Source organism: Acomys minous (genome assembly GCF_964271855.1).
Source record: "Acomys minous genome assembly, chromosome: 6".
NCBI lineage: Eukaryota > Metazoa > Chordata > Mammalia > Rodentia > Muridae > Acomys > Acomys minous.
The window spans coordinates 121,290,988-121,398,592 of record NC_140487.1 but is presented as its reverse complement, the minus strand read 5'-3'; the positions used below and the strand labels follow the sequence as shown (position 1 = coordinate 121,398,592).

Genomic DNA, 107,605 nt, shown 5'->3' with positions numbered 1-107,605 from the left:
AACAGCATCCTGTCTAATCAGCAGAAAACCGGGACCTGTTGACATCCACACTGAGCCCAGTGTAAGCAGACAGGGTGAGGAGCAGCATGTGCCACTAGAGGGCAGTAATTGTGACTCGGCCTCTCACAAAATCCTTAGGTTTGTTTGAGAGTGTGTGCAGCACAGCATCTAACATGAGCTGGGGCCCAGAGAAAGGACTCAGCGGCTCAGCCCAGAAAAGACGTCTACTACTGAGCCTGATGGTCTGTGTTTGGTCCCTGGAACCAGATTCTGAGACTGTCCTCTGACTCCCACACTCTTGCCATGGTATGAAGTTACACACACACATACAAAAGTAGATAAATGTAAAAAAAGCAACTCAGAAAATTAAAACCTGTCTTTTGGGCAGATGAGGTAGTGCATGCCTATAATCCCAGCACTCTGGAGGCAGAGGTAGATGGATCTCTGAGTTTGAGGCCAGCCTGGTCTACAGAGCGAGTTCCATGACAGCCAGGGCTCTATCACACAGAGAAGCCCTGTCTCAAAACAACAACGAAAGAAAGAAAGAAAGAAAAAAGAAAAGACATGTTCTGGGACACAAGTCAAGTTCATAATTGCAAAGGCCTAGGAGGAGGAGGAGGAAGATGCATGTGGCCTGAGGCGAACAGGATGAAAAACCCAAGTTGCTTCTTGTGATTCTGTAAGGGTTCTTGGCAGAGCGAAGGCCCAGGCTGTCAGTGCCTGCGTCCCTTGGACTAGGTCAAGCTAGCAGAGACTGACAAAATGAGGGCGGAGCTTGGTCCCAGCAGCTAGGACAGGTCACAGCCTGCATCCTCCTGGGTTCCAGGCCCCCAAATCTGACTGACTTTATGGAGGGCCAGAGGAGGGCTGTTGCTGGGAGATCCCCCAACAGCAGTCCGAGACCTGAGCAAGGGAGCTGACAGAGAAGAAGCCCTGAGGCAAGCAGAAACGCGGCGCGGCGCCACTGCTGCCTGGCTTTCTACACAGTAGCTCCATGAAAAGGAGCCTGAATAGGTGGGGGAAGAGCGGGAGTAGTGGCAACGGTGGACAGGAGCGGTCCAAGTGGAGGGCCAGCCCCCCGGAAGCCTGGGTAGCAGCACTGGCCTGTGTGTAGTCAGGAAACAGGTGTAGCTAGAGCCCTGAGGGTCCCACAGCGGAAGAGGAAGTAAGGAGCCACCCGGGGGACTGGCTTCCACTGAGAGAACTCCAGAGAGCATGCGTGGAATCTAAATCTGAATTTGATTGGTTGATACACCCTAAAAGGATAGTTGGCATGTGTGTGTGGACTGTGGGGGTGTGACAAGCTGTCAACTCCTGGACACACTTTGAAGGCGGGCCAACAGGATCTGCAGGTGGGAGAAGGCAGGGATCGCTAACTTCAGGCTTGGGGCTGGAGCCTACAGTTGCCTGCCACTGACTGGAGGGAGGAGAGGGACACACGCAAGCCAGGTTGGGACCAGAAGGGCCGGCTGTTCTCAGCACCACCTGCCTTCTGTGCCTCAAGTCACCGTGGTGGTTTGGAAGCAGGCCAGCCGCCAGGTTTTTGTCTGGAGTCTTCTGTCCTAGGGAGGCCCCTTACCTGTGGTCTGCAGAGCTGAAGTGGCTTGTCCAGTTTGTACATCTATTTCTTCTTTGTACTGACCCAAACCTTCCTAAGGATGAAGCCAGAGAAGCCGCCTCAGACATCGTCATCATCATCATCATCATCACTTAATGCTGTCTGCCAAACTCCCAGTCTGCCCCCTCTGGCCCGCCTCGGTCTCCGGAATTGCACAGTCCAGTGCTCAGCCTGCAACCCGTTCTGCAGCCAGAGAGCCATGCTTTAAATCTCAAAGGGTGGCCAGTGAGGTGGCCCCGTGGGGAAAGGCCTTGCCACCAAAATCTGAGTTTGATTCCTGGGTCCCAGGTGAGAGAGCCGACTCCTGCAAGTCCTCCTCTGACCTCCATGTTTGTACTGTGGTGCATGCCCCCTCCACAGATAGCTGCGTTTAAATCCTAAGGGTACCCCGAGACCTCTGTATAAGAGACAGCTGGTTTGCTTGCTTGGTTGGTTTTTGTTTTGTTTTGTTTGATTTTTTTGAGACAGAGTTTCTCTGTGTTACCCTGGCTGTCCTGGACTCACTTTGTAGACCAGGCTGGCCTTGAACTCACAACAAGCCACCTGCCTCTGCCTCCCAAGTGCTGGGATTAAAGGCATGCGCCACCACCGCCCAGCTGTGTTTGTTTTGTCTTTTAATCTGATCTGAAAAGTGGGGATGAGGTGGGCCATTGCGATAGCTCAGTGGTGAGTGCATACCGCCAAGTCTGATGACCTGGGTTGGATCCTGAGACCTGTATAGTGTAAGAAGAGAAGCTGCTTCTGAAAGCTGTCTCCTCACCTCCATGGCAGCTGGGCGCCTGCGTGTGTGTACATACACAGTAAAACTGTAAATCAAAATAAAGTGAGGATAAAAATCCTGTGACTCGGGCTGGAGAGATGGCTCAGTGGTTAAGAGCACCACCTGCTCTTCCAGAGGTCCTGAGTTCAATTCCCATCAACCACATGGTGGCTCACAACCATCTATAATGTAATCTGATACCCTCTTCTGCAGATAGAGCACTCATATGCAATAAATAAAATAAATAAATCTTTAAAAAAAAAATCCTGCGACTCAGGGACTGGTTATGGTTGAGAACAGTTGTTAACGTCAATGCTCAATAAATGTTAAAGCTTACTGTATGGATTGCTGTGTGATTACTCACAAGGGGAGGGGTGACCGGTCTGCCCATTCAAATAGCTATCATTTATCAATTATGTAAATATTATGGGGTGCCTTTAGGTGATTTCAGCAGGCTGGACGTACCTTGTCCTCCAAGGCTCTGTCTTGTGAAACACATGTGAGCCAGGCCATCTGCAAAGTCAGTGGATGGTTCTAACATGCTATCTCTGAGGCTGGAACTCAGAATCTCAGATTTGAGCCTGGTGAGAGCTAAGTGCTTTCCTACCCCAGTGATTTGAAGATGGAGTTCACTTTAAATTCTTTACATAATAGAATTACCTGCCATCCAGACTGTGAAAGAGCTAGTCTGCCATGGAGCCTAGGGCTCCCCAGCTCCCAAGAAGGAAGCTGGCCTGGGACTTGGAAAGAGGAGCCAAGGAGCCTAGCTCAGAGCCTGAGTGTGCTTTATGGAGCTGGGGTGACTGGGGATTTAAAGAGGTCAACCACTGCTACAGATGGCAAACATGGAATAAAGCAGACACTCGGGGCAGCCGACAGACCTGAGGACCGGTGGCCTGGAAGACAGGTTTGAAGGAGTCTCTCAGAAAAGCAGCCAGGAAAGACAGAAGTTCAGTGAGGGTTACAAGCTGAGGTTGGGGGAAGGCAGCCAAAAGGTCCCATCTACCCGGTTCAGGAAGATATTTGACACAGGTTTTTAAAAACAGTATTTGTTTTTGAGACAGGGCTCACTATGTAATGCTAGCTGGCCTGGAACTCACTTATGTAGACCAGGCAGACCAGGAACTCACAGGGATCTGCCTGCCTCTGCCTCCCGAGGGCTACCACACACTTGGCTTGACACAGACTTGAAAGGGGCAGGAGGATGGCTAACTAGCTAACTCTGTGGAAAAGATCTAGCACACACGGGTCATGGGTTCAATCCCCGGCACCACTTTTTAAAAGTGGGGTGTCATAGGTTTGTCTAAGGCTACCCAACAGCACAAGCCCAAGCTCCTTCCTCTTCCTCTATCTTCACAGGAAAAGCACATGTTGCAGGGTACACTGCGGGGTAGCCTTGCAACGTGAAAAAAATGTGGAGAGAAACATGACCAAAGAGAGGACATGGTGGTTTGCAGCCACTTCTAGAGGGACCTGAGACCTGGAGACCATAGATAATTTTTTTTTTTAATAAAATAAAGTCAGCTTGCCTCGCCAGGTGTGGTGGTGCATGCCTTTAATCCCAGCACTTGGTAGGAAGAGGCAAGCCGACTGATATGAGCGAGGCCAGCCTGGTCTACGAGTCCAGGACAGCCAGGGCTACACAGAGAAACTCTGTCTCAAAGAAGAAGAGGAGGAGGAGGAGGAGGAGGAGGAAGAAGAAGAAGAAGAAGAAGAAGAAGAGGAGGAGGAGGAGAAGGAAGAAGAAGAAGAGGAGGAGGAGGAGGAGGAGGAGGAAGAAGAAGAAGAGGAAGAAGAAGGAAGAAGAAGAAGGCCCTGTGCTGTTGGGCCAGAACCTCAATACAGTGCACTACGCATGCGCAGGCGACTGCAACTTTTGTTGGGACTGTGCAAGGCGCGGGGAGGCGGGGCCTGCCGGGGGTGGGGGGGGCCAGGGGAGGGGCTAGTCAAGCACGCTCTTATCTTTGAAATTCTACCATCTCACGCTTAACGGTGCTCTTTAGCGGCCCCCTAACAAGGGGGAGCCCCTCCCAGTTCAAACCTGATTGGTCAAAGGAATGGTCCTAAGGAAGACTGACACACGCGAGAGCAGGTCCGGAAGGCCAGGAAAGTGGCCCCAGGCTCTTACATGGGAAATGGGAGGGCTGAGGGTCCTTACTGGGGGGGAATGAAAGAATAAGACAAATATGGTAGTGTCAAGAGAGGCCACCCATGCTTACAAATCGCCTTAGCAGAGCTGCCCAGCTGTAGAGCTGTGCATCAGGCTGGTGGCCTATCCAAGCCCCCCAGAACCTCGTTTCTAGAATCAGGAAACTAAATCTTGGGGCTGATTGCGGTGCAGAAAGCCTCTAATGGCTGAGCTGGTGTTTAGTGTGGTTCAGTGGCTTGACACACTTACAAGCCCCAGCCACGTACCAGGCTGTTAGTGTGTGCTACGTGTGCCCAGACAAAACCATCTAGCAATACACACAGAGATGGTACATGTCAGGAGGAGCACATGGCAGGGCACACAGAGTAAGGGGTGGGCAGCATGCAGCAATCGATGACAGAAGAGCTGGCTGTGGTGTTTGAGGCAGGCCTTCACTCCAGGATGGAGTGAGGAAAAAGAAAAGAAAAAAGGCTTGATGTGATCTTTGTAGTGTGCTTGCCTGACATGCAGAAAACCCGGGCTTTGAGCACCAGCACTGCACAAAGTAGACATGGTGGCACAAGCTTGTAGTCCCAGCACTTGGGAAGGGGCCTTTGGTGTCATCCTGGGGTATGCTTAGCACATTTGGGGCCAGCCTGATCTAACTGAGAAACTCTCAAAACAGAAGAGAGAGCCTGGAGAGATAGTTAAGAGCACTCACTGCTCTCCCAGGGGACGCAGGTTTGGTTCCCAGCACCCACGTGATGGCTCATAACCATCTGTAACTCCAGTTCCTGGGGCTCTGATGTCCTTAGGTGGACGCGGTGGCACACACCTGTAATCCCAGCACATGAGAGGTAGAGACAAGTGGACTTCTGTGAGTTCGAGGCCAGACTGGTCTACATAGTGAATTCACATAGACCCTGCCTCAAAAAAACAAAGAAAGAAAGAAAAAAGAAGAAAGAAAATCTCTCAAAAAAAAAAAAAAAAGAAAGAAAGAAAGAAAGGAAGGAAGGAAGAAAGAAAGAAAATCAAAATAAGAAAATATTGCAACTAAAAAGGGAGATGCCATGTGGGGCAGTGAGCAGTGACCCTGAGAGGCCTATGCAGAGAGGGACCATGTCCAGAACAGCTAAGGATGTGGCCCAAGGGCAACACAGGGAACAGGGCCTCGTAGCCAGAGCGTCTTTCTCTCCAGAGCCTGACTGCCCCTTTCCTGGTTTCTATGCTGAGAGTCTAACCCAGGGCCTCATATATGCCAGGCCAGTGCTCCACCCTGAGGTGCTCCCCAGCCCAACCCATCTAATTGAATGCACAGCTGTCCCCAAATCCATGGAGCCAAGACGTGCCACCAGATACAAGGAGAATGTACTGCCAAAGACTGCGGCTGTCTTACAGTCAGGTAAGGAACTCACTGAGCCTGGTAAGGTGGTGGCACTTTCCTCACTCTGGGAATTTCCTCCCCAAGGTTGCTTTGGTTGGTACAGCATCACCTCAAGGGAGGGGTCTTGAGAGGATGGAAAGGTGGGGCCCCAGGTCTCGGAAGGACACCCACCTCTGCAGGGTGGAGTTCCTGTAGGGAAGGGCCTTAAGAATGTAAGTGTCAGGACGGTGGTGGCGCATGCCTTTAATCCCAGCACTCGGGACGCAGAGGCAGGTGGATCATTGTGAGTTCGAGGCCAGCCTGGTCTACAAAGCGAGTCCAGGACAGCCAAGGCTACACAGAGAGACCCTGTCTCGAAAAACCAAAAAAACAAAAACAAAAACAAAAACAAAAGAATTTAAGTGTCTGGGCCAGAGTCTCTGGAGGGTGAGGTTGTAGGAATGAGGATTCTCAGAGTACAGAGGCCGGGTGTAGTGGCGCTCGCCTTTAATCCCAGCACATGGGAGGCAGAGGCAGGCGGATCTCTGTGAGTTTGAGGCCAGCCTGGTCTACAAAGTGAGTCCAGGACAGCCAAGGCTACACAGAGAGACCCTGTCTCGAAAAACAACAACAACAGCAAAAGAAGGCTACAGGGCTGGTCCAGCTGAGAGTACGAGCAGCCCAAGAAAAAGTTCAGATTCTGATTCTTTTTTTTTAAATGTATTTATTTTATTTATTGCATATGAGTGCTTTATCTGCAGAAGAGGATACCAGATTACATTATATAGATGGTTGTGAGCCACCATGTGGTTGCTGGGAATTGAACTCCGGACCTCTGGAAGAGCAGGCGGCGCTGTTAACCACTAAGCCACCTCTCCAGCCCCCAGATTCTGATTCTTATGTCTGGAACAGTTGGGTGTCACTGGAGTGGAGCCAGGGGGGTGCTGCTAAGGGGTGGGTGTGTGCTGAGACCACTGGGCAAAGTGTAACCTGGTCATCCTTCACTCTTTCCTTTTCTCCCTGTACCCATCATCTCACTGGTTGCCCACATTTCCTCAGTCCTCTGTACAACCCTGGTCCCAGATAACCCTCCCTCAGGCTCCCGTCTGTCCCCTCCCCTTTCATGCTCTATATAGCCAGGCCTCATGACAAACCACGGCACCACCTGGCTGAAGGCCTTGGAGCCTGCACACTTGGCCCCTCAGGGTCATAGAGCTGAGGCCCTGCCACTCCCCAGCTCTGAGGCTCAGATATCCGCTTTGTCTTACCTGAAAAGCCAGCACCTGGTTCCTGCCCCAGGGTATGGCTGTCTCTGTTCCTTTCTAGAGCAGAAGAGACCATGGAGAAACCTGGACACCAGCGTGCGGGGTGGAAGAGCCCAGAGGATGCCCACGTACCAGGCCACCACACACTCCCAAGGCTCAGTACTCTGCCAGGAGCCCTACCAAATCCAAAGTAATCTAGCCAGCCCACGCTCCTGCCTGGCCCTTGCCCTGAAGGACACAGCTGGCCGACTAGGTAACCCGGGGCTCTGGCAGCAAAGTAATCTACAGCTGCCAACAGGGAGGTCTCGAGGGAGGACCCGAGAGCCTTTTGTACAGCAGAGTAACTTGTGCTTCCGAGGGACCGCCAGCCCCCATCTGCAGAACAGCTGCTGGCCACCAACTGGTGCATCATCCCACCAGAAGCAGACACTCCACGTCACAGACACCCTCGGCTTGGACTTGGTGGCACTTCTGGATGGGTACACATGGCCTGGCCTCAGGCCCTGGCGTAGTTCAGGGAGCTTGGCACCCAGGCTTGTAGGGGAGCCCCTCACCTTGGAGGACCTGACTGTTTCTGCCCACAGCCAGCCTCAGGCCTCAGCCCCTTCCTCCTGCAGTGCTGCCTACTGGCTGCTGGACTCCATCCAACACCGAGAACCTGAGGCTATCCGTGTAGGGAGCCAGGCATCCCAGGCACACCCAAGCCCTAAACAGAGGGGGCCCCACACTCACTATAGCCGGCCAACCCCTGCCCAACCTTGGCCCAGCCACCCCAGGGAAAGTGTAAGTCTCCTGGAGAGTCTGGGGGTCCAGGCTAGACTTTCAGAGTCCCCTGTGTGCAAGTTCCTGTCACGTGAGGTCACTCTAGGAACACTGGCTGGGGACCAGGAGGCCCTTTCTACCCATCACCTTGGGGCAAGAAAGAGGGGTTCCCCTAGGCCATCTATATAACAAGAGGAACAGAGGCCACTTCAGCAGCACATGACAGACAGGCAGCAGAGAGGCCAGACTTGACTCTCCAGTCATCTTCGGTGTCCTGCCTGGCCAGGAAGGAAAAGAGAAGACTCCACAGGCCAAAGCAGACAGGGATGGGGAGAGGATGGCTTCTTGCCCATCAAATACAGCCCCAGCGCAGAGTACTGCGCAGGTACAGCCACCCCACCCCACCCCTGGGCGGGGGGGGGGGGGGCACTGTGGGGAGTGGGAGAGGGTGGCAGAGCACTCCCAGAAGATGGCCTTGACTACAATTGTCACTCTTTACTCTTTGGCCTGATTGTTTCTGCAGAATAAGGCTCAAAGCCTTGTGACCCTGGATTCCCCAGGTGGCTTGGTGAGGCCCTGCTGTGTGAGAGCTGGGGGTAGAGTCGAGGGCTACTTCAGCTTGGGACCTATAGGGACTTGATGGAGTCAGCACCCGATGGCAGAGCCTCGGCAGGGTTTCAAGGGGACAGAACTAACTTCACCCTGTCCCTCTTGGGCAATCAGGGGCCTCCAGGGCCCAAGGACCCAGGTTCTATGCCCCTGGGTTTGGACCTCTGGGGATTATGGAGATCACTGTAGTGGGGCAGCTCTCCTCTCTTCAGGAGCCCCTTGCTTGGTCATCAACAAGAGTTCTTTGGGTATGCAGTGGGCTTCTGCTGTGGAGGGGGACATCACCTTTGTGATCATGGGAAAAGTCACAGGAATGGTGTCCTAGGGGGGCTGAGGGTTGCATCTGCCCCCTCATCAGTCCTGCTCTGTCCCCAGCCAGAAGCTGCTGTCCAGAAGTTTCAGAGCCTGGAGGCACTTGTCACAGAGGCACCAGGCAGTGGCTAAGGCCACAGCTCTGAGCCACAGGCAACTGATTCCACAGAGCCTCAGAGTACTGTATTTGGTCCTGTGGCTCCAGGAGGCCTGACTGGAGGCAGTGTGGGGGGACCATGCAAAGGTCCTGCTGGCATGGAGCTTCCAAGAGGTCTGGGTTCTCCAGGTTGGGGCTGGGGGCGGGGGTCACATGGTTCTGGTATGTACAAGAGGAGGCCATTTCTACTGAGAAGGAGGCACCTGCCAGGTGCAGGTTGCAGCTCATGGCTGGGCCCAGGTTGATCTCTCCAGACCCTTGTCTGCCAGTTTTTGTTAGTGATTTGCTGGCTTGGCCTGGGAGGATGTGTGTGTTCTTCTAAAGTCCTTGTGTACTGAGTGGGGGTGGAAGGTTTGCCTCCAAAGGAAAGCTCTGCCTCTTGGGATTCATCCATCCATCCATCCGTCCATCCATCCATCTATCCATCCATCCACTCATTTATTTCACTATTTCATTCATTCCTGAGGAAATGGGGTAGCCTTATGGTTATAATCAGAGCTTTGGGGCTAGAGAAGTGGCTCAGAAGTTAAGAGCACTGGCTGCTCTTCCAAAGGTCCTGTGTTTAATTCCCAGCAACCACATGGTAACTCACAACCATCTATAATGAGATCTGGTGCCATCTTCTGGCATGCAGGTGTACATGCATGCAGAGCACTGTATGCCTAATAAATACATCTTTTAAAAAAAATCTTAAAAAAAAAAAAAGGCGTTGGTGGCGCACGCCTTTAATCCCAGCACTTGGGAGGCAGAGGCAGGTGGATCATTGTGAGTTCAAGGCCAGCCTGGTCTATAAAGTGAGTCCAGGATAGTCAAGGCTACACAGAGAAACCCTGTCTCGAAAAACAAACAAAGAGAATGAGAGCTTTTGTGTCTGACAGGATTATGGGACTCCCAGCTGCCCCACCCTTTTCTCTCCTTGGAGCCTCATCCCAGGCCCCAGACAGCATCCTTTTGCCTGTTGTCTTTGACACAGTGGAGACAGACTGCTTTGCAGCAGAAACTGAAGCAACCTCACACCCAGGCTGCACCAACATTCCTTGCTTCTAGGGAAAGTTCTTCCTTGGGAAGAAAAGAAGCTGCAGACCTAGCCTGGAGATGCAGGTGAGCATGGACCCCAAGACTGGGCAATGTGGCCTAGGCAGCTGCTGGTCTGTCCTCCACCACCCCTGCCCATCGCCCCACCCCTGCCCATCGCCCCACCCCTGACCTCTACCCCACCCCTGCCCATCGCCCCACCCCTGCCCGACAGCTTTTCCCACTGAGAACCAGGATGAGGACAAAGATTTGGACAAAAAAACATGCCAGTCACAACACTATCCATAACTATAAAAGAAGGACAGTCAGGGCCTGCCTACCAGCTAACCCACGAGGTAGACTGTTGAGTTACCAGACAACATAATATTTGTTTTTTTTTTTTAGATTTATTCATTTATTATTATGTATACAATGCTCTTCCTGCATGTACACCTGCACACCAGAAGAGGGCATCAGATCGCATTATAGATGATTGTGAGCCACAATGTGGGTGCTGGGAATTGAACTCAGGACCTCTGGAAGAACAGCCAGTGCTCTTAACCTCCTAGCCATCTCTCCAGCCCCCATAATGTTTGTTTTTATTTGCTTATATTTTATACTCCCGTGTGTGTTTGAATGGTTGTATGTACACTTCGTGCATATGGGTTCAGTGGATCTGCTGGAACTGGAGTTACAGGTGGTTTGTGTGTCTACAGATGTAGGTCCTGGGAATTGAACTTGGGTCCTTCGTAAGAGCAGCCAGCGCTCTTAACCACTGAGCCGTCTCTCCGGCCCCTATAACATCTTTTTAACCTGTGGCCCTTTTTTTAAAAAACAATTTTTATTTCATACTCTCATGTTGATCCCCCACCCCCAGCAAGAGTTTTTTTTGTTTTGTTTTTTTTTTAACACTGGAAGTGACGCAGTGACCTAGGCATGGTGGGTGACATCAGGTTGGATAGTAACTGGTAGATGGATGAAAGGACCTGGGTGCCACACAAAGGGAACAGAGTGTGCAAAGACCTCAACAGAAGCATGACGACTCAAGGTGTCAGTGTAGTAGCAAAAGCTCATAGTCCCAGCTACACAGGAAGCAGAGGCAGGGGGATTGCTTGAGAGTCTAGGAATTCAAGGTCATCTTAGACAAATAGGAAGACCAAAGACATTAAGGAAAAATAAAACAGCAATAATGAGCATATGGGGGGCGTTGTAATGTTCTGAGATGGTGGAAAAGGTGTCTGGGTCTGGTCTCACATAGGGGGCCACAGGGAGGGGTTAAGATTTTAGGAGAGGGGCTGGAGAGATGGCTCAGCGGTTAAGAGCACTGACTGCTCTTCCAGAGGTCCTGAGTTCAATTACCAGCAACCATATGGTGGCTCACAGCCATCTATAATGTGATCTGACGCCCTTCTCTGGCCTGCAGGTGTACATGCAGACAGAGCACTGTATACATAATAAATAAATAAACAAACAAATACATAAATCTTAAAAAAAAAAGATTTTAGGAGCAAAGGGAGGCTGAGCAAGTATTTAAGCTGACTGGACGCAAGATGAGAGGAACATTGCTCCGTCACTGAGTCAGAACCAAGAGAATGAGTCAAGAAAGGGTAGGTGTGGCCGCCCAGGCAGGAGGATGCTGGGGTCCTCCAGGCACTCGGAGATGACATCTGTGGCCTGAGCAGTTGTCATGCTCAAGTTTCTCACAGGCTTCCACTTCATAGAAACAGAGCCTCAGAAGGCCCGGGCCCCTGAAGTGCGTGTGTGGCAGCACCTGCTGCCAGGGCTGTTTCCCTCCACTCTCTCGGTCTTTCAGGGCCTGGCAGAGAGGGGCCCAGTACAGGAGACACCTGGCCTGCCGGAAGGGTGAGGACCCTGAGGACATGCCTGGGACAGTGGATGGAGAGGAAGTAGCTGCAGGCCTCAGATGGGACAAAGGTGACTCAGTTGGCCCTCTACCGGCAGAAGGCAGCTGAGCCAGTGGCAAACACAGGGAGGCCCTGCCCTCCAACCAGAGCCCCTGGTAACCAAGCTCAGATCCCTTTAAATTCAGGAAGTACTGGGGCGGGGGTGGGGGGCTAGAGAGATGGCTCAGAGGTAAAGAGCACTGACTACTCTTCCAGAGGGTCCTGAGTTCAATTCCCAGGAACCACATGATGGGTCACAATGTTCACAAGGTGTTCACAATCTATAATGTGATCTGCTGCCCTCTTCTGGCCTGCAGGTGTACATGCAGGCAGAGAGCACTGTATACATAATAAATACATCTAATAATAATAATAAGTAAATAAATTCAGGAAATGCTACAGTGGGAGAGGACTTTGCTGAGTTGAGCCCTCTCTTTTTTTGGGGGGGGGCTTGCTAGTACTAGAGCTCAGGGAGGGGTTCCCAGAGGAAGCAAGCCTTGCCTGGGTCACATCCCTGTCCCCATATAAGCTGTTCTGGGCAGGGGACTATTCTGCCTTAGTGCTGGATCACCCCACACTCTGCCCAGAAAACACATAGACTCCTGATCCAGGAAGCCCCTTGTCTGAGAGAGGAGAGGGTATGTAGCTCTTTCCTAGTTGGGGAAGATGAGGTCTCGAGGCGGCCTTGCGTGGAGTGTGTGGAGGGCACAGGAGGGCAGTGCCCATGATGGGGAGGCCCAGGAGGCCTGACACTGTCTATTTGTGTCAGGGACTTCACTGCTTCCTACCCTCTTTCCAGGGAATGAGGTTCTCAGCAGCTTAGTCACCGGAACAACCGTGGCCCATTACCTTGGGATAGTGGCCCAGGCCCAGCAGCTGCCCAAGAGGCCAGGTTGGTACTCCCTGAGGGAAGCCTGACAAAAGTTGGCCCTGCACCAGGCCCTGCTGAGAAGGAGGACGGGACTCTACCAGCACCAGCAAGCCATGTAAGTGTTTAGAAGTTGATAGCCCAGGGTCAGCCCGGGACATGGTGGATACAAGATCAGTGTCCTTTAGAGCCTGGCCAGCATCCCTAGGCCTCCCATGACCTTGACAGGAGGCCTGGTATGATACATCGTCTGGCTCAGCAGATATCAGGCCCCCAGGGAGTGGCCATGGTACCCTGAGACGGTGGCCAAGCAGAAAGCTGCTGGGGCCGCTTTCTCCCAGCTGGCTTTACAAGGATAGGTGACACCAGGATTCTGAGCCCTGGATAATTGGTGGCTGTGGGGAGGGAAGGCTGGGACCCTCAGGGGTCAGCTTCTAATCTAAGCTCTCTGGGAGGATAAAACAGCAGTTGCAGAGTTAAGAATTCTGTTCCAACTGGGTGGTGGCAGCACACGCCTTGGGAGGGAGAGGCAGGCGGATCTCTGTGAGTTTGAGGGCAATCTGGTCTACAGAGTGAGTGCCAGGACAGCCAGGGCTACACAGAGAAACCCTGTCTCAAAAACAAAACAAAACAAATTTTGTTCTAAATTGGGAACTTGTGGCCAGCCTGGTCTACAGAGTGAGGCCAGGACAGCCAGGGCTACACAGAGAGACCCTGTCTCGAAAACAAAACAAAACAAATTTTGCTCTAAATTGGGAACTTGAGGCCAGCCTGGTCTACAGAGTGAGGCCAGGACAGCCAGGGCTACACAGAGAGACCCTGTCTCGAAAACAAAACAAAACAAATTTTGTTCTAAATTGGGAACTTGAGGCCAGCCTGGTCTACAGAGTGAGGCCAGGACAGCCAGAGCTACACAGAGAGACCCTGTCTCGAAAACAAAACAAAACAAATTTTGTTCTAAATTGGGAACTTGAGGCCAGCCTGGTCTACAGAGTGAGGCCAGGACAGCCAGGGCTACACAGAGAAACCCTGTCTCAAAAACAAAACAAAACAAATTTTGTTCTAAATTGGGAACTTGAGGCCAGCCTGGTCTACAGAGTGAGGCCAGGACAGCCAGGGCTACACAGGGAAACCCCTTGACGGGGGTGGGGGGGGTGGGGGGGTGGGGGTGGGTGGGGGGGTGGGGGTGGGTGGGGGGGTGGGGAAGAATTCTGTTCTAGCAAGCATGGTATGGTGACACATAGTTCAGGATAAGTACAGACTATTGGTAATCCTCCTGCCTCAGTTTCCTGAGTGGCGGAATTACAATTGTAAGCTACCATGCCTGGCTTGTGTTTTTGATTGTTTCTGGTTTTATTTTTTGTTTTTTTTAGCAAAAGTGTTTTGATGTTTTAACTGAGGTCCTCACAAGAGGGCAGTGGGCTGGGCAGTCCCTAGAGTGGAGCAGAGTCAGGGACTGGTGCGAGTGGTACCGAGCCACTGGCTCTCCTGTTGGCAGAGTGAGCCGAGGACATCCTTTAGTGACACTGAGTCCCACAGTCGTGCCAGAGCCTGGAGATTGGGTCATGGAGGGTGGCCCTAGGCCTGGGTCTCTTCTGCTGTGTGGATCTTGAACAGCCCACTTAGGCACTCTTGAGTCTCTGTAAATCAGGGATAAGTGCTGTACTGCTTCGACGGGTGCCTGTGGGGATCCCGTGAGACGGTTCACAGCAAACTCCCTCTTCAGTCACCTTTCCCTCACGTGGTCTCCAGAGGTTGCTGGCCTGAGCTCTGAGGTTGAGGAAATCAGAGTCCTGGTGTTCTTAGGGCCATGATACTAGTTAGGCAGCATGTGGGAGGTGGGGGGTGGGGAGTAGGGGGCGGGGGCAGCACGTGTAGAAGAAATAGTCCTGCTGAGTAAGCAGCCTCTGAGAGAGGCCTGTGTGGGAAGTCAGGGGCTGAATTCTCTCTAGCTTCCCAGGATCCTGGCTCAGCACAAAGAAAGACCTTTCTCAGTTTCTCTATTTTGTCCTCAGTTTGACCCCAGCCCCGTCATGGTCACATCTCCTGGTGGCCCGCACCCCTTCCTGAGCAACAGCTGGACACGCGCTCCCATCTACCACTGAGCCGCATTCTCAGCCCCTACCACAGTTTTGTTTTAATTAGTTACTTAGTTAATCGGGGGTGTGTGGGTGTGTGCGCCTCAGCTCTTGTGTGGAAGTCACTCAAGAGCTCAGGTCTCTGCACCACGTATCAGAGTCCAGGTGATCAAACTCAAGTTGTCAGGGTTGGCTGCAAACGCTTTTGTAGGGGCGAAATGAATGCCATAGCCTATATGTAATTTATATTCTACAGTTAATGATGGTCTGGATGAGAACTTGTCCACTAGGTGCCCTTCCCCCTGCATTCTGGGAATGACACCTGCCAGCACTCTCCAGAAACTGCACCGGAACAATTAGATACAATCAACGCCCAATGATCCTCTGAGATAAAACAACTTCCCTGGAGATTCAGCCTCCTGGACCCAACCTGCCTGAAGGTCCACACTCCTGTGACCTCCACTCCTAATTACAGTTTTTCCTTATAAACCCATTACCCTTAAAGCTCCGGTGTGTCTCTACCATCCTGCTGCGTCAGGAAGGATTGTGATCCGAAGCTCTGAGCCCGGGATACAGGACTCTGTGTATTTTGCATCGGTATCGAGTCCTGGTGGTCTTTTTTGGGGGTCTCACAATCTGGGTGATCTTGGCATAACACTTTTAGATCTGAGATTTTTTTGCTGGTCCCCTGCTCACAGTTTTTTGTTTGTTTGTTTGTTTGTTTTGAGACAGAGTTTCTCTGTGTAGCCTTGGCTGTCCTGGACTCACTTTGTAGACCAGGCTGGCCTCAAACTCACAGCGATCCACCTGCCTCTGCCTCCCGAGTACTGGGATTAAAGGAGTGGGCCACCATGCCTGGTGTGGATGTCATTTTAAATAAATGCAATATCCAACTGAGAGCCGACCTGCGCCCCCTCCCCTCTTTTGCAGCCATTTCCAGGCCTGGGGTGAGCACGTGAAGACCATACAAGTGTCCCAGGACCAGCATCAAGCCTTCCGGGATGGCCTGAGAAGAGACCCGGGGGCCATACTTGCTATCTCACAGAAGGCCTGCCGAACAGAAACCCTGGCCCAGGACCAGCGTGTGGCCTCTGTCCTGGTCTGGAGAAGCCTTGAGCAGCAGAGTGGAGCTGCCCATGCCCAGCAGGATTTTGTGGTGTGCCAGTCACCCTGGGACAGTGCCATGAGACCCAGAAGCAGGCAGCAAGGAGAGCTTGAGTCCTGACCCCAGTCCAGATGGCCCTGTGCTGGGTCCTGTGGATGCACGAGTCCTACCGAGGCCAGGTCCGTCCAGCCCACGCTCCCCCGCTGTTGATGACTCCATGAGTGCCCAGGGTTGGAAGGCAGCCTCACACTATGCGTCCTGTCTAGGTTTTGAACTTGGTTTTTGGTAAGGGTGGAACATATTGGGTGGCTGAGTGGTACCTGCTGAGTGTCTGGGTGTCAGGAGGACAGACATCTTGAGCTTTGGAGTGGATCTCAATTCTGTCACTTTCTAGTGTGGTCCATCCTGGGAAAAAGCTTCTGACTTTTAACTGCACTGCCCTGCCCAAGGGTGCACAGGCACTCAACACTACAAATGGGCATTACACTGGCATTTGCCAGGGGAGGGAACAGATGCAGTTGTTAGGACTGCCCTCTGTCTCTGATGTGTGATATTCTATCCCCTTTTGGAACTTTCTGTGCACATTTGGTGGATTATGGGAGGGGCTCAGGCCTAAGCACCTGTCTTTTTCTTTCCTTTTTTTGGGGGGGGGGGAGTTCAAGACAGGGTTTCTCTGTGTAGCCTTGGCTGTCCTGGACTCACAGCAATCCATCTGCCTCTGCCTCCCGAGTGCTGGGATTAAAGGCATGCACCACCAAGCCCGGCACATCTGTCTTTTGCAGAGCCCTAGGATCCTGCCTAGGATCCTTCTTCTCCAGGGTCCCAGTGTGTGTGTGTGTGTGTGTGTGTGTGTGTGTGTGTGTGTGTGTATGTTGGTAGGGGGAGTTACTTTCCTAGTCTTAAAATCAGCTGGTTTCTACCCATGATGGGATTGTGGCTAGTCTCCAGGGCCTAGAATCACAATCATCACCCAACATAGCTCTGACTGGCCAACAACCTAATGGAGGCAGGGAGGAGCCATCAGGAAACCCATTGAGTGACAGCTCTGTGCAGGTCTAGTTACAAAGGGTCTCTGTCTAGTAAAGAGACGGACACTCATTTAAACACAAGCCAACAAACTTGTTTGTGCTGGGCATGGTGCTCCATGGCTTTCACCCCAGCACTAGGAAGGCAGAGGCAGAGAGATCTCTTTGAGTCTGAAGCTATGCCAGGGCTGCAGAGTGAGACTCTCTCTCACCATGGGCGGAAAGGCACTTGCCATGGCAGCCCAGTGACTTGACTTGATCCTCAGAACTGATAAAGCTGGAAGGAAACAGTAAACTCTACAAAGTTGTCCTCTGACTCCCACCATGCATGTCCCCTCCCTACACACGCCACACACAAAATTAAAAAAAAAAAAAGATTTATTATGTGTACAGTATTCTGCCTGTACACCAGAAGAGGGCACCAGATCTCATTATAGATGGCTGTGAGCCACCATATGAGGTTGCTGGGAATTGAACTCAGGATCTCTTGGGAGAGCTGTCAGTGCTCTTAACCTCTGAGCCATCTCTCCAGCCCACTTTTTTGTTTGTTTGTTTGTTTGTTTTTGATGACAGGGCTCCTCTATAGAGCCTGGGCTTTCCTAGACTTGCCTTATAGACCAGGCTGGCCTCAAACTTACAGCAATCCACCTGCCTCTGCTTCCCGAGTGCTGGAATTAAAGGCATGCACCACCATGGCTGGCCTCACTACCACCCTTTTAAGGCATGTATACTTTCATTCTCCTGTCAGTGAAGGCAAGGCTTCCCTACGCTGATGGAGAAACCAAGGTTTCTGGAAACAAAGCAGACACTGAGAATGGTACCCAGGGTCCTGCTCTTTACCTGCAGGTACAGGCACGCCCAGGTGGCTCTCACCTGCCAACATGTGCAGGTGTGAGCTATCAGTTGGTGGCGCCTGTGTATACTGTATTAGTTGGGAACAGACTTTGGAGACAGGCTATATCTGAGAGGCAAGGCTCAGCAATGCCCTAAAAGGGGGGTGGGGTGGGGGAGGGGATGTCTTGGGACTCTTGGGTGACAAGTGAAGCACATATGTGGGAGCCTGCTCTGGCAGAGGACAGGCAGGAATCCTTTCTGGGGTGATGGAAGTAGAAGGGCCCCAGGGCTGACAGGATGACAAAGGGTCTTTTCTGTCAACTTTCCCTGTAGCTCAGACAGTGGCACCCGGAACAGGCCTAGAGGCAATGACAGAAAAAGGCCCTTCAGTTGTGGGTGGCTCAACGGCTACACAAGAGAGAAGAAAGCTGGGTCCTTTCCCAGGTGGCTTTACCTCACTTCACCTAGCCAGGCTTCCAAAACCAGCTTTGGGCTGAGCCAGCAAGAGGAGAGGGCACCCCTGCTCAGCATCCTGAGGTCCCCTCATTCAGTGAGTTGGTCACTGGTTACAGAGCACACAGCCTGCACTAGTGGCCTTAAGCTCAGCTCAATGTCACTGTCACTCATCCTGAGAACCAGGCTGTTTGTGGCAGTGCTGCCCATGTTGGTCCCCGTGGGGCCTGTAGGTCCCTGCAGGGCCAAACACAGGCTTCTCATTTGCAGGTCACTGGGCATAGCTTCCCAGGTCACAAGTCCAGTCTATTCTGAGCCTGGATATTTGGACAGAGGCAGGGTGGGTTGGCTGCCAGGGCAGAAGGAAGGGCGCATGGTCAAGACACACAGAGCATGGCTCAGGTGTCAGGCTGACAGGTCCAGGACAGGCCCTGGAGGGAGCCTGAGACAAGTGGCATTTCCTGTCCCTCCCTGCTTCCAGGCCTTTGAAAAGGGGCACCAGCACCTGGTAGCCAGGAGCCCACGAGAGGAACTAGCAACAGCCTGTGCCCCTGGATATAGTTGACAGTGGCCCAAATATAGCAGGTGTGGGGCAAGCAGGGCCCAGCAGCAGCTATGAAATGTTCCCTAGGAATAAACAGAAACAAGCCCAGCCTTCTGAGGGAAGGAACAGGACCTCCTCCTCATGGCTGCTTCTGCCCAGTCTCTCCAAGGCTGCTCTCCACTGCAGCTGTCTGGGCCTGGGAGGCTAGGGGACAGGGAAGCCCCTACTCATACCTAACTTGCTCTCTGGATGGCTTCCTCCCTCAACTCTGACTCAAACAAGAGCAGCATGCTGGGAGCCAGGTCTCAGTCACTGTCCCAGGCAGCCAGGCCTGAGGGCTGATGAGGGGGAATGCCAGCGTCAGCTCCTAGGCTAGGCTGAACAGAGACGACAGCAGTGCACAAGGGGCCACAGGCAGAGCCAGGCCCTGCTCAGGCGAATCTCGTCCTGCTCTGTGACAGTTAAAGAACAGAAACTAAGGCCAAGAGCAAGCCTCCACTGAGGTCAAGGGTCAGAATGCCTTTAACCCTTGAGGGGCACATTATTACCAGCCGAGGTACAGACACACCCTTCAGAAGTCCCGCAGAAGGGAGAGAGAGCAGCTGTGCTCAGGGCCAAGGTGGCAAGAAAGGCTTGTTGGGTCCTGGAGACCTGGTGCTTAGTCAGCTGGGGGGGGTTCTGTGCTCTCACTGGCCACATCTCTGTCTCCTGCCTGTCTCACACGGACCCAGGGATAGGTTCCCAGAGGCCGCCCCGATGAAATGGCTTGGCTGCAATCTCGTCTCCTCCCTTTGAGGATGGAGGTGCTTGCCACCACAAGAACATGGGCTCTGGGCTTGAGCAGAGAGCATCAGCCTCCTAAATGGAGCATCTCACATCCATGCAGAGCCCGGATGCTTCCTGCCAGTCTAGCTGCCATTATCACGTGTGGAGAGATGAGGGATGGGGGCTCCGGAGAGGAAGATGCCGGGATGCAGGCTCACGGGGTCTGTGTCTCTGTCTTCATGGTATTCCTGTTGAGCAGCTCAAATGTGTCTTCTACCACCTGCCACAGGCAGCTGTCTTGCATGAACTCATTGTCCACCAGGTTGACCAGGAAGTAGTTGTCATGGATGTACTGGATGATCATGCGGGACGGGGATTCTTCCTCATAGAGCTTACCCCACTGCTCGATCCACAGAGCGAAGGCCTCATCCTACATGTGGACACAGACACACATGAGCAGGCGCAACAGGGCTGGCAACCCAGGCCCAGCTAGCCCAGACATGCGGGCTCCCAGGCCGAGTCTGTAGCGCCTGGGTATGGTTTTTAGCCTGGCATTTGGGACACTGTATGGCCAGCAGGGTGCACACCTTCCCACACACTCACCTTCCAGAACATGAAGCTGACGGGATCCACCACAGTAGGCTGGATGATCTCGCGACCAGGGAATATGCCCCACGTGACAGCGTTGGGCTGCAGCTCAGGGGCATTGGTGATGTTCTCTCCCTGAGAAGAAGCAGGGCATTGCAACCCACTGCTGGCAGACCCCACCCCATGTACACAGTCCTGCTGCCACCACAAGGAGCATCACTCTCCACTTCACCCAGAGCCCTACAGGGGTCCTGACTGGACTTCTATTCTGCCTTGCTTATTTTATTTTATTTTTTAAAGTGTCTTTTTTAGTGATTTTTTTTTAAAATCTACATTGGTGATTTGCCTGCATGTTTGTCTGTATGAGGGTGTCAAGTCCCCTGAAATTGGAATTACAGTCAGCTGTGAGCTGCCATGTGAGTGCTGGGAATTGAACCTGGGTCCTATTGAAGAGCAGCCTGAGCTCTTAAGGGTTGAGCCATCCCTCCGGCCCCCGCCTCCTTTTTTCTCTTTTTTTTTTTGGTTTTTTTGAGACAGAGTTTCCCTGTGTAGCCTTGGCTGTCCTACACTATCTTTGTAGACCAGGCTGGCCTTGAAATCCCAGAGATCCACCTGCCTCTACCTCCCAAGTGCTGGTATTAAAGACCTGTGCCACCACACCTGCCTCCTACCTCCCCACCCCCCTCTTTTTTTTATTTTTTGAGACAGGGTTTCTCTGTGTAGCCTTGGCTGTCCTAGACTCACTTGTAGACCAGGCTGGCCTTGAACTCACAGCGATCCACCTGTCTCCCAAGTGCTGGGATTAAAGGCCTGTGCTACCACTGCCCAGTTCCAAAAAAAAAAAAAAGATTTAAAGATTTATTATGTATACAGTGCTCTGTCCGCATGCCAGAAGAGGGCACCAGATCTCATTATAGATGGCTATGAGCCACCAGGTGGTTGCTGGGAACTGAACTAGGACCTTTGGAAGAACAGATAGTGCTTTTAACCTCTGAGCCATCTCTCCAGCCCCTCCCCCCCCCCTTTTTTGAGACAGGATTTACTTATCATCCAGGCCTTGAATTCAAGATCCTCCAGCAATTAGCTGCCCACCTGGCCTCTCTGCAGCTTCTAATACAGGCCTACAGTAGCAGCCCTGCTTTTCTACCTGAGCCACAAGGACCCCACTGGGTTCCCTGATCATTGCCACCCTTGTAGTTAACTGCTGTGAACCTTGGAAGCACAGGGCGGTGGTGGTGCACACCTTTAGCCCCAGCACTCAGGTACCAGAGGCAGGCAAATCTCTGATTTCGAGGCCAGCCTGCTCTACAGAAAAAAGAAAAGGAAAGGAAAAAAAAAAAGAGATAGAAGCAAGCCCCTCTGTCTGGGGAGAAAGGCTCTCTTTGCTTTTGGTAGTCTCCAGGCTCGGGCAGGACACCAGGCCCCTGGTGCTGGTTCAGGGCCACATGTCCTCCTATCTGTAGTTTTGTGCAGGCAGAGCAGTGGAGAGCTGTTCCTCTGCCTTTCCCTGGAATGCCTTTTGCTTAGTCTTTGTCCTTAAAAAAAGTTAGGCCAAGCCGGGTGCAATGGCCTTTAGTCCCAGCACTCAGGTAGCAGAGGCAGGTGGATCTCTGTGAGTTTGAAGCCAGCCTGGTCTACAAAGTGAGTCCAGGACAGCCAGGAATACACAGAGAAACCCTATCTCAAAAAAGAAAACTGACTCAGGCCAGGGTCGGGGATGCGGCTCAGTGGGTAAGAGTGCTTGCTGTACAAGTCTGGCACCCAGCGCCCGTGTGAAAAGCCACCCAGCTTGTAGAGAGGGGAGACAAGAGGATTGCTGAGGCATGCTGGCTGCCAGCATAGCTCCAGCTCAGTGAGAGAAGCTGTCTCAAGGGAATAAAGCCGAGAGTGATAGAGCAGGACAGCGGACATCTTCTGTTGGCCTCCAGGTGTGTACACTTGCAGGCACGCGCACACATATACACCTGTATACAGATTTAGCCCACACAGGATCCCTTCTAGAAGCCCTCCAGTGTGGCATCCTACATTGACCCTGCCTTTCCTACTTACACAGACTTGCCATTGCATATATTCCCTCAGTGTGGGAGCCCGCCTCCATCTGCTCTGTCTGTCTTGCACAATATGCCTGGCCTGGGCTGGGCATGTGGGGCCTGGGCGAGCGGGAGCCTTGCTGCCGTCCTAGCCGGGAGCTGGCTTACCTTCACATCCACGATGTGGTAGTTGACTCGGAGCTCATACTTCTTCAGCACTTGCAGAAGGGCTTCCACTGTCTCCCGGGAGGTGAAGAACTCTAGGTAGGCCTGAGGGAGAAGATGCCATCACACCAAGCCCGGCTCCTCGGCAGATTCCCCACCTCCTCCCCTCACCCTGCTCCAGGCGACCTCCACATCTAACCTCATCTGCCTAGCCCATCTCTCAGGCACAGGCCTGTCCTCCGGGCCATCCAGGAAGGGACCCCCATCAGTACAAGTGTGGGCCACTGAGAGGTGGCACCGTGGACCAGGGTGAACTATGGAGTTGGGTGAATGCAAAAGGCAAGGGGCTTCTGTTTGGAGTGGCCCGAGGTGGCAGCCACCTCTCCCAGCCACTGGAGAAAAGCCTGTTAGGAGCTGAACAGAAGTGGCCACTCTGACAAGCTGAGGATGAGCTATTGGATGAAAATGACCAATAGGGCTGGTCAAGGCACTTCTGTCTGCAGAGGGCCTCTTTACCTTCATTTTCTAGAATGTTCAGAATACTGCAAGGTGGGCACGTTTACCAAGAAGAGGAAGGCAGGTTTGGGGCTATACCAAGGGAAACAGCAGAGCTGGCACCTAAGCCCAGGTCTTCTGCGTCCACGGCTCCAGGCCTTGCTTCAGAGTGCAACTTAGCTCCAACAGGCCTGGGATTAAAGTCGACCTTGTCAGCAGGCAGAGCTCCTGAGAGCTGATTGGTCCCTTCCTCCTCCACACAGGGGACTTGATATGCTCTATTATATTTTGTCCCTAGAACATAAAATACCCGCTCGCCCATTTTACTGGACAAACTGATACTTGAGGAGCCCAGGTGACCTGCTACCTCACTCTGCTCCATAGCTGAGCATCCTAGTGTACCTTCTGGAAGACGTAGCCCCCACTGGGGCCCCAGCCCACAACAGGGTCCGAGGACGGCTTCCCGTTGATGTTGGGCTGTGAGTTGATGGTGAGGATGCCCAGCCTGTTGACGCGCAGCAGCTCTTCCTTCATCAGGCTGGTCTCTGCCGCCAGGGGGTCATCATTCCAGGGCAGGCATGTCACCTGCAGGGCAAGGAGGGCTGAGCCAGGGCAGTACTGAGTCTGGGCCTGGGTTGTTTGCCCTTCGTACAGTCTCTGTACAGTCTGTCTCTGACTCCACGGGCTCCTCAGTGGGATCTCCTACCTCTTCCCTCAGCTGAGGCGCACATCCACAAGAGAGGAGACAACTCAGCCCCATCTCCAGCCCAAGGCTGAGACTTCCGGGCCAGGTGGCTTCCTCCCTTCCCCACCGCACTCACCCTGTGGCCATGCCGGTTTGGCTCTCCTGAGAGATAATGCTCAAAGACTTCAAAGACGCTCTCTTCGCTGGTGAGCTCCTCACCCCACATCTTCAGCAGCTCCTCCCGGGGAGACTTGCTTTTCAGGTAGAAGAGGTAGTAGTCCTTCAGCTCCCCAAAGGCTGGTGACGAGGAATTACCCCTGGCAGGAGGAGAGCAGTCAGGACACTTCCTGTAAACCCTGGCCCTGACTCCCTCCAGGCACCAGCAGTTCTTAACAAGGAGTGGCTTCTGTCCTCACCAGCGGCCGTTGGGAAACTCATCCCAGCCCTGTGTGCGATAGATGTAGCTTTTTGGTCTGGAGGCCCAGAAGATGGGACGCACATCTTCCTCCCGGCGCTTGGGATGTGCACTGACAGCCCAGGGCAGGGGACGCCTGGTGAGAAGGAAGACGCCTGGTGAGTTAGAGAAAGTCACCAAGCCTGGCCACTGCGACCTTACTCTAAACTTGCACTGCAGGCGGAAGCTGAGGTGGAGGGTGGGGCCTGGGTAACCCCGTTAGCTGGGGCACCTACGGGCCTCCTTATCAGTGAGGGGCAGCACTACACCATTGCTGCCCTGATTCTCGTGCAATGTCCCCCAGCTTCCATTTCTTACCTGGGGTCCTCAGTCCACATGCCCAGTTGCTTTAGCACCTCCATGGTGGCCACCTCTCGGTTGAGGGTATAGAAGTGGAGGCCTGGCACCAAGCCACTGTCTAGCAGCTCCCGGCACAAGCTCACAGCCAGCTCGATGCCGTAGTTGCGGATGGCAGCATCGTTGTCTTTGATTGGCTCAATTACATCCTTGATCTTCTGTGGTACCTCCAGCTTGGACAGTTTTACGAGCTGCCGAAGGGAGGTGTAGCCCTGCCCAAGACACAAGGGGCATGGGGTCATCTCTGGCCCGGGTTCCACTTTATTCCCTTCCTCGTCTCTTGGCTTATTAGTCTCATGGGGAGAGACCTGGGAAAGCCAGGTGGTATTGCGGGGCTTTCTCCCCCATTTGTGGAGTCCCAGAGCTGCCTGCTGCATTCCTGCCGTCAGCCTAAGCCAGCCACTGAGCACAACACAGCAGTCACCTAACTCAGCTATTCCCAGCCTCACAGCCAGTCATCTGCCAAACCAAAGGTTTAAATTACAGATTCTACTCAGGTGGCCACATCAGAATGGCTACAAGTGGGGTCTGGGGACTCAATTGTGCTGAGAGTCAAGGCTGGCCCTAAACTCCTATTCCTCCTCCCTCTGCCCCTGGAATGCTGGGAGTACAGGCGCAGACCATCGGGTTCAGCTTAACGACAATTTCTGATGAGAGAAATGAGACGTCATGAGTGACATCTGTCTGCAGGCCATAGTACAAGCAAGCCCTTTACAGACACCATTGCTGCCTGAGCGGCCACAACTGACATAACAAATGTAGTGTGCGGACAATACCAGACGGACACCGAGTTCCACCAAGGAAAGTTCAGCATGACCTGGGGCCCAGAGCCCTGGCCCAGGAGTGCCCGGGATTGAGGGGATGAGGTCCCCCCCGAGCCTCTCACCTGAATAGGGAAGATCCCAGGCAGGACAGGGCAGGAGATGCCTATCTCTTCGCAGGCCTTCACGAAGCTGAAGAAGGTGCTGGCCTCAAAGAAGAGCTGGGTGATGATGAAGTCGGCGCCTGCAGATACCTTCTCCTTTAAGTGCTTCAGGTCATCCTCAAAGCTCTCCGCCTCGGGGTGGCCTCTGGGGTAACCTACCGGGAGAGAAGACAGTCGGAAGGTGGCCTCAACCTACCTGCTCAAGGAGCGAAGAGGACAGAGTGCCTGGGGCCTGGGTGAACTGTGGGTGTCTAAGCTCCCTGATGTGCTGCAGACCCTGAAGATGAGCCTCGGAGTGAGTGGACTGTTCCAAACGCTACACATTGCCCTGTCTCACTCAGCTAGGCAAATCAGGCCTGCACTCTGTGGCCACAGACTGCCATACCCCATATTACCACGGATTGGGCTGTTTCCAGGGAGCCAGACTTAAGGCATTGGTTCACATCTTTTTGTTTTTGTTTTAGGTTGGGGATTGAACCCAACATCTTATGCATGTTAGGCAAGCATTTGGAGAGTGAGTGTGTGTGTATGTGTGTGTGTGTGTGTGTGTGTGTTTTGAGACAGGGTCTCACTATGTAGAGATGTTACCTTGACTGGCTTGGAACTCTGTAGACCAAGCTGGGCCGAATTCAAAGATTGCCTGCCTCTGCCTTCCAAGTGCTATGGTTAAAGGTGTGCACTACCACACTTGGCTCTAACAGTGGTGTTTGTTTTTGTCAAATATATATGACACTAAAATCCCTCCGAATCCAGGGTCCTGAAAGGTTAGGACTCAGAGCTGGAGAGATGACCCAGCAGTTAGAAGCACACTCACTATTTTTCCCCTGAGGTAGGGTTTCCCTGTGTAGCCCTGGCTATCCTGGAACTAACTCTGTAGCCCAGGCTATCCCAGAACTAACTCTGTAGCCCAGGCTGGCCTTGAACTCACTCTGTAGCCCAGGCTGGCCTTGAACTTATAGAGATCCACCTGCTTCTGCCTCCCAAGTGCTGGGATTAACGGTGTGAGCCACCACCACCTGGCTGCATTCACTACTCTTACACAGGAACCTCTTCTGGTCTCTGTGGGCAACAGGCATGCACACGGTGCACAGACATACATGCAGGCAGGACAAACACACGTGTAAAGTAATATTGTTTAAAAAAAAAATCACACTATGTGAAGAAGAATTGTCGAAAGAAATTTTGCTTCAAGAAATAAGTAGAGGGGCTGGAGAGAGATAGCTCAAAGTTAAGAGCACTGGCTGCTCTTCCAGAGGACCTGGGTTCAATTCCCAAAACCCACATGGAAGCTCACAATTGTCTGTAACTCTACTTCCTGGGGAGCCAACACCCTTGCACAGACATACATGCAGGCAAAACACCAATGCACATAAACAATTAAAAGGACGGGGCTGGAGAGATGGCTCAGAGGTTAAGAGCACTGACTGTTCTTCCAGAGTCCTGAGTGTAATTCCCAGCAGCCACATGGTGGCTCACAACCATCTATAATGCGATCTGATGCCCTCTTTTGGCCTGCAGGTGTACATGCAGGTAGAGCACTGTATACATAATAAATAAATAAATCTTTACAAAAATTAACTTACCAAAATTTTTTCTTTAAAGTTTTACTTACTGTTTTGCAAACACACATATAAAGAGGCAAAAAAAAATTTTTCCCTTGCACTCTGATTACATCAGGGGGATAGGGGATGGGGGATGGGACAGTGGGATGAGCATAAACTGAGCATGCAGAAGATGGGACCAGAGGCTCTCTAAGCTACTGGTGGCTTTGTCAACTTTATGACTCCTCCTCCCAATGAGGAAACTCACTAGAAGCCTTACACAGGCAGACAGCACAGCTTTGAGGCAACCTCAAAGGGACTGAGGGGGAAAATGAGGTGGGTGGTGGTGGTGGAGGATGGGATTAACAACCGGAAGACCACACAGGACAGAGAGAGGGAGGGAGAGAGCGCTTCCTCTGCCTGAGGTCCACCAGGAGCAGAGCTAAGCAGACAGCCAGCCTGAAGCTGGAGCTGTCTGGAAGCCAGGCGGCTTTACTAAGATACGGACATTTGGTTCCTAAGAAACCACAGTTACAGGGCACAGTGGTGCACACCTGTCATCCTAGCACTCAGGGAGGCAGAGGCAAGAGGATCTCTGTGAGTTTGAGGCCAGCCTGGTCTACAAAGCAAGACCAGGATAGCTAGGAGCCAGGGTTACATGGAGAAACCCTGTCTTGGAAACAAACTAACAGACAAAAAAAACCAAACAAACAAACAAAAAACAAACAAACAAACAAACAAAAACACCACAGTCACCAAGGATAGATATAAAAACTGCTTAGAGCACAGGCACCAGTACTTCAGCTTTTAACAGCAAAATTATCTTTCCAGTAGGAAATTCTGAAAGCACACAGGTACCTATGCATTTTGATCATCGCCAGGCAAATCCACATTGGCCCATGATGGGCCACGTTATATTTTTTTCTGCCCCGACGAGCTTGGTAGTTTTTTGTTTGTTTGTTTGTTTGTTTTTCGAGATAGGGTTTCTCTATCTAGCCCTGGCTGTCCTGGACTCGCTTTGTAGACCAGGCTGGCCTCGAACTCACAGCGATCTACCTGCCTCTGCCTCCCGAGTGCTGGGATTAAAGGCGTGCGCCACCACGCCCGGCTGAGTTTGGTAGTTTAAAAATGTTTTATTTGCTTACTTTTAGTTTTATGTGTATGCATCTGTGTGTGCAGGTGCCCACGGAGGCCAGGCCAGGGCAGCGGATCCTCTGGAGTTGGAGCTCCAGTTGTTTGTGAGCTATAGGGTGTGGGTGCTGAAACAGCTCTCTGCAGAGGCAGCACTCAGCCACTGAGCCAAGGCTCTAATCCCAAGCTTGATACTTTTTAGTCCCTCCCCCCCTTCCCTCTCCCTCTCACCCCCACCCAGTGTTATCACTCACTTTACAACAGGCAAAGCACAGAACTGCCTGTTAACTGTGAGCTCACAGCTTTCCTCACATTCCCCTCACCACCACCTCACAGCCACAGCTAGTACGCATGCGCTGTCCCCAGTTTGGTGCACGTGGGACAGTTGGAGCAGTGACAAGTCGACAATTGGAAGAGCTGACAATGCCTGCTCCCCCACTCCCCGATTGTTTACAGTTTCCCAGTCTTAGCTAGTTATGCACCCTGCTGCTAGGAGCCAGGCAGACAGGGGGGCTGGAGAAAGCCCAAATTTACGTATGACAATTTTCTTGAAGCTGCAATTTTTTCCACCTGAGACAAGGTTTCTCTGTGTAGCCCTGGCTGTCCTGGACTGGCTTTATAGACCAGGCTGGCCTTGAACTCAGAGATCCACCTGCCTCTGCCAGGTGCTAGGATTAAAGGCATATGTCACTACCGCCCGGTGAAGCTGCATTAAAAAAAAAAATTATTTACTTGAGGGCCCATGAGTTGGCTTCTTAAGTAAAGGAAGGCACTTGCTGTCCAGCATGGCCTCCTGAGTCTGACTCCTAAGGCTGACAGTGGAAAGAAAGCTGACTCCTTAAAGTTGGTCTCTGTCTTCCACTCACGTGTACACTCACACATACAATAAATAAAATAAATGTAACTACTTAATGTCACTCCAGAATATAGGCACTTATTCATTTATCTAATTTTTCAGTGCTGGGGATAGAACCCGGGACTTTGCACACACAAGCAGTCTCTGACGGAACCCGGGACTTTGCACACACAAGCAATCTCTGATGGAACCTGGACTTTGCACACATAGGCAAGCTCTCGAGCACCAATCTTCACCTCTCGATTTCTTTTCTTTCGGTTTCTCTTATCTTAGGCCTGGCTGCCCTGGAACCCACTCTGTAGACCAGGCTGGCCTCGAACTCACAGTGATCCAACTGCCTCTACCTCCCGAGTGCTCGGGGCTAAAGGTGTGTGCCACCACCACCCAGCTCTAGCTCTGAATTTCTATGACCAGTTTCAGGCTGGCTTTAAACTTGTGTCCTCCTCCTCTACCTGCCCCCCCCCCCACCTGTCCCTTTCCCTCCCCACAATCTCCAGCAAGCATTAGAGCTGAGCCAGTGTGAGTCTTACTTCCTAGGAACTGAGAGCTAACACTGAGAACAGTCAGTGTAGGGGCTGTCTGGGGCTCGCACTACACACAGAAGCAAGACTCAGGCATAGCAGTGTGTCTCTGAGGGCCTCTCAAACAGCACATTCTCAGTGAGAAGCCAGCCTGGGACCCTGTGGGTACAGAGGGAATGAAGAAGGTCTCAGTTCTTGACTCTCCTGTCCCTGGAATAGTCTTCATAACTAACACTCCCCCATCCCTCGGCTTGGGGAGCAGGTGGCAGGATGAACACAGAACGATCCCATTCAGCTCACCCCTGTGTCCCCCACTCTATCCACCCAGTCAGCGCGGCCTGACTGAAACCTGGTTGGCTAGCCTCGCATCCTGTCCCCACTCACCTGCCACACAGATGTCAAAGTAGTCACCAAACTCGCTCCGGATGTGCTTCACCAGGTCTGTGGCACAATTGAAGCCTCCTTCTGCAGCCTCCCAGTGGTCACCTACAGGGTCTGCAGGGTTGCTGGAGGTCATGGTCACTGGGTGTCCCCTGACCTCCAGAGTCTTCTTGTTCCCTCTATCTACCCCTACACTTGGCTGAGGGCTCTTCAAAAGCAGAGACTCCCTATGGTGCAAGTCTAGCTGACCTGGCAAGCAGGAGTGGAGGGCAGGGGCCAGTTGTCAAATCCCTACTAAGGCCAACTCTGCAGGTGCCCCTATTGGTGGAGGGACCAGGAGAGGTGTGGCTCTCCACTGTAAGGCCTCTGGCCTTACCTTGATGGCCTGGGTGTGCTCAGGCACCCTCTGCACCCTTCCACTCTCTCCAAGTGCCTAAATTCAGGGTGGATTGTCTACTCATGAGAAGGGATCCTGTGGTGAGGAGCAGAGGCCACAGGCCCCTCCCTCGTCCCATTTGAGTGGCCTGAAGACAGCAAGCATGCAGGTGCTCCTGGGACTAGCCCAGACAGCGCCCAGACTGATTGATGGCACTGTATAACTGGGGCCGAGGGCTCCCAGAACCAGCCTCATCCCAGATGAACTGTGCATCCAGATCAAGAAGAAGAGGCCACCCCATCTATGTGAGTCTACGGTGGACTCACTACTCACAGCGCTCATTGATCCTCCTGTAGTGATCAGACCCTGCCCGTGTTTAGTGTGGGGCCCAGGGAAAGCAAGAACCCAAAGGGGTGGGGGTGATGGTGCCACACCTCCCCTCAGTGCCATTATGTTCTTCAGGCCAAGCTGCTTGGCTCTGTGCAGATGGCCTGTGATGTCCTCCTGGCGCTGCTGGCAGCAGGTCATGTGCAGGATGGTTTCCAAGCCACAGTAGTTCACCGCTGTGCTGGCAATCATCATGGAGGAGGTCTCCTTGTCTGAGCCAGGGTCTCCAGCTGGGTGCCAGGTAACATCTACGAAGAGGGGGCCCCCTGCCGCCATTCGGTCAAACCTGTAGGGGGTTCCTTCCTTAAGTGGGGCTCCCAGGGGAAGCAGCATGCTCACTCATCCCCCCTGGGGGCGGGGTGGCTGGAGCAGCATAGAAGGCAAGTTGCTGTGTTTACTTCCCAGGCACATTACTAGAGCATCTCTCTGAGCCTCAGTGTCTTTGTTTATAAGATGTGGTGGCGCACGCCTTTAATCCCAGCACTCGGGAGGCAGAGGCAGGCAGATCACTGTGAGTTCGAGGCCAGCCTGGTCTAAAAGTGAGGCCAGGACAGCCAAAGCTACACAGAGAAACCCTGTCTCAAAAAAAGAAAAACACAAAACAAACAAACAAACAAAAAACCCCCAAGATTCTGGTTCAGCTAGCTGAGTGGGCCTGAGCTCAGTGGACACCATTACGATCATCACACTGAACCAATGTCTATTTCGTGTGCTTCTCAGATGCTTCTCGGAACACAAGCACACTGGTTTTGGGTAAATTTAGGACGTGACAGCTGAGAGCTTGGGAATCTCGGCAGGGGTGGACGGAGGGTCTCACTTTAGGGAAGGCAGAGAGAGATCAGCAGACACAAGGTGCTTGCGTTGCCACTATAGCCTCCCCGCACCAGCTAATAGTCCCACAGAGCAAGGCTGAGTTCCTGAACTAGATTCAAAGCCTTTGGGGGAACAAGCATTGGGTTAAAGCTGTAATGGTGTATTTAAACATCTTGGGCCTTGGGATTTCAGGGCCTAGGGAGTGGCACATGACATCAATTTTGGGGGTTGTTTTCTTTTTCTTTCTTTCCTTTTCTTTTCTTTCTTTCCTTCTTTTTTTTAATTAATTATTTTATTTTATTTTATTTTTTTGAGACAGGGTTTCTCTGTGTAGCCCTGGCTGTCCTGGACTCACTTTGTAGACCAGGCTGGCCTCGAACAGATCCGCCTGCCTCTGCCTCCCAAGTGCTAGGATTAAAGATGTACGCCACCACAGCCCAGCTTTGAGGTTGTTTCTGACACAGGGTCTCATGTAGCCCAGAACTGACCTCAAACTCTCTATGTAGCTGAGGATGTTTTTTGTTTGTTGTTTCATTTCAGGACAGGGTCACACGGGGTAGCTCTGGCTGTCCTAGAACTCAGTATGTAGACCAGGCTGGCCTCGAACTCACAGAGATCTGCCTCCCAAGTGCTGTGAATCAAGGCGTGTGCCACCGTGCCTGGCTCTTGACAAAGCTAACCTTGCCTCTGGCTCCTGCATGCTGGGATTACAGGCGATGCTCCCACACCGTTAGTGCAGTTCTACGGATCAAGCTGAGTGCTTCCGCAAGCTACATATTCCCTCTATCAACTTAGCTGTATCAGCCCTCTCTGCCCCGCCCCCAACCCGCCCTTTTTTGTTTGTTTGTTTTAAAAGACAGGGTGTCATTATGTAACCCTGGCTGGCTAGCCTGGACTCTAGTAGCCTAAACTGGCTTTGAACTCACAGTTATCCTTTGCCTCTGCCTCTGAGTGTTGGGATTGGGATGTTACCACTCTGCCTGGCTTTCCTTCCTCTCTGTGTTACACAGGGGTCTCTGTTGTTTGTTTGTTTGTTTTGAGACATGGTCTCTCTGTGTAGCCTTGGCTGTCCTGGATCACTTTGTAGACCAGGCTGGCCTGGAACTCATAGCAATCCCCCTGTCTCTGCTTCTGCCTCTGCCTCCAGGGTGCTGGGATTAAAGGCGTGCACCACCACGCCCGGCTGCACAGGGGTCTCTTGATCTAGCAAAGCTCTCTCCCACTTGAAGGAAAGGAACTGGAATTTAGAAGTGCTATCACAGAGCCTGCAGTCCCTGATTTGGAAAAGCACACTCCCAGCACCCGGCTAGCTCAACACATTTCCTGAGCTGCGGTTTGTTGACTTCCTAAGCTCCCCAAGCTCTGCCAAAGAATGCAGCCTGAGAGTGAACATTTTTGGCTTACTGAAGAGCGCGTCCAAAGCACGTCTCATGCTGTATCCGAGGGACTTTCACAGACCAGAAGTTCTAAGTTGCAGACCAAACTCTCTGCCTCGCCTCTGCTTCTTCCTGCCTCCCCTCCCCAATGCCTTTCCCTGCCGGGTTAAAGGGCAGCTCCTGGTCCCCCTCTGCCGACCCCCCATTACTCAGCCTCCCTACTCACCTCGAGATGAGGTTAACAGCTCCCTCAGCAGTCCGAGGAGGGAAAAACTCCAGAGAGAACCACTTGTCACCAGAGTCCATTCTGCGCCTCATCTTTTCCCGGAGTCTCTCGTGCCGCTCCGGGTCCAGGCTGGGGGTGGAACATCTTGAACTGTCCTTGGAGCTCTCGCTGCCACTGCTGCTGCCCTCGGATTGGGGGTTGGGGCTGCTACTTCCTCTGGCCTCGTTCACCATGGCTGGATTCCTGCTGTACAGGGTGGGGGCGGGGGGGGCATTAGAGGGTTGGTAGCCAAACCCCATGCACACCCAACACCTGAGTAGCCAGCTCTAGTGGCGGACACTGCTTCAAGTAGCAAGGGAGCCAGCAAGGGTGAGACACGTGTGGCTCCTAGCCAGAGGCTCCCTGGGCTTTGCCCCCAAGCTGTCGTCTGGCTCTTTGTATGAAGACCTCCCACTAAGTACTGAGCCGCTCACAGATCCTTCAGCTCATGGATCCTTGGTGACTGCTACCTGAGAGAAGGTGGCACAGAAAACGTCATGCAGCCAGCCTCTGAGGCCCACATGCCCAGGGATGGGTAACAGTGCCCAGCTGGAAGGACCCTGGCTCCTCGATGGTTCATCTTGGTCAGCTTAGACCCAGAGTGAGTGGGGAAGGAGCCGAGGAACCTTTCCTGGAGGGTGTGCCCAACTGGGCGGAGCTGTGACAAAGAGCTGAAGCTGGGGCCATGCAAAGGGGCGGGAGTAAGGTTTCCAGGCTAGAGAGAGGGCTCAGGCGCAAGGCGAAGAAGGCGGAGGAAGGGCGGGGGCAAGTGGCAGGCAGGGACTGCAGGGGTTAGTGGAGATTAGGCTATCAGTCATTCAGGATTACTGGATTTCCCCCTCCTAAGAAAGAAGATCTCACTGCAGCTGGCCCCGCTTGGAACGTGTTATAGGTTTTTTTGTGCAGCATGGCTAGGCAGCCTGACTGCCCGAGATCACACAACTGCAAAGACACTTGACAGGGCTGGGCTGCAGAAGCAGGCACGCTGAAGTCACCATGGCTAGGGATTTATGTCCAACTCTGAACAAAGGCTGTCCCCATCTGTGCCTGCCCTGCCAGCAGTTCTCCCTAAACACACCAATGAAGTCAAAGGGATCAGTGACCACAGTGCTACCACATACGCAGTCCTGGCCACAGCGTGGTCACAGCCTGGCTAATGGGGCACAGGGCCATAATGCTGTCTGCTCAGGAAATAGCAAAGACCTACAAACAAAACAAATATTACTACTGCAGGGTAATGAGCAAACACACAGTAGTGGATATCTGTGTGTTGACGTGGAGCAAGAGTGGAACTGCCGGGTCAGGTTCATTCCTTTCCAGAAACTTCCATCTCTAAGTCAGTGTACCATTGTGGGTCCTTAAGAATCAGAAGAGCAGGGCATGGTGGCGCACGCCTTTAATCCCAGCACTTGGGAGGCAGAGGCAGGCAGAGGCAGGCAGATCTCTGTGAGTTCGAGGCCAGCCTGGTCTACAAAGCAAGGTCAGGACAGCCTAGGCTACACAGAGAGACCCTGTCTCGGAAAAAAAAAAAAGAATCAGAAGAAACCCACTGCTCCTTCCTCTCTTAGATTCTAAATACTGTTCCTACTTAGCGCCAACACTATTCCTAATCCATCTATACCAGTCTCGTTCTGTGGAGAACCGTCCTCCTACCTCCAAGGTATAGGCCTCGTTTCACCACTGGGACAAAACCTGAGGAGCTGACTCACATGTAGAAAACTGCTCCAAGGTTTAAGCATTTGGATTTCTCTGTGTAGCCTTGGCTGTCCCGGACTCTGTTTGTAGACCAGGCTGGCCTCGAACTCACAGAGATCCGACTGCCTCTGCCTCCCTGAGCGCTGAGTTTAGAGGCATGTGCCACCATGCTTGGTTAGGTTTAAGCTTTTCTTTTTTCCTTTCCAAGACAGGGTTTCTCTGTGTAGTCTTGGCTGTCCTAGACTTGCTTTATAGATCAGGCTGGCCTCGAACACACAGATCCGCCTGCCTCTGCCTCCCAAGTGCTGGGATTAAAGACGTGCACCACCGCACCCGGTATGGTTTAAGCATTTCTGATATGTGCCATATTTCAACCAACACACCCACCAATTATCCACTATTAGTTGGGATCCCACAACACACAAAGTTGAGACTGTGGACCAACAAGTTTGTTTACCCTTCTACTGTCTGGTCCCCAGCCTGAGACGGGACCCAGGGATGATCCTGCCCATGGCATCCCCAGGGCCTGCCAGAGTAGTTAACAGCTGGTTCTTTCTGGGCACAGACTTCCAGTGCCTCCACACGTCTCTGCCATCTACTGATCACTTACTTAGACTGCCAAACACTGAGCCCACCACTCCCAGAAGCATTGTGGTAGACGTCAGTGCACAGTAGGGCATTGTGGACACCTGGGCAGCAAGACCAGTCAGTGGTCCACTACACCTTTCCAGATGCTGTCAGGGAGGCGTTTAGTTTAAAGACTATGGTGGCACACGCACTTAAGCCCAGCTCTTGGGGGGCAGTGGATCTCTGAGTTCCAAGCCTGATCTATATATAGACAGTGTTCTGGAACAGCCAGGGCTACACAGAGAAACTGTCTCGAAAAACAAAACAACCAACCAAACGAATACAAACCCCAGATAGCTGGATAGAAAGTGAGCGCAGAGCTAGAGAGCTAGACACTATGGCTGGCAGCCACCTTGGCGCTGGGTGGCCTGCGGGATGAGAATCAGGTCACCTGGTCAATGGGTCACAGGCCGGGGCGGGGATGCTGGTTCCGTACGGCTCCGGGGGCCGGGTATGCCCCCAGATCAAGGACTCCTTTAACCTTAGGATAGGATACCTTCGTGCACGCAGTAGGGCTTGGATGACAGCCACTTAAAGAGTCCTAGGCTGGAGGAGAGTCTGGAGCCTTCACGTGAAGAGGGCGGGCCAGCCTCCAACTGCCTGCCCACAAGGACTCAGCGAATCCCTCCGCGGTGGCCCTAGTCTCTGTGCTACTCACCCAGCTGTCAGAACGCCGGCGGATGCGAAAGCCACCTCTCTAGCATTTGCGGAGGAGGCGGGGGCGCAGCTGCCGGTTGCTAAGGGAGACAGGACGAGCGGCAGGCGGAAGCTACAAAAGAGGGCGACAGGAAGTCCCGCCTCCAACATGGCCGCGCCCGGAGGTCTCTTGGGAAGCCAGCCAGGCACTGCGTCCTGTGACGCGGGCTCTCGCTCCACCCGTCGGCAGCCACTCCCTGTCTCCGTACCCAAAGCGCCAGAGGGCCACGTGACTCTCCCGGGGCCAGTCACGTGAGGCGCGGATCCTGGGTGGGAGGGGGGGGTTGGCCTAGGGGGTCCGGAGTGGCAGGAAAAGAGGAAGATGGCGGGGTGCAGGGGGTCTGTGTGCTGCTGCTGCAGATGGTGCTGCTGCTGCGGTGAGCGCGAGAGCCGCACCCCCGAGGAGCTGGTGAGTGGCGGCTGGGCTGGGGAAGGGGGCAGTTGCTAAGGGACGGCAAGAGGCGTTGCCGGGGGTGGGGCCGAGCCGAGCTGCGCCGGCAGGTGGCTGCGGGTGGGGCCCGGGGACCGCTGCCTGGGTTCTGGAAGCATCCGCCTCCCTTCGCGTGCCCAAGTCAGAATTCTTTTCTCATAATCTCTCTGGGGACTGAGAGAGGATCTCGACCAGCTTGGGCTAATGCTATCCGTATTTTTCTTTTATTTCCATCGGAAAGGAGTTTTGAATGAAGCAAGCATTGTAGAATGTGCCCTTTCGCAGGACTTGATGCTCGTGCAAGCTGGTTTAGTTTCTCCAGCCTTCCCCCCCCCCCCCACTGTATCCTTCACTCTTTCTGGGTCACTGATGATCCAGCTTCTCCCTGCAAGGCAACCTGGGAAAACTTGAGTTGTGCTCTCAGAGTTGCTATGTTCCCTCCGATTTCATATTCGGTCTATTGTCAAGTGAAACCAGAATTTTCTCCTCGCTAAGCTGCCATCAGACATCTTCCAGGTGTCCTGAAGGTGAGCATTGTGATTGGGAGAATATGTCAATCAGTAGAAATGTACAGCTTAGGTGGTGACTAAATATCCATCCCAAGTGGGTTTTTTGAAATCTTGTTTCTCCGCTGCGCGTGGTGACGCATGCCTTTAACCCAGCCCCTGTGAGCCAGAGGCAGGCGGGCTGCTGTGAGTTCGAGGCCAGCCTGGCCTACAAAGTGAGTCCAGGACAGCCAAGATAGCATAGAGAAACCCTGTCTCCAAAAAACAAACAAACCGGGGAAAAAAAAAAAAGAAAGAAAAAAAAAGGAAAAATCTTGTTTCTCTTTGATAATGCTCCCAGCTGACTTAGATTTTACTAATACTCCCGTCTTTCCACCCTTAACCATAAAAAGGTCTCTGTCTGTTTTTCTAGACCATCCTCGGGGAGACACAGGAAGAGGAGGATGAGATCCTTCCCAGGAAAGACTATGAGGTGAGGTATTCCCATGCTGTCTCTGGTAACTGAAGCAGTGAGAGGCCTGGCTGCTTCAGACCGCCAACCAGAGACCACCTTTGACCTTCTTCTGCCCCAGGGAGTGAGAGGGAGAAAGAGATAACTGACCTGGGAAATGCTGCCTAGCAAGTCCTTTCTTCCCCCCTAAGCCCCACACAAGGTCTGGCATTGGTGGTTAACAGTTCTGCCCGGATATGAAGCGAGTTTGCCATTATTAACCCTTTATACCTGACAGAGACTCAGCCCTAAGTTCCTCACTGTGAGTCCTCATAACAGGGTCCTGCTCACCAGCTCATAGGCCTTGCCTCTCTCTGTTCTGACCTACTCTTGATTATAGTTTCCAGTTTCAGGTATGGAACTTTTAAGAGTGTGGGGCCACATGTTGTGGTGCCCCTTTAGTCCAGCAGGGGACTTGAGGGGGCTGAGATGGAAAGGCCTTGTAGCTCATTTGCCTTAGGCTGGTAGCACATTCATGTTAATTTCATGGGTAAATGGTTTTTTTCCATGTGGTTCCATAATATTTCCCAATTAACCATCTCTACATACAAGTGTGTGGAGAACAGTTTGTTTTATGTTCATAAGAGCAAATTCATTCAGACACATAATCAGGAAGGTCTGCTCAGCTTGTATCTAAGGATCAACTAGAAAACTCTTCTGTTGAGATGCTGGGTATGGTGGTACATTTCTGTCAACCCAGAAAAAAAGAAAACAGACAAAGACACAAACAACCTCTACCAAAATTTTTTTTTAAAAATTTGAGACAGAGCGTTATATATCCCCACCCGACCTCAAATTTTTCATTCATAACCCTAACAGCAAGACACCTATACAAAACTTACCGGAAAAATTTGCTAGGGAACAAGCGAAGCTAATAGGGGACAAACATGAATATCATTAATGTACATTATATATGTGAATGCCAATGATTAAAACAAAATACGAACGGTTTCAGCTGTGGACGTGGGGGTGGAGGTGTGGCTCTATGCTTAAACCAAAGAACAGTATACATAGCAGAGACAGAGGGTCAGTCCTAGAGGAAGAGAGAAAGTGCTGCATCTGGGTGACACAGATAGTAGATTCCCTGGTGTTGCCTGGTGTTAGGGCACAGATTATACAGTTCATCCAGGTAATGTAGATCATCCCACCAACCCACCCCACAGGGTTTTCTTTGTGTTGCCTTGAGTGTCCTGGACTGGCGTTACAGACCAGATTGTCCTAGAGCTCACAGAGATCCACCTACCTCTGTCTCCCGAGTGTGGGATTAAAGGCATGTGCTGCCACGGTTTGTGGTTCTTAGTGCATCTATAGAGGTATACAGCAGACACTAGTCAATTCTAGAACATTTTCCTCATTCCAGGAAGTCCATACTCAATAACAATCATGAGCAGCACTCTTCTTGTTTTGTTTTGTTTTGTTTTTCCAGATAGTTTTTCTCGGTGTAGCCTTGGCTGTCCTAGACTCCTTTGTAGACCAGGCTGGCCTTGAACTCACAGTGATCTGCCTGCCTCTGCCTCCTGAGTTCTGAGATTAAATGTGTGCGTTGCCACCACCACCCAGCTTAAGATTTATTTATTTATTTATTTATTTATTTTTATTTTTTGGTTTTTCAAGACAGGGTTTCTCTGTGTAGCCTTGGCTGTCCTAGACTCACTTTCTAGACCAGGTTGGCCTTGAACTCCCAGCAATCCACCTGCCTCTGCCTCCCAAGTGCTGGGATTAAAGGCGTGCGCCACCACGCCCAGCAAGATTTATTTTTTATTATGTGTATTTGTGTGTGGGGCCGTATAAGTGCATGTGAGTGCAGTGCAGTGCTGGGATTAAAGGGATGCACTACCACGCCTGGCTTCTCTACCTCCACCCCCCGCCCCCAGGGTTTCTCTGTGTAGCCTTGGCTGTCCTCAAACTCACAGAGATCCACCTGCCTCTGGCTCCCCAAGTGTTGGAATTACAGGTGTGCACTGCTGTGCCTGGCTTCTTTTCTTTTTTTTTAAAAGACAGGGCCACTCTATGTAGCCCTGGATGGTGTCCAACCCAGCATTCTATTTGTACCAACAGCACTCTCGTCTTAGGCAGACCTTAATTTTTCTGCTGCTGTAGACTTGCCTCTCTGGACAACTGCAGCTTGTTTGTGAAGCCCTGGTATAGGACAAAGAGCCTCCCTGGAGTGAAGTAAACTGGCCAAGGCTGGATTAAGAGAGGAAAGGCAGGTGCACAGCGTGCGCTAGACCGGTGCACAGCGTGCGCTAGGCACAGCAGGAGAGAGGGGAGAGGGAAGGTGAGTATAGACCACTTCAGAGAGTACTTGGCTTTATTTGTTTATTTATTTATTGACATTTAAAATAGAAGCATCTTTATTGGATTTTCCATGGATTTTACTGGAGGATAGATGAGTGAGTTTAAAGAACAGACAGTTGCCAGAGACAGAGCTGGGGCTGTCGACTAGATCTTCCTCTTGCCTTGCGATTCTGTCTCCGTCATCTGCCCCTGGTGACGGGAGGTCTGGAGGGGGATTTCCAGCCTTTGACTATGGTGTGGCACATCCTGCCCTTGAGTAGACAGAGTCTTCAGAGAAAGTACTTCCTGTCACTCTTACCCCACTCTTTACCCCATTTTTGACCTCAGGTACAGGAAGCTTAGTTACCTACACACCAAGGCAGCAGACACTGGCTGCTTGTCTGTAGGTAGCAGCAGATCCCACAGGGTTGAGGGGTGCACTTGCCTGTTGAAAGTGGTAGAAGCCGGAAGTGGTGGTGGAGGTGGTGGTCTTTGATCTCAGCACTTGAGCCGCAGAGACAGGCAGATCTCTGAGTTTGAGGCCAGCTTGGTCTGTGTATGAGTTTGAGAACAGCCAGAGCTACATAGTGAGATCCTGGCTCAAAAAACCAAAACAAGAAAAAGAAAGTGATAGGTTGTCCTGCCACTGTAGTCTGATTATTTTGGTGAGCCATTCACAGAGCTCAGGGAAACATGATTTTGGGCAGCCAGTTTATTAATAAAGGATATAATTAAGGGTATAGATGTCCAGGCAGACTGAGGGTGTGTGGGTACGGTTTGGAGGCGCTTCCATGCTTGTGGAATAGTTGTTAAACTCTTACGGGCTATTCTAACCCAGCTGATTGAGACAGAGGCCTATTGATTTATTTAAATAGCTTTTACACAATAACTGGGCAGGTACCATTTAAACTACTTTCTAAGCCAGTGTCTGGCCACCTCTCACTGTGGTCCCTCCTCAGACCCCCAGCCTGAGCCGAGGCTCTGCCTACCTCTATTCTGTCTAGAGCCACATTCTCCAGCCTTTCTTTCTTTTAACCATAGAAGAGTGGGGATCAAAGTCTACACATTATTTGGTGTATGTGATCTGGATAGCAGCCAGATCTTGGAGGCCAGTGTTTAGCATCTGAATATACAGAGCAGCAGGCTAATCCCCAACACATGCTGTCCTAGTGTTCAGCAGTCTGGAAGCCCTCAAAACCGAGCCCCCAGCTGCTGCTGCTGGGTTTTTTTGTTTTGTTTTGTTTTGTTTTTGTTTTTGTTTTTGTTTTTTTTCAAGACAGGGTCTCTCAGTGTTAGCCTTGGCTGTCCTGAACTCGCACTTACCCACCCCAGATACTTTCTGTTGCCACACAGTGAAGGTAGGTAGAGAAGAGCGCCAACCTGAGCCCAGCTTCTCTCCTCGTCTTCCTGATGTTACGTGGTGAGGGATGCAAAAGAACAAACGCTTTATAGACCAGGCTGACCTCAAACTCACAGCGATCCACCTGCCTCTGCCTCCCTGAGTACTGGGATTAAAGGCGTGTGCCACCACGCCTGGCCTCAGCCCCCAGCCTCTTACAGGCTTTATTACTTTATTACATAGGTGTGACTGATGGCATCCTTGGCCATTGGTGAGCAGCTTAGCCTTTGGCCCCTCTTCTCCTCAGAGGTCAGAAGTTACAAATAAGTTTTTCTCTCCTACTTCCCTTTTTCTGTTTGAGACACAGCTTTACAGGGCCTGGGAATATATCTCAGTAGTAGAACACTTTTCTAGCATGTGCAAGGTCCTAGATTTGATCCCAGAACAACAAAGGAACAAGGAGGGATAGGGAGAAAAATAGAAAGCTAAACAAAAGATTGCCTGGGTCTTGCTCTGTAGCCCAGGCTGCCTCAAGATCCTTCTGAGTGCTGTGTACAGCTGTATGCCTGGATACAAGTTGAGCTTTCAAATCATGGCTTGGCCTCTGAAGTGGCCAGCCACATCCTGACCTCTTTAGGGGCGCAGCTTCCATCCAGTCATTGTGCTAGCATACTGGGTGTTCTTCACACTCTGGAGAGCCAAGGGGCTGAAGGAATTGGTTCTCAGGTAATAGAAGTGTGTGATAGAGTGACTGAGTAGCACACGAGAAGTCCTGGACTCCATCCCCAACACTGCATAAGCGGAGATGATTGTGCACACCTGGGATCCCAGCTCTTGGGAGATAGAGGCAGGAGGAGCAGAATCAGGGTCCTCATTGGCTACATAGTAAATCTGAGGCCACCCTGGGATGCATGAGACCCTGTCTTTTTTTTTTTTAATATTTTATTTAATTTGAATTTATGTGTGTTGGTGTAAGAGTGTCAGATCTTGGAGTTACAGATAGTTGTTAACTGCCATGTGGGTGCTGGGAATTCAACCTGCATCCTTTGGAAGAGCAAACTGTATTCTTAAGCCATCTCTCCAGCCCTGAGACCCTGTCTTAAGAGAGGAAAAAACAAAAACAGCCGCGCATGGTGGCACCACACCTTTAATCCCAGCACTCCAGAGGCAGAGGCAGGCGGATCGCTGTGAGTTTGAGGCCAGCCTGGTCTACAAAGTGAGTCTAGGACAGCCAAGGCTACACAGAGAGACCCTGTCTTGAAAATACAACAACAGGGGCTGGAGAGATGGCTCAGGGGTTAAGAGCACTGACTGTTCTTCCAGAGGTCCTGAGTTCAGTTCCCAGCAACCAAATGATTGCTCACAACCATCTATAATGTGATCTGATGCATACTGTATACATAATAAATAAATCTTTTTTTTTTAAAGAAAACACTACAACAACAAAAACAAAACAAACAAGAGAAAAAGAGAGAGAGAGAGAGAGAGAGAGAGAGAGAGAGAGAGAGAGAGAGAACACACACCAAAAGAGAATTTCTGTACCCAGCTGCGACCATTTAAAATAGTGCTTTCACGTGTTTTCCCATTACATATGCCTAATTCTGCTAAATCAAAGTAAGATTGTGGTATACATTTTAGATTTTTTTTTTGTGGTGATAACCTCCAGGCTACATCCCTGACCCTTAATTATACATATTATTTTGCATCTTACTTTTTTTGTTTTGTTTTGCTTGTTTTTATGAGAGTGTCTCACAGCTCCATCTGGCCTGGAACTCACAATGTTGATCAGACTGGCCTTCAACTCAGAGGCCTGCCTGTCTCCCAAGTGCTAGAAGTAAAGGTGCGCCACCACACCTGGCTTGAGGCTTGCTTTAAAGAGTTTTTTTTAGCTGGGCGTGGTGGAAGAATTATATTATTATTATTATTATTATTATCATTATTATTATCATTATTATTATTATACATATAGAGCTGGAGAGATGGCTCAGTGGTTAACAGCACTTGTTGCTTTTACAGAGCACAAGAGTTTAGCACCCTCGGGGTGGTTCACAACCATCTGAAACTTCAGTTCGAGGGGATCGAGCAGTCTTCTGACTTCCATAGGCAACAGGCTCATGCATGATGTACGTACATACATGCAGGCAAAACACACATGCATACACATAAAAATAAAAGTTGTATGTATGTGTGTTAAGTATGGACTTGTGTACAGGAGCGTACTGCCAGGTGAGGCTGTTGTGAGTGCCTGATGGCGCTGGGAGTTGAACTCAGGTCCTCTGCAGCAGCACAAGGACTCCTACCTGCTGACTCCTGACTAACTCCCTAGCCCCTACACTTTGCTTTCTCCCCCTTTTAATGAAGCTGAGCGTTTCCCATCTCTGGTGATAAAGTTTTTGCTCTAATGGTTTGATTGCTTCCTAGTCTTGTGTTGAGTTGTATGATAATTCATTTACCAGTCATCTGTTGTTACTCCAAGACTCTTATAAGAGAGGAATTTGGACCTGCTCCCAGCAGTCAGGGATGGATTAAATTGTCACACATCACACTTACATCTGGCTGACTTTAAACTCATGCCTGGGAATAAGGCCACAGGCCAATGTCCAGCTTGCTTTTTAGCTGACATGGCGGTGGAGCTGGTTATGGGGAGGGGAGACCCAAGCTGGACCTTCTCTCACAAGTCCTAGAAATTAGATGATTTCTTTTGACCTGCACCTGCACACAGCTCTGCAGGGTCTCTGTGATTTCTGGAACCTGGCTGAAAGGATGCTGCCTCAGGTGCAGAAACTGGATGAACTGGGCTCAGTCTGTGCCTCTTTTACAGACATGAGAAGTTGCTTTTAAAAATAGAGCCCATCTGGGTCTGCCTTGTGACCAACCTCGTTTTCACGGAGGCCACCTATAAAGAGAATTACAATTAGTTGATCTGAGTTAGCTTGGTTCTGGTTAATTGAAGGTTTGTTCACATGTAAGGGAATACATTGGGTAAGCCTGGTGATAACTGAAGGTCTTTAACTATTATGTAGAAACAGGGAATGCTATCTTTTTCTTTTTCTCAGTGCTGGGATGGGACATGTGCCCTCGGGTACGCTACCCTACCACTGACCATTACTTCCCTGGCCCTAAACATTTGCAACTGAAAGCTTTCTCCTGAGCCTGAGGCTTCTCAGAAGCAGTGCTGCTGGGTCTAACTGCACATGTGACTCACCTGGGGGTCCTATTCGCGCACAGGTTCTTTTTTTTTTTTTTTTTTAAGATTTTATTTATTATGTATACAGTGCTCAAAGGCCAGAAGAGGGCATTAGATCACATTATAGATGGTTGTGAGCCACTGTGGGTTGTTGGGAATTGAACTCAGGACCTTTGGAAGAACAGCAGAACAGTCAGGGCTCTTAGCCTCTGAGCCATCTCTCCAGCCCTCTCATGCACAGGTTCTTAAGCCACCGGCCACAGGGTGGGAGTCTGCATTTGCTCCAAGCTCTCCCTGGCACTGCCAGTGCCCGCCTCCTGCTGAGCAGGAGGAAACTGGAGCTTTGCTTGGGTTAGGTTTTGCCATGATCCCTTATGTGTGCCATCACCATGCTTGTGTCCTTTCAGAGTCTGGACTATGACCGCTGCATCAATGACCCGTACCTGGAAGTGTTGGAGACCATGGATAATAAGGTGAGCCCCAGCTGCTGAGGTGTCTCAGCAGGAAAAGGAGCTTGCTGCCAGGCATGGCAACCTGAACATGATCCCAGGGTCCCAGTGGTGAAAGGAAGGAGAGCTCTGACATGCGCGCGCGCACGCACGCGTGTGCGCGCGCGCACACACACACACACACACACACACACACACACACACGTTGGCAAGTCCCACCCAAACACACAAAAATATCCCTAGTTTTCCTCCTGCCAGTCAGTATGCCCAGCTCAGCCCCGTAGGGCTCCTCGGTGCCATGGTGGGGCCTCTGAGGCTGCCCCTCCTCACCATGCTTGCTGTCTCTATAGATTTAGTCCAGAGCCGGTTAGCCAAGATGCATTCTTTCCCTGTCACAAATGGATCCGTTCTTTTCCCCTGTGAACAGAAAGGGCGAAGATACGAGGCGGTGAAGTGGATGGTGGTGTTTGCCATTGGCGTCTGCACTGGGCTGGTGAGTAGTGGAAGCTGGGGAGATGGCAAGCCGGATGGGTCAGGGGAAGCCTTGCCTGGGGGAGGACCTTGTTGTGTGTTGCTGTAGCATTTGTAGCATTGGGATAGTTGTCACTCCGCTTAAGACTGCCTTTTCCTTTTTCTTTTTCTTTTGGAAATTAATTATCCTGGCCTGGTTTTTCACATAACTTTTGCGTTTACTTTGTACTGCAAAAGTGAACCACAGGCTCTGACCCCTCGGCACTCAAGGCTTGCTTGTCAGCACTCTAATATGTGAGGCAGTCCTTGTTTCTGGTGGCAGGTAACACACAGCAGATAGAGCCCAGTGGATGCTGAGGTCACACTGTGCTGCTCACACTGAGTTGGCAGTGGTGGATGAAGTGCCAGGATGAACAGGGCTCCTGGACTCCCCAGGTTCATAGATGGATCACAGAGACGATGACGCCTCTCTTTGGTCCTCACTCCCCGACATGAGACGGCTTCCTGGGCCTCCCTAAACTCTGCAGTGGAGCAGTGGTGTAGACATTTTCAGGTGGCCAGCAACTGATAGAGTGGTTCCCAGTCAATAATGCGCGAGCAAATAGAAAGGGCTAGTCCCCAACACAGAGACCACTGTGCCCGCATAAATGTCCCTCAGAGCAGCATCCTAAGCTGCGTGCTCGCCAGCTAGGCACCACGGACCACACTGTGCCCATTCCTTTTAGTCCTCCTTTGAGAATTGCTGAGTGGCTTCCACGTGACCCAGTCGTGCCTTTCTGACTAACACTCTGCACTGGTTTCCCCCTCTGCCTTTACGGCTTCACTTCCTCTTCTCTTTGGTGAGGCAGTGGGGCCAGTCTGGGGCAGCAGAGCCTTCACTCCCCCGCGAGCAACCGCTGGGAGTGCGAGGGAAGGCGGGCTTCTCGGGATGGCCTGTGCCTCTCCTGGTCAGGAAGCTGTGTGACTGGTCTCTCGTGCTTTGCAGGTGGGTCTGTTGGTGGACTTCTCCGTGCGACTCTTGACCCGACTCAAGTTCGGGGTGGTTCAGACATGTATCCTTTCTAGACCTCCGTTGTCTTGCGGTCCTTTCCTGTTGAGAATTCAAAGAGTAAATGTGGTATCTGAGAGGCTGCTTGTTAGCCATTTAGGCAACAAGTTTTAAATTGTCACTGAAGGTCAGGAAAGTAAGACCCTTTTTTTCTCTTTTTTGACACAGAGTCTCATTAACTAGCCTTGGCTGTCCTGGAACTCTTTATATAGACCAGATTGACCTCAAACTCACAGAAATCCACCTGCCTCTGCATCGCAGGTGCTGGGATTAAAGGTCTGCACCACCACACCCAGCCTAGGGAAGGCAGACTTGAACTGAGATGCTGATGCTGAGGGTGGATAAAGCACGGATGCCCAGAGAAGTCTTTGCTCCACAGCCACGTATGCAGTCAGGGTTCTGATCAGAATTCCCTCAGATTCCCACAGAACTCAGCGCTGTTCTTTTTACAGCAGCATGAAAGAATAAAGGGCCAGAGTCATCGCGTTAGTTTGAGTAAAGAGCAGGCAGAAGGGTCTGGTAATGTTAGGCCAACAAAACTAAGATGCTGCCTCTTGCGAATGTGTCCTATTGGTACAAGAGCGCCAGCTATAGCCACACGTGGTGGCGCACGCCTTTAATCCCAGCACTCAGAAGGCAGAGGCAGGCAGATCGCTATGAGTTCAAGGCCAGCCTGGTCTACAAAGTGAGTCCAGGACAGCCAAGGCTACACAGAGAGACCCTGTCTCAACCTCCCCCCCCAAAAAAAGAAAAGAAAAAAAAAAAGAATGCTAGCTAGAGAAACAGAACTCAGCCTGCATTTGTTAAAATGTGGCATCTGACAGTTGTGTTAACAGTCAGTGAGGAAGACATGGATTGTTCAGTGAAAGACGGTAGGCCTTGGCCATCACTGTCCACATGGAACATTGCAGATACCTACTCACAAAGCTAAATTCCTGATGGGTGGAGGGCAGTGTCATTTTGGATTTTAGTTGTGGTTTTGCAACAGGGTTCCATGTAACCCAGCCTGGACTCAAAACGTCTGAAACACCTGCCTCAGCATCCCAAGTGCTGAGATTACAGGTCTGTACCACCTCTCCAGGCTTTTGGTTGAAGATATAAAAGAGCAAAACAAGAGACTGAATGATGGCAGAGGTACTGTCTAAGTTCTCAAAACTCCAGAGGCATAGGTTGGAGGCAAAGATACTCATTTCAGTTCTTGATCTTAAAGTGTGACCACATTAAAGTAAACACTCCATTCATGAAGACAAATAGAAATCCAAACAACAAGAAAATGCTATAAATAAAGGGAAACACGAGTTCACAGCCTGGATAAGTTTCCCTGTGTTTGAGAAACAAAATCATAGTGATCTCAGCTACTAGGAAGGCTGAGGCAGATGTGCAAATTCAAGGCCAGCCTAGGCTACAGAGCGAGTCCCAGGCCAGCCTGGGCGGCGTAGACCATATCTCAAAATGAAAAGCATAGCAGGACTGAGGTGTAGCGCGATGCTAGAGCACTTGTGTGGTGTATACAAGGCCTTTTCAGTCTCGGTACTAAACAAGACAGACAGTTCATCTCTACACTTCCAGAAAGAATACTAATATCTTATCTGAACAAAGTCAAACTACTCAAGGACTTCTCAGAGGAAGACGGGGAAAGGCTGGAAAGCTCTGGCAAGACACAGGAATGTGCTCATTCCTTTGTATACGGCTTTTAAATTCCTTCTCAGATGTGGCCTTTAGATACATTAAAGGCAGCTTTCGTGACAGCTTATGACAGCAGAAGCTTGACTCACCAAATGAGGGAATGGAGAAATTATGGTTTGTTCATATGCTATAATTGTATGCGGAAGTTTAAGTAAATAAGCCACAGCTGTGTGTATCAACATGGTTAGTTCTCAGGCAGCATGGCTCTGAGAGATGCTGTGGGATGATACAGCGGAGAGCTGCAGGGGCACAGGGTACACAGTAAATGGGGCACAGTAGTTTCAGGTTAGTGGCCCCGTCAGTGGGAGGGAGGAAAAGGAAGCTTTGAGAGGGATGGTTTACTTTTAGTGGTAGCTGATGGCATATAGGGCATATTGTAGCAGTTTGTTCTAGCTGGGCTTCGGGAGCAGTTAGTCACTTTTTGTAATGTTTGGGGTGAGGAATTCTGTAATCTTAAAGTGGCTCCTTTTTAACTTATTTATTTTGTGCAAGGGGTTGCAGTGCACCTGCCGCAGTGTGTGTGGAGGTCAGAGGACAACTTGTCACCTCCTTTCACGATGTGAGTCTTAGGGATCAAACTCAGGCTGTCAAGCATAGCAAGCACCTTTACCCATGGAGCTGTCTGGCCAGTCCCTAAGTGGCTCTTTTTGTTAGTTTGTTTTAAGTCAGAGTCTCATATAGGCCTGACTGGCCTGGAGTGAGCCTACGTAGACCAGGCTGACCTTGGACTAAAGTTTGCACTGTCCCACCCAGCTGACACGGTTTTAGGGGCTGGGAAGATGACTCAGCAGTAAGAACGCTTGCTGCTCTTCCAGAGGACCAGAGTTTGTTCTCAGCACCCACAAACTCACAACCACCTGCAACTCAGTTCATCTCCGTACTTCTAGAAAGAATATCGATATCTTATCTGAACAAAGTCAAACTACTCAAGGACTTCTCAGAGGAAGACAGGGAAAGGCTGGAAAGCTCTGGCAAGACATAGGAATGTGCTCATTCCTTTGTATATGGCTTCTAAATTCCTTCTCAGATGTGGCCGTTAGATCCCACACCTTCTTCTGGCCCCGTCAGGCACCCGCACACAAGTACATATACACCTATTTTCACACACAGACACACGCACAATCACACAATGCTTAAAAGATGTTGCCTGTAGCCAGGTGATAGTAACCTACACCTTTAAATTAATCCTAGCATTTGGGAGTCAGAGGCAAGCGAATATCTGAATTTGAGGCCTGCCTGGTCTACAGAGTTCCTGGACAGCCAAGGCTACACAGAGAAACTCTGTCTTGAAACAAACTAACAAAAACAAACAAAACCCTAAAAAATAAAAATTATAAGATGTTGTATGTGACCGGGCGTGGTGGTTCATGCCTTTAATCCCAGCACTCAGGAGGCAGAGGCAGGTGGGTCTGGTCTACAAAGAGTACATGACAGCCAGGCTGCACAAAGAAACCCTGTCTTGGAAAACCAAAAAAAAAAAAAAAGAAGAAGAAGAAGAAGAAGAAGAAGAAGAAGTTGTACGTGGAACACAAGGAGATCTGCGCTGAGCAGCCACTGTGGCTGTCCCATTTCAAGTGATGACGGGCACATGGCTGAGAGCTTTTTCCTTGACTCAGCTTCTGTAGCGGTGGAGGAATGCAGTCAGAAAGGCTGCCTTGCTCTGTCTCTCCTTGAACTCCTGGGTTTTAACTTGACCTTTGTCTTCCTGGCAAGCCTTCTTGTCTTGATAGAGGTAAGGTGGTTTGGAAATTGTCTGTCTGTAACGTTTTACTTTTGTGTGCTTATATTTTTCTTTTGTATGTGGGTTTTTTTTTCTCTTGTTTTGTTTTGAGCCAGGTTTCTCTGTGTAGCTCTGGCTGTCCTGGGACTCACAGAGGTCCGCCTGCCTCTGCCTCCTGCAGAGGGTTACTGCAGGAGTTCTATTTTTACTTGAGATCTGTCTAGAAGCAAAGCCTAGGATGTGTGGTGAGATTAATGAGGAGTGTGTGGGTGGGAAAGGTGCTTTTCCTCCTTCTCAACACCTTGGAATTGCCTAGAGAGCAAGCAGTTTACCGTGTGTGTCGGTCAGAATCCGGAGACGGTGACTCTGCATTGATATTGCAAGTCCCCCATGCACTGAGGGCTTGTTAGAATGCTGTGTCAGTGTCGGGCTGGAGTCCAGCTGAACAGGTCCTCAGCGAGGGGCTGCTGGCCAGGAGGGCCTGCGTGACCCTGCTTAGGTTGTTTCTGGCTTGTTGAGTGTAAGCTGCAGACTAGGTTTTTAATGTATTTATGTGTTTCCTTCCCCACAGCCAGTAGCAGCAGGTTCTGGAATCCCCGAGATCAAGTGCTATCTGAACGGTGTGAAGGTGCCAGGAATTGTCCGGCTCCGGACCCTGCTGTGCAAAGTTTTTGGGGTGCTATTCAGTGTGGCTGGAGGTGAGGAGAGGAGTTCTACTCATCCATTGGGGTGCTGAAGGCGTCCTGGGCGCTGAGTAGATTGGGCCTGGGGCTGCTCCACTGGTAACTGTACCTTCTTGTCAGCTCCTTGTCTCTGACAGAACACGTGGCAGAAGCAACTCAAAGGAGGAGGGGTTGTTTTCACTCCCAGTTTCAGAAGGACACTTCATGATGGAGGGCCTGTGTTGTGGGCCTCACGAAGCAGGAACCAGGGCTGAGCTAGAACCTTTGAAGTTAGCTGCTTTGACTAGGCAGGCCCTGCCTCCTAAGGTTCCGTAGCCTTCAAAACAGCAGTACACACTGGGTGCCTAGGATTTAAAACAGGAGCCTGTTGGGGGAAGCCGAGATTCAAACCACAGCGCAGTTCTTGTCCACACAATTTTGTTTCCTTTGGTCCTTGCCTTACCTTTCTCCTTTCTTTTTTCCCTCTCCACTCCTTCCTCTCTCCCTCTCTCTCCTCTCTCTCCTCCTTTCTCTTTCTCTCTCTCTCTCTCTCTCTCTCTCTCTCTCTCTCTCTCTCTCTCTCTCTCTCTCTCCTGAGATAGTGCCTCATTCTGTAGCCCGGCTGACTTCTCTGTGAGCTTTCAAATATGGACTGTGAGTGCGTTGTCACTCTGTGATATCCAGTGATGGCGCCATTTCTGTCTTGAAGAATGATCAGGCCGCGCGTGGTGGTGCACACCTTTAATCCCAGCACTCGGGAGGCAGAGGGAGGCAGGTTGCTGTGAGTTCAAGGCCAGCCTGGTCTACAAAGCCAGTCCAGAACAGCCAAGGCTACACAGAGAATCCCTGTCTTGGAAAACCAAAAAATAAAAATAAAAAATGAAATAAATAAAATATCCCAGCTTTTGGGAGTCTTATGTAGACGGCTCACAGGGTTGGAGACAGCTTTGACTATATAGTTCAAGGCCAGCTGGGCTACATAGAACCTGTCTCAGGAAAAGGAAAAAAGAAAGAAAGGAAAGGAAGTGAAGTGGAGGAGAAGGGGAAGAAGGTAAAATACTGGCTCTAGTGGCACTGTTTTGTAATCCTTCTTTTTGAAATTTTTTTTTCTGAGACAAGGTTTCTTTGTGTAGCCTTCGCTTTTCTGGCTTTGTAGACCAGGCTGGCCTTGAACTCATATTGATCTGCCGGCCTCTGCTTCCCAAGTGGGATTAGACACGTGTGCCATCACAACCCAGCATTGTAATCCTTGAGAGTTAAGGCAGGAAGATTTCAAGTTCAAGGTTTGCCTAGGGTACAGAGTGAGTTCAAGGCCAGTGTTGGTAACTTAGTGAGATCCTATCTCAAAATGAAACTAAACCATGCCATGTAGCGGCACGTAACTGTAGTCTCAGCACACCTGGGGAAAAGGCATCAGGCTAGCTTCAGGTTTTAGCCCAGCCTGCTTTTACATAGTAAGTTTCAGGCCAGCCGGGGTTACATAGTAAGATGTTGCCCCAAAAGCCAAAAATAAACAGATAAGGGCTGGAAAGATGGCTCAGAGGTTAAGGGAACTGACTGCAGTTCAATTCCCAGCAGCCACATGGTGACTCACAACCATCTATAATGTGATCTGATGCCCTCTTCTGGCCTGCAGGTGTACATGCAGGCAGAACACTGTATACATAATAAATGAATAAATCTTAAAAAAAAAATTAACAGATAAACGGCTGGGAGAAAAGCATAGTGGTTGTGGGTCTTCTCTTCCCTGGGGGCTGCTGGCCACCAGCCCACCGAGGCAAGAGGAGCAGAAAACAAGACACAGGGCCTGGAAGGCTGTAAACAGGATGGAGATTGAACCCCCCAGGAAGCACTTCAGGAGATAGCTCAACTTTACTCAGGGAGAACAAGGGGTATGGCTACATACCCCTTGGGGAGTGGGTGGGGGGCTTCCAGGATAGGCATTCATAGTTGGTTGGAACTTCTAGGGTTCTAGTTTTGCATTTGGCAGCAGACTCCTATCACATGAGCAGGAACACAGTACCTAAGCATCCTATAGGATCAGGGAGGGGAGAGCTAGCAGGGAGCTGTGTCAAGGGCCATATATCAGATGTGGTTAGGGGCATCTATGTCTAAAGACACTCTCCAGATAGAGTCAGGCAGAGAGCAGGAGACCCTGCTGGGGAGAGGGAGTCCTACACCTAACGCAGAGCTCAGAGTGGCTAGCCGGCCTGGAGGACTGCAGCCTCAAAGCGGGGTTCTAACAAGTGCCCAGGGTATACAAGGCTCTGGGCCTGATTCCTAGCACCTTCAATAAATAAGAAAGGGAGTAAAACCTTAGTTCTCAAGCTACACAAAAACAGGCAAGGTGCTTGTGACCCATAGGCTGTGGATTCTTGACAGAGAAATTTGAAAATAAGAACTGTATGTAGCAAATGAGCTTGGTCGAAGAGAACTGGGCCCAGCCTCTGTGTTCTCTGTCATTGTCGTCGTCGACGTCCTTCTCCTCCTCCTCCTCCTCCTCCTCTCCTCCTCCTCCTGCTCCTCCTGCTCCTCCTCCTCCTCCTCTTCTTCCTTCTTTCTCTCTCTCTCTCTCTCTCTCTGTTGTGTGTGTGTGTGTGTCTGTCTGTCTGTCTGTGATGCAGCTAGGGCATGGAGGAAACCACACAGCAACCTTAAATGTCACTCTCTTTTTATTTGGTTGGTTTTGGTTTTTTCAAGACAGGGTTTCTCTGTGTAGCCCCTGCTCTGTGAGTTCTGGAACTCACTCTATAGACCAGGCTGCACTCGAACTCAGAAGTTGGCCTGCTTCTTTGATCCAAATGTTGGGATTAAAGGTGTGCGCCGTCACTCTTTAGGAGTTACGCATCTTGTTTTTTGAGATGGCTCTCTCACTGGCCTGGAACTTGCCAGTTAAGCTAGGCTGGCTGGCCAGGTAGCCCCAGGGACCTCCAGTCCCCCAGTGCTAGATGATGGTACTTGCTGTTGCTCTGGGTTTTCTGTGTTGGGGGTAAGGATGGGTCTTGGGTCCTTGTATTTTTCAGGAAGTACTGTACTGACTGAGCTTTCTCCTTGGTCTTGGCTCAGTTTTTGTCTTATGCTTGCCTGCATTTTCTAGTTGCTGAGAGGCCCTTTGCTGACTGTGCCTCTTTCTTTCTCTCCATTCCCAGGGCTCTTTGTGGGGAAAGAAGGCCCCATGATCCACAGTGGTGCCGTGGTAGGAGCTGGCCTCCCTCAGGTAAGGGTTGCTGAGCCAGGGATATATCTCTCAGAATGCACCTCCTGGGTAGGCCCAGCAGATCTGGAAAACTCCTTTGTGAAGTCCCTGTGCAATTTCAGAACCTTTTGGAGTTGAGGTGAAAACTGTGGTCTATCCCAGTGAAGCATGTCATTCTTGTTTCTCAAAGTACAGCAGTGCTGCTGGGTCCTGGGAGCAGGCACAGAACGCAGAGAAAGCTGATAGCAGTGTGGCTGCAGGGCTAGCACCTGCGATCGAGTGCCACACGTCTGGAAGAGTTGTTGACGCAGTCTCAGGCCCACCCCTGCTCAATCCACAGTAGCTGATGGCAACAGTCACTGGGCCAGGCAGGTGTCACCTGAACATACATGACCAGGCCAAGGGCTAGCTCCTGACTCAATATCTCCTTTTAAAAATTAGGTTTCAGGCTGGGCGTGGTGGCGCACGCCTTTAATCCCAGCACTGGGGAGGCAGAAGCAGACGGATCTCTTGTGAGTTCAAGACCAACCTGGTCTACAGAATGAGCCTAGGACTGCCAAGGCTACACAGAGAAACCCTGTCTTGAAACTCATGCCCCTGCCTCCCAAATCTTTTTAGGTTTCAGCCAGGCAGTGGTAGCACACGTCTTTAATCCCAGCACTTGGGAGGCAGAGGCAGGCAGATCTTTTGTGAGTTCGAGGCCAGCCTGGTCTACAGAGCGAGTTCCAGGACAACCAGGGCTATTACACAGAGAAACCCTGTCTCAGTCAACCAGTCAATCATTTAGTATTAGGGTGTTGTTTTTGTTTGTTTGTTTTGTGTTGTTTTTTCAGTATTAGGTTTTATTGCTTGATTGGTTAGGATAAGGTCTTAGTATATATTTAGACTGTGAACTCAAAATTCTCCTGCTAGGCTGGAGAGATAGCTCAGAGGGTAAGAGCACTGACTGCTCGTCCAGAAGTCCTGAGTTCAATTCCCAGCAACCACATGGTGGCTCACAACCATCTATAATGTGATCTGATGCCCTCTTAAGTGCTTCTAGACACCTGGGCTTCCATTGGAGAAGCCTTGGTTCCTTGAGAACATCCACTTGTGGACCTTAGTCCTCCCTGCTCTGAGTGCGGGACTTACCTGGAGTGTGAGTTGTGGGGTGAAGGACGAAGGCTCTTTGCTCCAGGCCCATCGACTTGTCTTGCTTGCTGTCTTCCAGAAGTGAGCCTAGAAGTGGAAAGAGGCCAGCATGGCGGGGGCCCTGTGTGAGAATTTAGGGTGCCAGGGGCGTCCCCTGAAAGAGCTAGTGCCATCATGTGCAGCATATCTACTGCTGTTCTCCTGCTCCTGACTTGTTGACACTGCACAGGGTGAACCCTAGGTGACTTTCTTGTTTTGCCTCTTGCTGTGCAGGATGCTTGAGGTCCTGCCCTCATGGCCTCTCTGACTATGTTTTCCCCTGTTTCAGTTTCAGAGCATCTCCTTACGGAAGATCCAGTTTAACTTCCCCTACTTCCGCAGCGACAGGTATGGGAGCATTGGGAGGCACAGCGTAGCTGCACTGTGCACCAGCCTGGCTTCTCGTGACCCCTGGCTGTCAGGAGAAAGGGCCCGCTGTGCTTTCTCCTCACAGTGAGAAGCAAGAGGACCAAGCTCTTGTTTGGCTTTTGTTTCTACTTGTCTGCCACTTGTCTTTTGTATGAACCATTTCAGGCAGTAATGATGGTCCCGAACTGAAAGCCCAGCCAGGGAAGGGTACCCAGGACTCTTTAGCTCTGTGGGTTTGTGGCTTTGGTCCTGCAGCCCTCTTGGCTGCTGGCTGCCATTCTGCATTTGTGTCAGGTCAGGGAGCTCCTGTTCTCAGGTGAAGAGCTGTTACCCTGAGGGCGTGGGGTGCAGTGCGTTGGCTTTTGTTACAGTAACAGACACCTGGGATGGGCAGCTGAGAAGCAGAGGTGTGTTCTCCCTCTTGGTTTTGAAAGTTTTAGTGCCCTTCCTTCACCTTGTGGCTTGGGTTGGGTCCTAGCGCCCTCTTTATGAGTATACTCCAGATGGCCTAACACCTCTCAGTAGGCTGCACTCTCAGCGTCCTCCACCTTCCACAGTGCCTCAGGGTGATGGCCTTGAGCACGCTGGAGAATATATGACATTGAAACTCAAGCATGTGGGGAGCGTGTGGGGCTCAGAGGCAGCCCGCTGACTGTCCAGGACCCTGCTCTGTTGTGACCCTGACACTCCTGGGCTGTGAGGGAGAAGGTTCATGGGTAGAGAAGTGAGAAGCTGGCTCTTCAGTCTGGAGGCTCTTTCTTGAATGAACAGATGCACTCTCTCCCCTTCCCATCCTCTTCTCAGGGACAAGCGGGACTTTGTATCAGCGGGGGCGGCTGCTGGAGTTGCTGCAGCTTTTGGGGCCCCTATAGGGGGTACCTTGTTCAGTCTGGAGGAGGGTTCATCCTTCTGGAACCAGAGGCTCACGTGGAAAGTGGTAAGGAGACTGTGGAAGCCACCTGTCAGTCCTAAGCACAAGTGCAGAATGCACCCAACATCCCTTGAAAAGTGTAACTGTCCTTTTGTTGGAGCTAGCAGACTGACTCCATGGAATGTCCCTGTCACGCAGTCATAGCCTCCCAACAGTGGGCTTCTGTGCTCTTCTGTGAGCCACTCCTGTGGCTCCCTAGCTGTACACCCCACTCCCATGGCACCCAGCTGTACACCCATGCCAAACAGCTGCTGTTTTGTCTTTATGAAGTCTCTGTTGGGAGGGAGGAATGACAGGATTGTGACTTGGAATGTCTTCTGTTGTCCTTCTTCCTGTTGGGCACAGGGCCTGCTCCACAGGGAGCTCCCACATCAGGCACTCACGGAGGACTGTAGCGCGACCCTGGCTCAGAGCCTGCCTTCAGCTGCGTTCCCAAGGGAGGCCCTGAACCTAGCCACTTCCGAAGGTCTCTTCAGGAGCCATGGGTTTTTCGTTCTTTCTTTGTTTTTATTGTTGCATTGTTTTGGTTTTGAGACAGGATCTCACTATGTAGACCAGGCTAGCCTCAAACTCACATAGTTTGTGCCCCTGAGTGCCTGTGCCACCACACCTAGTGGAGTGGTGAGCTTTAAAGGGACTGTGGCTGGCACGACGCCTCGGGGGTAAGGGCACTTGATGCCATTCCAGACCCAAGCAGATCCCTTGACACTCAGATGGTAGAAGGAGGGAACTGACCCTCGCAAGTTCTGCTTTGCCCTGCATACGCACAAAGTAAATACATAAGTGAATGAATAAATAAATAAAAGTAAGGGAGAGTGTCCAGTAGAGGCAATGTCACCAGTGTCCTCATGCTTGGTTACCTGTCTCTAGCTCTTCTGTTCCATGTCTGCCACCTTCACCCTCAACTTCTTCCGTTCTGGGATTCAGTTTGGAAGTTGGGGCTCCTTCCAGCTGCCCGGGTTGCTGAACTTCGGAGAATTTAAGGTATGCCTTGTCCTTCCTCCCAGGACATTTCACTTTACCCATAAAACTTGCTCATAAGTCAAAGTCCAGAGGGGTAGGTGGCCTCTGGAACGGCCATTGCTCCTGCTTCTGTCAGCAGTGTGCCTGGGCCCTCAGCAGGGAAGGCAGGCCTGGGCCCTCAGCAGGGAAGGCAGGCCTGGGCCCTCAGCAGGGAAGGCAGGCCTGGGCCCTCAGCAGGGAAGGCAGGCCTGGGCCCTCAGCAGGGAAGGCAGGCCTGGGCCCTCAGCAGGGAAGGCAGGCCTGAACCCTCAGCAGGGAAGGCAGGCCTGGATCCTCAGCAGGGAAAGCAGGCCTGAACCCTCAGCAGGGAAGGCAGGCCTGGATCCTCAGCAGGGAAGGCAGGCCTGGGCCCTCAGCAGGGAAGGCAGGCCTCCTGCTCTTGTTCCTGTCTCTGTTTCTCTCCCTTCCTGCTCTCATGGCCACTCTGGTTTTTCTCTCTCCCTCTCTTTCCCCTTCCCTCAGTGCTCTGACTCTGATAAAAAATGTCATCTCTGGACAGCTATGGATTTGGGTTTCTTCGTCGTGATGGGGGTCATTGGGGGCCTCCTGGGAGCCACATTCAACTGCCTGAACAAGAGGCTTGCAAAGTACCGTATGCGCAACGTGCACCCGAAACCTAAGCTCGTCAGGTATCTGCAGTGAGCCCCTTGTGGGCAGGCCATCTCTCCCAAGGAAGATGGTCCCGTGAACAGACCCTGCTTCCCATACCCACTGTGATTTCTCCTCTGAGACTAAGCACGTGGACAGGCTGATAAGGATGCCATACAAAGGCCAGAGAAGCAGGCGCCAAGCTAATAACCTGAGTATCTGGGTAGCCCATCCTTTGCTGACCTGCTGTTAGCACACATGACCAAAGGTCAGGAGGGTCAGCAGGTCCTGCTGAGGAGCTGTCTGTCACAAGCTGCCCTGCCTGAACTTAGCAAGGAAAACCATTTAGCTCTTTAGAGAGAGATGTGTGTGCAACAGCGCCCTCTATCAGCTGCCTGCCCTTTATTGCAGCCAGCTTGATGCAGCAAGTCTGAAGTGAAGTCTGGATGTGTGCATTCTGCCCGGGGCTGCCTGGCTCGCCCTGTGTGGGAAGGGTGTGGGGCAAGTGTGGAGATTGTGCTACTCCAGCCTAAACCTGTTTGGCTTGTGCTGTAATCTCAGTGCTCTGCTTTCCAGAGTCTTAGAGAGCCTCTTGGTGTCCCTGGTGACCACTGTGGTGGTGTTCGCAGCCTCCATGGTGTTAGGAGAATGCCGCCAGATGTCCTCTGCGAGTCAAACCGGTAATGGCTCGTTCCAGCTCCAGGTAACCCTAGCAAACTAGTGTCTTTACCCTCCATCCAGAAGTATGTGTCTGTTTTGAGCCATGCTGCTTCCTGCCCGCAGCTGAGTGTGTGGTCGCCCTTTACCTGAGAATGTGCACAGCTGCTCTCCATCCTTTACGTTCTCAGAAGCTCTGGCGGTTCCTCTCTAGGGAACCGCACGCATAGGAAGTGTGCTCACTAGCCTACTGTTCACGCCTCTCCAGGCCCCATTTACACTTTTCCCTCCCCACCCCCACCCCAAGACAGGGTTTCTCTGTGTAGCCTTGGCTGCCTTGAACTCACTTTGTAGACCAGGCTGACCTCAAACTCACAACGATCCACCTGCCTCTGCCACCCGAGTGCTGGGATTAAAGGCGTGTGCCACCATGCCCACTTGCTTGTCCCTCTTTAGGCCTGCAGGGACACACTGGGTCAGGGCTCCAGCACCTGCCATCTTGCCTCTGTGATATGAGGTCACTCACGGGTAGTACTTACTCCTCCCAGCACCTGGCTCATGCTGAGCTGCTCTTGATAGGGTCCCATTTTGCACTTCTCCTCTGCCACCTTAGGGATCATGGGAGTGCACTCTGCCTGCATGTTGGTCCACTCTGATGCTCAGGGAGGCAGCATGTGCCTTGGTCTCCAAGGTAGAAGCTGCTGGCTGTTCCCTGGGTTCTGCCTTCTTGTTTCTATGTAGGAGCTCAGAGCTCTTAGAGCCATCTTGGTGGCTGCCTCTTCTGAGTCTCCAGTCTGTGACTCCCCAGGGTGTCTTAGATGAGAGGTCTACGAGCTATAGCCAGGGGTCACATTTGACCCTTGCTGCAGCCTATTTGTGTAGCCTTCAGGCAGAGGGTGGCATCAGATGGGACAAAAGAATCTGTGTGACAATCTACTCTGACTGGCAGAGTAGAAGTTTTTGACAACTAGCTATTCCCAAAGCCACTTCGTTTATGAGACTGGGTTTTCAGAATGTGTTTTGGTGTGGAACACTTACATAAAAAAACAAAACACTGTGCTCCAGGCAGCTAACCTAAAGAAATGAACTAAAGCCAGAAAAAGATGTTTGCCCTAGAATGAAGTGACTTTTTTTTTTAAAGATTTATTTATTATGTATACAATATGCATCAGATCATATTATAGATGTTGTGAGCCACCATGTGGTTGCTGGAAATTGAGTTCATGACCTCTGGAAGAACAGTCAGTGCTCTTAACCCCTGAGCCATCTCTCCAGCCCCAAAGTAACTTTCTTGACTGTCAGACTTCTGGGCCCATGGTAGTCCAGCAAGGGCCAGAGAGGCCCAGGCAGCGTGTCTCAGAGCTTCCACAAGGACTTCACAGAATTCTTGTTTTTATTTTTCTTCCACTGTCCTGCCTGGTTATAGCATCCCTGTTTTTCAGGTGAGAAAACAGGCAGAGTGACTGCTTGACCCAGATTTCAGCTGGTAATATGTACCATGAAGGGGAAGGTATTACCTCATTTTATAGGTGAGGAAAAGTCCTTCCCAGAGACTTCAGACGGGCACCGCTGCGCCTGGCTGGAATGGCATGTAGAGAGGGCAGAGTTAGTGTGGAGGCTGTGTGAATTTGTAGTCTGTTCTCTGCCAGCAGGCAGGTGGTCTCTTAGCACTGCAGCTGGCCTCAAGACCTTTTCCAGGGAACCTCTGGGACTGGCTTTTTTCTGACATGGTCTATCAGTTATAAGCCATGGCCACGTGGTTCCCTGTTCCCCTCCACTCATGTCTTTCTGCCAGCAGGAGGCGCTGTCTTACTTCCTAGTGCAGTACTGCCTGAGCAGGACCACCTGCCAGGATTATAGACACCATCATCCAGTGTTGTTACAGTGCCCACAGATGGACATCTATCTCTGTAGCATCATCTGTGGAGTAGAATCCAGGAGACCTCATGTCCTTAATGTCTGCAGTCCACAGGGGCAGCAGTAGGGTGCAGCTCAGCCACTGCACTCTACCAACCAGAAATCCAGAACCAACCCTCTGTAGGTGCCCTGCTTCCACTCCTAAGTCAGGGGCGCCAGAGTCCTCTGCTCACACAGGCTCCGCAGACTGTGAAGCCTAGAACACCAGGAGAGCCTTCTCTTCCCCGTTTGGCTTGTGTTCTCCGGGTGGGTTTGGGGGATGTGGCGGGAGCATGGTGCTGCCGTCAGACTCCTGTTAGGGTTGGTTTCTTTTGCAGAATATCCAGGGTAAAGGTTTTTTTGTTTTGTTTTGTTTTCATTTGTTGGAGCTTTAAGTTAAGCGTTGGCCTGGTCTCTGCTTTCTAGGCGCCTGTAGCTTCCAGCTGCTTGTCTAGTCTTCACTGTTTTCTGTAGTGCTGGGGGCTCTCCCTCGGAAGTGAGTGTGACGTAATGTAAAGTAACACATCACTTCAGAATCTACACCAAGGAGTAAACCAAGTCTGTGGGGAACTGTGATGTAGTTAAGTTTAGTGATGAGTATAACTAAGGGCTGAGGAGACAGCTCAGTGAGTAAAGCATTTGCCAATCAAGTGTGGGGACCTGAGTTCAGATCCCCAGACCCCATATAAAGCTGAACATGGTCTAGAATCCCAGTGCTGCCATGGCAAGATGGGGAGTGGAGCCAGGAAGTGGAGCCAGCTAGTCTGGCATGTGCAGTGGTGATCAAGAGACCCCAGCTCACTGTCATATGACATGACATAAGTGCATGCTATACAAGTTGTGCACTTATGCTCACAGACATGCACAAATACTTTTATTTTTTAATTTTTTTAATTTTTGGTTTTTTGAGACAGGTTTTCTCCATGTAGGCCTGGCTGTTCTATAACTCACTTGCAGACCAGGCTGGCCTCAAACTCAAGAGGTTTACATGCCTCTGCCTCCCAAGTGCTGGCATTAAAGACACATGCCACCACACCTGGCTCATAGATACTTGTTTTTGATGAACAAAGACCTTTATCCTCACCCAGATTACCTCACTCCACATTCCGAATACAAGAGCCTAACATCACAGTGGCCATGTAGTACACACACAGAGATATGTATCCACTTCCTCCAGCCAGACCCCAGCTCCTCCCTCTGGTACCACTGTCCAGCCAGACATCCGACCTCTTAGGAGACAGTGCTAAAGACTTGGATGTCCCAGTCAGGCGCCTTTATATTAGCTTTTTGATCCCTCCCTCTTCAGGTCACATCAGAAGATGTGAATTCAACTATCAAGACTTTCTTCTGTCCCAATGACACCTACAATGACATGGCCACACTCTTCTTCAACTCCCAGGAGTCTGCCATCCTGCAGCTCTTCCATCAGGATGGTGAGTGCCTCTGCTGCACACCCAGGGGCTGGTGTCCGCTCCCACCAGACATCTCTCCTGCTGCAGTGGCATCCTAAGCCTCTGCATGGCAACCAGGCTGGAGTGCAGAAGGACTTGGAAGGACCCAACACAGTTTTCTGAGCTGGTGTAGGCATCTGCTGGTGTGACTCAGGCCTGTTCTCACCCCGCAGGGACTTTCAGCCCCATCACCCTGGCCTTATTCTTCATCCTCTATTTCCTGCTTGCTTGTTGGACTTTCGGCACTTCTGTCCCCAGTGGCCTCTTCGTGCCTTCCCTGCTGTGTGGAGCAGCTTTTGGACGTTTAGTTGCCAATGTCCTGAAAAGGTAGTATGGATTTAATGTGCGCATGTGTGCCCACATGTTTACAAGTGTGTAAGCTCACACCACCAATGTGAGTCTAAGCCTGGTTGTTTTTCTCTTCACCAGCTACATTGGACTGGGCCACATCTATTCTGGAACCTTTGCCCTGATTGGTGCAGCGGCTTTCTTGGGCGGGGTTGTGAGGATGACCATCAGTCTCACCGTGATCTTGATTGAATCTACCAATGAGATCACCTATGGGCTCCCCATTATGATCACTTTGATGGTGAGCACTTCCCTCTGGCTGCTGGCGGGCCAAGGGCCAGGCTCACCCCACGGGCTGCTTCAGCCCCTGCTTTATGTTCCAGGTGGCCAAGTGGACAGGAGACTTTTTCAATAAGGGCATTTATGACATCCACATTGGCCTGCGAGGTGTGCCTCTTCTGGAGTGGGAGACAGAGGTGGAAATGGACAAGTAAGATGATGGCCTCTCCCCGTGTCTTTGCACCAGTTTCTAAGCTCTAGGGCCTGCAGGGCCTGGCAGGGTGGAAAACAGGGGCTCACCTTGCTCAGATTAGAGGAAGGTACACTTGTGTCCCTTGTGTCTGGGGACAATGAGCAGCTTGAGTTGGCTAGGAATCTAGAAGGCAGGCCATGGGGCTGGGTAGCAGGTGGGACACAGGGAAGCAGTGTTGCCTGTGGGTATTTGGCTCCTTAGCATCCTGGCCAAGTCAGCTGTGAGAACCGTGTCAAGCTTTTAACATGGCCAGATGCTCACACCGAGAACACAGAGCCTGGCACTGACTCCAGCTAGGCACCACTCAGCTCGACCATCCACAGGTGTCCAGCCTCTACCTGGATATCAGACAGGCCCTGTGAGCTAATGTGGGGTCAGTACTCCCCACCTCCCCTTTTAGGGCAGCCCATCGGCCCCACCTCCCTGCCACTACAGCAGGAAAATGGACGTGGATGAGCGTGCAGGGCTGGAATCAATCTGTGGACTCTGGCTTGCCATCCTGGTCTAAACAAGGACTCCAGAATTGCCCTTTAACTTCTAATAACTAGCAGTCTGTGGTGATAAATACATAGCATGTGACGTGGCGTGTCAAGGAGTGACTGGCTAGCCCTTGGGAAGGCAGGCAGGGTTCATGGGGAGGCAGCAGGGGCCCCTGGCATGGTGAAGTGGGGGATGGCATAGCAGCATGGTGGTGGAAGTTGAAGGAGCTGCTGAGATGGTCAGAGAAGCCCTCACGATGCAGATGGAGATGGAGAGGCCCATCCCTCGTGTAGTGGTCTCTCTGAGGCTGTCACAGCTTCCCCCCTCTGCAGGCTGAGAGCCAGCGACATCATGGAGCCCAACCTGACGTATGTCTACCCACATACTCGCATCCAGTCTCTGGTGAGCATCCTACGCACCACGGTCCACCATGCCTTCCCAGTGGTCACAGAGAACCGGGGCAATGAGAAGGAGTTCATGAAAGGCAACCAGCTCATCAGCAACAACATTAAGTTCAAGGTGAGGGAAGTGGCCAGAAGGGAAGGCCAGTGAGGAGCCCATCTGGCCCAGGACTCAAGCTGGACAGTGCTGCCCCTGCAGCTGGGTGCATTTAGACTGGCTCAGTCTAGGGCGAATCTGCAGCACCCTCATGTGTGCTCACAGTGGATGTGTGCTCATCTGGGCAGCAGGGAGCAGTGGGGTGGCTCCTCTTTTAGAGTCAGCAGGCTTGGTATTAATTATTTACCATAGAAAAGCCTCAGGGAGGCTTCTAGAGTTGCTGACACAAGTGCACTCTGGCCTACTTAGGAAAGTGGGTGCCCAGGCAGAAGGATCACTGAGCTCTGGACCAGCTGGCCTGTCTCAAGAAACCACAGATAAAAAGAATGAGGAAGAAATTGGCTAGGGGGCTGGAGAGATGGCTCAGTGGTTAAGAGCACTGGCTGCTCTTCCAGAGGTCATGAGTTCAACTCCCAGCAACCACATGGTGGCTCACAATCATTTATAATGTGATCTGATGCCCTCTTCTGGCCTGCAGATGTACATGGAGGCAGAGCACTGTATACACAATAAATCTTTAGGAAAAAAAAAGAAAGAAAGAAAGAAATTGGCTAGATGCTGCAGATCTGGGCTGGGAGCTCTAGGGATACAGATCCTGGCCTCATGATGTCATTTGGTATACCAGGTGGGATGGGCGCTGGTGGCTCTGTCCTTGGGTAGCTCTCAACTCAGCCCACGGAGGATAGGTCCATCACCACAGCCCTCAAGATGCACCTGTGTTTGTATGCCCCGCACCACCGTCTTGCCTCCTGTAATGACTGTCATTGTCCCCACTCTCCATCCATAGAAATCCAGTATCCTCACCCGTGCCGGTGAGCAGCGCAAGCGGGGCCAGTCCATGAAGTCTTACCCTTCCAGCGAGCTGCGCAATGTGTGTGACGAGCATGTGGCGTCTGAGGAGCCAGCAGAGAAGGAGGACCTGCTACAGCAGATGCTGGAGAGGAGGTGAGGGCCTCGCCTCGCACTGGCTGTCTACAGCCTCCGTGCAGAACACCCTGCACACCCAGGGTGTGAGGAGCCCTGAGCTTGCTGGAGATTATGGGAAGGCAATGAGGATGTGGCAGACGTGACCCTGCTGAGGGTATACGAGGCAGCATCTGGTTTTTGTGTAACAGATACACTCCCTACCCCAACCTATATCCTGACCAGTCCCCGAGTGAAGACTGGACCATGGAGGAGCGCTTCCGCCCACTGACCTTCCACGGCCTCGTCCTGCGCTCTCAGCTTGTGACCTTGCTTGTCCGAGGAGTGTGTTATTCCGAAAGTCAGTCCGTAAGTCTTGGGCTCTGGTGTTCTGGAAGGCAAGCAGGTGGCAGGGACAGACCTTCTTGTTCAGGAGAGGTAGTTCTGTGCGTGCGATGTGTGCACAGCTGCTGAGGAGGGTTTTGCTGTGTTTGTGAGGCCCCCAAGTCATGAGGGAGGTGAAGGCAAGCTGACTCCACTTGTCCCTTGCTTAGCCTCTGCCACATTATGTCCAGTGTTTCCTGCTTGCCGGCCTGTGAGCTTTTCATACCCTGAGGGATTTTTTCCTTCTGGTTTTGTTGTTGAGACAGGGTTTCCTGTAGGCCAGGCTGGCTGAGGATGAGTGCTTGGTCCTCCTGATGTGATTGCAGCTGGGGTGCCACGCCTGTCTTTAAGAGTTCTCTGCATGTGCTAGTGAAGACCTACCCCTCTTCCTGCCAGCTCCCCTGTAGCCGTCTTTTCTCTCATTTGGTTTTAGGGTGTTCCCATGGCACCTTCTTTTCAGCAGGAGCATGAGCAAGTTACCGATAGCCCTGGTTTCCAGAGTGACTCTTGTCATGTTGAGAGTTGTGGGTTTCTACCATTATAGCTGCCTGAGCCCCTCTGTGGTGTCGTAGCCTGCAGAAGAGCAGCCACCCTGGCACAGGGTCCTGGGTGGAGTATGGGAGACCAGCCTGGTTAGAGTGGGTAGAGACTGACGGGGAGTTGAGGGGTAAGAAGGGTGGAGTGGTGACAGCTTAGATCCTAAAGTTCCTGGCCTGGCCTCCTACAGCAGATAGATTCTAGGGCTGCCCACAGTGAGGCATTTGTGAGCCAGAGGAAGGTCATAGAACAGTTAGGGAGCAGGAACCCACTCAGGAAAGCGATGGCCAGCCAGCCCTTGTGCCCCTGTGCTATCCTGTGGGTCCTTACACTGGCCTCCCTGGCCTGTGACAGCACAGTGAGACCCAAGAGATGATGACAACACTCCTGTGATAACTATCCCCGGTAGCATTGTGTCAGATTGTCATCGCCTTGTAGCTTGAGACAGGGTCTCTCATAGTTCAAGACTCTTTTTGAGACAGGGTTTCTCTGTGTAGCCTTGACTGTCCTGGACTCACTTTGTAGACCAGGCTGGCCTCGAACTCACAGCGATCCGCCTGCCTCTGCCTCCCGAGTGCTGGGATTAAAGGCGTGCGCCACCACGCCCAACGGCTAGTTCAAGACTCTTAAGTATAAGACCCAGGGGGGCCGGGTCAGCTCTCTGAAGGAGCTGGGAGAGGGCCCTTCTGGCCTCCTCTTGCTCAGTCCCTCGTGGTCACCAGCAATTCCCAGCCTTGTCATTTGTATCTGTCATTCAGTTTTCCTTCTGTCGATGCACAGTGCTCACTCCACTTCCTCTCTCCGCTGTGGAAGGAGGCCTGATGTTGGAATTTAGGCCCCTAGTCCAGCGTGAGCCTGTTGTAAGTAATCTGCAGAACCCTGCCTCTAGGAAAGGCACCTGATAGATAGTAGGATTTGCAAGTTGGTATGTCTTTTGGGGGCACAACTCAACCCACAACCCCTATTAGCAGTTTTCTCATCCATTAGAACCTGGCTGTCTCCCTCCTCAGCACCCACTATGGCTCCTGTGTCTTTCCCCCTGGGTGGCAACATGACTGACTGCGTGTGGCATATGGCATACTAGCGTAAGCGGGGAGGAGACCATCAGTGACCCTCCTAGCAGCTGCTGTTTGTTGCAAGGACATTGTCTTGGTCGGATTGCAGAGTGCCAGCCAGCCACGCCTTTCTTACGCTGAGATGGCCGAGGACTACCCACGGTATCCGGACATCCATGACCTGGACCTCACACTGCTGAATCCCCGGATGATCGTGGTGAGGAGGGCTGTCCCTCGGGACTGTCCGACGCGCTGTGCCATGTTTATCCTGGGCTGTGGGTGATTCTTGCTTTCTCTTCTGCAGGATGTCACCCCATACATGAATCCTTCACCGTTCACTGTCTCCCCCAACACCCACGTTTCCCAAGTTTTTAACCTGTTCAGAACTATGGGCCTGCGCCACTTGCCTGTGGTGAATGCGGTGGGAGAGGTAAGTTAGTTGGGTGGAGAAAAGCAGTGTCCCTGGCTGCCTCTCATCTGTCTGTCCACCCACCTCTCCCTTCCCCGTGCGCTTGTTGCACAGTCCAGCAGGGGGCACCTGTGCTCCTCCTTCCTTTCTTCCACCGCCTGCTCTGTCTTAGCCTTCTCCTCACTCTCCCCTGGTCTGTGTTCCTTGGCTCCCACCTCTTATGAGCATTTGTAGCATTAATAAAATTTAAGGCAAAATGCTCAGATGGTTTTAAAAGGTAGCACACCCAGTGATTAATTTTGTTGGCTTTTTTTTTTTTTCTCTGTCTTTTTTTTTTTTTTGAGACAGGGTTTCTCTATATAGTTCTGGCAGTCCTGGAACTCACTCTGTAGACCAGATTGGCCTCGAACTCATAGAGATTTGCCTGCCTCTGTCCTCTACCTCCCAAGTGCTGGGATCAAAGGCGTGTGCACCACACCTGGCTTTGTAGGCTTTTTCGCCATTTCAGAGTTACTCTGCTCTGTTTTAATTGTACACGTGTGGTGTGAGAGCACAGCTTTGTGCAGTTGCTTCTATCCTTCCACTTCTGTGGGTTCTGGGAACTGAACTCTGGTCACCAGACTTGCATGGTGAGCATATTTACCCACTGAGCCTTCTTGTTAATATTTTTATTTTTTAAATATATTTTATTGATTTATTCATAGTATATCTCAATTGTTATCCCATCCCTTTTACCCTCCCAATATTTTTATTATATAGTTATTGTTGTGCTATTGTACTATATTATCCAAAATACGAAAAAAAAATATGAAACCTACAGAGGTCGCCACCCTGTCAACCTTGTTGTGCACAGATTCTGTGTGCCCAGAGGTCATTCCCAGTGGCTTTTTCCTTCAGGACCCATCTCTGCTGGGTCTGGTTTAGTCTTAGGCATGCTACACAGGCACTCTACCACTGAGCTACAACGCTCCACCCCACTCTGCCATAGAGGAGCATCGTGGCTATGTGGTCCATTTTTCCCATCCTTCCTTCTCATTGATTATTCAGTTGCATTTCAGTTCCTTTTTGAGGTCTTCAGTATATGTCACCAAAATGACCCCTTAGGAAGTGGGGCCTCTTACAGAGGGTAGCCTGCCTTCCCTCCACTCTCCTCTTGCTGGTCTGGTACTCATTAAGTAGCCCAGACTGGCCTTGATCCTGAGGCAGTCTTCTTTGTTTGTTTGTTTGTTTGTTTTTTGTGTTTTGAGACAGGGTTTCTCTGTGTAGCCTTGGCTGTACTTGCTTTGCAGACCAGGCTGGCCTCAAACTCAGCGATCCACCTGCCTCTGCCTCCTGAACGCTGGGATTAAAGGTGTGCGCCACCATTCCCAACTGAGACAGTCCTCTTGACTCAGCCTTCCAAGTGCTGTTACAGGTGTGTGACATCTGGCTTGGCACGTGCTCTGTTTACGGACCTATACTAGACAGTTGTATTTCAACTTGACACAAGCTAGAGTCATTTGGGAATAGGGACTCTCAATTAAGAAAATGCCTCTGTAAGTACTGGGCTATAGGCAAGGATGTAGTGTATTTCTTAATTAGTGACTGATATGAGAGTGCCCAGCCCATTGTGGGTGGGGCCATCCCTGGGCTGGTGATCCTGGGTGCTATAACAAAGCAGGCTGAGGGAGTCATGAGGAGCAAGCCAGTAAGCAGTACCTGTCCTTGGCCTCTGCATTAGCTTCTGCCTCCAGGTTCCTGCCCTGTTTGAGTTTCTGCCCTGACTTTGCTCAGTGACGGGTTATAAAGTAGCTGAAATAGCAACCCTTTTTCTCCCTGTGTTGCTGTCGTTCATGGGCTGTATCACAGCAATGGAGACCCTAAGACAGGGCAAAGCATGCCTTGGGGGTGTAGCTCAGCGATAGATGCATGTGCCTAGGCTTGTTCATAAACAAGACACAAAATGAACCTTAGACTAGTTCTGCCAGGCACAGTGGCACATACCTGGAACCCCACCACACAGGCGAGTTGTACCTGGCTCCAGCCAAACCAAGAACAATAAAAGATGCCTGGGGCCACGCAGACTTCTGTGTTGGGATAAAGCAGGTGGCGCAGAGTCCCCTTCCAGTCCCCTTCTCTCCCCAGTTTCACTTCACCCCATTTCAGGGTCCACTGACTCCTTTTGTGCAGCTGCTTCTGTCCCCAGGCCTCCAGCTTGTGACTCCTGACCTTCCCCTGAGACGAAGAAGTCAGTCCATGAGCACACTAACCCTGTCCTGTCCGACAGGGACCAGCTCTCCTCACATACATCCTCACGGGTAGGTAGGTTTTCCTGCGGTGACTTGGGTGTTTTCTCTTTTCCCTAGATCGTGGGGATCATTACACGACACAACCTGACATATGAGTTTCTGCAGGCCCGGCTGCGGCAGCATTACCAGACCCTCTGACAGTCGGCCGGCCACCACCAGCTCACTCTCCCAGAGGTGCCTCTGCAGGTGGCTCACTCGCTTGCTGGCCCCATAGCCAGCACAGATGCTCTCTGTCACTCACTTGCTCAGACACCTGGAGCCCTGGGTGATTGGTGTCAGGTTTTGGGGGTGTGTTGATCAGGAAGTTGGGGTTTTACTAACTTCCTCAGCAAGAATCTTCCATTTCTCATTTCTCAGGCTCCCCTAGAGAGACATCAGGGTGAAGTCAGGCTGGGTCCTAGGTAAACACTTGGTACTTCTCTGTTGCTGTTTCCCAGAGAGCCCAGCTGTTACCCAGAGCCTTCTGGGAAGGGCTTGGGCTGAGGCAAATACTGAGGATGTTATTCGCATATCATGTTCATTACTAAGTTCAGGAATTGGGCCCTGAGAACTGTTTGGGGAGGCCTAGGATCAAAACCAGGGCCTCAGATACAGTAGAGCTGTCTGCCTCTTCATTTGGCCCATCTTTCTAGGAGCGAGCGCCTGCTCTCAACCCTGTGGCTTGAATTGCCTTAGAATCATTTCTGACCAGACCCTTGAAGCATTAAAACCCCAGTTAACAGCCTTCTAACCATTAAATCCCACCCCAGGGGACCACACCTCCTCCCTCTTCTGTGAATGCTCAGTACCCCCATCACTAACTCCACCTGTTCTCCATAACACGTGCTCCCCGCCCTTTCTCAGTTCCTTCCTCCCCACAACTGCTTGACTTTCTCTGTCTTCCTGGTGGGGCAGCCATAGCTTTATCTTGGATTCTTTCCCGAAGTTAACCAAAATTGAGAAACCCTTAGACAGAGCCAGCACCCAGCGCCCTGGTGAATCAGGATCGCTCTACAAGCTGCCAAGCAAGCTGTCCTGAGCCAGAGCCAAGCAAAGGTCGCTCTAGGGGAGAGCTGGTGGCTCCACTCACCTCTTGCACCCCACTTCACACTCCGCTCCCCAGTTGCCTCTTTCTGGGGACTTGGAGAGACGCTTGTGCCACTGCTGGCTCAGGGCTGGGGAGCGAGTGGGATGCTCTTGCCCCTGTGCCTCCCTGCTTTTTCATGGCTTCATTCTCTCCTGGCTGCCGGTCCTCCCTGAACTGACACCTCAGTTAACATCTGTGTAGGGACATTTGCACCCCAGGGCCCCTGCGGTATCTGTCCTTTGGATGCCAAGTGACATTCATTTGCATTACTTTTTAAATTGTGGAAGTTGCTGGAGGGCATCTGTGCCAGGGCCTGGCAGAGTGTTCTGATCACTACTTGGGGAATCATGCCACGGCCTCATCAGAGGCTACCTTGGATCTTTGCAGCGACAGTGACCTTGACTCTCTGTTTTCCCCACTTGCTTATCTTTTTACTATAATGAGATTGAGGTGGGCATGGGCTTGAAACTTTCAACAAATACTTGGGAACTATCCCAGCAGGCTGTGCTGGCCCAGGTGCCCGCTTTGTTTCATGGCTGTCTTTAGTTCCTGTCCTGCTGTGTGCCCCAACAAGAAGGAAAGAGTTGCCCACACCAAGAGAAAGGCACAACACACCACTGACTCGTCTTCCCAGCTGGTGGCTTTTCAGAGCAGCAGCCTGCAGGACCTCAGTCCACAGCTTCCTGCCTCCATGGCAGGACTCCTGTTGCAGTTTGTCCATCCTGTGTGTGCGTGCCTGGGTTGCCCTCAGTTTAGCCCAGAGTAGACATGGTCCAGATCTTTCCGCCCATGGGCTTGAGCCCATGCCCCTCTGGGACGCTTGGTTTCCTATGCTCCTCCCTTCGAACCTGCCTTTCCAGAAAAGCCCAAAGACAACCGCTTCTCCACTTGTGAACTATAACTGTAAACCTTCCTCCCATGGCTGTCCCTTGGAACCAGTGGCTCAGTCTCTCACCTGCCACAGCTTGGTGGCCCCTGGTACCACAGCACCTTGTCAAACACAGCTCTGTGGAGGGACACTGAGGTCGGCTTGAGGCAGCTTTCCTGGCTTCTGCACTTGGGTGTTTGTATGGCTCCCTGGTACTGCTGTGGGAGTTTGGTATTTTATGAGATGTCTGCGTGTGACCTTGTTAAGCAGTTCCAGCTGGAACGGACATTAGCTTGACTCAGCCAGCGTGTGACAGTTTGATGCAGACCTTGGTGACAAGAAAGCTTCCGGAAAGGCCAGCACAGCCCTCCTGGCCCAGCCCTGTTGACATGTGTTGCCCTCGGCTCCTGTGGACCTCGGTAATTCTCCAGCCACAGCGTCCGCCTTTCCGTTTGCACTGTTTGTTTATATGGTAACATTAGCTGATTCCACTGTGTAGATAAACGGTCTCTTTTTTATTTTGTAAAGGTCTATTTTTATTTGGCCCTTTGGAAGGTGGAAGTCCTTGTAGTAACTCTCAAGTCAAAATAAAATGTCTGCAGCTTCCCTGTAGACCTTGTCTGCACAATGCTTTCTTTCCAGGTTTTCATTTCTTTCAAGTAGGGGAGAGTAAAGGTGCTAGCAGCAGTCTGTTCCCGAGGCAGGGTCTTACGTAACCCAGCTAGCCCCAGACTCACCTTAACCAAGGACGATCTGAGCTGTCCTGCCTCTACCTTCCAAGTGCTGGGATTCCAGGCATGTGCCATCACGCCCAGATGGAAAGGCTAGTTTGCTGGCCCTGCACTTCCGTCACTGCCTGCCCCCATCCCTGTCTGTTTTTTGTAAGCTATTAGACTGCCCTTGTAACCTATAAACACTGCTCCATTTGGTCTCTTGATCTTTTCTTCCTGCCTGCTGCACCAGGGCAGCAGTGGACAGTCTGTCTGGGGATTTACTCCACTGGTAGGAACCTCACGGCAGAGAGGAGAGGAAGCCCCCCAGGCTGTCCCCACGTGGGCATGTGCATCTGCCTCCCTGCTCTTTGTTCGCCTGGTTTTTTGGTTTGGTTTAGTTTGATTTTTTGGTTTTTTGTTTTTCAAGACAGGGTTTCTGTGTAACAGACCTGGTTGTCCTGGACTCACCCTGTAGAACCAGGCTGGACTCGAACTCACAGAGATCCACCAGCCTCTGCCTCCCGAGCGCTGGGATTAAAGACGTGCCTTACCGTCCCCCGGCCTATTCACCTGCTTTCTATTTTACAAGAACCACTTGCTGTGTCCATGGGTGAGCTGCTATGTCAGCAATCACTGACAGCTCATCAGGCCCCTCCTGAGACCCCTTTCTCCAAGTACTGGGTGCACTTTGTGTCTTGTTTGCCCCTTTCTGTCCCTTCCAGGCAACCCTCAGTGACAGCCATTTGTCACCACGAGACATAGAGGGCACCCCTACAGCTCACTCTTTTTTTTTCTTAGCAATTAGGACTCCCAAATACAGACCTAATGCTCATACATACTCACACACAACACACAGACACGCGCGCACGCGTTCTTGTAAGTCATTCTCCGGCTGGTTTTCTGCACCTTCTGGTTGAGATCCAGATAGGAAGTGGGTTTTTTGTTTTGTTTTGTTTTTTTAGTTGACTCAGAGTCTCACTTCATAGCTCTGGCTGTCCAAGAACATGCTGTGTAGACCAGGTTGACCCTGAACTCACAGAGATCTGCCTACCTCTGTCTCCTGAGTGCGGGCACTAAGGTGTAAGTGACCATACTGGTCCATATAAGAACATTTTGATGGGAAGTAGTTGAAGTTCTTCCTCCACCTCCAGCCCATCACTCTTGGCTTCTGGCCTTGCCTCCCCTCTACGGGTATGCACCCCACTACTTGGTTCTTCTCCCTGTTTTTGTACAACACGTCCAATACAGGTTAGGGACACATGTACACAGCAAACCATGTCCTGTTGGAGTTCAAGATGGCCTGTGAGTTCCAGGAAGAAGCAGTGTTCACTGTTAGCCTTGAATGTGTAGGATGTTGAGGGCATCAGATGTGGCATCCCTGGCTGGCTGGCTGGCTGGCTGGCTGGCTGGTGGGGGGGTAGTGGGGGCCGCAGAAATGAGCACAGCAAGAAAATATTGATTCCCTCCTTGTTTAAAAGGAACTTGGTGTCCTGTTCTCTGCTGCTCAGGGTGACACCTTTCACAAGCAGATACTTTAAAATGCTGCACCTTAGCCAGATTTGGTAGTGCAGCAAGGTGGAAGCAGACAGATCTCCCTGAGTTCAAGGCAAGCCAAAGCTACATAGTGAGACAAAAAATAAAGAAACTGCATGTTTCCTGGTGGCTCTCCTCTCCGTGCATTGTACAAGCTCAAACTCCACCGTCCTGGGTTAGGGAGATCATGGATGTTTTTCAAATACATTTGGCTCCCTGAGTTTGAGCTCCAGCACTGAGTGGTGGACACAGACAGACAGGTGGTGTGGTAGCTCACAGAGCATTTGAACTTGCCACCCAGGAAAGCCTTGCTTCACTTCTCCCAGCTGGGTAACCCACCCTCCACTCACTCCTGTCTAAACTGAATGTGTAAATCACAAGGCTGCTGCAGCTGGCGCTCAGTAACAAGATCTGGACGGTCCCGGGTTCTCTGAAGGCTCTTTAAAACCACCCAGGCTGTAACCAGAAAGTGAGAGGGCAGCAAGAAGCTGTCTGCTGAGCACAGATGTGTTACCTGTCCTCAGGAAAAGATGCATTTGTGTCTCTTTTTCTTTCTTTCTTTCTTTTTTTTTTTTTTTTTTTTTTTTGGTTTTTTGAGACAGGGTCTCTCTGTGTTAGCCTTGGCTGTCTTCGACTCACTTTGTAGACCAGGCTGGCCTCGAACTCACAGCGATCCACCTGCCTCTGCCTCCCAAGTGCTGGGATTAAAGGCGTGCGCCACCACGCCCGGCCTTTGTGTCTCTTTTTCATGAATTAAAAATAAATGCCCTTTTGGTCTGGGTGGGTGGGCTTTTCTGGGATCTGAGGAGTGAGGGGCAGATAGATCTCTGTGAAGTCTGCCCTGAGGGGCTCTCCACACTCAGCAAGAAGAGGGAGGTAGGGAGAATTGACAGGAAAGACAAGATGGTGGCGAGGGGGAGGAGTGGACAGCAAGGAGCTGGGGCAGAAGTGAAAGAAGCACTCCAGGTCTCCGCTTCTGTCCTTGGTGCTGAAGTTTATTCAAAAAAAAATTTTTTTTTTCCAACTGCTTTCGGAAAGGGGTGAGGGTGAGGATCTACCTTAGTATGCAGAGTGGGAGAGGCAGGGCCTCACTCAAACCACGCCTCTACAGTTAGCGTTGGTCGTGACAGATGAAGGCAGGAAGCCGCAGCTCCCGTAGGGATAGGGCGTTCGCCACATCTCAGTGGCATTGAGACCAAGCCGCGTGACACACCGCAGGGGCTTAGGATCTTTTGCTATCTGCTCCAGCGGATCTGGCTGCCTTTTTCCCCCAGGCTGTTATCTTCGATACTACAAAGAGAAAAATATATTGGTTTGAGGATCTGGCTTTGCTGTGCTAAGCTGTTCAACTTGACCAGTGACCAGCTTTTTCCCACCAGCCCCAGTCTAGTCTCTGTGATAAACTGGCAAACAAGCCATTCGTAAGCATTAATGTGGGCACTTAGTCCATTTCATTTAAATCTGCCAGACCCTGACAACTGTGGATAGAACACTAGCTGCCGATCAGCAACACAAAGGTGACTTACCCTGTATTCTAAGTTCCCAGTGCTGGTGCCCAGATTGCCTTGAAACTTACAGAACATCCATCATAGTGGGACAGACACATGCCAAAGATGCTCCCTGGCAGTATTTCTTGGCATGATTTGAGCCTTACGAAGAGCATAGTCTGCTCCCCGAACCCAACCTCCATCCACGGTTCCTCTTACCCGGAAGCTGTTGCAGCCTAGTCCACTCTGGGCTCCAATCCTGTCGATCCTGCCCCCGAAGCAGCTGGACCTCTGGAGGCTCCGAGGAGCAGTGAGCAGAGCCCTCAGTTTGCTTTTCAAGAGGGCAGATCTATCGGAAGGGTCCCAGGGCCTGCGCCCTAGGACACTGCCATCTCTCTGAGGTGGGTTGACAACCTCCCCAGTCCAGGGAGGTACCTCAGGGAGGGAGCTGAGGGCCACCCCTGCTTCGTTGTTCTGCTCACTCAGGGCCTGCGGGGGCATGACTTCATCTTCTAGTGGCGTCTTCTCCTCCAGGTGGTCCAGCAGGTTCTTTATAAAGGGAAAATAAATGCAGGGAAAGGGGGATGTCTTAGAGGAATGGACCCAGTACCAATGAGACCCTGGCCCCAGTCTGTGTGCCACTTCCTGGCCCTACCTTGAAATCCATCAGATCTGTGTTGGACATCGCACTGTACACGGGGTTTGCTCCAATATAGCCTGGAAGCCAAAGGGCCAGGAAGAGGATGAAGCCCACGGTGATGGAGAAGGAGCCCATGCTGGTGTAGGTCGGGGGCACAGTCTGATGTTTGCCGCCTCTGGTCGCTCTTCTCTGGCTTCTCTCTCTCTCAGCCTTTGTCTGTCACTGTCTCCCAGATGCCCAGTGTCTCCCGTTTTTATAGCCCCCCCAGCTCTCTGAGAACGCAGGAGGGCTGGAACCCTCCCCATTCTATCACTTGCAGTGATAAAGCGATGGAGTGAGGAGCCAGCACAAGATGCCCTTTTAAAGTTATCAGTTCAGCAAGGCTCGTCACAGCCCCTGTGCCTTGAGCAGCTCCGGTAACTCCCCCCACCCCACCCCGCCCAGATCCTCAGCTGCAAGAGCCACATTCTTGCTGATTTGCCTCAAGAGGCTCCCACTTCAAAGGTGTGAGGGGAGCAGAAAGGAGTCCTTGGTTATCTCTCTCTGGGCGCTCGCCTCAGGATTCTTTCTCCCTGGCAACGGGACCCATGCGGGGAAGCAGAGGGTGACAGGCTGGCTTGCACCCAGCTCCCCCTGCTTGCAGCTCAGCTGTCAGGGGCTCCAAATAAGGGCGGGAGAGGAGGAAATGACAGACAGCTGGGAGGCCAGCTAGACTGAAGCTGGCTTCACACCTGATTCATCAGCCTCATGGGTGAGCCTCTGGCCCCAGACAGCCCACCCCAACCCTAGATGTCTCTATTAGCAGTCAGGTGAAAGTTATTATTGTTATTATTATTTTAGAGTATGAAGTCAGCCAGAAAGCCACCATGATACAGGCCCTAAAGAATTCAGCTACATGTGTAAACACCAAGGACATTAGGAGAGCACAGTTCCTCTTGGCCTTGCTGCTTTCAGAAGCTCGGACTCAGAGTGTGAAGTGCGTGGTGGTCCCACCTTTCCTAGGGAAACAGAAGGAGGAGAAAAAGGATTGAAGCAGGCACACACAATTCTCTGTGATGCCCTTCATGACTTCTGAGGCCAAGGACATGAGCCATGAAGGCCTCGACTCCTCTGGCCATCCTCAGAAGTATGGAGAAACAGTCTATCTTAAATGAGTGGTCGCCATATCTCAACGTTGCCATTTTCAACACCGTGTGCTTTGCCTGTCTGACCAGTATGTGTGAATTCCTCTGCTCTCTCTTTTCTGACCATCTACTGCCTACTGCAGAATTCTGTACCCATGTTTCCGGGCGTTTCCAGCATTCGTGTACTGGACGGCCGGTTTCAGGACGGCTAGTTCCATTCTCAGCTGTGCCGACCCTGTGGCTGCCTGGTGAAGTCTGTCATGTGGCCACAATGGCTGGAGGTCACAAGAGGTGTCTATGGTGATGTTCTCTAAGAAAGAAGAAAAAAGAGAGCCCCTTGGGAAAGCTGAGCATTGTGGGTAATCAATTTGGGCTTGCCAAATTGAAATCTGAAATCAGTGCTAGTCTAAGTAGGAGCTTTGGGTCCAAACTCTGTCGCCTCCGGATGAGTCCCTGGGAGGTACTCAGTGTGTAATTGTGTGGCTTTAAATTATTATTAGTGAAGAGGACTCAGCGAGCAGCCCAATGGTGGGGGGGGGGGGTGTTTAGATGTCACATGGCCTATCCTCTAGAGATGGCTTTTGAATCAAGGCTGTGGCAGGCGGCCTCAGAGGGCTGTTGCTCCTTTTCTGCCCTGAGCCACATCTGAAGTTCATAGGTGGCCCTGGGAGAGCTGAAGTCCTGATCGACCAGTGCTCCAGGAAGACAACTTCACAATTTCCTAGAGGGGACATGAGTGTCACCCACTGGGACTCTATGATGTCAGGGTGTCCCTGAGGGGCAAGGACAAAGGATGCTGTGAGTGCACTCTATACCTCAGTGTTACCATACTCAATACTGCATATGCTTTGTGTCTGGCAGGTGGAGGAGCCCATCATCCACTAAGCCCTGTCCTTAAAAAGCCTTTAATTTGAACCCCAAAATTGAAGGCAACCCAATGTGAAGGTTTTCCCCCCATATCTCTGGCCCTGTTCCACTTTGGGGTGGGGTGGAAGGGCTAATATTTCTTGGGGTGTCCAGAAGCCAGCCAGCCTTAGCTTTCAGAATGATGAAAAGAAAAGCAATAGGTGAGGCTGGGGATTTGGTGGTCTCCCCAGCATGAAGGTCTGAGGCTAAATCCTTAGCACCAGACAGAGAGCCAGGCACGTGCCATGCTGGGAGATAGAGATGGGGACAAGAGGCTCTCTGGAACTTGCTGGCTGCCAGCCTAACCAAAACAACAAACAAACAAAAAAAACAAAACAAAAAAAAACACACACACAAAAAACAAAAACGAAAAACTCAATTTAAGATTCAGTGAGAAAGCCAGGCATGGTGGTGCATGCCTTTAATCCCAGCACTCAGGAGGCAGAGGCAGGCGGATCTCTGTGAGTTCGAGGCCAGCCTGGTCTACAGAGCAAGTCCAGGACAGCCAAGGCTACACAGAGAAACCCTGTCTCGAAAAACCAACAACAACAACAAAAAAGATTCAGTGAAAGACCCTGCCTTATAGCAGTGGTTCTCAACCTTTCTAACGCTGCTACTGTTTAATACACTTCCTCGTGTTGTGATGACTGCCAACCATAAAATTATTTTCATTGCTACCTCATAACTAAATGTGATACTGTTATGAATTGTAATATAAATATCTGACATGCAGGATAGCTGATATGTGACCCCTGTGAAAGGGTCATTTAACCCAGCCCGCAAAGGACCCATAGGTGAGAACCATTGCCATACGGGACTATGGCAAAGAATGTTAAAGCAGGCCAGTTAATGTGTTCCTCTGGCCTCCCTATGCATGCAGGGTACACACACATGCACATATACTACATACACATAAGAAATAAAAATTAAATTCAAAATGAAAAGTAGCAGACATGGAAAAATCCCCCACACTCTTGGGCCTGAAGCCTCTCTCCACGCTCATCTCAGGAAAGTCGCCATCTCAGCCAATGGTGGGTTGAACGAATCCTGTAAGTGGGAGACCAGGATCCAGATTTTAGATCTGTACAGTTTGTAGTGTGGGATTTGATTTCGTAACTATCCCTAGGGACACTGTGTGCTGCTGCAGGAGGGTTGGTGTCCCCAAAGCCACACATCCGAAAGGCTGGCATGGCAGTGGTGTGACTCTCGGGCTGGTCAGGTAGGACATTGTGGACCGTTTAGGGATGGCTGTTTCTAATGTCTTTGCTGGGCTTTGTGGCTCACACCTGAGGCAGAAGAATTGGGAGTTCAAGGCCATCACCAGCTACATATCAAGTTCAAGGCCGGCCCAGCCTATATGAGACACTGTCTCCAAAATGAGAACCAGGGCTGGAGAGAAGTCTCAGCCAGTGACACGCCTACATAAAAGCCAGATTCATTGAGAGATCTTTTCTCAAAAAATAAAGGAGAGGCCAATGAGATGGCTCACAAGGGAAATGTGCTTGCCACATGAACCTGACAACATGAGTTTGAGCCGTTGGCTCCACATAACAGTGGAGAGAGCTGAATTCACAAGGTTGTCCTCTGACCTCTACTCAAGCACCATGCATGCATACATTTGTCATGTACACAAAATATTATTGTATAAGAGTTGGGGTTTTTTTTTGTTTGCTTGTTTTTGTTTTTGTTTTTTGAGACAGGGTCTCACTATATAGATCTGGTTAGCCTGCAACTCACTATGTAGACTTTGTTGGACTTAAATCCATAGAGGTCTACCTGCCTCTGCCTCCCAAGTACTGGGATAAAAGGCACACGTGTGCCACCACCACCGGCAGTGGAGCATGGTGGCGCAGGCTTTTAATCCCAGCACTCCAGAGGCAGAGGCAGAGGCAGGTGGATCTCTCTGAGTTCAAAGGCAGCCTGGTCTTGAGTTCCAGGAGAGCCAGGGCTACATAGCAAGACCTGTCTTGAGAACATCAAGGGGGGAGGGGCGGTATGCACCACCATGCCCAGATGCAATAATAATTTTGGGGTTTGGTTTTGGTTTTGGTGTAGCCTTGGCTGTCCTGGACTCACTTTGTAGACCAGGCTGGCCTTGAACTCACAGCAATCTGCCTGCTTCTGCTTCCAGAGTGCTGGGATTAAAGATGTGCACCACCACACCCGGCTGCAATAATAGTTAAAAAGAAACAATAAGGTGGACAGCAATCAAGTCAACCTCTGACCTCCATGCACACACACAAAGGAAGGAAGGAAGAAGGAAGAAGGAAGAAAGGCAATATTTTCTTTCTTTCTTTCTTTTTTTTTTTTTTTTTTTTTTTTTTTTTTTTTTTTTTTGGTTTTTCGAGACAGGGTCTCTCTGTGTAGCCTTGGCCATCCTGGACTCACTTTGTAGACCAGCTGGCCTCGAATTTACAGCAATCCGCCTACCTCTGCCTCCCGAGTGCTGGGATTAAAGGCGTGCGCCACCACGCCCGGCTAATATTTTCTTTCTTTGTTAGAATATTCAGGTAACTGGAAGTTGGTAGTGGGGACAAGTTCCCAGGGCAGGAGTTGACTTGGGTCAGCTTTGCAGCAGTCCTGCTTCCATTGAGGCAAGAGTGAGGGGGAAAGGAAGTGATGGTGAGCTAGTTTACATTGGTCTCTGAGCTAAGGAGCTGAGTCTGCACTGCATGGCTGGGTGTCTGTGGCTTAGATACTGCTACAGTCATTGCAAGCCTGCTAGGGAGAATGTCCTTTCTCAAACTCTGGCCTGTGGCCCTTGAGGCCTCAGGTCCTTGCTGTCCTCTGGCAATAGCCTGGAATGCCAGCTCCCTGTTCCCTAGCCTCTTTGTAGAAAAGCAATGGGTCCCCTTTAAGATAAGCAAGAGAGCGAAAAGACGGAGGAGGGCAGAGTCCTGGAAGATACAACCCCTTCACAACCTCATCCCAGAAGTGGCACCTGTCACCTTGTGCTGCGTTCCGCTGGTGTCTTTTGGCTCTGCTCAGGGTCTAAGGAAAGAGGAACTAAAACTAGGTCTGAGTACCAGAGGTTGAGGGGAGGGGGAAGGTAAAGAAGAAAGAATACAGCTGGGTGTGGTGGCACATGCCTTTAATCCCAGCCCTTGGGAGGCAGAGGCAGGTGGATCGCTGTGAGTTCGAGGCCAGCCTGGTCTACAAAGTGAGTCTAGGACAGCCAAAGCTATCACAGAGAAACCTTGTCTTGAAAAACCAAAAAAAGAAGAAGAAGAAGAAGAAGAAGAAGAAGAAGAAGAAGAAGAAGAAGAAGAAGAAGAAGAAGAAGAAAGAATACATGTAAAATAGTATGTGATCCAACTGACTCTTGCCTTGAAAAGTCTCCTTAGTCTCTTTAGTGGCTGCATAGACTTGCTGGCCATCTCCTGAGTCCACAGAGTGCCATGCCTTGGAGGAGACCCCTGGGAGAGAATGGGAGGCCAGTGCTGCCTCAGTTTCCTCAGGATTAGCCAACAGAGCATCATAAAGCATGGGGGGGGGGGCTGAAAACCACAGAAAGCTATCATCTCTGTTCCAAAGGCTGGAGGCCTGAGGTGAAGGTGCTCCCTCTGAAACACATAAGAGAAACACGTGTCTTCCAGTTGCAGACTGTCCTGGCTTCTGGCTGTACCGCGCCAGCCTCTGATCTCTGACACTGCCACCTTCCCTCTGTGTCTTCTTTCTCTTTCTCTTACAAAGCCACCAGTTACACTGTGGTGCTCAAGAGCCTGTGCGTGTGTGTGCCCGTGCATGTGTGTGCATGCGTGTGCGTGTGCGTGTGCGTGTGTGTGTGTGTGTGTGTGTGTGTGTAGGGGGATAAGGTTTCACTGGACTTTCAGCTTCTGAACTCCTTGCTCCCTTGCTTCTACCACCCCGGTGCTAAGTTACAGGCTCACTTTATTTGGTGCTGGAATTGGAACCCAAGGCTTTCTTCATGTTAGACAAGCAATCTACCCTCTGGGCAGCTTTCCCAGTCAGAAACCAGTCATAGCACATTGGGACCCCGCCCTGTGCCACTAGTGATACCTATGGCGAGCTCTTTGCCTAATATGGCCACATGCAGAGGCTCAGAGTATTAAGCTTTCCATGTGTCTTGGGGGTTATAATTAACCCCTAATGGGCACTATATAAGCCGGGTCCTTCCCCATCTTCTGTCTCTTGGCTGGAATAAACCTCATCTTGACCAATGGCCATGGACTTTCCCGTATCCTGCTCTGTGCCATCCAGGTGGTGGCTGGGTCTGGTCTTTTTGTAAGCTGGCTTGCCAATTTCTCCTCACCTGGCAGGGCCAACTTGAGAGGCGTCTCTGGTATGTGGGGTGGGGTGGATAGCAACGGAAGTGCCACATCAGCCATAGCGGTTTGTTAGAAAACCAGCAGGGTGGGCAGGCAAAGCAGGTAAGAGTCGGCTTCAACACACCGCCGTGTCCTAGCATCGAGTACACAGTGGGTACACACTGATTCTTTAGAAAAACACTTTCTGGATGACTGGGTCAATGTGCTTGCTCTCTTTAACTCTCCTACCCAGCCCCCACCCCTTTTATACCCAAATGCCTCCCTACGGGTAGAGTCGCTCTCTGGATGAAGTGTGGAGGTTGTGACCTTCCCCCCCTCCCCCCGCTTGCCCATAGAACCAGATCGGGAGCCCAGGGAGAAGAGGACTTGTGGGAAACTGGTACAGTTAAACGGTCCTACTGTGCAAACCAGGGCCACATCTGAAAGGTCCTGGCAGGAGGAAGAGGAGAGCCACTGGGCGTGGTACCTGCTTGGGTGGTCCAGCCAAGGAGGATTCTAAGGGCTGCCTCATCGAGGGTGTGGTCCCGGGCAAAGGCTTAGTCACTAGGGAGTATCTCACTTTAGGCTTTCCTAAAGAGGAAATGGACTCAAACACAAGTGGGTTATTTTGGAGCTGAGGACAGGCGATGGCAACAGAAAAGGGGGGCTGTGCAGGAAGGAAAGCGGGAAGTCAAAGACTGCTGGGGATAGCAGCTGCTCCTGTCCCCCCCCCCCCCCCCAGAGAACTCCAGACACTAGGAAAACCCTTGCTGCCTATGATGTCGGGAGGTTACCTGCCTTGGCCCCCAGAAGATGTCACTTCCCAGTGCTTCCTGCTGCTGCTGGGGAGCCCTAAGTGCTCTGAATACCAGGGGGGTCCTTCCCCAAAATGTGCAAGGCCGGGACTAGAGATGGGATTCAGCCTTTGCCCCATTCATCTGGCGTGCAGACTGTCCTGGCTCAGTCACAACTGCAGCACAGCCAGGCGGGGTGGCCCACACTTATAATCACAGCACGCAAAGGTGGGGAGGCAGGAAAGTTAGAAGTTCAAAGTCATCCCCAGCTACGTAGGGAGTTTGAGACCAGCCTGGGCTACGTGAACCCTTGTACGCCTCCCCCACCCCACCCCCCACACACACCGAATGGGCTTGGGACAGTAGCTTGGTTGATAAAGTGTTGGCGGCACAAGGATCTGAGTTTGACTTGAAGCACCCACATCACCCACATGTGCACACACTTACATACACACCATGCACACGCATGCGCGCACACACACACACACACACACATGCACAGACTTACACACACACCACAGACAAGCTCAGGGTCCACATCCAGCACACACAGCAGGAAAGAGGGAGCCACGGTCTTGTGATACCCACAGATCTGGCTTTGCTTTTAGGCATTTCCTGACATCCATCTCTATAAGATGGTTGGTCACTAGTGGACGGGACTGACGGGCTAAAGTCCGTGGATGGAAAGCCCTCCAAGACAGAAAGAAGAGTTCCACAGTGAATTGAGACCAGAGGCCACCCTATTGCTTTGGCTCTGGTTTAGTGAGACAAGAAGCACCTTATATGTTTCCTTGCCACGCTCCATCCTCAGATAAAACTGCCACAGGGGACACAAAAAGAGGGACTCCATGTCCTTGAGAGTCACATTCAGGGCAGGTGCATTCCAGCCAATGCTGTGTACCTTTACCACTCAAGGCTGGGCAAAGCTGGCTTGCATTGCACATCCTCTTTAAGTGGTCCTTAGCTCTGAAGCCGTGGACTGAGCCTCCTCCTCTCTCTTCCACGAACACTTCTCTTCTAGAAGGATTCAGGTGATAAGCATTGGTGGAGACAGAGTGCGTGGCAGCTTTTTTTTTTGGGGGGGGGGATAAGGTTAATGACAAGCCAGAGGAAACTGAGGGCTGGTTCAGCTCCAAGAAGCTTTAGGGAGGCTGGAGGTGTGTGTGTGTGTGTGTGTGTGTGTGTGTGTGTGTGTGTGTGGTTTTTAAACATGTCCTGATTAGGAAGCTTTTTATCTGCTCAATCTGTATTTTTTATTCATCTTTAGAAAGGGTCACTACATCACACCGGCCTTACACTCACCATCTTGTTTGCTTTCTGTTGCTGTGCTAAAACACCATGACTGAAAGCCCTGGGGAGGGAAGAGCTTACGTGGCTTATGTATCCCAAGGCAGGAACCGGGAGGCAGAGACTGAGGTACAGGTCACAGAGGGGTGCTGTTCACCGGCCTGCTCTCCCGTGCCTTGCTTAGCTAGCTTTCCTATACAACCCAGAGCCACCAGGGGTGGCACCATCCTCAGCGGGCTGGGCCCTGCACAGCAATCACTACTCAAGAAAATGCCCTCCCCCCTTTACTTCACTACTCAAGAAAATGCCCTCCCCCCTTTGCCTACAGGCCAATTTGACTGAGTCAGTTTCTCAGTTAATGTCCCGTCTTCCCAGTCAACCCTGACCAACTCAAACTGCAGGTACAAAGACACAAGAAATCGACAGCTACCACGATGGACCCCTTGTCAGTTTGACAAGCAAATACATCACTATTAAATCATAACCTTTCTTTTCTCGTTTTTATCCCCAAGATTATGTTAATACCACAGTATAAAACAGTCCCAACCTTTCAGATCCTTCACAAGTTCAAATTCTCTTTAAAAGGCCCAAATCTACCAACTATATCTATTGACTTTTTTTTTTTTTTTTTTTTTTTTTTGGTTTTTCAAGACAGGGTTTCTCTGTGTAGCCTTGGCTGTCCTGGACTCCCTTTGTAGACCAGGCTGGCCTTGAACTCACAGCAATCTGCCTGCCTCTGCCTCCCGAGTGCTGGGATTAAAGACCTGTGTTACCACGCCTAGCCTCAACCATTTTTTTTTTTTGTTGCTTCTTATTCCAAGAGAGAAGAACTAGGGCACAGGTGCAAGCAGATCAAAGCAAAAATTAAAAATTCAACAGTCTAAATAACTGTGTCTGATATCTGGGACTCGCTCATGCTCTTCTGAGCTCCATAGGGCTTGGGCACCTCCGTTTCTCTGGCTGCGTCATCTCTGGCTGCTCTTTTTTTTTTTTTAATATTTTTATTTAATTTTAATTTATGTGTGTTGGTGTGAGGGTGTCAGATCTTGGAGTTACAGACAGTTGTGAGCTGCCATGTGGGTGCTGGAAATTGAACCCGGTCCTTTGGAAGAGCAGGCAGTGCTCTTAACCGCTGAGTCATCTCTCTCCAGCCCTCTGGCTGCTCTTATAATGGCTTCTCCATCCAAAGTTGTGAATGCTTTCTCAGCCTTCCCCAGGACGACACAGTCAAATCTGTCACAGCAGTGTTCCATTCCTGGTACCAACACTATGACCAAAAGCAACATGAGGAGAGAAGGGCTTATTTCACCTTACAGCCCTCAGGTCATACTCCATCACCGAGGGGAGTTAGGGCAGGAGCTGATGCGGAGGCCATGGAGGCATACTGCTTATTGGCTTGCTCCCCATGAATTGCTTTCTTATAGCACCCAGAACCACCTGCCCAGGAGTGGTACAGCCCACAGTGGGCTAGGGCCTCCCCACATGAATTATTAATCAAGAAAATACTTCCCAGACTTGACTGCAAGTGAATTTGATGGAGACATTTTCTTGGTTGAAGGCCTTCTTCCCAGATGACCCTGTCCCAAGTCAAATTGACATTAAAACAAACAAACAAACAAACAAACAAACCAAACAACAAAAAACACCTAACCAGTGGGCCTCAAAAGGCTCAGAGGTTCAGAGCATTGTCTGCTCTTCTGGAGGTCCTGAATTCAATTCCCAGCAACCAGATGGTGGCTCACAACCATCTCTAATGTGATCTGATGCCCTCTTCTGATATGCAGAGAGAGCACTGTATATATAATAATAAATAAATAAATCTTAAAAAAAAAAAAACTAACCAGCATGCTCACCATGTAACTGAGGAAGCCCAGAACTTCTGATCCTCTACCACCTGAGTTCTGGAAAGATAGGCACATGTAGCAAACCAGGTTTACATGGTATCAGGCATGAAACTCAGGCCTTCTGCACATGGACAAGCACTTCAGCGACAGCCACATCCCCAGGCCCTGCTCCAATTATTATTATTATTATTATTATTATTATTATTATTATTATTATTATTATTATTTGGGTTTTTTGAGACAGTGTTTCTCTGTATAGCCTTGACTGTCCTGGACTCGCTTTGAAGACACTACTCCAATTATTTTTTATTTTACTGGTGTGTTGTGTATGTATGTATGTATGTATGCATGTATGTATGTATGTATGTGTGTGTATGTATGTATGCATATGGCAGGGGGGCTGTGTGTTTGTGTGTGTGTACATGTGTGTGAAGACCAGAGGTCAATGTTAGGTGCTTTCCTCAGGTGCTCTCTCCCTGAACATGGATCTCACTGCTTCAGCTAGGCTGACTGGGCAGAAATAAGCCTCCTGCCTCTGCCTCCTCAAAGCAGCCGCATGCTGCTGGAAACCCAAACCCAGATCCTCATATAAATACAACAGATGCTTTACCATCTGAATCTTCTGGAATTAAAGGCATGTACCATCATCACCCAGCTCATTTTTAATTTGTTTTTTTTTTTAATGTATTTAGTGTTATTGGTGGGAGGGTGGGAAAGTGCTGGGCATTAAAACCCATGCAAGGCAAGTGCTCTGCAGCTGAGCCTCATGCCCAGCCAGGAGGCTGGTTTTAAAGGACCTGCCCTGCAGTCCTTCCTCATGGGAGCTCCATGAGGTGTCCCTCTAGGGTCATCTTTCCAGCAGGACATTTACTTAGAGAAAGCCAAGTACAGGGTGCAGCATGACCCACGGCCAAACAACAGTGCCCTATTTACAGATGTGCCCTGTCTCCTGGAAAAACTCTGAAATCCCAGCTCTGTTTGGGGGCCTGAGTATTCTAGAGTAAGTGTGCACACCTGTGTGCAGAGGATCGGGCTGCTAGCAAACGTTGGCCTGAATGTGGATTTGCATGTGGGTTAGTGTACCCACTCGCTCCACCAGCAAGCCTAAGTCCTGGCTAGGAAGAGCGCGCTCGTGCTGTGGATAAGAGCCTGAGTCAGAACGTGGCTTTGTTGCTCACTAACTTCACGACTCTGAGCAAGGCACCACCTCTCTGAGCCTTGGTTTCCCTGCCTGCCAAAGGAAGGGTGCTCAGCTTCTCCTCAGAGTCACGATGATGGTCCCAGCTGAGGGAACTGCGTTAATGAGGCCTTTATCCACACCAACTGTCGGAGTTGCTCATAGTCTCTCTGCTGCAGAGGCATTAGATGACTCACAGATGCTTGGAAAATAAGTTGCTCTTTAGACCTCACTTTAAAAAAAAAGAAAGTCGACATTACTCTCACTAGATATCCACAGCCACGAGTGCTCACAGGATCAAAAGGAGAAAGCACATGAAGAGCCATCTCCCAGCCCTCGCTCACTCCAGGAGACATCTCCAGAGCCTAACGTGGCATCCGCTCAGCTGTCCTTTCACGTCCCAGGACACCTGGCTTTTCTGAGTTTTCGTTTTCTCACCCAGAAAATGGGGGTGATCATAATCATGACAATACAGGTCATGGGGACCTTTGGCCCCATCACGTTCAAAGAACACGAAACTCTGTGAGGTCGAGGCCAGCCTGGTCTACAAAGTGAGTTCCATGACAGCCAGGTCTATGTAGAGGTCTATGCCTCAAACCAAAATAACAAAAACAAAGTAAAAAAAAAAAAACATGACAGACTGATTGAAACTCGCAGAGACAATTTCTTTTCTAAAGCAAGGAGTATGCTGTGTTTATTACACCGTGGAAAGTTTGTGCTCAAAGATAAGAAACAGTCCTGTAGAAAACAACAAAATAAATAAAAATAAATAAATAAATAAATAGGATCACTTCAAAAAAGGGGTCCCAGAGTTGGGGAAAGAGCCCCAGGTGGAGTCAGAAGCCGATGTCTGCAGCCAGGTCTTCCTAAACCCGCTTCAGCGCTGTGGAGGGAGGAGAGAGATCAGGGGTGATTTCAGACTTCTGAGTGAAACTGAGGCAAGATCTGGGCTTCCCTCATCACACCACACCCCCATCTGCGGTGCCCAGATCATAGTGACCTCTAAGGCTCTGGGAAAAGCTGTCTCCCTGGGCCTCAGTTTCTACTGTAAAGTGGGTTGGTTGTCTCCTTTGCCTTTGACAATCCAGTTTGGAGAAAATGGAGGGGAAAGGCTCTGAACTTTTTGTGCCTTGGGAAGGGGTAGTCAGCAACAGGCAGTCTGCTCCTTGAGGAGGAACACGTGGGTGGCCCCTCCGGTGGAAGGCAGGTGTTGCCTGTGAGGATGTGTACCATGTGGTAGTTCCTGACAGGCTGCCTTGGTCTTGAAGACTGTCAGCAAGGTGGAGGAGCCACGCAAGTGTTTGGAGAGCAAACCTAGGGGCCTCTAGCGGGGACCACGCATGGGGATGGGAGATGCCTCCTGCACGGAAGTGGCAAGGTAAGCACTCACCATTACAGCCCAGACGACTGACGGAGCCGATCCGGTCTATCCTCTGCCCAAAGCAGCCTGAATTGTGCATCGCCTTGGAGTTTCGAAGTCTCTGCAGGACCTGGAGGGCTCTGTCTTGAGACCCAAGGACTCCTTTTGGGGGAGCTTTTGTGGGGCCTTGCTTCTTCGGGAGCTGCACCTGAGCCATCTCCTCTGACTTTTCCCTCATCAGGTCCAGCAGCTTCTATGATGAAGTGGGGAGCCCAGACCTCAGAAACACGCATCTGGGTTCCTCACCCCTCCATGGTGCCCATTGATTGGTTAAGGGGATCTGGTACCCAATCTTGTTACTTTCTGATTTTCGCATGGCTGATTCCCAAAGAGCATCAGGCCTTTTCGTTGCAGTTGCCCTAAACCCTTCAGTCAGACCCCCATCTATCCATGCAGAACCCCGGTGCTCACCTGCATCTTCAATTGTTCCGGAGACTGGCTAGGACTGCCCAGAGGGTGACAGCCACCTCCCAGTGGTGACAGAGAAAGGAAGAGCAGGAGCAGAATCATCTGGGACAGCATCTTCCGGAGATCCATGCCGCAGAAGTGATGGGCCCGGCCGCCGCTGCTGCTGCTGCTGCTTGCTTGCTTGCTTCTGCACCTTGCTCCACTTCCTGAAGCAGCGAGTGCTCTGACTTCTCCAGCAACGGTGCCTCTCTGCCTTTTATCCTGGGGCTGGGTGTCCAGCCAGCCCTTCTCATGGGCTAGGGGTGGGGCTATCTCTGATTTATCAGCCACATTCCTGCCTGCTGAGCTCAGGACCCGAGAATTCACCCCTCTGCGCCTCTGTGGAGTATTCGTTGTGGGTGGAGGCTGTGCAGAGCAGGCCTTGTATAGAAATGGGCTGGGCTAGGGTGGGAGTGTGCGGGGGACACTAACTCCCGTCCCTGTTTCCTATTCCCTTCTTTTCATGCAACAAAACTTGAGGGCCTTTAACAACCTGCCCCACCCCTATGGGAAATGGCAGGAGAACCCCTGCTTTCCCAGCCTCCTTCTAGTGTGGGGCTTATGGGGTGACTCATTGAAAACACTCCCAGACAACACCCACCATCACCAGCCTCCCTGGGGAAGAGTGTCCTCAGAACGTGTAATAATCCAGGACCTGCCTGGCTTCCTAGCACCTAGCTCAAATTTTGATTGCACCCTGGTAGCTGTCCGTGGTTCTGATCTCTACGAGGGACCTTCTCACAAACTCTCGGGGCTCTCTCCTCAACTGATTTCCAGGCCAGAAGGATCCATGTGGCTCACGCACCCCTCTGATACCCAACCTCCGCCCTCAAGACCTTGTGAAGAAGATTTCAGCTCAAGGATGCTCACTCTCCAACGCCAACTGATTGAAAGCTGGCCTATGACAAGCAACTGCTGGAATTTTGACCCTCCTCCCACCCCTTGGGGAGGAGAGCTGATTAGGGTAGAATTTTGAGAGCCTGGCCCAGAGATGAGGTCACGTAGGAATGCGTCCTGGGGCATCTCCAGGTGCCAAAGTCTCCCCAAGCGTGAGAGGAAGAGAAAGGGTACCTAGACACTAGAGGTGAGGCAAGGGTCTCTCCCCGGGGCTCTAATATGAACACCCATGGGTGACTTCTCGCTAACACACCAGCCTTTCATCTCAGATGAGACCTGAGAGTCCGAGGACAGGAGGCCATGGCATATACACCCACGTGTGTAGCCAATGTCACTACCCCAATGTCAGGATGGTTGAGGACAATGACCAGGATTAGCAGTGGCTTAAGGTCAAGATGGAGGAAGGGGGCTGTTAGAAGATCATGACTCACATTTGGAGAAAACTGTCAAGCTTGGAGTGGAGTCTGGGCCTCTGGGACCCACGTTTGAATGCGCTTAAGTATTCTGATTCTGGGGAAAGAGTCTCCTAAGCAATTGCTTTTGAGGGGCAGAGACCCCATTCAGCTCAGCCTTATCCTTGTAAATACATTTGAGACAGGGTCTCTCAGTGTTAGCCTTGGCTGTCCTGGACTTGCTTTGTAGGTCACAGCAATCTGCCCGCCTCTGCCTTCTGAGTACTGAGATTAAAGACGTGTGCCACCATGCCCGACCTGCATTTACATTTTATGAGAGCTTTAACATCAAGGTCTCCCCAGTACTGTCCTGGTGCAGAGTGTAGGGTGTCTAGTCCTTCTCACACAATTTCCCTCTGAGAAACAAACTACTCTACCATGCCCAAAGCCTGCTTTACTAAGTCCTCAGGACTCAGGCAGAATGAAGCCAGATGCTTGACCAGAACATCATACAAACAGCCCCCAACAGAGACCCTAACAGAGCCCACAGCCCCTCTGAGCTGGGTCCCCATGGTCCACATTTTCATTAGCATATTTGTCATCCAGCTTGCGCATGGCAGGGAAGTCAAGGTGGCAGGAGCCGGAAGCAGCTGGCCACATCACATCCACAAATCAGGAAGCAGAGAGCAGTGAATTCATGCTCCCGGCCCCTCCACTCACATGGTCCAGGATCCCACCCATGGAATGGGTGTTCTCAGCTCAGTTAATGCAACAAAAGTAACCCCTAGTGCTGGTCCTAGTACTAGACATGGCTGAGGTGGTTAAGAATACTGGCTCCTCTTCCAGAGGACCTAGGCTCAGTTTCCACCACCCACGTGGTTGGCTCACAACTACTTGTAACTCTACCTCCAAGGGTTTTGACGCCCTCTTTTGGCCTCTGTTTATTCTGTTGTTGCTTGAGATAGGGTTTTATTGTGTAGTCCTTAGCTGACCTGGAACTCACTTTGTAGATCAGGCTGACCTTGAGCTCACAGAGCTCTGCCCGCCTCTGCCTCCTGAGTGCTGTGTTTAGTGGAGTGTACATGTTTTTGAGACAGGGTCTCATAGCCCAGGCTAGCTTAAGCCACCAGATTTTCCTGCCTCCAGCTCTTAAGCACTGGGGTGACAGGTGTGTGTCACCATACTCGTTTTTTGCTGGCTGGAGATTGATCCCATGGCTTTGTGCATGCTGGGCAAGCGCTGTACCGTGAGCTCTGTCCATAAGGCACACTCCCACTCTTCCTTCAATTGTTTGGATGCTGGTCTTCCACACAAAGAGTCACCCAAAGCTCAGTGGCCTACCGTGACTATCTTTCACATGCATCCTCCAGATGTGATGTTTGGCAGGCCTCTGCTGTGTGGTTCCCACTTGGTTTCCAGAGTGTGGCCAGGTGCCAGCTGTTGGAGTCTCTTAAAGACTTTTTTGGAGTGAGGCATGGTGGTTCACACTTTTAATCCCAGCACTCGGGAGGCAGAGGTAGGTGGATCACTGTGAGTTCGAGGCCAGCCTGGTCTACAAAGTGAGTCTAGAACACCAAGGCTACACAGAGAAGACCTGTCTTAAAAAAAAAAAAAGACTTTTTTGGAGCACCCTCTGGCCAATGGTAGCCAAAACCAAGGTGGACTGTATGAGGAGTTGTCACTCTTTGTGCCCTTTTCTTGTGGCCAGCTTGAGCTTTCTAAAGGTGGTAGCAGGTGAGGACCCAGGTTCAGTTTCTAACACCACCACGGCAGCTTACGGACTACTGGTGGCTCCCTGTATGGTGGAGTCTACACCAACCTGTTCCAGTGTTCAAAACAGAGTCACGTGACTCCGGGGAAAACCGGAAATAGATTCCACTTCTGTGCAGCAACGGTGGCTGGCCAGAAAGGAGCTCAGTTTCTCTATCTGTTCATCAGATGTTCAGACAAAGCAATTGATGGAGCTAGCCTCTGACCCCCTCACTTTTAACCACTTGCCTTCAAGCCTGTCCTGCAGCTGGTGTCAGATTCTAGATCTATGTTAAAGGATCCGGTCTGAGAGGGACACACTAGTCCATCACTTTTTAAAGCAAAAAGCCTTTAACAATGCCCTCTGTGCAGTGGGGGCCTTTGATTCTCACTAGACTAAGCACGGCATCTAGTCTTAAAGGTTTCCAGGGGCTGGAGAGATGGCTCAGTGGTTAAGAGCGCCACCTGCTCTTCCAGAGGTCCTGAGTTCAATTCCCAGCAACCACATGGTGGCTCACAACCATCTATAATGTAATCTGATGCCCTCTTCTGCAGATAAAGCACTCATATGCAATTAATAAAAATCTTAAAAGAAAAATAAAGGCCTCTAGGAAGCAGGCTTGGCCTCTGTTTTGTAACAGAGGTAGGGGAAGGGGACTTCAGACTACAGGAGAGGGGACCCTCTCTAGACAGGGGAGTGAATGAGGCTTGGTTGATGGGCGTCTGTAGCCAGGCTGCCGTGGACTCTGGGTAGCAGGGGACTAGTTGTCTTCCCAACCTGCTTGCATCAGCACCTGGAGAGTCCAGGTTCTCACTCTGTCTCTGTCTTCCTGATGAACTCTGTTCCTTTTATTCTCTTTGTTTGTAAAGATGCACTTACTGTTTTGTTTTGTTTTGTATGTATGAGTGTTTTGCCTGCATATGTCTATGCGTACTGCGTGTGTGCCAGAGGGTGAATTTTCTTTTGTTCTTTCTCTCTTTTTTTGGAGACAGGGTCTCATGTAGCCCAGGCTGGCCTTGAACTCACTGCATAGCTAAGGATAAACGTTGCTTTCTACCCTCCTGCCTCTATCTCCCAAGGACTGAAATTACAGGTGTGCACCACCAAGCTCAGTTTAATGCAGTGCTGGGCATGGAAGCCAAGACATGTACATGCAAGGCAAGCACTCTATCACCTACAGCCCCAGTCTGAGTGTCAAGTGCAGGGCCTCACACTGGCTGGACAAGCACACAGTGACTTTGCTCTGAGTCTTTTTTTTTTTTAAATGTGTGTGAATGTTTTGCCTGCATGTAATGTTTGTGTACCACATACATGCTCGGTGCCTCCAGAGGTCAGAGAGGGTATCGGATCCCCTGGACTGCAGTTACAGGTGGTTGTGAGCCATGATGCTGTGCTTGGAATTGAACCTGGGTCCTCAAGAAGAACAAACAGTGCTGAGCTATCTCTCCTGCCCTCCACTGAGACTTAACCCTGCCCTCTGTGGCTGTCTGTAGCCATAGACTTGACAGTGGCAGCAGACAGTGCCCAGACAATGCTTTCGCTATGTTCTCTGCCCCCTAGCACAGTGTCTTGTTTTCTTTTTTTGGGGGGCGGCGGGTTTCAAGACAGGGTCTCTCTGTGTAGCCTTGGCTGTCCTGGACTCACTTTGTAGACCAGGCTGGCCTCGAACTCACAGCGATCCACCAGCCTCTGCCTCCCGAGTGCTGGGATTAAAGGTATGTACCATCATGCCCAGTTTCTTTTTTCTTTTCTTTTTAAAAAATATTTTTATTTATTTTTATGTGTATTGGTGTTTTGCCTACATGCATGTCATGAGATCCCCTGCAACTGGAGTTACAAGCAATTGTGAGCTGCCATGTGGGTGCTGGGAATTGAACTGGGGTCCTCTGGAAGAGCAGCCAGTGCTCTTAACTGCTGAGCCATTTTTCCTTCCCCCTATGTATCTTTTTGGTTGTTATTTTCAAGACAGGGTTTCTCTGTTTTCTGTGTAGCTCTAGCTGTCCTGAAATTATTTCTGTAGACCAGGCTAGCCTTGAAATCACAGAGATCCACCTGCCTCTGCCTCCTGAGTGCTGGGGTTACAGTCGTGCACCTCTGTACTTGGCTTAGAAAGCTTACTCTTATAATCAAACTCCTGCAGAAATAAGGCATTCACCAATGAATGAATTAACCTCCCAAGGCCCTCCCTCCATTAGCATGTGCATTTGGGGCTAAGCCTCTAACATATGAGGAGCACATTTAAACAGGATAGCCTATGCCATATGTTGGGGAAAACTTCATTTATTTACCCTCATTCCTTCCCTCTCTTCCCTCCCTTCCTTTCTTCCCATAGGATCTTATGTAACCCAGGCTGGCCTTGAACTTTCTGTGCAGCCAAAGATGACTTTGAATGCCCGATCCTCAGGCTCTGCCTCCCCTGTGCTCGGACTGCAGACATACACTGTTACTCTTGGTTTATGTAGTACAGGGGATCTGATACCCTGCATTTGACACTCAGGCTGGGGCTGTAGCTCAGTTAGTAGAGTGCTTGCCTAGCATGTTAAAGTCTTGGGGTTCCATCCCCAAGCGCTCTGCCAACTGAGCCGCATCCTTGAACTACCTTAACCACTTTTGACCCTCAGTGTCCTTGTTACAGCTGCCATGCCTTAGTCCCCCTGAGAAAATTCTCTCACTGGCCCCCAGAACGGAGCAGCTGAGATGGCCCTCCACTTGGGGGAAGAAGAGAGTGTTTCAGGGCACGGAGGTGGGGCAAGGAAGAGCCAAGACAGTCACATGATCCCCCCAGGGGCTCATCTCAGGGACTTATCACACATCCTCTGCTGTGGTGCAGGAGCGTAAGGGGTGACTCACATGTGACTGTCTCCATCTCTTGTGTCTGGTCGGAAGAGCCTGGCGGTGGCACTGGGTCAGGCTACCGAGGAGCCCGTGCAACCCCTTCCCACTGGAGAGGTCGGAGGGGACTTGGGGGCTGTAAAAGGACCTGGGACAAGAAGTAACTGTCTGGCCTCCAGGTCCCTCCAGTTCAAACGCCAGCAGCTTGTCTTCCCTGCAGGGTCAGGGGAGGCAGACATGGTCAGTCAGAAATGAGCACTCCACAGGACATCTCTAGTAACTGTGCGTATACTAGAAAGTTTCTCTCAACAAACATGTATCAAAGCTTGCTCTATTGCCGGGCTATGAAACAGCGGTGTAGAAAAGAGAGGAAATCCCCATCTCGAGTGGCTTGCATTCCGGGAGTGAGGAGACAGCAACTGGCTAAATGCTGAAGTAGGTCCTTGCATTAGAAATGATGCTGTGGGGGCTGGAGAGATGGCTCAGTGGTTAAGAGCCCTGGCGGTTCTTCCAGAGGATCCAGGTTCAATTCCCAGCACCCACATGGCAGCTCACAACTGTCTGTAACTCCAGTTCCAGGGGATCCAACAACCTTACACCAACATACATGCAGGCAAAACATCAATGCAAATAAACATTAAAAAAAAAATCTTAAAAAAAATGATGCTGCGGGGCTGGAGAGATGGCTCAGCAGTTAAGAGCACTGCTCTTCCAGAGGACCTGAGTTCAATTCCCAGCACCACATGGCAGCTCACATACACTGTAACTCCACGATCTGACATGCTCACAGAGACATACATGCAGGCAAAACACCAAAGCACATAAAGAGAAAAGAAAGAAAGAATTGTTGCTGCTAAAAAACAAACAAACAAACCAATAAAGCAGAGGAGAGAGTGCTGCCAGGGGTATGTGGAGGTGAGAATGGGAAAATCAGGCAGCGCCTGACTAGGGCAGTGTTCAACCACTGTTTGCTGGAGATGAGGAGAAAGTGTCTCGGACAGATCAGTGCAAAGGCTCTGGGATGTGCCAAAAGCCCAAAGCCAAGGCATTGGCTAGCTGTCACCACCTCTCCAGCTCTGGAGGACACTTCCTTGCCTCCTCCAGGCTCTGGTGGCTCCAAGTGATCCTTGGATTGGAGACACCTCACTCCCATCTCTGTCTTCATGTGGCCTTCTCTGTCTGTGTCTCCAAACGCCTTCTGTTTCTTTCATAAGCACACTCCTACTGAGCTAGCTGTAGACGCACACGCCTACAATCTCAATGCTCAAGAGGCTGAGGCAGGGGGGTTGCTGCAACACTGAGGCCAGCTTGGGCCACAAAGCAAGTTCCAGGTCAGCCTGGGCTACAAAGTGAGACTGTCTTGACGCTTCAACCCACAAGGGCCGGTGCTGTAACTTAGTTGGCAGAGTGCTTACTGAGTGCAGAGTACTTACTGAGTACACGAGGCACTAGATTTGGTCCCTAGTGAGCAAATCCCAGGAATGGTAGCACACAGTGGTGATCCCAGTACTTGGGATGTAGAGCCTGGGCAATCAGGAGTTCAAGGTCATCTTTAGCTACATAATGAGGCCAGCCTGGGCTATATTAAATTCTCTCAGGGGGAAAAAAAAAGACAACTTTCATCGGATTTAGGGTCCACCTTATATCCAGGGTGACCTTACCTTCTGGTGCATTATTTTATTATATCTGCAAAGATAGTTCTTTCAAATGCAGTTCCATGTTCAAGTTCCTTGGGTTAAGACATGCTTAAGACAAGTGTGCACGACACGATGGCAAGCCAAACACGGGTGTTGGGAAGGAAGGAGAAAAACAGAGAGGGGGTACAGGAGAGAAGAAGAAAGCCAGGCAAGGAAGGGCCACATTCATGAATTACATGGGGGCACATGTGAGGACAGAGATGGTGAGTGGCTTACACATGAGAGATATTAATAGAGCCCTTGGAGGGAGGACACGCTGTGCTGGAAAGGGACCGCATAGAAACAGGGCTGGGTGTACCGGAAGGGGCCCTGTGGCAGCCCCGTTATGGGAATGGGAGGTGCTGGCAGGGCGCCAACGGCCTTCTAAGCTGGCTCTTCTCCCACAGCCTTACTCTCCTATGAAGGCAGGACTTACGGCTCAGACCCGGAACTCAAGTGTCTCTTACCCACCTGCCTGTGTCTTCCTGAGCAGTTGGTATCTGAAGGTGGACCTGTCCGCTCCCCATTTAAAGGGATACGAGGGGCAATGTAAGGAGCTGGGAAGGCAAGCTGCAACATAAGACCAGGAAGGGGAGGGGCCGGTGAGATGGCTGAGTAAAGGAGCTTTGCCGCCAAGCCCAATAACCAGAGTTTGAGCCCCAGGACTCACATGGAGGAAAGGGAGAACTGATGGACACAAGCCATCCTCTGTGGAACATGAGTATTGCTTTTAAAAATTAACTGTATTATCTGTAGGCCCGGCTAGCGATCAATCAAGACACAGACACTTGTTATATATATATTTTAAATAGCCTTAGTTAACCTGGGGCAGGGCAGATATCAGTCCTCTAAACTACCTCCCATAGTGGGGCAGGCATGGGATCCCTGTCTCAATCCCATGCCATCTGCTTCCAATAACTTTTATAATCCCAAATACTTGTTAATGCTCTTCATCTGGGCTGGATTCTCCATCCACGCCACTGGCCATGTGTTTTTTTCCTCCATCTAACCCATGGCGGCCTTCCTCTCTTCACTTCAGGTCTCTCTCCTTTTTCCTCTTGTGAGTGCCAGGCTGGAGAGCGCATCAGATCCCTGGGACTGGAGTGACACAGTTGTGAGCTGCCAATGAGGGCTTTTGCTGGATATCAAACTCAGGTTGTCTAGAAGAGCAGGGTCTCTGTGTAGTCTTGGCTGTCCTGGACTCACATTGTAGACCAGGCTGGCCTTGAACTCAGAGATCCGCTGGTCTCTGCCTCCCGAGTGCTGGAATTAAAGGCGTATGCCACCACGCCCAGCCGGCAAGTGTTATAAAACATTTAATTGGGGCTGGCTTACAGTTTTGGGGGTTTAGTCCATTATCATCATGGCAGGAAGCATGGCATCATCCAGGCAGACATGGTGCTGGAGAGGGAGCGGAGAGTCCTACATCTTGATGTGCAGGCAGCAGAAGGAGACTGTGCATCACGCTAGGCATAGCTTGAGCATATATGACCTTAAAGCCCTCCCCAACAGTGACACACTTCCTCCATCAAGGCCACGCCTCCTAATAGTGCCACTCCCTACAGCCAAGCATTCAAACACGTGAGTCTATTGGGGCCCATACCACACCTATTTACATATGCTTTTTTTTTTTAAAGATTTATTTATTTAAGTATACAGTGTTTCACCTTCATGTATGCCTGCCCGCCAGAAGGGGGCGCCAGATCTCACTGTAGATGGTTATGAGCCACCATGTGGTTGCTGGGAATTGAACTCAGGACCTTTGGAAGAACGGGCAGCACTCTTAACCATTGAGCCATCTCTCCAGCCCCTACATATGCTTTTAATAAAAGGGGGGGGGGCAGGGGAGAGACAAAAGCAAACTAGCAAAAGTGAAGAGGATTTAAAAACTCATTCAGAAAAAGAGCTCTTTTTAAAGCCCATGGAGGCAAACATCTCTCCCACACTGTGTAGGCGCATTGTGTCTCTTCCTCTCCTCGTCCTCCTTATCCTTCCCTGGTGCAGAGCAACACCAAGATCGTTCATAAAAGCTCCAGAAACAAGCTAACATACCTCATATCTGGTGGTCGCTCACTTCCTGGAGGGTTAAAGGACCAGTACCCAGATAGCATTCTTAGTTTGTATTATACTGGGACAGAGTAAAGCAGTTCCTTCCCGCAAGGCCTCTCACAGGTGGCTTGGCACTCTGGCCCAATGTCTAGGCTCAGAGCTGGGACATGACAGGCAGATGGCCTTGAGCTGGGAGGCTCTGCTGGCAGCGGCCTTTGGTAATGTCTCCTACCCAGGCAGTCAGGGAAGCCCGGATACATGGCTTGAAGGAGATTCACCCCTACAGGTTCTAACATGTGAAAGTTGGTGGAATTGCTTGGGAAGGATTAATGATGGAGAAAGTATATTTCCGTGTTCTCTCTCTCTCTCTCTCTCTCTCTCTCTCTCTCTCTCTCTCTCTCTCTCTGCCTCATGGTTGTTCTCTCAACATGGAAGCTCTCGGCTGCTGTTCCAGCACCATGCTGTCATTCTTCCCACCATAATGGCCATAGACTAATTTTCTGAAACTGTAAGCAAGGCCTCAATGAACACTCTCTTCTATAAGTTGCTTTGGAGCCGGGCGGTGGTGGCACACGCCTTTAATCCCAGCACTTGGGAGGCAGAGGCAGGCAGATTGCTGTGAGTTCGAGGCCAGCCTGGTCTACAAAGCGAGTCCAGGACAGCCAAGGCTATACAGAGAAACCCTGTCTTGAAAAAAGAAAGAAAGAAAGAATGAATGAAAGAAAAAGTAAGTTGCCTTGGTCACGGTGTCTCTTCAGAGAAATAGAAAAGTAACTAAGAAGTTGGTACCAGGAGTGGGGTGTTGCTGTGACAGGTCTGATTATGCTGGGTTTTTGTTTTGTTTTTTTTGAAGACATGTGGAAGACTTTGGAATTCTGGACTAGGGAAGCTGTTGAATTCTGTAAACAAGGATTAATGAACCATCTCAGTAGGAGCTTTAAAGACAGCTGCTCTGAGGGCAATGTGGACTATGCAGGTTACAGGTCGTTCTTGTGACATTTTGGAAAAGAATATGGCTGGTTTTTGTCCTAAGAATATGTCTGTAGCTAAATTGAAGAATTTTGGACAAATTTTGTTGGAAGAACAGATTTCAAAAGCTGACTCTTTCTCATGGTTGTAAGTCATCACTCTTATGCTGGTCTACAATGAGAATGAGCAGATAGAGCAAAAAGACATTTAAAACTTACAGTTTGAGGGAAAAATAAGCACCAAGAAATTTAATGTTGGAGCCAAGTCTTATCCTCAAAGAGACAATAAAGAAAGAAAGGCCAGCCTGATGTGACATCAGTATAAGATCCCAAGCTCCCAACTTGCTAAAGGAATATTTTGCTCCTAAAACAAAAGAAAACTTAGTTAACAACAAGCAAAATGTCAACAAATCAAAGCTTATACAAATACAAGTCAAGAAGAGGGCCAGGTTCCATCCCAACAGGCAGAGACCTTGGCAGCAACATCCATGTGGTTCTGATTTTACAGTCATAAAAGCTACAAGAGGAAAAAGGTTGCAGTTAAAGAAAGATGCTGAGACCAGGTGTGTGACAGAGGAGTCCTTGCATCAAGACCCCGGAAGGCTATTGCATGAAGTTGTGATGGTGAAGAGTGGATTGTATTGGCCACTCAGGATGCTGGACATGCTAAAACCACAGGGATACCATACCTGCCAAGGAGAGCTGTAGACAAAGAGTGGAGCCAGCCCAATAGAGAAATGTGTGGCAGTCAGCAAAGCCGGAAGGGAAGATCCGTCTAAGCCGCTGGACCTCAGAGATAGAACTCCAAGATTTGGAATTTGCCTTGTGCATTTTTGCCTCGTTTTTGGCCCAGTATTTCCTCACTATGCCCATTCTCCTCCCTTTTGGAATGATAATGTATTTTTGTGCCACTATATGTTAGAAGGGGGTCGCAAGAAGAGACTGCTTTGAGCCAGGCATGTTTCTCATACCTGTAATCCCAGCACTCAGGAGACAGAGACAGGTGAATCTCTGTATGTTCAAGGCTAGCCTAATCTGCATAGTTCCAGGAAAGCCAGGACTATGTAGAGACCCTGTCTCAAAAAACAAAAACAAAAAACAGGATACAAAATACAAAAACAAACAAACAAAAAACCCCCAAAACCAAAACCTAAGAACAACAAGAAATTGCCTTGAGTCTCAGAAGAGACTTTGGACTTTTAAACAGTCTTGAAAGACCATGGAGGGCTTTGGAAGCTGAACCAAATACATTTTGCAGTATGATATAGCTACAAGCCTACGGGTGTCGGGGCAGGGAGTGGAATATGGTGATTTGTCTCACATGTTTAAATGCTTGATTGGAAGTTGGTGAAACTGGGAAGGATTTGGAGGTACGGACCTGTTGGAGTAAGTATATCGTTGGGAGCTTATTCGCTCCCTCTTTCTCTTCTTCTCCTTCTCTCTCTCCCTCTCCCTCTCCATCTCCCCCCACCCCTCTCTTGGCTTCATGGCTGTTGTTTCCAAATCTAAACTCTCAGATGCTGTTCCAGCACCATGCCTGCCCCCACCTGCTGTGCTCCCCACATGGAGGTCTTGAACAAATCCTCTGAAAGTGTAAGCAAGTCTCCAATAAACTCTATCTATCTTTCTTTCTTTTTTGAGACACTATCTCTCTGTGTAGCCTTAGCTGTCCTGGAACTTGATCTGTAGACCAGGCTGGCCTCGAACTCACAGAGATCCACCTGCCTCTGTCTACCAAGTGCTGGGATTTCAGGCGTGCACCACCACCGCCAGTCTAACTCTCTTTCGTAAGCTGCCTTGTGTCATCGTGTCTCTTCACAAAAAGAGATAAGTACTAAGACACATGTGGCCCTGATTAACCTCTCACCTCTATGTCCAGACCACCCAGTCTCTGACTTTAGTGGAGAAAAGGCCAGATCCTTTCTTCCTAAAGAGACACTGAGACAGTACCTTGGCCTCTGATCACACAGATGGTATGTCATCGGTGTCTTAAAAGCTGGAGGCCATCTGTGCAGACTAGAAAGATTAAAGGCAGGAAATGACTCTGAGAATGTTGTCTGTCCCATCGCAAAGAAGTCCTGCACCCCCCTCAAACCTGGCAGGGGCTCAGGGGTGCCTTATCCAGCTCCCTAAGAACCACTGGGGAGATGCGTTAGGCATAGCCACCAAAGAGGCACCAAAATGCATCAGCGTCACACAAGAAAAGAAACCACAGGCTTTCTCTTGGAGTAGTTTGACCAACAGCAAGGCCAAGTCCAAACTCTCCTCTTCTCTCCCTGTCTCTTCTATTTGCTTAGATCAAATGGCTCCTGACTCATTTGTAGTCTGGGTCTGAATCTGTGCCCGTTGGCATGCCATCTCATCTGAATGCATCTGTCCCTAACAAAGGGCTCTGCTCAACACGGAAAGCATCATGGGGGAAGGGATGGGGACATTGTACGGAAATCTTTAACAGTACTAGGAGGGTTGGAACTTACTGACTCCAACTGACGCAGATGACAAATTACATGTGCTTTCAGCACTCATGGGGGGTGTCTAGTGTACAAGGTTGCTTTCAACTTGTTTGATGTTTCCAGGAAGTTATTGGCATAGCACACAGATATGTACACATGCGTTTCCACTCTGGGTCAGGGTAAGGAGGAGTGTCGAATTTAAGATTAAAGCTGTGGGAGCTGGAGAGATGGTTCAGTGGTTAAGAGCATTATCTGCTCTTCTAGAGGTCCTGAGTTCAATTCCCAGCAACCACATGGTGGCTCACACCCATCTACAATGAGATCTGATGCCCTCTTCTAGCCTGCAGTTGTACATGCAGGTAGAACACTATACATAATAAATCTTTTTTTAAAAAGATTAAAGCTATGAACTACCTTAGATTGATTGCATGGGGAGACAAGGCAAGTACGGTTGGCTGTTACATCGTTTTAAAGGCAGGTTAAGCAAACAGGTTGAGTACACAGCTGCACATCAGTCTTGCATCTTAAGAGGCCTCTAGCTTATGTTGTTATCTTGGCTGTGAGGTCCCTCTCCTAGAATGTCAGAAATATTTTCATAATAATGGACAGCCATGCTGAGACAGAGTGGCAACAAGGAAGATAAAAGAGACATGAGGAGGAAAAGAAGCCTCTTCTCTCCAGGTGACTGGAGCAAAAACCATATTCCTGCCATCCCAGTACTCAGGGTGCTGAGACAAGAGGCTGCAAGTTCGAGGCCTGGATGACATAAGAGGCTCAAGACCAACCAGGTTATATAGTGAGACATTATCCTTAAATAGTTAAGCATTTAAAATAAATAAATATTTGTGATGTTTCAGCCACCACGATTTGGGCAATTAGTCATAGCACCTAATCCAGATAGTGGAGGAAACAGCGATGGAGAAGGCAGTGAGGAATGTGGGGTGGGCGGCGGGGGGGGGGGAGAGTTTTATTCCTTCACCTGTCTAGCCAGACCTCTTTTCTTTGCTCCCCAGCTGTTGGCAAGCATTCCTCACCCCTTTGTGGTTTGTGTATTTTCTTGCTTGTGAGAAAGGGTCTCATGTAGCCCAGGCTAGCCTTGAACTCCCTATGTAGTCCAGGATAACCTCTTGCTCCCACCTCCTAAATGCTGGCATCATGGAGGGTACTTTCACGTCTGGTTTTAAATTTGTCAGCTTTGTGAAACTGTGAACATGTTACAAAATCTCTGAAAGAAAAAAAAAAAAAAAAGGAGAATCACCAGCCCCTTCAGTTCATGATCACAGCCTCAGCCACCCAACCCTACTTTGTGAACATTAGTTCTCCTCTGGTGTCCCTGGGGTATACACCTCCCTCTTGGGACTGGCTGGCCTTGCCTCTCTGGCGGCTGGGAGCTGGTGGTGTGGAGACCTTGTCTTCCCGGAGCTCCTGGCTGTCATCACCCGTGGAAGGCACAGCATTGCTATGAACTCTGTCACTATAGCAGCTGATAAAGCGCCACAGCCTGCAGGTCTGGAGCCTGGGCCTCCCACCCTGATAAGTCTGAGTTGTCAGCAAGTGTCAGCGAATGTCCACGCTGCTGTGTTCTTGCAGCCTCTCCTGCTACCCATTCTGCGCTCCAAGCTGCCTGTTTATGGCCACTGCTGGACACCTTGAAGTGACCCTAGGGAGCCAGCAACAAGAGCGGGAAGAAGGAGGGGGAGAGGTTTCTTCTGCACTTCTTCTTCTTTTTTTTTTTTTAAAGATTTATTTATTATTTATACAGTATTCTGCCTTCATGTCACCAGATCTCATTATAGATGTGGTTGCTGGGAATTGAACTCAGGACCTTTGGAAGAACAGCCAGTGCTCTCAACCTCTGAGCCATCTCTCCAGCCCCTCTTCTGCACTTCTTGCAAGGGTGCACAATGGTGGAGACCCCAACATCCAGAGCCCCCCCCATTTCCTCTGTTCTCAGCAGGTACTCTTGTTGACTGTTAGAGGGGGGAGGCTCAGCACCCTTGGAGCATCATGCCCACGCAGTACTCCTCTCACTACAGAAGAGGGGTGCTAACTATATCTACTAGGTAGAGGCCAAGGAAGTTACTAAAGAGCTTACTATGTATAGGGTAACCCTATACTATAAGGTAACGATCCAGCTTTCACTCTCTCTGCTCAGATAGAAACCTCCTGAGCTGCTCACAGGGGCTGGAGATTCGAAGCCACACTAGGGAGCCTGGCATGGACCAGAGTCAGGCCCTTCCCTCCCCCGCCCCCCACCTGCAGGACCAAAGGCAGGAACTTCTGAACCCTGTTGCCTCCAGGCCATGATCACTGGAGGAGGGATGCTGATTCTCTCTTGTGCTTCCTTGAGATGTTCCTGCTTAGCGTTCTGGGGGGGAAAGGAAAGAAAAGTGAGTCTCGGGGCTGTTGCCTGGATCCCCCAATCCCTGTTACAGGTTGAACAGTGTCCCTTAGAAAAGAAGCTTGTAGGCGGGGTGGTGGTGGTGCATGCCTTTAATCCCAGCACTTGGGAGGCAGAGGCAGGTGGATCACTGTGAGTTGAGGCCAGCCTGGTCTACAATGTGAATCCAGGACAGTCAAGGCTACACAGAGAAACCCTGTCTCAAAAAACAAAAAGTTGTTTAAAAAAAAAAAATATATATATATATGAAGAAGAAAAGAAGTCCCATGCTGCAGTGCCATAGGATATGACTTCATTTGGAGGCAGGGTCTGTAGAGAATCATCAAGGTAAAGCACAGTCATTAGAGGTGACCCCAACCCAACATGACTGGCATTCTATAAGAGGGACATTTAGGCTCCAGGTGTGGTGACACACAGCTGTAATCAAAAGCTGTCCCTCAGCCTTCCAGGGATCAGAAAAGGCCAGCCAGCCTTTGTGGGGCTTCAGTGTAGCAAGAGCTGTGCCAAGCAATTTGCAGGGGTTTTTGTTTTGTCTTGTTTTATTTTGTTTTTGTCTCATTTAATGTTCCTTTTTTTAAACTCCATGACTTCAGAGCTAGGGAGATGGCTCAGTGGGCAACTTGCTTACTGCATGAGGACCTGAGTTTGGATCTCCAGAATGAATATAAAGCCTCAGACATGTCACTGTGTGCTCCAGTGCTCCGGAACCTGGCACAGGTGGGTCCCCAACGTTGCTGGCTTGACAGTCTAGCCAACCTGTGAACTCCCATTTCAGTGAAAGACCCTGAGGGTAGAGACTGATAAAGAAAGATACGTGGTGTCGATGCATGGTCTCCACACGCACACAAATGGACTCAGACAGGTAGGCACACAGATATGTACGCACATATCCACACGCACAAACACTTGCCGGGGCTTAACAGTGAGCACACACCTGGCACCTCAACACTTAGGAGGCAGAGGCAGGAGGTTAGGAGTTCCAGGTCAGCCTCGGCTAACATAGGACAGTTTGAGACCAGCTTAGATTACGTGAGGCACTGTCTGACAAACAAGGGACTGGAGAGATGGCTCACTGCTTAAGACCACCAGCTGCTTTTCCAGAGGCCCCACGTTCAATTTCTGAAACCCACATGACAGCTCACAACCATCTGTAACTCTTGTCCCAGGGAAGCTGATATCCTCTTCTGGGGTCCAAGGGCACCTGCATTCACACATGCGCACAACCGCCTTCCCACAATATATATAATTTTAAAAATTGAAATGAAGCTGGATGTGGTGGCTCCCGCCTGTAATCCCAGCACTCAGGAGGCAGAGGTAGGCAGATCTCTTTGAGGTCGAGGCCAGCCTGGTCTACAAAAAGTGAGTCCAGGACAGCCAAAGCCACACAGAGAAACCCTGTCTCGAAAAACAAAAAACAGAAGATTGAAATAGGACTGGAGAGATGGCTCAGAGGTTAAGAGCACTGGCTGCTCTTCCAAAGGTCCTGAGTTCAATTCCCAGCAATCACATGGTGGCTCACAACCATCTATAATGAGATCTGGTGCCCTTTTCTGGCCTGCAGGTGCACATGCAGGCAAAACCACTTATACATAATTAATAAATAAGTCTTTAAAACATTAAAATAAATATTTAAACAACAAGAGTATAAAAAGATAAAAATAAAATAATTTGAAGGAAACATTTGGACATAAAGAAACGCAAGTAAACAGGGACAAGTCTGTGACAGTGACAGCAGAGGTCAGGTTGAGGTATCAGAGGCAGTGAAATGTTCTTCCTGATGTCATTGGGGCAAACAGACTTCAGCCAACAGCAGAACTGGACAGCTACCAGGGTGGCCTAGGGCACAACCAGCTCCCCAGATGTCTCTCATTCTTTCTGGACTGGATGCCCCCGCCCCCAATTTGACAGGTCCTTTTACGCAAGGCTCTGGCTTCCTGCTGAGGTCGCTGGGCACTGTTGGGGCTTCCCTTTGCACCTGCACAAATCTGTTCAACTGTAAAAGCCAGGCCAGTGAAGCAAGCACACCTGTCAAGGCTAGGAGAAGGGGCAACTCCTGTGGCCCTGCAGCCAGTGAAGTCCAGAAACGCTTGATTAAGGACACCACTCAGCTTCTAAGTAAGCGGGAATTCACATCCTGCCTCTACCACACGCCAGCTGTGTATTTCTGGGTGGATTCCCTCAGAGGCTTCTTGTTTCAAGCATCCCTGTTGGTAAGATAGAAATAAAAGCTATGGATAGTTTAGGTTCTGTTTATGAAACTAGGTTTCATGTAGCCCAGGCTGGCCTTCAACTCATATGTAGCTGAGGATGACCTTGAGCTTCTGATCCTACTGCCCCTCTACCTTCTAAGAACTGGGGTTACAGGCATGTGCCATCACACCCAGTTTGAGGTGCTGAGGATGCAACACAGAGCTGTGTTCATAGTAGGCAAGCACGCTCCATGCTGAGGTACGCCGCCCCCCCCCCAGCCCCAAGTCATGGTTAAACGACATGAAACATGTAAACTTCTCAGAACATGCAGTAGTTCCCACCGTGCATTGCTATGTTGATGCCTTTACAGGTCACTGGGAGCCTCGGAGGGGCTTGGCTATTGATAGCCAGCTGTGACCCCTGGCTTCCACCTGTGCCCCCCCCCACCGCACCATGGTGCTTCTCAGTACCATAGCTGGTGCCCAGAAGTCTTCAGCTACTGAGTCAGGGTGCTGCTGCCCACCCACAACGCTCCTCTTCACACAGTTCTGAAGGAAGTCACATGGACAGGTCCCAGGCAGAGAGAGTGAAGTGTTGTCAGCAGCTGGGACACGTTCCTGGAATTCTTCAGCCCACCACCCATTGGGGACCCAGAGGAGCCTGCAAGTACTTGGACAAAAGCCAGAGAGTTGCAGCCATCGTCAGGCAGGAAGGAAAGAACAGCAAACGGCCCAGTGCAGGTGACAGGTACGTGCGCACAGAGGCGTCATCACTCTCCCATGTCTTGCCCAGATAGACAGCACTCATCAAGCCTGGGGTTTTCCTCTACCCACCCCATGTGTGTTCGCCAGCCTTGGTAGGGAAACAGTGCCATTGGGGAGGAGGGTCCCTAGGAGATGACAGGGAAGAGCTGAGCTCAGCCAAAGCCTACAGACACCACAGGAGTTCCGTACCCTACTGGAAGAAGGGGGCTGTAGGCTCAATTTTCTTAACCAATATCTTTTATTAACAACTTAGTGACCGAGCATACGTCACTTAAAACCTAACTAACCACAACAGTAAGAAATGAGGATTAATGGACACAATAACAAAACCTTAAGGATATCAGTTCTGAGGAATGATTCTCCAGGCGTGAGCCATAAGATTTCTTCTGCTGGAACCTGGGGTACCTAGAACCCAGAGCCTCAGCAGGAGCCAGAGCCCCAAAGCCTTCCCTCTAGCGGTTCTCTCTAGGAGTGTCTTGAAGTGCAGTGACGAACAGCCAAATCTATCCCACGTCTCCACGGGATCTTTTCAGCTGGCAACAATTAAGCTCCTGCACAAAGTGATTGCTCTTCTAATGAATTAACCTCACCTGTTCTCTCACGAGACTGTTCCGATCCCGCACTTGGAATCCTAAAAAACAGCTTTATCTCTCCTTCAGGGGACCCAAAAGGTTATTGTTTCCCAGGAGTCTGTAAGTCAGGAAAGACCACCAGGTACGGCAGCTCAAGCTGTGATCCCTGCACTCAGGAG

General features: G+C 50.7%; 5 protein-coding genes across 18 annotated transcripts; 2 read left to right on the top strand and 3 right to left on the bottom strand.

The window, feature by feature from the left end:
• Positions 1 to 4,355: 4,355 nt before the first annotated feature.
• LOC311599845 (uncharacterized protein) lies at positions 4,356 to 12,873 on the top strand. 5 transcript variants are annotated; one of them, XM_084785904.1, is made up of 6 exons: positions 4,356 to 4,470; positions 5,769 to 5,908; positions 7,196 to 8,281; positions 9,948 to 10,075; positions 11,802 to 11,923; positions 12,692 to 12,873. In XM_084785904.1, the coding sequence occupies exons 3-6, from the start codon at positions 8,234 to 8,236 to the stop codon at positions 12,808 to 12,810; spliced, it is 417 nt and encodes a 138-aa protein (XP_084642030.1). In that variant the 5' UTR covers positions 4,356 to 4,470; positions 5,769 to 5,908; positions 7,196 to 8,233; the 3' UTR covers positions 12,811 to 12,873. The 5 variants fall into 4 exon arrangements, 1 of the variants encoding a protein (XP_084642030.1); XR_014780023.1 differs by having other exon boundaries at positions 7,201 to 8,281; XR_014780024.1 differs by lacking the exon at positions 9,948 to 10,075.
• A 6,407-nt stretch (positions 12,874 to 19,280) lies between these two features.
• On the bottom strand, positions 19,281 to 36,039 carry MTHFR (methylenetetrahydrofolate reductase; the record flags this gene model as incomplete). Of its 8 annotated transcripts, none has more annotated exons than XM_084786730.1 (12): positions 19,281 to 19,994; positions 20,168 to 20,287; positions 22,351 to 22,452; positions 23,245 to 23,427; positions 23,664 to 23,844; positions 23,944 to 24,078; positions 24,300 to 24,550; positions 25,225 to 25,418; positions 29,697 to 29,807; positions 30,504 to 30,742; positions 32,872 to 33,117; positions 35,891 to 36,039. In XM_084786730.1, the coding sequence occupies 12 exons, from the start codon at positions 36,037 to 36,039 to the stop codon at positions 19,779 to 19,781; spliced, it is 2,127 nt and encodes a 708-aa protein (XP_084642856.1). In that variant the 3' UTR covers positions 19,281 to 19,778. The 8 variants fall into 8 exon arrangements, with proteins under 8 accessions (XP_084642856.1, XP_084642857.1, XP_084642861.1 ...); XM_084786731.1 differs by having other exon boundaries at positions 32,872 to 33,114; XM_084786735.1 differs by lacking the exon at positions 35,891 to 36,039 and adding an exon at positions 35,624 to 35,858 and having other exon boundaries at positions 32,872 to 33,114.
• A 182-nt stretch (positions 36,040 to 36,221) lies between these two features.
• On the top strand, positions 36,222 to 71,470 carry CLCN6 (chloride voltage-gated channel 6). 3 transcript variants are annotated; one of them, XM_084786716.1, is made up of 23 exons: positions 36,222 to 36,337; positions 37,277 to 37,336; positions 44,565 to 44,630; positions 45,034 to 45,099; positions 46,063 to 46,129; positions 49,437 to 49,543; positions 50,103 to 50,229; positions 53,343 to 53,410; positions 54,849 to 54,907; positions 55,733 to 55,865; positions 56,730 to 56,843; positions 57,345 to 57,511; positions 58,047 to 58,173; positions 61,330 to 61,456; positions 61,648 to 61,801; positions 61,904 to 62,063; positions 62,146 to 62,252; positions 63,107 to 63,293; positions 64,120 to 64,277; positions 64,448 to 64,604; positions 66,321 to 66,428; positions 66,516 to 66,641; positions 68,966 to 71,470. In XM_084786716.1, exons 1-23 carry the CDS (start codon positions 36,251 to 36,253, stop codon positions 69,044 to 69,046), a joined length of 2,613 nt encoding a protein of 870 aa, XP_084642842.1. In that variant the 5' UTR covers positions 36,222 to 36,250; the 3' UTR covers positions 69,047 to 71,470. The 3 variants fall into 3 exon arrangements, 2 of the variants coding, with proteins under 2 accessions (XP_084642842.1, XP_084642843.1); XM_084786717.1 differs by lacking the exon at positions 36,222 to 36,337 and adding an exon at positions 36,485 to 36,885; XR_014780172.1 differs by lacking the exons at positions 66,516 to 66,641; positions 68,966 to 71,470 and having other exon boundaries at positions 64,482 to 64,604.
• A 2,592-nt stretch (positions 71,471 to 74,062) lies between these two features.
• NPPA (natriuretic peptide A) lies at positions 74,063 to 75,527 on the bottom strand. The gene is made up of 3 exons (XM_084787828.1): positions 75,231 to 75,527; positions 74,795 to 75,124; positions 74,063 to 74,378 (listed from the first exon to the last, which is right to left on the bottom strand). Exons 1-3 carry the CDS (start codon positions 75,348 to 75,350, stop codon positions 74,367 to 74,369), a joined length of 462 nt encoding a protein of 153 aa, XP_084643954.1. The 5' UTR covers positions 75,351 to 75,527; the 3' UTR covers positions 74,063 to 74,366.
• An 11,655-nt stretch (positions 75,528 to 87,182) lies between these two features.
• Positions 87,183 to 88,666, bottom strand: NPPB (natriuretic peptide B). The gene is made up of 3 exons (XM_084785375.1): positions 88,447 to 88,666; positions 88,006 to 88,228; positions 87,183 to 87,498 (listed from the first exon to the last, which is right to left on the bottom strand). The coding sequence occupies exons 1-3, from the start codon at positions 88,570 to 88,572 to the stop codon at positions 87,482 to 87,484; spliced, it is 366 nt and encodes a 121-aa protein (XP_084641501.1). The 5' UTR covers positions 88,573 to 88,666; the 3' UTR covers positions 87,183 to 87,481.
• Between the last annotated feature and the right edge of the window lie 18,939 nt (positions 88,667 to 107,605).

Coding starts and splice junctions, on each gene's coding strand:
- CLCN6 (XM_084786716.1), top strand. CDS start 36,251: ATGGCGGGGTGCAGGGGGTCTGTGTGCTGCTGCTGCAGATGGTGCTGC. Junction 46,130..49,436: donor GTTCGGGGTGGTTCAGACAT/GTATCCTTTCTA, acceptor CAGCTTCTGTAG/CGGTGGAGGAATGCAGTCAG. Junction 62,064..62,145: donor CCATTATGATCACTTTGATG/GTGAGCACTTCC, acceptor TTTATGTTCCAG/GTGGCCAAGTGGACAGGAGA.
- LOC311599845 (XM_084785904.1), top strand. CDS start 8,234: ATGGCTTCTTGCCCATCAAATACAGCCCCAGCGCAGAGTACTGCGCAG. Junction 8,282..9,947: donor CAGCGCAGAGTACTGCGCAG/GTACAGCCACCC, acceptor TCTTTGACACAG/TGGAGACAGACTGCTTTGCA. Junction 11,924..12,691: donor AGGCCTCAGATGGGACAAAG/GTGACTCAGTTG, acceptor CCCTCTTTCCAG/GGAATGAGGTTCTCAGCAGC.
- NPPA (XM_084787828.1), bottom strand. CDS start 75,350: ATGGGCTCCTTCTCCATCACCGTGGGCTTCATCCTCTTCCTGGCCCTT. Junction 75,125..75,230: donor CAGATCTGATGGATTTCAAG/GTAGGGCCAGGA, acceptor CCCTTTATAAAG/AACCTGCTGGACCACCTGGA.
- NPPB (XM_084785375.1), bottom strand. CDS start 88,572: ATGGATCTCCGGAAGATGCTGTCCCAGATGATTCTGCTCCTGCTCTTC. Junction 88,229..88,446: donor CGGAACAATTGAAGATGCAG/GTGAGCACCGGG, acceptor ACTTCATCATAG/AAGCTGCTGGACCTGATGAG.